Below are 144,179 nucleotides of genomic sequence, written 5' to 3' on the forward strand. Positions count from 1 at the left end.
AGAGGCCCCTGCCCTTCAACAGTCAAAACCACAACCGATCTAAGCTTTCTACTCCCCGCTTTCACACTACTCGACGAAGCAGACCAGTGTCTGTTCCCTACCTCTGCTTCATCATCATTGCCCTTCAGTAACGTTATGAACCAGACCAGGACTTCCATTTCCATCTGTGAAAGACCAGATACTCTGAACAGCCCACCTGATGGTAACTCAAAATGTTGGATGGAACTTCTTAAAAATGTTCTTAAATGTGCCACTGAGCTGTCAAGAAAGGAATTCATCCTCTGAGGCCAAAAACAAAGTGAAAGCAGAACTGCGGAAAGATGGGCGAGCCTGTTTACCCCCCAGGGGCACATACTCTTGGTGACACCGAGCTCCTGTGAGGATGGATTGTGGGGGGCAGGTGGCAGGAGATGAGCCTTCAGGGAGATTCCCTTGCAAACAGCCGGACTCCCAAAGGACTGCCTTCAGTCTTGGGGGGAGCCAGCACTGGTTGGAAAGGAGAGCGCAAGCATCCCTAAGAATTCAGTTACAAGCCTTCCCTCATGTGGGTTTAAATTCTCCTGGTACATGTGATCTAAACATTTTCCCTGTGAAGTTCTTAAAGAGGTCTTAAGTTGTAATGCCCCTGGGCTCGGGACCAAAGCAACTGCATATCCACACAAGAAGAACTCAGCTTTAATTTAGCCTTCAAACAGTTTCCACGGGGATATGAGCTCAGAGTCATAAATCACAAACCCCCAAATCACAGGATGCCTTGACTTCTGAATGAAAGCCAGCAGAAAAAGAGTGCATCCAGATTGCAAAGATTGAGGGTAGTGAAATTTTCAAGACCAAAAATAAGAGCACATTTAACATGTTTAAATAAATAAAAGAGTAAAGAACAAGAGTTGCTTATATAAGTCCCTTATAAAAATAAGCATTGCGGGACTTCCCTGGTGGTCCATTGGTTAAGACTTTGCCTTCCAATGCAGGAGGTGTGGGTTCAATCCCTGGTCCGGGAGCTAAGGTCCCATATGACTCGGGGCCAAAACCCAAAACAAAACAGAAGCAGTATTGTAACAGATTGAATAAAGACTTTAAAAATGGTCCATATAAAAAAATCTTTAAAAAAATTAAATCTTAAAAATAAAAGTAAGCATTGGAAGAATGAATTGGTAAATTGGAGAGTAGAGGCAAATAATTACCCCGTAGGTTGCACACAGAGACAAGTAGGTGGAAATATAAGAGTTAGGTGAAGAGATGTGGAGGAGAGGCTGAGAAGGTCTAACGTGTATCTCTTAATATCTTAAAAGGAGAGTATTGGAAATAGGTAATACTTGGAAAGATGAAGGTAGATTTCCCAGAACTGATGAAAGACATCAACCCTCAGAAAGCTATACAAATTTCAAGTGAGTTAAATGAAGTAAATCCACACCTTCATGTATACAGCGAAACTGCAGAATATCAGAGAAATTTGTAAGTGCAGTCAGAAAAGTCAGATTACCTACAACACAGTAACAGTACGGCGCACTGCCTTCTCAGCAGTGGCAGTGAAAGCCAGGAGACTGTAATAGTATCTATGGGCTAAGAAGATGCATCAACAAAACAGAAGCTATCAACCAAGACTTAATAACCAGTGAAGCTCTGTTTTAGGAATGAGGATGAAATGGACATTTCAGACGTAGAGTAAGTATGTTTATCATCAAAAGACTCTCCCTAAGGAAATTTAGAGGATTTACTTTGTGTAGAAGGACAATGATGAAAGCTCTGAGATTCAAGAAAGCATAGTGACCAAAAAATTTATGGGTAAATCTGAACATTGACCTTACAAAACAATACAAATAATGTCTTCTTTATGACACTAAGATGAAATAGAACTGTGAAAAATAGGACAAAGTAGCACACAAATTGAAGGGGACTTAATTGGAGTTTAAATGTTCTTAGACCCTTAAAAAGTATTCAAGAGGTTGGCAAAAATATGGTTTAAAAAATTCAAGTAACAGTAAAATAAAAGCATATAACTTTTAAAATTGTGTGAGGGTGCTCAGTTAATTCAATAAAAGCTAGATTGAAGAATAAAAAGAAACACAAAAGGCAGAACCATAGAAAATAAGATGCTAGAAATAAATCTAAACAGCGAGCACAATAAATGGATAATACTCTTAATACTTTTCACCGTATGATTCTGCAGTCATGCTCCTAGGTACTGGAAACTAATGTCCGCACAAAAACCTGCACACAAATGTTTATAGCAGCTTTGTTCATAATGACCAAAACCCAAACAACCAAAATGTTTATCAATAGATAAATGTATAAACAAATTGTAATTTCATACAACAGAATGTAATTCAGCGATCAAAAGAAATGAGCTACCAAGTCACAAAAAGCATGGGTGCTGAGTAAAATAAGCCAGGCTGAAAAGACGGTCTACTATATGATTCTAATTACAGGACATTCTGGAGAAGGCAAAACTATGGAGATGTTCAAAAGATGAGTGGTTTCCAGGGGCTCAAGGGGGAGGGTGGGAGGGTTGAAGAGGTAAAGCACATAGGATTTTTAGAACAATGAAACTATTTGGAATGATAGAATGCAAGTGGAAGTATGACAGTATGCATTTGTCAAAACCCATAGAACTTTACAGCACAAAAATTGAATTTTAATGTATGCACATTTAAAAAAATCACTTAGAGAATCGGGATACATGGATGGAACACAGACCGACAAAACAATTAACTGTATTATAAATGTATGAAACAACCTCGCGGAAGGGGTTGCGGGGGATGGTGCTGACCGAAGTAACCCTGGAAATGAGTGGAGTCTGTAAGATGAAGCACCAAAGAAACTGCGTAAGGACGATACTGCAGCTCATAAAGTAATTTCTCACATTGGTATGCATTAACAATTCTGATACTACTATAATATTCTAGATTTAAACAAATAAATGGCTGGCAGATGATGGGAGCCAGGTTTCTCACCGTTAGAGTGTAAGGTTACATACAGATAAGCTGGGGGAAGAGCCTAGAGTGATCCACGTGTAATGGATTAGAGTTGGAGCCATCAGTATGAACTCATGTGGACACCAGTGGTTACAAATTTAGTGTAATACACAGGTTAGTAAACACATTTCCTTGCTCTGTCAGTCAAAGGGGCTTAAAAGCAGCGACACCCCCGTTGCAAAGACCACGCCTACCATTCAGATATTGGTTTCTAACAACCATTCCCTAAAAAAGGAACCAGAGCTCTTTAGAAAAGTAGCTGATTATAAAACCGGAGCAGGAAATAGATGAGATTCGCCTGGATCATCTTGTAGTGCCAGAAAGTAAAGACGTGCTCAAAACAAAACCAAAAATCACAATGATAGCAACGAGTCACAGGGATGCAGGAGTTTCCTAATGGCTGGACTGTTTGAGCAACAAAGTAAATATTGGATAACAACCCAAAGTGTAAAGTAAATGTCCATGAGTCTGTACAGACAAATGATGAGATTAGATAAACAAGTGGGGAGAAGAGACCATCTCCGGCACAGAATTCTGAATAATTTATGTGGATGCTTCACACTTAAGATATTCCACTCTTCAAGCATGGGCTGCACATGGTGACCTTCCAAAGTGACCAGTGTGGAAAGGGAGGAGTAGCTTTCCAGTGCAGAAAGCTGGCAAGCTCTGTCAGCCAGGTGACCAAGGTCAAAGTCACCAGCGATAAGGCATGTTGCTAGTTTGGCCCTGGATGTGATGGGATGAAAATGATACAAGGTAAACTCTTTGGTCTTCCTCCCCCAAACCCATAATCGTGCACAAACATCTGACAAATCCCAGTCGAGGAACATTCTACAAAAGAGCTGATCACAACTCCTCAAAACTGTCAAGGGCTTCCCTGGTGGCGCAGTGGTTGAGAGTCTGCCTGCTGATGCAGGGGACACGGGTTCGTGCCCCGGTCCGGGAAGATCCCACATGCCGCGGAGCGGCTGGGCCCATGAGCCATGACCGCTGAGCCTGCGCGTCCGGAGCCTGTGCTCCGCAACAGGTGAGGCCACAGCAGTGAGAGGTCCGCGTACCAAAAAAAAAAAAAAAAAAAAAAAACCCAAAAAAACACACAAAAAACTGTCAAGGTTACCAAACACAAGGGAAATCTGAGAAAACTGTGAACCCCCCCCCTGCCAAGAGATGCCTAAGGAGACGTGACTGCCTCATGTAATGAGGTGTCCTGATGGAATTCTGAAACAGAAGAATGAATTATGAAGTATGGACGTTATTAGCCAATAGCCATGTATCAATATTGATTCATTAACTGTAACACATGTGCCATATTAATGTAAGATGTAAGAATAGAGGAACTGGGTGTAGGATGTATGGGTACTCTCTCTACTATCTTGTTAATTTTTCTGTAAATTGAACACCATACTACAAAACAAAGTTGATTTTTAAAAATATGGTGGTTCATGAATCACATCAAACCGGAAATTGTAACTAGTGTAAAAAGGTGGTGCTTGGTTCTTGACTTTCTTCTATGATAAAGTGCCAGGGTTAGAGGGCACAGCTCTTAGTTTGGATCTGCCCAAGTGTAGAGCCTGAGCCAAGGGCTTGGGTGCAGAGTGAGAGGGGGTCCAGAAGGCAGGAGTGAGGGAGCTGAGAGGGAGGCTGGAAGAGGGAAAGGCCAGCATAAGGCTGAGAATCTGTGGTCAGTGCTGCGGGCGGTGGGAAGTCCATCCCTTAGGGCTGTCTGAGAAGTGCACAGCGTTGTCCACCCACAGAGGGGAGGCCGGGTCACTTATGCCTCAATCCTGACCCCCACTGCTTGAAGCCTGATCCCAGGGCGGTAAACTCCCGTGCACTTCTGGGCTGCGCTACACAAGGGCTGCGCAGGTGTCGACCTGGGAGAAGGACCTGGACAGACAGACACGGGGTGGGATGCTGGTGGTGCAAAGCCAGTCTGAGCTTGCCTGGAAGTTCATTCTACTTTATATGTTTAAAGAGCTTGCTTAGACGTATTCAAACATAGATTTTTGTCACGTATCACTCTTGTGCATACATAAAACGGCAAACAGAAGCAAAATAAATCCGTTAATTAATCCTAAAATGTCCTTGCATTAGGAGTCCAGCTCTGATGCCCTGTGCTACTAGATTTAATGCTGGCACTTCCTCGCTTCTACCAGAAGGTGGCGAGCAAAGCCAACTTGATCCCTGCAGCTGCCTGGCCAACAGACCCTGCAGGATGCACCCGGACCTCGGAAACGTCAAAAATGAGGGGGAAGGGTGCTTAGAATTGATGAAATGAGTTATATCCTATAGCGGATGAAGAAGCCTATTTTAACTTGACCATTCTAGCTTTTAATTTTGAAAGCAGATCATAAACTCTAAAGCCGTTCACTGACATTTATAATGTTGAAAATACCAGCATCCTGATAGGAAAAATGCTGCTACTATTCTTTGTATACCTGTTAAAGCAAATACAGTATTTAAAAAAAAAATTAAAGACCAGTACTTCTTTTTTTGTAGGTAACTTTCTCTGAGATGGTGATTTTAAAAAAACTTCAAGAGTAATTACAAAACATATATGTATAGTTCATAAAAGGTTGTAGTTAGTAAAAAGTTGACTCACAAATCATCCTTTGCCTTTTTGCAAATGTTACAGAAAACAATAAAAAAAACTTGCAACTGTTTGTTCTATCCCTTGGATTTGAGATCCCCAAATAAAATAGTGTAATGAACACACACACACACACACACACACACAGGCACGCAAACTGGACTGGACTGGTCTGTAGTACTGTAACCACAGTAACTAGATCAAAGTTGGGACAGGTCTGTCAGCCCCTTGTTACCAGCCCTTACTGACTTTGAGTCCCAAAGGTTTTCTCATTCTGTTTTGGTTTCCCAATGCTACTGGGAAGAAAATGGGTGAAGTCCAATACACTTGGCAGTTGTATTTCTTACTGTAAATTAATGCAGTTCCCAAACTGTGCCGAGGTACCCCAGATTCCTGCAGCAGGTTAATGGGGGTGGGATATCCTAAATTGTCAAGAGAAGCACAGCAATATTGCCCATTTAACAAACACGACAGCAACTGCTACCTCCAGGGAGTTCAGAGCTTTGACATAAGCTTGCACTACCCCTCTTTTGACGATGTCGTATCCTTCCTAAGCAGGGTTTTTGGCAGTTGCTTTGCTAAAAGCAGATACAGCTCAAAATTCAACCTGAAGCAGGAAGCGAAGGTGACAGGGTCAAATTCCAAGGTGGGGAAAGTGTGCAGTGCCCGACAGGCACTCATATCCCATTAATAAATAATAAACTTGTTTTTTCTTTCAATTTTCTCATATATATATATTTTCAAACAGCTAAAATTTTTAGGACCTGAGTGCTTCTTAAGTTGTTTGGCCCTAACTACTTAATAAAAGAAACTGGTACATGTTTTTTTCTGGCTTAGGGGCACAGTGAAAAATTACTGAGCTGTGAACTAGTGGACGTTTGGGAACCTCTAGTAAATGGGTATTCTGGTTTATAATTAACGCTGGATTATAGTGGTTTGTACACATCCATCCCTGAGACTTGATTAGCTCTAACTTAAAGGATAATCTTGAATATGTCAGGCTGAGGGCTACACCCTGAAGCCTGGTATGACTCCAGATTATCCAAGGGACCAACCTTCGTGGAGCAAATAGCTTCATCTTTATCACTACCTGCAGCACCTACAGTGGCTTCTCATGGTGCCATTAAAACATGTTTAACCTCCCTGTGCCTCAGTTTTCTCATCTGTAAAAAGGATCCAGCCCAGATGGTTATTGTGAGGACTAAATGAACTGAGGTTTGTAAAGTGTTTAGAACACTTTGCTGATGTCACATGGTTGTCGAGGCTGTAATAATACTAGTCACCATTGCCAGCAGCAGCAGCCTGTTGTTTGAAAGCACAGAGCCTTTGGCATCATGTGGATTCACTCATTTGAGATGGATTGCTTGGTCCTAGTACTTGTGATTATAAACTGGGCCTCATATGACCCAGAAACTCGTACAGTAAGTTTGTCAGTACAATTTGGGAAGAATCTTAAATTCTTATTTGGGGAACTTCATGTAGTTTTCTTTCCTTTTTTATTTCCACCATTACATAGTCCTTCTGTGTAATCTATTTATTCCTCTGGTCTTTTAAATTTTGCTTGGAACCTTAGGAAATAACATCTCTTTCTAGCTTACCCCTTACTTTCTTGGTGTCCTAGTGAGTAAAATTCTCAGTCAAAAGCATGTGAGGCTTTTACGTTCTCACACTGTTTCATTTATCACTTTCCAGGACACCTCTCCTCCACATGGGTTAAATGCTGGGGTGGGGGTTGCCTTGATTTTTCTCTATTTGAGGTCTATACTGCATAACAGTTGATTGTGTGATCTCAGACTATTCATCAGCCCTCTTAATGGATGCACCCTCTCAATTACAGGAATGGCATCATCATGGAAGGAGGGCCCCATGCTGGGCTGTGTAGCATCTGGGCCATTCCTGTCCTCTTCCGGGATCCTACTTGTGAATTCTTTGGGAATAATGTACAGTTCATAGAGGCCTGTGACCACATTCACAGACAGTAGGATGAAAGTCACTGTCCTTCAAGGCACGTTTTTCATTTTCCATTGTGTTAGAATGAGTCTGAGAGAGAGAAATGGCATCAGCCAGCAGGACATGAAGCAGAATGAAAGTTCCCTGGACTTGAGAATTCCCTCCGAGGCTTTTTATTTAATCTCCCCTCGCTTTTCCTCGGCAGATCCTACTGCTGATATTCAGCCAGATGTGTCCTTGGCAGTGAGAGGTCTTGGGAGAATGAACTTTCAGTGTTACTGGATACATTTTTATGCTTCAATCAGTGAACAGTGGATTGGGGTTGGTGGGTGGCGAATCTCTTCAAAATGAATTCTGAGTCATATTTGATCTGCTCTTCTAGTGATTTTGTAACACGTTATGACATATCAGACAGATACAATTCTTCCCACACTCTCCCAGCATCCACTTGTGTTTGTGACCTCTCATAGTTCTCACCCTAAACCCAATAAGCGCATCATTTAAAGAAAGATAAAAGGAAGGGGGGAGGGAGAGAGGGAAAGAAGGTTGGAAAGGGGGTGGGAGGGAAGAATCAATGTTATTTGGAGGCCCTGTGTTGGTACCTATTTTTAAGTGAGTGAGTTTGCCCTTCTCTTTGCAAATAGAACATTAGGTGGGTCAGAAGCTTTGCCATTTTTGTTCAGGGCTTTTAATTGTTTGGAAAGGACCATAGGGAAGGTTTTGTTAATTTTCAATCGGTACCTAGAGTCGAGGAGACTCCTGCAGCGGATTTTTGCACAATCTAATGGCACCACTATCAGGGTTTGCTTCCATGGTTCTAGGAAAAACTTTTAAAAAGCAGACGTGGAGTTTAAGAAAGAAAGTTTTTGCTAAAAGTCCGCAAAGCGTTATCCTTTATTGACCAGGGTTTGCTCGTGGGTGTGTATAAATGTTTGCAGAAGCAAAGAAATTCAACACCTAAGAGCTCCCGAAGGCCTTCCAAGGCCACTACCACGCAGTGTCCTCTTTTGGAGACAGCAGACCTGCTGAGTTAGCACCCAAGAACCCAGGGAACTCAGCGTGTGCCCAAAGAAAATGACTGTTAAGCAGGGTCTTGCAGCTCAAGAAGCAACCTCTGGTTGCATGTGTGGCTGCAACAAAGTGAATTAGCCCCTGCCTGGGCTTGTGGAAGAATCAGATCAGGGCCAGGAGTCATTGTGAGGCTGGTCTGAATTGTACCTAATGAACTTGCCCATTCCTAGGGAGAAAGTGTCTTTCTATTAGATTTTTCTTGAGGTGTGCAGAACAGGTGAGTTTCCCTGGAGCGTCTGATCACAGTTTAGCAAGGCCAGACAGAAAGAAGCAAAGGATGCTGGGGCCTGTTGGTGGAGTGGATACATGAAGTTTAGGCTACAGAGATTTGGGCAGAACCAGCGTACCTACCAAGTGGTTGAGGAGTGTGTGTTCCAGAGTTAAATCACCCCAGTCTGGAAGCTACCTTTCCTGCTTGATAGCTGTGTGACTTTGGGCAAATTACTTAACTTTTCTGAGCTTCAGTTTCCTCAACTGTAAAATGTAGATGGAAATGATACAGACCTCACAGTGCTGTTACAAAGATCAATATTATAGTACAAATTAATGTCTGCATCTTGCTTAGTAGAGGGCCTTGCTCTGGTGAGTACCAGGTAAGCGTTTATTACATGAATTCATTCATCAGACGTGGAGTTCTAGCTGTGATTACCGCCCCACAGCCCACCACAAACCTAGTGGCATGAACAACCACCTTTGTGTTACACTCACGAATTCTGTGAATCAGGACCCAGTGGGCATGGCTTTCCTTTGCTCCACAGTGTTGGGGCCCTCGGCGAGGAAGACTCACGCCAGGAGTTACTCAGGTGGTCAGGGCTGTGTCACCCCGAGGCTCCTTCACTCACGTGTGGGGCTGGGTCATGCTGGCTCAAGGGCTGGGCTCACTGGGACCATCGGCCAGAGCCCACTCATGCCTTGGTCACGGCCCTGGCCTTGCCCATCCTGGAAGCTGGGTTCCGAGAGGGAGTGTCCCAAGGGCATGTGAAGAGAGCCAGCAGGAAGCTGGTGGCCTGTTGTAACTGAGCCCCAGACATCACAGGGAGTCACTCCCACTACATTCTGCTGGGTGAAGATGTCCCCCACAGGATGAGATATAAGGGGGAGGTGACATGCCTTCCACGTCTCCATGGAATTTGGTCTGACAGGAGAGCCTCACCAGCCCCACCTTCTGTGGAAGTCCCACGTGCATTGCTTGAGTGGGCAGAACTGATGCCCCCCACTGGCTTCTTCCAGAGGAGCAAAAGCCTCTGGTTGACATTGGTTCACCCTGCTGGGTGGGCCTGACCGAGAGGAACCTCAGGATCAGTGTCCCTTTTCGTAGGGACTGAGTGCAGGACCTTGGAGTGGCTTCCAAGGCCACAAAGCCAGGGTCAGACCCTTGTTCCCCACTTCCTGCTTCTGGCACAGTGGCTGATGGACCCCATTACCTGAAGTCAGTGCTGAATCGCTATTCTTATTCCATGAGGTTGCCTGTGCTCCGTTGTTTTAATTACAGGCTGTTACTTCATTTAAAAAATCAGCACTAGGATTAAGGGAACTGTCATTTAAAAAGCCAGACTCCTGGCCTAAAAACTCATCAGTGAATCAGAGGACAAATGTTCCCATTGTGCTGGTTAAAAATAGGAGCTATGGAAAAAGTGACAGAATGAGATGAATGCCATTAAAGTGTAATTACATTTACTGTAAATGTGAGCCATGGGAAGAGTATTCTAGGCAGAGAAGCTCTACCAGAGCCTGTGACACGGAAAACCCAAAGTCTCAGCTGAATGCTGCTTTTATGTTTTGAATCATAATCAATATTATAGTGTATTATTGTGGATTGTTCTTAGCGTCTGTTAGCCTTATTGGGGGTAATTTGAAAGAACGGTGTCACTCCAGAGGGAAGTAAGACCCGTGCAGTTCACCTTGAACCTCAGAATGTAGCTTTTCTGTTCTCTCAAGGCAATGTTTCTAAGCATCTGTATTCTATGTATCTATAATCTGTATATTTCTATGTTTCCATCTATCTCTGTATCTCCTACCTCAGTGCTTAAGTGTGGTCACTGGATTGGACGTATTTGAAAGGCAGGGCTTGTGTGTATGTTTGGTTTTTTTTTTTTCATGAAAATAGCTTGTATTTTTCTGATTTTAAAACAATACCTTCTTGCCATAGAAGAATCTTCTTAAATGTTTGAAGAAAGTAAACTATCCTGAATCCAGCCACACACAGATAAAGCACTGTTAACATCTTGATGAACATCCTTTCAAATTACAGTCTTTTTATGGATTGAGAGATAGTTCTCACTTTTCTGTTGCTGTTGTTAAAGCTCAGAAATATATTCTGGTCCTATTTTATGATAATATAGAGTTACATTATCCTGTCTAGTGGCTAATAGGATAGGATGATATAGGGTTGGTATACCATAATTTATTTAATGAAGACACTATAATGTCATAATGAGCCAATTAAAACTTTGGCTCATAGCTAAAAATTATTCTTTTTCATTATTGAAAGACAAACAATTTCAAGTTTATACCATGTATATACCATGGTTCAGTGAACATGTTGCTTATGCAGTTGGCCAATTATTTTCTTGTTTTCCTAGGAGTGAGATTGCTGGGTAAAAGACATACACATTTACCATTTTGTTATCTCTATTCCAGAGATTTCCCTCTGGAAACGTGCCAAATTTACACTCCTGCAAACACCTTTGTCAGCATTAGGTATTATAAATCCTACCAATCAAGAAAACAATTTCATTTTCACATTTATATAATTGGACATTTGTATGTCTTTGAAAAATTACCAGTTCTCTACCCATTTTTATTGAGGTATTCCTTTTTTATTGATATGTGACTGCTCTTTGCATATTAAGGATATTAGCACTTTGTCATGTGTTTCTTGTTTTTTCTCAGTTTATCTTTGTTTTTAACCTGTTTATTTTTGTTTTGTTTTAGTCCACTTTTGCCATATAGAAGTGTTACAATGTTCAGCATTTCATTGTTTACAACTTCTGGTAGCACACAGACCTGCCCTAGGCCCAGGTGAAAAACATCACTTACATTTGTTTCTGGTATTTTAATGTTTTCATTTGGTTTGATATAATTTTAGTATAAGAAACCCACTTCTATTTTTGCTTCCCAAATGGTTATCCAATTAGGATTTCTTTAAAAGCTTGTTTGGAAAGGTAGAAGCCAAAGAGAGCATAGAAAATAGAGGCTAAAAAGCAGGACTGGGTTCTCTATCTGATCTCTTGTCTTCAGCATCCTTTCCCCGCATAGCAGGACTAAGGAAAGCCAGTGTCTTTAGGCGTTGACTTGCCAGGAATGTTGCTGAAGCCAGGAATAAAATTGGGACAATACCCCGAAGCTTGGAATGCAAGTTAACTTTAAAGGGAATAATAAACAGGATGATGATAAGAGGTAGTTTGTGGGATGGAGTTTCCAGTTCCCTGAGAGGCTGCCTTCTCCACGCTGAGTCCATGACCATCAGAGACCAAGTGTCCTTCCCCTTTCCCCGCAGTGGTGTGATGTTAACACCAGTGCTGACGCTCTGGTGAGCAGCAGTTGGTGTCTCTGGGCCAAAACCCCTTGAGGATAGGTGCTGACACCCATCCGTGTGTCCCCTGCACTTACGCGGTCCCTGGCACACAGCTGGCGCTTTGAGGGCCTTTACTGGAACAAAAGGAAAGGCACTATGGTAGTTCCCCAAATTTTGTTGGGTCCATGGTGGAGATGAATCATCACCCGGAGTCATGATGAGTCGAGCAGCGTTTGGGTTCAGAGCTAAAGGTTATGCTCTTACTGAATTCATTTTCATGCCTGCGTTCACTTTTCCAGCAGGCATGGGCTGAGTGTCTGCTACATGCCAGGCCTGTGCTGGGTACTGGGAACCTGCCCTCGCAAAGCTCCTGGACGCAGTGAGGAGAGGACCACGGTGAATGTGGAGACCAGAGGCAGACCCCCGAGAAGTCAGGAGCGGCTTCCGAGGGAGGTGGCTTCTAGAACGAGCCTTGAAGGATAAGGGCAGGTAAGAAATTCCCTTCATTAAAAACACTTTCTCCCAGGAAGCACAGGGAGGAAGCGCAGCCTGTAAGCTGGCCCCGGTTTTGTTCTTGTTGAGGGTGAGCTTTTAAACCTGCCAGGAAGCTTTGGAAGAGGTTGGCTTCTAGTTCCTTTACCGCCTGGACATGTGTTGCAGTTCATACGTTTTCATACTGTCCATCAGACTACCTTGACGGTTCCCTCGTGGGCTCTGACCTCTATCAGGAAGCAGGGGCAGGAGGTGGGGCTGGAGGCAGCTGCGTAGTCCACCTGGCTCAGGCTGGGGCCTGGGGGACAGCGCTGGGCTGGGCCAGCATCCTGGTGATCTGGTCCCCACAGAGCGATGGAAAGCAGGCGCCTTTGTCCTGGACACTTGGCTTACGTACTTGGCTTATGTTTCCGCGAAGTTTACAGTTTTGCCAGCAGTCTGGCATGTTCATAGAGAGCTGTATCAGGTCTTTTAAACAGGAGCTGCTGTTAGAGCAGAAACTCCCCAAGTCGCTTATACAGTTTGATTCCTTTTACGTTATTAAGTAGCATTTGACACAGACGCAGGTACCTATGTACAGGTGTTATATTCGTGTAAATTATGAGGCATAGTAATCAAACCAATGCTCATGAACTTGCCGTGAACACCAGAACTAGAATACTGTCAATGTATCTGAAACTACCCTGTGCCCACCACCCCATCCCATCCCCATCCCACCCCCAGAGGTCACCACTCTCCTGGATGTTATTTTCTCATTATTTTGCTCATCTGAAAGTAGCTTCACCATCCATGTATGTACAGGTAAAACAATACACCATGTCTTTTTGCTTGGTTGTAAGCTTTATAAGTACGTTGTCTTCTGCGACTTCTTTTCCCACTCAACTTATGTTTCTAAGACTCAGCCATGTGGCTGTGTGTGGCTAGAAACACTCATTTTCACTGCAGTGTACTGTTCCTTAGGTGTCTCTGCCACACTTTATTTATCCTTTGGTTTATTATTAATTTTTATTGGAGTACAGTTGCTTTACAATGTTGTGTTAGTTTCTGCTGTACAGCACAGCGAATCAGCTGTACGTATCCATATATCCCCTCTTTTTTGGATTTCCTTCCCATTTAGGTCACCACAGAGTACTGAGTAGAGTTCCCTGTGCTATACAGTAGGTTCTCATTAGTTGTCTATTTTATACATAGTAGTGTGTGTATGTCCATCCCACTCTCCCAATTCATCCCACCCCAACCTTCCCCTGCTGGTATGCATACATCTGTTTTCTATGTCTGTGTCTCTATTTCTGCTTTGCAAATAAGTTCATCTGTATCATTTTTCTAGATTCCACATATAAGCAATATTCCGTGATATTTGTTTTTCTCTTTCTGACTTACTTCACTCTGTATGACAGTCTCTAGGTCCATCCATTCTCTGCAAATTGCACGATTTTGTTCCTTTTTATGGCTGAGTAGTATTCCATTGTATATATGTACCACATCTTCTTTATCCTTCTTTATAGATGAGCATTTGGGGCTGGGTATCCGTGTACTGTTTTCCTCCTGCAGACCCAGGCTTCTCTGCCCTTCTTTGTAATATTGGAGTTGGAACCTGTAAACATTCTTCTTTTGCTAGATCTGTCACTAAAAGGTTCTGGATGGACCTTGCAGAAGTAAGGGGCCTCTCTACCTGGTTCTGGGTGCTCTCCCCCCTTCTGGCTTGTGTGACGTGGCTGCTGGTAGTGTGTGTGACACCAGGGACTCTCACCCTCTAACAAGCTTCACGTCACCCTGGGCTTCCTGCTCGCCACCCTCTGCGTTGGCTGCGGACCAGAGGGCGCCCAGAAAACCCTGTGAACACCCTCTCCATGAGATCCGAGACCCAGCCAAGTCTGCTCCCTCCTCGGACCGCTCCCTCAGCTCTCGGGCATCCTTCAGAGCTCGTATCCCTTCTCCGTAGAGAAGCCCCTGGTACTAGTTAATACGCCTTTATGTTCATGTTACATTTTCCCTGTTCAAATTGCTGGTGTGGTTTTCGTCTCCCATCTGCACCCCAGGTGATGTAATCGTACGCAGGTCCTTTGGTGCCCTGTTGGTCAGGCAGGGCCGAGGCAGGTGGTGGGTACAGTGGCCCCAGCACACACGGTGTTAGGTCTCCCCGACTCTGGGCCGTTAGAGCCGGCGGCTGGCACCCTCAGGCTGACTCTGAGCTCCAGGCTCTCAAGAGGTACATCTTTACTGTTGCCCTTTAACCTCAGTCATTACTGCAAAAACTAAATCATTTTTGTGATCATTTTCGAATTTCAAATTCCCAGTTTTAAAAAATAACTTCCTTTGTAAAATCTAATACCTGAGACTCACAGCTCACAGGGTTTTGGTCAGTTGGCAGTGGTGTGATTCACCAAGTGAGGTTGAATTCTGGAAACATCAGCAAGGGGGGGTGGGGCAGCCATGCTCAGGTCCCATCATCTTCTGGAAGATGTTGTACTCCATCCCACTTCCTGCCGGGTGGGGAGAGGAGAGGTTTCCCAAACAAACTCTTCTCTCAGGAGGGCCAGGGAGATGCTCTTCTGGACAGAAATCTCTTCTTGCTTTGCTTGTAAGAGTGGAGTTCTGAGGTCACCAGCTGCCCTTGAAATCTTTCATCCAGAGTTTTTGTTCCTTGTTGGCTTAAGCACCTGGATGTCTTACGTGTAGCCCAGCATCCTTTTAGAAATAACCTGTAATACCCAGGCTCTGCTGTCTGACAGACATTTACACCTGAACAAATCAAGTTGGTCTCTGAGCCCCCATTTCCCCAGAGCAGGGACCATAATGGGATGAGCCTTCTTGGTAACTGAGCACATGACACAGTGGAGAGTGTAAAGGGCTTGGGGAGCCTGGTGCCTGACTCAGCACTGGCTTGATTACGGGGGCAGATGAGTGTGCCCAGTGGCCAGCATCAAGGGACAGAATTCAACCAGTTGGGAAATTCTGCCTGCAGGTACCCCTCCATTAATGAATTCATTTCACATGAAAATTTTCATTGAAAAAAGAGAAAGGAAGAAAGAAGGAAGGAAAGAAAGGAAGGAAGGAAGGGAGATAGATGTGTACCAAAATGCCATTTTATATCATTATTCTAGGAATCTATCCTTCTGCATATAGGTTTGGGGAGCCTCTGGAATAACATTCACAAAAAATATTTTTAAGTTATTCCTAGGTGGTGGGCTGTAGGGTAATTTTAACTTCTCTATTTTGTATTTTTCCATTTTTTGAATAGTTTTACAGAAATAAAGTTAAATTCAATAACCAGAGGGAAAGAGAAATAAAAAAACGTTTTTCCTCCTGGAGGCCAAGCTAGCTGGGGCAGCAGAGTTTGCGGGGCAGCGGGGGCCAGGGGCCAGCGGGAGGAGGGGCATGGGGAGCTTCAGGACGTCGCGAGATGCACGCTGGCTCCCGGGAGCCTCAGATTGCTCACCGCCTGGACCCGGGGCCGCATCCGCTGCACTAACTCTCAGGCTCCCCGTGGGCGCAGCTGTCATGCGGGAAGCGGCCGCGCGAGGGCGCGATCCCCCAGGGAACCGCGCCGGCCCTCAGTGCCACGTTTCCTCTGCTCACCCGCTGAAGAAGGGCTGTGGGGAGCTTGGGGAAGCTTGTGACACGGGGAGCGGGGCCAGCGTCATTTTCAGGCATCCTCTCTGTGCGGTTCTTGATACCCTGGTGTGTTTCACACAGATTGCTCATAACTGATAGTGACCCATAAACTTAACCTCACAATGACACCCTGCACTCAGGTGGTGACCTGACCCCTGAACGTGCCCTCATGGCTGTACCACGTTTATCACAGGTCCCTCTGGCCCTGCAAGTAAACCCCATTTTGCAAGGGAGGGAATTATTATTATTTTTTTTGGCGGTACGCGGGCCTCTCACTGTTGTGGCCTCTCCCGCCGCAGAGCACAGGCTACGGACGCGCAGGCTCAGCGGCCATGGCTCACGGGCCCAGCCGCTCCACGGCATGTGGGATCTTCCCGGACCGGGGCACAAACCCGTGTCCCCTGCATCGGCAGGCGGACTCTCAGCCACTGCGCCACCAGGGAAGCCCGGGAGGGAATTACTGATACATTTCAGGATGAAGCATGTTGTGGAGTCTTAGAGCAGAAGCATCTGGAGCATAAATTACCTGATGGCTCAAGCAAATAACGAAACGTTTTTCATGATGAATTTTGTTCTTTAAATCTTTTCTTTGCTCGGTTCTCTCTGCTCAGCACACTCCCCTCTCATTCCTGCTCTCGATTCTTTCTGTTCAGAGCCCACCTCTATAGGCCAGTCTCATGTCCCGTCCCTCTTGGGTTCAGGACTGTGATGATGCGCTTTGTGAATCTGGGCTCTGCCCCTCTACTGTGTGTGATCCCTAACTGCTCTGAGCTTCCCATTTCCCCTCCAAGTCCTTTTGGCTGAACTTGGAACCGAGGCCACAGTAAAACCTACTCGGGAGTGAAAGGGCCGTTCTTTCCTCCCACGCGCTGCTGGAGCAGAATGCAGCGGGGTGTGCCTGGAGCCCCCGCCAGCATTAGCAGTGCCTCTGTCTAAATGCTGGCGATTCTTCCAGCACAGGCTGCTCTGCCGATCCCCCTTTACCATGGCAACGTCTCTGCGGCCATCACCGGCGTGGGAGGGCTTCTTTTGTCCTGATAGTCAGGGTGGACTCTGAGCCTTGCTACCTTGGCAAGTGGAGGGAAGCAGGCGCCCACCCTGACTGTGGCAGCCCTGCGCCCAGAGGAGGACCCAGCTGAGGCCCACACCACCAAGGCCTGGGGTCTTGCTTACAAAGTAATACCGGCCCATGAGCTCTGGACAGAGGGTCTGGGGGAGGCTCGTCTCCATTTCACAGAGGCTCCTGGGAGACAGAATCACTTGATGGGCAAGGAAAGGTGGCAGAGGGGTGGATTCTGCCCTGCTCCAGGCATCTGGAGGCACTGGGCTCCCCGGGGCCGCCTGCTCCTCTGGGCCTGCAGGGGCTCTCCAGGGATGGAGCGCTGGGTGAGAGCACGGCTGCCCCGCCTGCAGAGGGAGTGTCTGGCTGAAGCCGAGACCCCTTGAGACTGTTTTCTGCTTGGGGCGAGCTGCTCAGGAGAGTGCGAGGTGTGTTAGGGAAATGTTCACCCCACAGCTGGAAGCTAGGGTCACACCGTGCCGGGGAGCCCATGCGAGGGGACACAGACACATGCGAGAGCCGGTGATTGCCCCTCTTATGAGTTCCTGGACTCATAGTGTAGTGAGAAAGTCAGCAGGACAGTCTTCCCTCTGGCGTTTGAGGACAGAGGCTCAGAAAGGTGCAGTGACTTGCCCGAGGCTTAGCCAGAAATCAGGTCTCCTGATGTCCCATCCACTCCCCTTTCTGCACAGCTCTCTGCCCGCTCACCCCACCCTGCTTCCTCCCTGCCCTCGTCCTCCAGTCCCTCTATGGGTACCAAGGCTCAGCGCTTTTCAGCCTGGGAGCAGGTGGCCACTGGGAGCAGTGTGGGGCTGAGGCCTGGGCAGCTGGTGCCAGGCAGCAGCCAGGTGGGCAGTGGCACCGCTGTCCCAAGGACAGCAGCCTGTTGCTGTCCCCCAGTGATCCTTAGAATCTCAGACTCCCTGTGGAGGGGCCCAGGAAGGCTTTCTGTGCAAACTCCCTCTCCAGATGCGAGAAAGGCCATCAATTCCCAGAGCTCAGAGCATCCATCTGGTTGCCTTCAGCAAGGACAGGAACAGGTAGGCTCATCAGACCAGAGCCTTCCCTCGAGGAAACTGCTCATCTCTGGCCTGGACCATCTGCCAGGTGTCCAAGCGCCCTGAAGACCAGATGCTTCTCAGCGTCCATGCACCACCCCTCTCCCTCCTCCCTGCCGATGCCACATCCTCCCAATGGCCTGGGGCCTGAGCTCCCCACCACCCGGGGAGGAGCTCTCAGGACTTCACCGTCTCTGACTCTCTGACATCTGCTTGACTGCTCTCCACGCCCCCAGGCCTCCAAATGACTCAGACCCACATCCTTCTTCCCTGCTTTACTGCTGCTTCCTTAATTGCTTTCCTGCTTCCCATTTTGTCCCCTTGCAGTTGCTTCTCCGCAGGCCACAGAGTGAGTGTCTAACATACACTAAAGTCCACCTTTCACCAGGGGCTCCCCTCTGGAAACTGGTCCTACCTCTGTCTCCCTACTGCTCACCCTCACCAAGTGTCACTGCTTTGTCATTGCCTGTTTGCTTCTCTGTCTCCCCAGCAGGGAGGGCCTGGGGGGGGCAGAGATGGCCTGTCTCATCCCCGTGCGTTGTACAGTGTACCTGCTCAAGGGTGTCACCCAGAGGCTTGACGGGGCAAGCGTGGGTTCTGGAGTGAGTCCAGCTGTCGGGGCCCTGGCCTGGTCCTGGGTGCTCCCGTGGCGCCCCCAGGCCTCTCTGGTATTTGGTGTGAGGCCTGTGCATCTCCCTCAACACCCTCCTGACGGAGCAGGCTGTTCGGCCACTGTTTCAAGTGCACAGTTTTTTTTTTCTTGAGCACATTTAAGGAAGAAAAGAAAGAAGGAGGGAGGGAGGGAGAAGGAAGGGAAAGAAAAGGTGGAAGGATTGAAAGAAGGAAGGAGATGCATTGACTTCTAAGCTCCGGCTCTCCCGCTTGCCAGGGTTTCCTGTAGTCAGAAGATTCCAGGTCTCGAGGTCCCACACGGCTTTCATAGGCCCCGGGCACTTTGGTCTTTGCGGGCTCCTTCCTCCATAAAAAAGTATTAAAAATTATATTTCATGACTATGTTGGCATAAAGATGAAAATAATCTAGGCTGGAGTTACTATTTTATAGTCATTGTTATACTCTTTTTTCCCTCTGATCTTAAAATAAATTAAAGCATGTTGTGACCCCTCTCAGTGTTGTGGGCCCAGGCACTGTGCTTCCCACACCCGTGGAGGTCTCTGGGTGGGGAGAGTCTGAGTGCCTCTTCATCTAGGGGTTCGCTTTCCCTGGAGAAGGAGAAGCTCCCCGCCCACCCCCAGCTCTGAATGGGGTCAGAGGACGAAAAGGCAGGCCCTGCCGGAGCGTGTGTGTAAATGCTGTAAATCTGGCAACACAGAGACTGGCCCCGTGAGACCTGCTGGAAGCTGGCCCATCCGGTGTCCAGGCTCCTGGCCTCTGCTGGGAGGGCGGTCACCCACGTCTCTAACTGTACCCCAGGCGGGTCACCCACACCCCTGACTGCCAGTGCTGCAGCAGCCTGTCCCGCTGAGGCTCCCGGAAGCAGTCATGGCAAGTCATGGGTCCCTGCCGAGCCCAAACCATGTGGATCTGATCACACACGTGGGAGGGAACCAGTGGGGGCGCTGCTTTGAAGACCCTTGGGAATAGAGAGTGCCTGGGCTGCAGCGGGCGCTTAGAGGGGGCAGGAGCGAAGGGCGTGCAGGCACAGGAAGTCATTAATTCTTACGATTCCGTGAGTGAAATTATACCTTCAAATCAGTAACTTCTGGTAGTGTCTCCTGAGCTGGGCATTGGACTCGTAAAAAGGCTTCATAGAGAAGTAATTTCCTCTTCAGATGGGTGTTTTGGATGAAAGGAGAGAGGATGTAAACTCCTGTGCTCCGGAGCTGTACCCAAAACCGGGCGGTGTTCAGATTTTTCTGTCGAGGGAGGGGACACTCCTGTCATCACCCACCCGCTGGAAAATCCACTGAGCACGTGTAGTAGGGGAGCAGGGGGTGGGGCTGTGTCCCTGGTGTGTCGGGGGGCCTGAAAGTCAGAATTCCAGGGAGTTCCAGTCCCTGGCTGCGTCAGTAGTTAAGCTCTATGCCTCTGGCACCCTCGTCCCCCATTTCTGATTCAGAGGTGACTAACATTAGTACAGAAAAACAAATTACCAGTGTGATAAAAGAAGAAAACAGTTTTACTGGGCAAATCTCCAGCTGCATCATCTTTTGGTTTTAGTGAATAACTGCAGGTCCCCAACTGGCAACCTTTTTACCTAGAGGCTAGGTTTGGCAAATCCAAACAACCGGCTCTCCAACAAGAAGGGTGGAACCTAACTCTACTTCCTTGAGACATTTCCGAGGAACGAGAATGATATTTATCAGGTCTTCCGCTGTCTGGAGCCCCTTAGGATGGAGTCCTCTTCACGGAGGCCCCACGCTGGGGTGAGTGCTCGAGGCTGACTCCGCGGGACCCTCTCCCTCTTGCCCCACCCAGAGCCTGACACTGCTGAGCCCAGAGGGTGGAGGGCACCCGGAGCAGATCCCTACTGCCAGCCCCGAATCAGGTAACCCTCTTGTTGAAACCAGGGATTGTTTCAGAAGATGATCCCATTGGCCCTTCACTCAGCCTAGTGAAGCAGCTACTCAAATCCCATGTGCCCTGGAACAGAAGGAACTCCTGATGGACCCAGCTGAGGGTCTGATACTCCTGGGCCTGGTGCCCAGCTCACCAGCCAGCAGCAGCCCACCTTGGCGAGTTCTCATAGACAAATGTAGATGATGACACAACCTCCCACTTGTTGATCAGAGCCTTCCAGACCATGGAACCAGCAGAGACTACGTCCAGTTGGGAGGGAATTGAACCGAACTATTGGCATTGCTTCAACAGGAAGCTTAGGACCTGCCCCGAAATGAAGAGATTCACAGGCGAGGAAATCATAGACTTTCCAAGAACCTCATTCCAAAGTCAGCAAGTTGACCAGGCTATAGGTGAGGCTGCTTTTCTTTGTGTTGTGTTAATGCAAGTGTGTGAAGAATGAGATCTCAAGATGCATTACCAGTTCCACCCTGATTCCTGCGCAAACTTTGAAACACACCTCGTTGTAGCTGAGGTGGGTCTAACCAGGTCAAGGAATGCCCCTTCCTGTTGAAGTTTTATCGACATGAGATGGAATCTAATTTGTTTGTACCTATTCATCTGTGAAAATGTTCTCTGATGTCTGAGGATGAGGCAACCTGAATCCACCGCCATAATCATCTGACATTTTCAAGGAGAGAGGCCAAGGCCATTGAAGGCAGTTTATTATGAATATCACCATCTGGACTTATTTGGATAATATCATTTTCTAACCTAGGAGTCCTTTGTCTCCAGAACTGGAAATCGTGGTAAGTCATTCACTTGATTTTGTGATTTTCCAGGTTGGGTCACATGCCCACCGGAGCCTGGGGTAGTCAGGTTCACCCAAATCAGATGAATTGGGTCCAGAGTGGGAAAGAGATGGAGCATCACTGGAGAGTCAGGGCGCTGCTGCCTGAAGAAGGTGTGGAGAGGGGGTTGCTGTTGAGGCCGAGGGAGATCCACCCCGTGCCTTCCTCCTGACCCCATCCTCCAAAACCTCGCAGGAAGATGCTGTCATGACTGCCACGCCCGACTCCGAAGACGTGAGCTTTGTTCCCTCGTTCATTTATTCAGCAGCCATTCACTGAGAACTCACCCTGGACCAGGACCTGGGCTAAATACTGCTGAGGATGCAAAGTAAGTCAGATGGGGTCCTGGTTCTCAAGGATCTGAAGTTTTTGCACGGCTCCTACTCCTATTCCTGTCATGAGCCATGAGCCAGGGGTGACGTGATGCCTGCCTTCCTGATGGAATCACCTGATTTCCTCTTTCTGGCAAAGAGGGGTGAAGAAACCTGTCCATCATGGAGAAGGCATTTGATGTTCCCTGAGGTAGCAAATTGTCCTCATGACTCGTGGGGAAGGCAGTTTCAGTGGTAGTGCACACGGTGATCGCTGCCGGGGGGCCGGGGCCGAGGGGGCAGCACAGAGAACAAGCTGGCTCATCCGGTGTCCTGGTCTGTGTATCCAGGGCCACGCCGCCCCGTTATCCCCGGGGACCTGCCACGGCCGTGGGGCGGGGCCGGCGGTGGGTGAGCTCCTGCTGGGACGCAGCCGGGGTTCTCCCTTGACTCCAGTTTTTACGTCCCTTCATGCCAAGCACGTTTGATTTTTAAAATATCAACTTTTTTCTTCCAATGAACTTATTCATACTCTCTGAACCTCGAGATGGAAAAATCAAAGTCGGAATCCATAAGTTTCCCAGGAGCTCCTGACCTGCTTTGGGGGAAGCCAATTCTTGTCACAAGTACAAACAAGGGAACTGTTTCCAAAGGTTCTGCACACGAGTTGTCCGAAGCATCCCGGAGGGTGGTACCTGGAGCCCCTCTGAAAGCCAGTGCTCGGGCAGTCCTGTCCAGCCTCACTCTCAGCTGGTTTTACCTGCACGGTGTCCAGAGCAACACTGAGGTCTCAGGCGGGACCTGCCAGGTCACTCTCCTCCTGGCCTGTTCCCATGTCTCTCCGTGCCTCCAGCACAGCCCTTGGCTCTCACCGGCCTGAGTCAGGGGACCCTGAGAGAGCTCCTCATATGGAAACAGGGACTCGGTGTCCATGCATCTTGGACCTCGGCCTAGCAACTGGTTACCTTGCTGCCAACCAGGTAGCTGGGTCTTTGTGCCTGAACCCTGCCTGGGTAGTCTCCCGTTCCCCCAGATTCCCGGCCCTTCCCTGCCCTCGCCTCCTGCCCCAGCCCGGGTGCTGGAGCCGGCTCCTGTACCTCTGCGTTCGGGGCCTTGCCCTCCACACAGAAGCTCTGACTTGGCCTGTTCTTGGATGCCTGTCGGGGCACATCCTTCTTCTCCCAGCGCCTTCCTGCATTCCACGGCCAAAGCCAGCAAACTGACCCGCTTCCTGCATATTATACTGTTAATGCACTTTGTAATCCTTGATGCTTCTCTCCTGGAGAGAAAAATTATTTTTCACACTTTGTGATTTCTTTTGATAGACTTGACTGTTCACGTCACTCACACACACACACACACACTCACTCACACTCACACTCACACACTCCCCGTCCCCCTGCCCCTCACAGTTCGAGATGGAGCCAGGAAACAAACTGGCCAGAAAGGTTCGTGCTTGCTCAGGACCCACAGCTCCAAAAGCCACCCTGCCACCGCGATCCGTAGATGGAAATTTGCCCCACTTCATGCTCAGAGGGGGTTAAATTGTTGCTCTGAGTTAGAGCACATTCTGCCTTCCCGAAACTTCTGGGCACTGGGTTTCTGCATATGAGATGGAGCCGACTCTGATGTGGGGATCGTGCGTGCTCTCAGATATACCTACTCTGTGGGGTTCCCGTGAGGATTAGAAGAAAACTGGAGTGATGGGGCTGGACCTGGAGCTTGATGCCTAGTGTGTGCTCAGCAATGCTGAGATTTGCTGTTATCCTCCTTGAGGTGGGCGTCCACCAGCCCGAGGGGACTCGGGGAGGCTCACACCTAGGCTCCCACAGAGATGGCTCTCCATGTGTCCTGCGTCTCTTTGCGGATTATGCCCTGCGGGCCAGGCTTCCCTCGGGGGAGCATTCTTGGTCTTTCATACCTGACTCTCTGCCTTATTCCACGGGTTGGGGGCTGTCAAGGGGCAGCAGTCCCAGTCTGGGCTGCAAGGAGCCTTCCGTTTCGACACGACCCTCTCCGGGTCTGGAGAGCTGCCCCAGAGCTGGAAAGACCCAGTTCAAACCCCAGCCCCGCCCCGTCCAGCTGGGAGGCCCTGAGAATGCCTTCATTTTCCCCGTCGCATCTCCCCGTCTCTGAAATGGTGATAGCAGCATTGGCCTGACTGGTTCGCCGAGGTGAAGGACTGTCCGGCGTCGTGCAGCGCTGAATTCCAGCTCAACCCATGACAGCCGCTGTGTTTGGGTTACTAAGTGGCTTTGCCCTACATGCGCCTGTCATTGTCATCATCTGTGACATCTCTGTGAAACCCCTTGCCGAGGAGCAAACTAAGGGAGGTCCTCGAGAGAAATCAATATTAGGAAGAAAGTCACAGATCCATCCTTAGAGGGTGTGCAGAAGCCCAGCCCCAGCCCTTGCCCGAGCCTTCTGGGTTTGTATGGACAAGCGCTGGCTTCCGCACCTCGGGGCCCTGTGCCGTGCTGCTGTCCATCCTGACCACAGCACTCTCAGCCGCCTTATTTATTCCCTCCCGTCCTCCTCCTGTAGGGCTCCAGGCTCCTTGAGGACAGAACCCCTTTCGAACAAAACCTCCTGCATATAGTCTCAGTGATTCGATCTGCTCTACGTGTGGTGACCTGCACCACTGCTCCGCTCTGCCTGCTGTAGCTGAGTGATGCTGAGGTCGAAGGGGCCTTGATGACTGGCTCAAGGTCGCACGCAGGAACCCCTCCAGGTCCCTGGCCAGCCCCCTGCCCCTGTCAGTTGTCATGACGATGTCATGTCATCATCACCACCACCATCATCGTCTGTTGATAGGGCAACCATGTCATTTGTCACTCAGACTGGCACACCTGTGAATGTGAAAGCAGGAGCTCTTGGTAATCCCTCCAGGATCACAGCTGGGACCACTGGGGACAGGCTCCCCAGTTGTGGAACAAACACAGTGGAAGACACCCTGCTAAGCATTCTGCCTACCTTCTCTCTAATCTGTCAAAGGCTCCGTCAGGTCAGTCTGTCTCTACCTACCGTACTGATCAGGATACTGAGGCCCCAGAGAGGAAAAGGCCCAGACCGAGGCCGTATCTCCTGTGAGGGGCAGAACCGGGCTTTCTGCGCCCAGAGCCTGGGCCTGTGACCACCTGCTGGCCTGCCTGCTGCTCACTTAATTGGGTGCCTCAAACGTGTGTGGAGGAGCTGCGTTACATGGGCACTTGGCGAGGCCGGGGGGCTGCAAGGGTAACGCAGAATCCTGGGGCCCCAGCCAGGCTGGGAGTCGGTGTGATGTGTGGAGCGCCCTGGACTTGGGCTTTTGCAGGGGATGGTGGCCTGGTAGCCTTCCTGCCCCTCGGGTTAGTCCAGGAGCAGTTGTCTTCCGCTCAGCTCCACTGCTGGGGAGTAGGAGGCCCTGTCCCCAGCCAGGGGAGCTGGAACTAGTTCAGGTGTTTCTCACTCTTGTTCAAAGCAGGGATCGACACAGTGGATCCCGGTGCCACCCTGTGGGCACTGTGTGTGTCCATGAACAGTGATTGACAGCAGGGACAGCTGTCTACCTGGGGCCGTCACAGGCGGAGGCTGCAGCATCTCTGCACACTCACCAGAACAAAGGCTCCCGGTGAGCCCGTGGTCTGTAGCCCACCTGCCGTTCCCTTGTTCCTCCGGCAGCCTTCTCCCTGCTCCCTTCAGGGCCCGGACAACCAGGGGGCCTGCACCCCAGGGCCATAGGGGATGCGTGCACTACAGGGGTACGCCCAGGATTTTCCGGAAATGCGCTTACCCAAAGAGCCAGTGTAAGAGTAGACGACCAGGAAAGAAAGACACAAAGAAATACCGCACTTAAATTTATAAAAAGGGGTGGTGCATCGCTTTTCTTTCTTCACATTTATATTTCTAGGTCATTGAAAAGTCATCCAGCATGGTAATTATCGCTCCGTTCCTGTCCCCCGGCACCAGTTTCTAATCACCCTTTTTGGGAACTTCCTGGGTAGGGTACACTATTTTACTCATCGTAAAGAACTTTTGTCACCAAAGACAACCCAGAATATCATGTGCTCTCCTACTCTGTGTTACTGAAAAACTGTGGGTCGTCTGGGCAGTAGTGCTACAGACTGGACAAGAGGAGCTCCACCGCCCGTGTGCCTGGTGGATGCGTGGCATCGAGATATACCACGTGGTTTATACATACGCTCCCCCACCTAATAACATGACGGTGTTTTATTATTTTCCTCACCAGTGCTATTTGCTAACACGTGTACAGCACTGACTGCCAGGCACTCTCCTAACCCTCTCTATTTCCAATCATGTTGAATTTTCCCCACACCTCTGAGAAATAGGGTTTCAGTGAGGATAACTATAGCTGCCTTAAGAGAGAGATGCAGAAACGCGGCAGCTCTAACCAGATTGAAGATTCCTTCTCCCTCACGTGACAGCCTGAGTTCCAAGTTGGAAGGCAGCGTGGTCAGGCGGTTGCCTACTCTGCCCTTGTCTACGTGTGCCTTCCAGAGTGGCTCTGGTCGCTGCTGCTCAGCCCTCAGAAGCAGAGAACAAGAGGGTGGAGGGAGACACCTGGAAACAGCACAAGGCAGTTCCTCCTCCTGTGGGAGAGGAGGGAGTCACGTGACCACGCTGCTAGGAAGGCTGGGGGCGTGGTCCAGCGCCAGCCCGGCCACAGGTGGAGGGTGTAGAGAAGGGCGAACAGCCAGGGGTTTCCTTACTGATGAGGGAAGTGGTGGCCTTCCTGATGGGGAAACTGAGGCCAGAGGAGTCAGGAGCTCCCCCCGCAGCACAGACAGTCTGTGTGGAGCTGGGATTGGTGCTCAGGTTGTCAGCCTCAAGTCCATGCTCTTAGTCGTTATGCTGTATTGCGTTTATAATTCAGTATTAATTTTAACAGGTGACATAGGTCTTCACATTTGACCACCTACTGTATCCTTCTGCCCCAAAGTATCAAAGCCACCCATTTGTCAGGAAAGTACCCCGATGCATCTGATGTCTTGCTGGAGCGCTGGGTGTTACCCAGACTCTTGAGTCTAGAGCCCTGAGGAGCTGACGGGGTGGACGGAGGAGACATTGGCCGGTGGGTAGGACCGGTCCCCAAGCGCCGGGAAGGGACCTGCTGCTCAAGGCTTTGCAGGGACCGCTGCCTCGTCCTCCATCAAGTCTGGGCGGCGGGGCTGCTTCAGCAGGAGCCACCGAGGGCGCGGCCCCAGGGCCAAGGGCAGCCAGCAGCTGCAGGTAACGCTTCCTTCAGCCAGGCACTTCTCCTCAGCAGGATTTCCAGAGCCTCTTTGCATCTTAGACAGCTCATTGCTGCTCTCAGCAACTTCATTCATCATGGTCCCTTTTATATTCCTCTTTTCTCCCTTTGGACACCAACATTAGGACAGGATTGGGAGATGGAGAAATTGGGAAGTCAGAAAAACAAAGCAGCAGGTGCCATTTGGTGGCAATTTCCAGTTACGGAGGCATTTCCTGCGTGCAGCTTGGAGGCACGGAGGCCTCCAAGGTCACGGTCAGGATGGGGGAAGAGCCTGGCAGAGGTTTGGAGGCTGCGTAGAGCACCAGGCAGTTGTGGCAGGTCCCCCGTCCCAGCTCCGGTCCCCTCGCCTGGAATGCACTGCCTCCAGGCCTCTGGACTGACCCCAGTGTTGTAGTCTAAATCGGTTCATTTTCCCCGCTAGGGGTTGGCAGGGACAGCATGGCTGATGGCCTGGGTTAGTTTAAGCAAACACCCCGATCCAGCAATTTATAGCTTCCAGGAGGTTACGAAACCAGCATTCCCCAGGACAAGTTCTGCGTTGTCACATACCTTGGCAGCCTTTCACACACACCCTTTTCGGGTTTCCAGACACCTTGAAACCCATCCATGGGTTCCCTAGGCAAGGACGAGAACTCCTCTCCTAAACTTCTCCAACTTAATTCATTTGTTAATCACACCTATAAAAATGGATCAACTCAGAGTAGTTAAGAGGGAGTAGTTAAATAATCAGGGCCAACCCACGGCATGAAATATTGTGCAGCAATTCCAAAGTGCGAGATAGATGCTACAAACAACAATATGGAAACATCTCCAAGACAGTAAAGTTTGAAAAGTAAAATAGAAATTAATTTGTTTAGTTTGAGTATATTCATTGAGAATGTGCCATGTGCTATGGCTGTAAGCAATGAACAAGCCAGAAATCCCTCCCTGGGAGCCCACGCCTCTGAAGCCAGGGTGGGAAATGGGAAATGGGACGGAGAGACGTGCTGGGTGGGCCACACAGGGCTGCTGGTTCTGTATGGGGGTGGTTTGAGGCGGGGAGAGCCGGTCGGGAGGCATGGCAGTAGGTCAGGGTAGGCAGAAGTATGGCCTGACCACGCTGGAGGTGCGGGTGAGAAGTGAGCAGATTCTGGGCGGTAGAGGCCCGGGACTTGTGGAGGGTTTGGAGTGTGAAAGAAAAGAGAGAAACCAAGGAGGATCTCCATGTGGCAGGAAAGGCTGGTCAGCTGGGGAGAGGAGCAGGTCCAGGGGGCACAAAACCAAGGGCTCTGCTTCGGCCCCGTCTGCACGGCCGATCAGGGATCCAGGCTGAGCTGTCAGGCGGGCAGGTGGTGGTCCAGCTTCAGGCTGGAGGAAGATGTTGAGAGGTATCATCTTCTAAACACGATGCCTGGCCGTAGGACTGGAAGGGGTCAAAGGGGAAGAGACATAGTCCAGGACCGAGCCGGGGACCGTCCCTCATTTAGAGGAGGACCCAGCCTGGGAGGCGGAGGAGGACCAGACAGTGAGCAGTGAAGTAGGAGGAGAGCCTGGAAAGGAAGATCCCCAGAAACAAGGGCAGAAAGAGCCTCACGAGGGAGGGAGAGACCAAGTCTCACAAGTACTGCCGATTCCATTCGTGTTAAGATTGTACGTATATATATAATATATATATATGTATAATATTATATATGTGTGTATAAACACAGACCTCGGAGATATTGTGGGTTTGGTTCCAGACCACCACAATAAAGTGAATATTGCAATAAAGCAAGTCACACATATTTTTGATTTCCCAGTGCATATAAAAGTTATGCTTAGGGCTTCCCTGGTGGTGCAGTGGTTTTGAGAGTCTGCCTGCCGATGCAGGGGACACGGGTTCGTGCCCCAGTCTGGTAAGATCCCACATGCCGCAGAGCGGCTGGGCCGGTGAGCCACGGCCGCTGAGCCTGAGCGTCCGCAGCCTGTGCTCTGCAACGGGAGAGGCCACAACAGTGAGAGGCCCGCGTACCGCAAAAAAAAAAGTTATGCTTACACTATACTGTAGTCTGTGAAGGGAACAATAGCATCATGTCTAAAAAAGAACAATGACAAATACATTAGCTAAAAAATGCTAACCATGCCCTGAGCCTTCAGGCAGTCATAATCTTTTGCAATAGTAACATCAAATATCACCGGTCACCGATCACTGTACAAATATAATAACAATGAAAAAGTTTGAAATATGGTGAAAATTATCAAAATGTGTCCCAGAGACACGAAGTGAGCAAGTGCTGTTGGAAAAATGGTGCCGAAAGATTTGCTTGGCACAGGGTCGCCACAAACCTTCAATTTGTAAAAAGCGCAACATCTGCGGAGAGCAATAAACTGATGTATGTGACACCAGACATGTAAATGCATGGGGAGTTCTGGAAGTGTACAAACCAAAGGGTTAGCGACTGTGTTTGCAGGAGGGGGTAAAGGGAACTTCCTTTCACCCTCTTGTGTCAGGTGTCTCTGCGTTACTCGTGTAGTTTTAAAAGAAGAACAAATTTAAAAGCAGGGGAGCATCTCCAGACCCTGGAGAGGGTCTCTCCCTGCAGGGCCTCCTGCCTGCACATGCCTTCCTGAAAGGGGCTCGAGGTGCCCTGGCCTGGCCTCCTCCCCTCCATCCCTGGCGCCCACCACTTCTTGTCCCTGACCCAGGGCTGACTCCATGTCCCAATCCTCTCAGCGCTTCCCCATCCGGAATCCTGTCTGCCTTCCTTCCCTGACAGCTGTCTCCTTCCAGACCAGTTAACACAGGCAGCGAAAAGTAATTACACGATTGGTTGCTGTTCTCCGTGAAGGTATAAATTATATGTGACACTGTGACATTTGCGACAGACTGCCACGTTGATTTGGTTCTGTCTGTGGCGCTTGTTTCACCAATGCGCTTTTTTTCCTGAGCAATTTCAGACTCTGTTTTGTGCAGATGATTAACATTCTGGAAACTTCTTTCTTTTTGAAGGATCCACTCCATCCAGACATCCCAAACCTTTGAGGCATAACAAATACAGCGCACACGGTCGCACACACACACACACACACGCACCCGCTTTCGATCTCTGTCAGGCTGAGAGTCTCAGGGTAAATGAGCCAATTTGTTTTCATTTAAATATGAAAGTGGGAGAAGTAAGCCTAACGGACACGCATGAGCGAACGCAGAGCTATAAGCTGGAAAAACACGAAGATGAATTTGTCACTTCTCTCATGATAAATGATGTCTGTGCAGTTAAACAGGCCCAGCCCGGCTGCCGTGAGCATCTTGGTGCATTATATTTTTATCTGTAGGGCCATTACCCTCATGTTTCCTGTCATAGGCTCTAAACATCACAGATCCATGGAGGAGGAGCGCTCTGACTGCAAGGATGCTGAGTTATGCCAAAAGCTGCACAGAAAAGTAGGTCATTGGGTCACCCGTGAAAACCGGAACAGAAAGTGAGTTTGACCCCTGCGAGCCCAGCGCTCCCTGAGCCCAGGCGGCGGCTGATGGAGCCCCTGGATGGGGGAGCCTGGATGAGGGGCAGCTGCATCCCAGGGAGCAAGAAACCTCCGAGGAAAGACGAGTGTTTAGGTGGAGATGCAGGAAGAGCGAGAGATGGGCGTGGAAGCATCCTCTGGAGCTCACAGCTGGGGACATGTGTGGCACAGATGAGAAGAGTGCACATGTGCTTGGAGCCCAGAACAGTGGGGCTCCCACATTTGCAGGGCTTGCCCCTTACGGCTGTTGACCCCATGCACCCTGCTTGGAGCTGACTGAGAGCAAGTAGACAGATGATGACCTTTCAGTGCTCTGGGGGCGCTTGGGGTGGGGGGGCATTATTGAGCTCGACCTCCCATCTTGAGCAGGAATTCCTTCCCCAGGACCCTGGACAGAGGGCTTGAACGTCCAGCCCCACCCAAACTCAAGGAGTGGTGGGCGTTCAAGAGTATGTGGCTTCATGATGAAGGTTCGAGGTCCGGGTGGATGGGCTGATCCGCTGGACTGAGTGGTGCCCCTTCCTCACTCGTGTGCCGTGCACGAGCTTTCTGTCCCTACGGCTTCCCGCGCAGCCTACCTGTAGCGACGTCATCTTTCTTGGGACAAGTATGTGCAAGTGACTGGGCTCCCCTGTGGAAGCCAGTGACATGGGCTCAAGGCCCACTTATGTGACACCGACATCGGTTCCCCAACCCCCAGGTGGCCACCTGTTGGTGCTGCTTCTGCCCTCGGAACCGCAGGGGGAGCCAACAGCATCCCCCGGGTCTTCCCATTACGGACCTGCATGGGGGCAGGGTGGTGTGTTCTCCCACAGCGTGGTTTCTGGCACCTTCGACATCCTGGTCACCTTCAGATCTGGCTGTGCCTCCTTTGAATTCCCCAACAGTGGCCTGTGGTCGCTGGAGAGGGCGGGGAAGCATTGCCTTTAACCAATCAGTACCTCGTAGTTGAACTCTGGGAGCTCAGATTTTAATTTTTTAAACAAGCCGGGAACATTTAAAACTCCAGAATGGGGTTTGGACTGGAACAACGTAAGCAGTTTTCGCGATTTTCCAGGACAGGTTGAGGAAGACTGGCAGAGTCCCAGGAGCTGGGGAGTCGTGGCTCAGAGCAGAAGGACCGTCTTCCAGGCAGGGACACCAACAAGGGGACCAGAACCGCCCTGCACCCTGGGGACTGCTCAGGGGCAGGGAGGCCAGCCTTACCTTGTCTGGGCTGTAGCCCTTGACCTCAACTGTGATGCTCCCCGGGGCTGCTTTCTGATCAGCTGCAGAGTCTCTAGGCCTGGGAGCTGCTCTCTCTCAACCAGGAATCTCTTCACACCTGGAGAAGATGCTCCAGCTCTCGAGTCCGGGGCCTCAGGAGAACGTGCTCCCTGCATGGGTGGTGGGACAGGATGGGACTCCGGGCTCACCACCTCCTGACACCCACTTGGAGAAAAGAGCCCCAAGGTTCCTGCTGTAAGCCCGCCCTCTGCCACTGCCAAGGGCTGAAGTCTCTGGGGATACAGGGCGGCCCCCTCTCTGCCCACAGGCCCCTGGGCTCTGGGCAGTTACTCCTCATCCTCTGACCTATGTGCTTCTTCGGAAGGTGATTCCAGCTTTCCCTGGAGCAGTCTCCTTTTCCTTGTGCTCACTTCCACGGCTCCTGCCTGCCCTCTGCTAGACTTCAGGGGGCAAAGCTTAAGCTGCGGGCTTCCCTGGTGGCGCAGTGGTTGAGAATCCGCCTGCCAATGCAGGGGACACGGGTTCGAGCCCTGGTCTGGGAGGATCCCACATGCCGCGGAGCAACTGGGCCCGTGAGCCACAACTACTGAGCCTGCGCATCTGGAGCCTGTGCTCCGCAACAACAAAGACCACGATAGTGAGAGGCCCGCGCACCGCAATGAAGAGTGGCCCCCGCTCGCCGCACCTAGAGAAAGTCCTCGCACAGAAACACAGCAAAAATAAATAAATACGTAAATAAATTTATTTAAAAAAAAACTTAAGCTGCAATTTCCTCACAAATGTTTTACCTGCAGTTACTGCTCCCAGTCCCCAGGGAGAGGTTGGCTTCATGGGGGCCTCGGACCCCTCACCAGGTTTCCTGCACACTGATATCAGTCAGGAAAGCAAGTACACGGCGTGCCTTTCCACTGTTAATATTCCTTCTGAAAAAAATATCTCTTTATTACTGTTTGGACAGAATTTATTGGGACTTCAAACTGACGATGCTAAAAGTTTTTACCTCAGATTTTAAGCAATGACTGATTGTGCAGAAGACGACTGACTCAGTATCTGGTGGACACCAGAACTGACCACACCAGCTCTGCCCAGTTCCAGGGTCCGAGGTGGGGCTACCAGACACAGGATTTGTACCTGGATGCCGTCTGGGCCACAGGACAGTGAATCCACGGAAGGCACGCTCGTCTGTCACAGGCCTTCACAAAGCTGACTCAAAGCAAGGAGGAAAAAGATGCTTTGAGCTGCAAGATGAAACCTCTCTGCCTCCCTGTCACCCCCCAGCCCAGGAAATGGGGACCCTTCCTCGAGATCAGAAGCGGTAATGCACTGACACTGTTCTTACACGAAAGTGGTGAGCTGGGAGCGAGCTGGATGCACCTGTGTCTGAAGGGGGTTGTGGTGATGATGGGTCCTCGGCCGGTCTCTCTCTGCGATCATCCTTGTCCCAGGTAACCAGGGGGAGAAGCATCCCACAGGAGACCCCACATGAAACACTCCACCTTCTGCAGCTCTGCAAACAGCCAGGGGCAAGGAAGAACCGGCAACCAGGAGGTGAGCCCAGTGAGGGGCAGAGGTGATTGGCAGGCTCAGCCCACCTTGCGTTCGTCCTTGGTAAACAGCTGGTATGGAAGCCGGTGGCGGCCGTGCGAATAAAACCCGCTCTAGGCACCGCGATGACCACGAGGCGTCTGCTGGTGGCTCCCTGCGGCCTCCCGAGTGAGGTCCACATGGGTCTCGTCTGGTCTGTAATACCATGGGTCCCACTGCCCTGTAATCTGTCTGCATGCGTGTCTACCATCCCCACTGGACAGAGAACAGCTCAAGAAGAGGACGTGTCTTATTCACCTTTTTCCTACCAGCTGAATAATAATAGCCAACATTAATGAAGCACTTACTGTATGCCAGGCTTTGTGCTAAGGAGGTCACATACCTTTAATTCGCCACACTGATCCTGAGTGGCTGATAGTATTTTCCTGATTCTAAAGATGGGGCACTGGCCCAAGATGACCTGCTGGTAATTGGTGAAGCCAGGATTGGGATTAGATAGGCTGATCTGGTGATCAGGCTTTTAACATCGTAGGCCACAGCTCTCTCAGTAAAGCTTCTGTGCCTCTCCCCACCCCACTCTCTGAATGGGAAGTCATCTCTCCCAAGGTCCCAAGGCCCCAAAGCATCAAATCTGTCCTCACTCACAGCTCATACCAAAGCTAGTCTTTTATTGCGTCATTGGCACAGAGACCCTCCGTGTGACGTTGTCAGCTGCCTGAGAGCAGGAACTCCTCTTTCTTCATCTTTGTTGCCCTAGAAATCCCAGGTTAGTGCCTTGTATATAGAAAATGCCAACGCTTGGTTAATTGAATGTAATCATTTCTCATCTAGGGTTATAGATGGGCCCAATATAGGGTCCTTTGAGACTAAATAACATTGTTTATTGAGTGGTAACCATGATATAATTGATAATAAGCTGAAAGGTGAACACAAGAAAGAAACATACTCCTGGCAGAAGCTGGGTTGCAAACATGAGTCGTGTCTAGCGATTTGACAGGTACACGTGTGAAGTGGCTTGTTGATGGTTGCTATGAGAACTGTTACTCGGGACTCTTGTCGGACCATAGGAATAATGCCATCCTGTAGCTGTGCATGTGATGTATGTGAGTGACAAATGCAGAGCGTGTACTGAGAGCATATGCCAGTGGCTGTTACATGGAAGATTGTCCTTGGAAAAGGTAAATACCAAATCACAGAAACTTTTCCTAGTCTCTGTCGATGAAGATGCTGATAATCTTTCATGCCTACTTCATCAGGTGATAACATCAATTATAAGGGGATTCTCAGGCTTCATTGAGACACTACTGTGTGAAGGGTTCTGGAGCTAAGTATTGTGTGAGAAATAAAGAGCCAAAGCAGGTGCCCTTGAACTTGAGAAAAGTTTAGTCCTATTGAGAATCCCCTTCTATACTTGGCCCTTTCCTCAATGGTAACATTTTGCAAAACTAACTATAATATCACAACCAGGATACTGACACTGATACAATTTACTGGCTTGATCAGATTTCCCAAGTTTTCCTTGTATTTGTGTGTGTGTGTGTGTGTGTGTGTGTTAGAACCTATGCAATTTTATCACCAGAGTGGGTTCATGTATCCACCCCACAGTGGAGATGTTGAATAGTTGCAACATCGTAAGTCTCCTTCACATTGCCCTTTTACAGTCACACCCACCTCCCCTATCCCTAACCCCCATCCTTAACCCCTGGAGGCCACTAATTTGTCCTCCATTCTAACACTGTGTCATTTCAAACATTTTATATAAGTGAATTCATACAGTATGTAACCTTTGAGATCGGCTCTTTTTCACTCATCATAAATCACTGGAAATTCATTTAGTTTATTCAGTGTACTAATATTTCGTTCCTGTATACTGCTGTGTAGTATTCTGTAGATGTACTCTAGTTTGTTTAATGAGTCACCTATGAAAAGGTCTGAATTTCAGTTTTTGGCTATAGCAGATAGAGTTGCTACGAACATGCATATACAGGTTTCGTGTAAACACAAGTTTTCATTTCTCTAGGATAAAAGATGAGAAGGCAATTGCTGAGTCAAATAGTAGTTGCATGTTTAGTTTCATAAGAAACTGCCAAACTGTTTTCCAGAGTGGCTGCACTGCTTGCCACTACCGCCAGCAATGTATGAGAAATCCAGTTTTAACTCATCCTTGCTGGGTTTTGGTATTGTCACTATTTTTCATTTTAGTCATCATAGTACACGTGTAGTCGTATGTCATTGTGGTTTTCATTTACATTTTCCTGATGGCTAATGATGTTGAACATATTTTCATGTGCTTATTTACCATCTGTAGCTCCTCTTGGGTGAAACGCCTTTGCATGTCTTTTGCCCATTTTCTAATTGGATTTTTTGGTATTTGCTGTTGAGTTTTGTGCTTTCTTTATATATTCTAGATACTAGTCCTTTGTCCAAAATGGGTTGCAAATCGTTTTTCCCAGTCTGTAGCTTGTTTTTTCGTCCTTTAAACATGATCTCACAGGGCAAAGGTTTTTTTAATTTTGATGAGGTCCAATTTGTCAATTTTCCCTTTTGTGTATCATGCTTTTGGTGTCAAGTCTAAGACCTCTTTGCATAGTTCTAGCTCCTGAAGATTTTCTCCTACTTAATAAAAGTTTATAGTTTTGCATGTTACTTTAAAATTCCATGATCTGTTTTGTGTTAATTCTGTACAAGGTATGAGGTTTAGGTCATGGTTCATATTTTTGACCTACAAATGTCCAGTTGCTGTAGCATAATTTGTTGAAAACTCTTTCTTCTATTGAATTGCCTTTGCATCTTGTCAAAAATTAGTGGCATATTTGTGTGGGTCTATTTCTGAGTTCACTGTTGTTCCATGGGTCCATGTGTCTATCCCTCTGTCACTACCACACTATCTTGATTACTGTATTTATATACAGGCCTTAATGATGGATCAAAGGATTCCTCCCACTTTATTCTTCTTTGTCAGGATGATTTTAGCTCTTCTAGGACCTGTGCTGTACCGTATGAAATTTAGAATAAGATTGTCTTGATGATATCTTATCTACCTTGCTGGGAAAACCTTGCTTGGATTTTGAGAGCAATTGCATTAAAGCTATAGATCGGACTTCCCTGGCGGAGCAGTGGTTAAGAATCCGTCTGCCAATGCAGGGGACACAGGTTCTTCCCTGGTCTGGGAAGATCCCACATGCCGCGGAGCAGCTAAGCCCGTGCGCCACAACTACTGAGCCTGCACTCTAGAGCCCGTGAGCCACAACTACTGAGCCTGCGTGCCACAACTACTGAAACCTGCGTGCCTAGAGCCCGTGCTCTGCAACAAGAGAAGCCACTGCAATGAGAAGCCCGCGCACTGGAACGAAGAGTAGCCCCCGCTCGCCACGACTAGAGGAAGCCCGTGCACAGCAATGAAGACCCAACGCAGCCAAAAATAAATAAATAAATTTATATATTAAAAAAAGCTATAGATCAAGTTAGGGAGAATTGACATCTTTACTCTGTTGAGTGTTCCAATCCATGAACACAGTATGGCTCTCCATAAACTTAGGTCTTCTTTGATTTCTTTCATCAGCATTTTATAATTTTTCAGCACAGAGATCCTGTACATGTTTTAAGCGTACACCTAAGTATTTTATTTTCTTTGCAATGATTATAAATGGTCTTGTATTTTTAATTTCATTTTCCACATGTTCATTGTCAGTGTATAGAAATGCAATTCATTTTTGTTTGCTGATTTTGTATCTTGTGACCTTACTGAATTTACTTGTAAGTTCTAGCAGGTTTTTCTTAGATTCCTGGGGGGTTTTTACAGAGACAGTCATATCATCTATAAATATAGTTTTATTCCTTCCTTTCCAAAATATATGCTGTTTACTTCTTGTTTTTGCCTTATTTCAGTGGGCAGAGCTTCCAGTACTATGTTGAATAGGAATGGTGAGAATAGACATCATTGTCTTGTTCCTGATTTTAGAGAGAAAACGTTTCCTTATTAAGTATGATATTAGTCATCATTTTTTTTGTAGAAACTCTTTGTCAGGTTGAGGTGATTCCCTTCTATTCCTAACTTGCTAAGATTTTATTATGAATGGTGTTGGATTTTGCCAAATGCTTTTTTCTGTGTCAGTTGACACAATTATATGATATTTCTATATTAACTTATTGAAATGGAGCCTAAGACTGAATGATTTTTTTGAATGTTGAACCATCTTTGCATACCTGAAAGACATCCTACTTGTTTATGGTGTGTAATTCTTTTTATACATTATTGGATGAGGTTTGTGAATACTTTGTTGAGGATTTTAACATCTAACTTCATGAGAGTTGTTAGTCTGTAGTTTTATATGTTTGTAGTATTATTTTTCTGGTTTTAGTATTAGGGTAATATTGGCCTCATAAAATGAGTTGAGAAATGTTCCCACCTGTTCTACTTACTGGTGGAGATTGGGTAAAATTGGTGTTAATTCTTTAAATGTTTGGTAGAATTTTCTAGTGAAAACTTGTGGGCCTAGAGATTTCTTTTGGGGGAGTTTTCAACTGCTAATGTGATTTCTTTAATGGCTATAGGGTGATTGTAATTATCCACCTCATCTTGGTCGACGTGATAGTTTGTGGTTTTCAAAGAATTAGTCCATTTCTTATAGTTTCAGATACACAAGTTTAATGTTATTCATAATATTCCCTTATTATCTTTTTAATGGCTGGAGGATCCATAGTGATATACCCCATTTCATTCCTGATATTGATGATTGGTATCTTCTTTCTTTCTTTCTTTCTTTCTTTTTTGTCAGTCTTGCTAGAGGTTATCAATTTTACTGATTGTTTTTGAAAAACCAGCATTCATTTTTAAAATCTGTTTTCCTATTTTCAATTTCATTCATTTCTACTTCTTTCCTTTTGCTTCCTGTGTGTTTATTTTGCTCTTCTCTTTCTGGTTTCTTGAGGTAGGAACTTAAATTGTTATTTTTTTAAAGTTTTTTAAAAAATAAATTTATTTATTTATTTTTGGCTGTGTTGGATCGTCATTGCTGCACGTGGGCTTTCTCCAGCTGTGGCAAGCAGGGACTACTCTTCATTGCAATACACGAGCTTCTCATTGCTGTGGCTTCTCTTGTTGTGGAGCGTGGGCTCTAGGCGTGCGGGATTCAGTAGTTGTGGCACACGGGCTCAGTAGTTGTGGCTTGTGGGCTCTAGAGCGCAGGCTCCGTAGTTGTGGCTCACGGGTTTAGTTGCTCCACGGTATGTGGGATCCTCCTGGACCAGGGCTCGAACCTGTGTCTCCTGCATTGGCAGGCAGATTCTTAACCACTACACCACCAGGGAAGCCCCAGGAACTTAGATTACTGATTGGAGATCTTCCTCTTCTCTAATGTAAGCATTTAGCGCCATAAATTTTCTCACAGTATTCCTTTAGCTGTATCCAACAAATCTTGATACGCTAGCCCAGCCTTCTTGCTCGTTCTCTTCCTCCCTTTGTGAAAGAGAGAAAAGCAAGATTGCCGGCGTTAATGCCTGTGAACTGCTAGGCATCATCCCGAGAGCCCAGCATGGTTACGTCTGGAAGGCAAGAGCAGCAGCAGCCATTGCAGCTGGGGCCTGGGGCGTACACACCCTCCCAGGGCAGCTGGGGCCACGGCTCACACCCACGCCCAGACTCCAGGCCTGTGCCACACTCCTTACTGCATCCCTCCTTCCAGGAAACCCTAGCTCAAGGCCGTCTTCCTCCAATGTATTAGGATTATCCAGAAAGTCAGAACCAATAGGCTATCTCTCTCCATGTATATCCCTGTCTATCTATCAATCTATAGAGAAAGGGAGATTACTTATATCTTCTTTGTTATCTAAATGATTACAGAGCCTGGCAAATCCAAAATCTGTAGGGTGGGCCCTCAGGCTGGAGCACCAAAGCAGCTGCAGTTCAGGTCCAAAGGCCATTTTCCGTGGAATTCCCTCTTCCGAAGGGGAGGTCAGGTTTTTGTTCTATTCAGACCCTCCACTGATTGGATGAGGCCTCTCCCCATTAAGGGCCATCTGCTTTACTCAGAATCCACTGATTTCAGTGTTCACCTCATCTAAAACCACCCTCACAGAAACCACCAGAATGATGTTTTACCACATAGCTGAACTCATGGCCCAGCCAAATTGACACAAAATTAACATGAATTCAAATGCCTTACAGCCTGTCACCTTGATCCTAATGCGCCTTCTATTTGCCCTATACTCATTTCAGCTGCAAAGCTTCCAGCATGAAGCAGGTGTATGTTAGAGCAGAATAAGCTGGAATGTTTCTAGAGCCTCTGACTTTCTAAGGCTCCCCTGGGCATGGTCTGCCCAGTGGCCTCCCTCTGACCCTGGGTGGCACATGTCCAAAGGGTCAGGCTCCCATTTTTTTCTCTCATTCTTCCTGTCCATGTACAAGGAGTTCTCAGATTCCCTTGTTCCTGTCCAGCTGGGGATCCGCAAAGCGGCCGAGATTGTATAGGACCTGGATTTAGAGGCTGCTCATCCCACTGGGCAGAATTATCTTTTAAAAATGGAATTCTGAGATCATGTGTCTAATATGTGAAAGGCTCAGGGATCTGCATTCATCCCTAAGTCAGCTGTGACAGCGGCCATCCCCACCCAACATATTTCCCATTTTAAAAATCTCATGCAAGTTCAAAATAGCTTTACACAATACTAGTGCTTCTCCTGGAGATGATTTTTTTCTTCTTCCTAATCCTTGACCTACTTTTTCCTGCGCTCAATATACCTAATGAGTAATAATGACTTCAGAGAGAGTAGTGCCAGAGGAAGCCACGTTGAAGGGATGCCTTAAGAGAACGGCTCTGGAGCCCTGGAACTCAGCCAGCTCTTCTGTCGGGGCAGAAATGAGGGTGTCCATCCGAAGGGCAGGTTTGCTGAAGATCTCTGCAGCTGTGTTGCACCCCTGTTCATAGTCGGGGTGTTGCAGAGGTGGCTGGTGGTGGAGAAGGCAGAGGGGCTGCCATACACGTGCACACACACACACACACACACAACCACATACACACATACACACAACCACATACACACATTCACACACACATATATACACATACACACCACACACACATTCACTCACACATGTATACACATACACACATACACACGTTCACACACAGACACATTCACACACTCATGCACGCACACACGCGCACACACGTACACACACATACACACATTCACACACATTCACACACATGCATACATACACATGCACACACATATACACACACTGTACACACACATATACATATTCACACACACTGTCACACACACATACACTGTACACACACACCACACACATTCACACACATGCATATATACACATACATACATTCACACAAACGCACACACATACACATACATACGCGCACACACACATTCACACACACTACACACCACACACATATACACACCCACATTCACACGCATATATACACATACATACACACATACATAAACATTCACACACACGCATATATACACATACATACACACATTCACACACACATACACACATTCACACACTTTCACACACACACTGTACACACACACACACACACTCACACATGTACACGTTCGCAAACCCACCCCATCCACACCCAAGCTGTATGGTGCTGTAAGGAGAATGCTTTGGGGTCTGGAACATCAGCTGCTCTAGAGGTGTTGTTCTAGAACGGATTCATTAATACTGCGATCCGTGCAGGAAGGGACTAGGGGCACTTCTCTGCCTCTGGAGCCATAAACCCGAATTGTACAAGGCTGTACAACTGTGCATTCAACATGTGAATTTGGGCGGGGGTATCCTGTCACAGCAACACTGATCTGCACCCCCAGGGGCTCCATGGTTTCATTTTCTTCATGGGGAAAGAATCTAGGCCATCTAGAAAGTTCTGCCTTTTTCATTCCTTCTACATTTGGTCTGTTGTGTCATTAGGGCCGACACCAGAAAAAGAGGGAGTGAATCACGTATGTGTGTGTATTTAGGGGACTTAGAAGACATCTAATAGCCCCAACCATGCTGTTTTCCAGCCGCAAATGAGGATGGGTCACTGCTAACTGACTCTTCTAGAGGGATTTCTTTGGTCCACAGATTAATGTTTCAAACCCTACCCCCCCCCCAAGACCTCCATTCCTATTATTTCTCACCCTCTTAGCATTAAATCATCCCCTGCCCCCCTACTATCTCAACCTCTTTGGGACATTCCCTTCCAAAAGGGAGGCCCCATCCCACCATGGGAATCGGCCCATATAAGAACAAATGACCCTCATACCCAACTGGCTTAGACCATTTCTTTGCAACTTTTTTCTCAGCATCAAAGCAGCGCTCTCATCAGAAGATGTTGCTATCGTGCACTCGACTTTGAAAATGCTTTCAGGCCCGTTTGATCTTTGTGTCTGGGGGAGGGGGAAGGAAACACATGTATTGAGCTTGCTCCATGTTTCTGGCTTACTGTGAGTGGTTTTACATCTGTGGTTTCTTTAATCATCACATCAACCTATGGCATGGCTGTGCATCAGGAAAAAAGATGTCATTATGATGTGTAAACCTGCCAACCCCAATCTCACCCCACTGAGGTGCTGCACAGAGAGAGGGTGGGGTAGAGACCAGAGAGGCCTGGATATCAGGTTACAATGATCTACAGAGCAAAGGACACAGAGATCTCAGGAAGAAGAAAATATTCTTGAAGCTGGGGGGAGGGGAGGTAGAATGGAGAAGTGGATAGAGAGAGAGCTGGTCCTGTGAGAGTTTTAGAAAGTTGTCTTGGGTGTTGCTGGTGGACTTACTTCCTCTTTGTGCTATAAACAGGTCTAGTGCCGTCTCAGGAGGTGTCAGAGAGCTGGGACTGGCCTTGTCACTTTCAAGTATTGTTGCTGTGAGAACCACTTTATAAATGAGGAAATTGGGGCTTAGAGTGACTGAGTCACAGCTTATCAGTGACAGACCCACACATTTAAATGCGGGTTTGTCCGACTGCAGTCTGGTACGTAGTTGACACTCCATTGATGCTTACGTGAGTCTGTTTACTTTTTCCCATTTGGGCCCAAATAGGAAACAGAGGCACTGCTTAGATTTGACTTTCCCCTGGCCAACCAGCTTTCTAAAGTCATCAGAGGCGAGCAGGACCATCTCCTGCACTGCATTCACCCTTGCACTCGCTGTGCATATTTGCATGCAGAACTCCTTACTTCCAGGTACCTGCATAGCCCCCTCGTCTTCTTACCTCAGTCTGCAAAGAGGACCTTGTTCAGTGTCAAGAAGGCTGTAACCCATTGACTTCATGCTGTAAAATTCCCAGCCTGTTACTTCGTATCTGTTCACATTTCCAAGTATTTCCCACTTGCTTTTTATCAACAACAATGTAATAAAACTCACCTTACCGGGTTCCATCTCTAGGGAGAAGAATGGAAGCTTTATTTTCCTCTCACAGCTTGGCCAGAAAAAACAAGTCCTAAAGCCAGCATTCTTTAATTTCAGTGGTTATAATTTCCACTCCTTATTGGGTTTTCAAACCAAATGGTCAGGTTAAAAAGCAAAGCAAAACTGCTTTTTATCCCTAAATCCAAATGGTGTGAATTTCATATTTAGAGCCCTTCAGGAACAAAGCCTTCCAGGATAAGTGATGAGTTCTCCCACACAAACGGATTAGGCTGGAGTCAGTGCTGTTAAATACTGCCTTCTGACACTGAGCCTCGTCTTCCTCTCTCAGGCATCATGGGGAGAAAGAATGGCCAGAGATAAACCCATGCACATATGGGCACCTAATTTATGACAAAGAAGGCAAGAACATACAATGGAGAAAAGACAGCCTCTTCAATAAGTAGTGCTGGTAAAACTGAACAGCTACATGTAAAAGAATGAAATTAGAACACTACCTAACACCATACACAAAAATAAACTCCAAATGGATTAAAGACTTAAATGTAAGACCAGACACTATAAAACTCTTAGAGGAAAACATAGGAAAAACACTCTTTGACATAAACCACAGCAAGATCTTTTTTGACCCACCTCCTAGAGTAACAGAAATAAAAACAAAAATAAATAAATGGGACTTAATTAAACTTGAAAGCTTTTGCACAGCAAAGGAAACCATAAACAAGACCAAAAGACAACCCTCAGAATGGTAGAAAATATTTACAAATGAAACAACAGACAAAGGATTAATCTCCAAAATATACAAACAACTCATGGAGCTCAATATCAAAAAAACAAACAATCCAGTTAAAAAATGGGTGGAAGACCTAAATAGACATTTCACCAAGGAAGACATACAGATGGCCAAGGGGCACATGAAAAGATGCTCAACATCACTAATTATTAGAGAAATGCAAATCAAAACTACAATGAGGTATCACCTCACACCAGTCAGAATGGCCATTATCAAAAAATCTAGAAACAATAAGTGCTGGAAAGGGTGTGGTGAAAACGGAACCCTCTTGCACTGTTGGTGGGAATGTAAACTGATACAACCCCTATGGAAAACAGTATGGAGGTTCCTTAAAAAACTAAAAATAGAACTACCATATGACCCAGCAATCCCACTACTGGGCAAATACCCTCAGAAAACCATAATTCAAAAAGAGGCATGTACCACAATGTTCACTGCAGCTCTATTTACAATAGCCAGGACATGGAAGCAACCTCAGTGTCCATCAACAGATGAATGGATAAAGAAGATGTGGCACATATATACAATGGAATAGTACTCAGCCATAAAAAGAAACGAAACTGAGTTATTTGTAGTGAGGTAGATGGACCTAGAGTCTGTCATACAGAGTGAAGTAAGTCAGAAAGAGAAAAACAAATACCGTATGCTAACGCATGTATATGGAATCTAAAAAAAAAAACAACAAACTGGTACTGATGAACCTAGTTGCAGGGCAGGAATAAAGAGGCAGACATAGAGAATGGACTTGAGGACACGGGGTGGGAGGGGGAAGCTGGGGCGAAGTGCGAGTAGCCTCCACATACGTACACGACTGAATGTACAATAGTTGGCTGGTGGGAAGCAGCCGCATAGCACAGGGAGATGGGCTCGGTGCTTTGCCATGACCTAGAGGGGTGGGATAGGGAGAGTGGACGGAGGCTCAAGAGGGAGGGGATATGGAGACATGTATATGCATATGGCTGATTCTCACTTTGTTGTGTAACAGAAACTAACAAAGTATTGTGAAGCAATTATACTCCTATAAAGATCTATTAAAAAAAATTGTACCTCGATCATAGGGTTGTTGTGGGGATAAATGACTTGATGTATATAAAGTAACTGGAACAGTGCCTGAATATGTGGATTACCTCCTGGGCACGTTTTTCCCTTTTGATAGTTAAGTTTTAAAGTAAACAACATTTCTTTAATGTAAATGTTAAATTGATGAATATTCCCTTATCTCTCTTTTTTTCCTTTGGATGTCTTTGGTATCTGTTTGGTCTATATTCTCCCCTCCCCCACCAAAATACCCATTGTTGATAACCTATTGAAATGACTCAGCCTAAGTCATAGAACTCAGTAAACTTTCCCACAAGAAGATCGCAGCATTTCTGAGATTGGACAGTCTTACAGCTGCACACTGGAGTTACATGGCACATCCTGTAAATCTTTAATTTAATGCCTAGAGGGATGGAGCAGCAAATATTGCTCTTACCCACTGCCAGACCATGTAGCAGTGCCTGGGTGACATTGGGATCAATTTCCACCTGCTCTTACCCACTCCTTGCCTATCCCAAAGATGTGCATCTGACTTGTGAAAAAAATGGCAAAAGCTGTCCAGGTGAGAGTTAGTGGGGACAGATCTGGTCTAGTGCTATTTTTTTCGAACCATGTCCCTAGGATCTCTGAGGTTCACGGGATAAATTTTAGGGATTCTTGAAAATGAAGCCTAATTGTGACAGACAGGACTCAACTGTCTCATTTTACCACCACAAAACTATCCCCCAGAGCCCAATCTATAAAGTAGGGAAAGTTTGTCCTTGGCACATTCATACCCTCAGACCCCCATTTTTTCACCCCCCTGACCTGGGCAGGACAAGCTTTGGAGTGTCTGCCCCATCTACAGCCCTCTTCTATGAGTTGCTCCCATGTGAGCAGCCACGTTGGAACCACGATCACGTCACCCGGAGGCCACAACCGATTGGACAAAGGCATAGCTGTAGCTGATAGCTGATTGGTAGGCAACCATAGGGGCACCGGAGGACAGACCAGCTGGGAACTGAGTGAATGTAATGGCAAAGGGCTTCTCAGGACTCCTTCTGTGACACAGTGACCGCCCCAAAAGGCCCTCCACTTCCTGCACTACTTTCCTGTCTCCGTGAGGCCTGGCTCTAAGAATATTTCTGGGCTTCCACTGAAGATTGCCCATGCAGTCTGTGTTCTGGCTTCCTTTATTCCAGAACTATCCTTATAATGAACACAGCTCACCTGAGAGGCCTGAGGGCAGCTCAGTTTCTTGACACCTAAGACGAACACACCTGTTGTATATCCCTGCGGGCACTTCTGCTCCCCTGCTCTTGACCCGTGGCCTTCACCTAAGGCCACACACAGCCCAGCTGTCAACTACACACAGTCCATGGTCACTTGAGATTCAACAGAGGACCCTGTCTTCCAGGCTCAGTAACCTTCCATCAATGCATTATAAACTCTCCCTTCTGCCCCCTTAAAGCCCAGCCCTGGCCCAGTCCCCTCCACAGCACTATAGTGGAGCTTGGAAAGTAGCCCAATAGGAGTTTGTCCCATGGTGGCAGAAAGATGAAATAAAAAATCTGACCAAATGGGTAGAGGGGTGACGGGGCAGTCCTGTGCTTCGGTGCCTTTTCTTTCACTGAAGTTCAAGGTTGGGTTGTTCCATAAGTCACTTTTCCCTGTTTTGTGCTTCAGCTTCTCCATGGGAAATGGGAGCAGTGATGGCTGATGCACACTGAGCTAATGCTTGCTGGGTACCCCCCATATCCAGGCACTGTCCTGAGCGTTGACTACACCCTGACCCTCACCAGAGCCCCATGAGGTTGGCCTATAGTGGCCCCATGTAGAGATGGGGACCTTGAAGCATAGAAGGGTTAAGTAACTATCCCCAGATTGCACAGCTGGGAAGCCACAGAGCTGAGATTTGACCCTGAAGAGCCTGACTTTTATCTGCAGGGTAACCGCAGGGGCAAAGCCCTTCTCATCCAGCCACATGGTTCCCAGGTATGTTGGGGAACCAGCCCCAGGGAACTCAGGTCTCTTCAGAGGGAAGCAAGAGAGTGAGCCCTTTTCTCAAAGTTGTAAAAATCTGCTCCCAAACATATTTTCTAGTGGCTGACATTCCATCACTTTAAAACCATTTCCCTAACATGAAAGCTTTATATTCATTATTCCCGAGTTTTCCGTATTTCCCACAGGATCACCTTTGTGCTTGCCTGGTGGTCTGCCCATCCCTCTCATTCCTCTGAGGCGGGGTGACCCCCGATCAACCCCGTGATGGAGGTGACTTTCCCTCCAGACTCCCTGCAGCTTCGCTGGGTCACCCGTGGGTGTGGTCCACCACCTCCCAAGCCTCCTCCGTGTGTCCAGTATCTGCAGACACAATGCTCTGTGTAGATTCAGCAGCAGCCTTTACCTCTCAGAGATGTTTACCAGCCACAGTATAGGCCGCCTGGCTAAATGTGATTTTCCAATAAACAAGCAGTGATTTTTAGTATAAGTATGTCCCAAATATTACATAGGCTATACTTACACTCAGATTTTTCCTCATTTATCTGAAACTCACATTTAACCGGGCACGCTGTGTTTTTATTTGCTCAGTGGGGCAACCCTCTCTCAGAGGGCTTTCTTCTCCCTGCCGTTTTAACCAGCTGAACACTTTGTTTTTTCATTTTTGTGACAAGCAGGATGTGACTGGCTTTCCCTCTGGTGAGAGCGCAGCAGTGGGGAGCTGGGGCATTTCAAGAATTAAAAGGAATCATTGCTTGAGTCTCTTTACCCTGATCTTCCTCGGCCTCAGAATTGCTGCTGTTCCTTCCCTTGCTCTGTCCTGGCTCTGAGCTCAGACGGGTGGGAGCTTGTGGGGTTGGGAGCTTGTGTTTGCTTCCATCAGGGGCCGTTCATGGAATTCTCCCAGGTATAGCTGTCTCCCAGGTCAGAGGGAGGTGGACAAGGAGAAACGTGTTATCCCACTGCCCCTGCTACCTGGACGCTACCCCGTCCGGTGGCTCCTTGACTCCGGAGTCACAGGCCCTGCTGGTGAAGGTCAGCCAGGATGGTCGATCCTTTTGAAATCAAGGGAACAGCAGGCCTTGAAGAATGGAGGGGTTAGCATAAATGAGGGAGGGAGGAGAGAGGACAGTGAGGCCCACTTGGTAGCCTGTCAGGTTCATTGGAAGCACAGAAGTGCCCAGAGCCCCCCCAACCCACCTGGCTTCGTGTGTGAGCTCTGTCTGTATGATCATGATACCTGAATATCCACTATATCCATTCACCTCAACACATCTCCATAGAGCACCTACTTTGTGCCAAGTACACTACTGGGCTCATATTATAAAGATGAGAAAGATTCAGTCGCTGCCTTCAAAGGACCCACGTCTTCTTGTGAGGGACACGTGAAGAGGACATTTCAGCCCCACGAGGTAGGTGCTATGAGAGTGATATGCCCAGGGCACCGTGGGCCAGGCAGCGGGTCGGGGACACACATCTGGGCTGTCCTGCCTGCCTCATGGGGTGAGACCTCCCTCGACACAGACCCCAGGAAGCAGCCAATACCTGACATTTCAAACCATGAGATTGAGAGGAAATACTCTTTTTTAAAAGCCCCCATTTTCAGGAAATATCTCAGCCCAGCCTGTCCAGGGGAACCTTCTGCCCTTGGAAATCCAACACAGGAAGCTGTTGGTTCCAATGCTCATTACACACAAGCACCTCCCACTTCCCCGGGCTCCCTTCCCGTGCCTGGCCCCCCTCCTCTTCACCAGAAAACTCATCTGCTTGAGCTAGTTTGGGCTAATTACTGAGCAATAAAGGGTCTGATTTTTACATATTGGCTCTGCTCAGAGCTGCCAAGAACATTCAAAGTGGGGCCGGGTGGGAGAGAGAAACATGTTTTTTCGTTATTTTACCTACAAGATTCATTTGAAGCGGGGGAAATCGGCCCGTTCGCTAACTAGCTAGTTGTATGAAAACAGATACCTCATTCATTTTAAGTGTGTCAACTGGAGAAGGAGATTAAAGTGAGAATGACTAATGAGTGGTGTTCCTGGGAACAGATGAAAGCACACCCAGGGAATGGGACGGGGCCCAGCAGGGCCTTGGGATAAGCAGAGCTGCCCTCACCAGCTCTGCACGGGGTGCGGGCTCCGGAGGGCCACAGAGCAGGGACACCATGGCTTCTCCCTCCCACGGCGGGGTCTGGGGCTGCTGGTCAGTGGGCAATTACTATGCAGTGACTAGGACTGTGCTCCCATGACGTAGGAGCAGGAGAGGAAACACTGCAGGCTCTTGGCGTCCACCTAAGTGGCCTTGGGAGCCTGAACCACTTAGGGATTACATATAGCCATCCATAGGCAAGTTGTAAAGCTGTTGGCCTATATTAACTCATTTATCTTCTCGCCACTCTGTAAAGGCAGGTCTACGGTGTGTTCAGGAGAGGAGTGCTGCTTGGGTTTCTTAGGGCAGCTTAGATGACTAGCTCCTGGTACCATCCTCAGATTGCTGTATGGATTCCAGGGAAATCCTTGACCCTTATAAAAGGGGCAAGAAGGGTGTGAGGAGGACATATCAGCAGGAGAAGGAGCCAGTGTCAAAGGAGAGCTGGGCTACTGCCTATTATCTGGTCCCTTTGTGGGAAGACCTCCAACCTACCCCAGAGTTTCTATGGGGTCTTTTATAGCATGTTCTCTCTTCACTCAGCCTCCTCTTTGGGGACCCAGCCCTTCCCACTCTTGGTCCAGATGATTCAGTCAGGAGTGGGCATGTGACCCAGACCAGACCAATCAGAAGAGTCCATTCTCCTGGGCATGTAACTTAGCTGGACCAATCAGAATCAATCTAGGACTTTTCTGGAGGTATTGGAAGAGAGAGATGCTTTTTATGGGGTTGCTAACCTGCTGGAATGTAAGTTACTTTGCCATCATTGAGGAAGATTCTGTCTGGGAATAAAACCAATGCAAAAGAAGGCAGAGCTAAAATGAAGAGAAATGGAATCCTGGCAACATGGTTTTAGTTCCTGGGTCAAGCTATGTCTGAATCCCTTGGATGTTCAGTTACCTGAGCCAATGCCACCTTTTTCCTTAATAAGCTTGGGTTCAATTTCTGTAATTTACAACCAATAGACTTCTGTCCAATAGTCTCAAGATATAACATTGGACAATTGAGATTCAATTTCCTCATGGGTAAAACAGGGATAATAATGCCCCATCTATAGTTATTGAAGAGACCTGGCCATACAACTAAAGGTATAATATTTCCTTGGCCACATTAACCATTTTTGCCCCAGTTTCCCCATGTGAAATAAGGCTCCACCTCCTAGGAGTGGGAACAATTTGGATAATGGGTATGCAAAGGAATCTGTACACTTATATGGGAATATTTTCCCCCAAGGATAATTGCACTTTTAAAAAACTTCTGATTTTGAGATGATTGAAGATTCCCATGAGTTGATAAGAAGCAATACAGGAAATTCCATATCCCCTTCACCCAGTTTCCCCCAATGGTAACATCTTACATAACCGTAGTATAATATCACAATGAGAATAGTGACTTTGATGCAATGCACGGAACTTATGCAAATTTCACCACCTCTACATGCAGTTTTGTGCGTATGTGTGTACTTAGTACTAGGCGATGTGTAGATTTGCTGACCACCATCACAGTCAGAATACAGAACAGTTCATCACAAGGATCCCTTGTGCTATCCTTTTTTACCCATTGTCACCTCTCCTTCTGCCCAACTCCTGGCAGCCACTGCTCTGTTCCATCTCTATAATTTAATAATTTCAAGAATATTATATAAATGGAATCATATGGTATGTAACCTTTGAGATGAGCTCCTTTCACTCAGCATAACTTTGCTGAGATCCATCCAACCTGTGTGTATCAATAGTTTCTTCCTTTTTATTGCTGAGTAGTATTCCATGGTAGGGAAGGAGAACAGCTTTCTTAACCATTCACGTACTGAAGGACATCTGGGTTTTTCCCAGTTTTTTGCCCTCAACGAATAAAGCTGCCACGAACATTTGTGTGCAAGTTTTTGTGAACGTAAGTTTTCATTTCTCTGGGATAAATGCCCAGGAGTATAACTGCTGGATTGTATGTTAGGTCCATTTTCACTTTTAAAAGAAATTGCCAGATTATTTTCCAGAATGGCTGAATCACTTTACATTCCCACCAGCAAGGTATAAGAGATCCAATTTCTCTGCATTTTCACCAGCATTTGGTGTTATTACTTTATTTTATTTTAGCCATTCTGGCAGGCGTGTAATGATATCTCGTTGTTTTAATTGGCATTTTTCTAACAGCTAATGTTGAATATTTTTTCATGTGCTTCTTTGCCATCTGTATATTCTCTTCAGTGACATGTCTGTGCACCTCTTTTGCCATTTTTGTCCACTTTCTAATTGGATTTTTGAGTTTTGAGACTTGTTATAGATACTAGATACTTATCTTTAGTCAAATTTGTGAGTTGTAAACCTTTTATCCCAGTCTGTAGCTTGTTTTTTCATCCTTTAAACATGAGCTCTCACAGAGCAAAGGTTTTTTAAATTTTGATGAGGTCCAATTTGTCCATTTTCCCTCTTGTGCATCATGCTTTTAGTGTCGGTCTAAGACCTCTTTGCATAGTTCTAGTTCCTGAAGATTTTCTCCTATTTTATAAAAGTTTCTAGTTTTGCATGTTACTTTGCAAACGGATTCCATGATCCATTTTGTGTTAATTCTGTACAAGGTATGAGGTTTAGGTCGTGGTTCATGTTTTTGACCTACAAATGTCCAGTCGCTGTAGCATAATTTGTTGAAAACTCTTTCTTCTATTGAATTGCCTTTGCATCTTGTCAAAAATTAGTGGCATATTTGTGTGTGTATATTTCTGAGTTCACTGTTGTTCCATGGGTCCACGTGTCTATCCCTCTGTCACTACCATGCTGCCTTGATTACTGTACTTATATACAGGCCTTAATGATGGGGAGAACGACTCCTCCCACTTTATCCTCCTTTGTCAGGTTGATTTTAGCTCTTCTAGAGACTGTGCTTTACTGTATGAAATTTAGAATAAGATTGTCTTAATGATATCTTATCTACCTTGCTGGGAAAACCTTGCTTGGATTTTGAGAGCAATTGCATTAAAGCTATAGATCAAGTTAGGGAGAATTGACATCTTTACTCTGTTGAGTGTTCCAATACATGAACGCTGTATGGCTCTCCATAAATTTAGGTCTTCTTTGATTTCTTTCATCGGTATCTTGTAATTTGCAGCATAATGATCCTAGACATGTTTTGTTAGGTTTATTACTAAGTATTTCATTTTCTTCAAAGCAACTATAAATTCTGTTGCATTCTTTATTTTGGCTCCCACTTGTTTGTTCTCAGTATACAGAAACACAGCTGATTTGTGTGTGTGTGTGTGTGTGTTGATCTTGTATCCTGCAACCTTACTGAGCCCATTTCTTAGTTCTAGGAAATTTTTTGGTAAATTCCTTGGAATTTTCAAAGTAGACACATTCCATGTTTTCTTCCAGTAATGATAGTTTTATTCCTTCCCTTCTACTCTGAATGCCTTTTACTTCTTTTCCTTGCCTTATTGCAGTGGGTAGAACTTCCAGCACTATGTTGAGTAAGAGTGGTGAGAGAAGACATCCATGCCTTATTCCTGATCCTAGAGAGAAAGCATTCAGTCTTTCACCATTAAGTATGATGTAAGCTCTAGGTTTTTGTAGATGCTCTTTATGAGGTTGAGGAGGTTGCCCTCTATTCTTAATGTACTGAGAGTTTTTATCATAAGTGTTGAAGTTCATCTAATGCTTTTCTGTGTCTGTTGGTATGATCCTATTTTTCTTCGTTAGCCTGTTGATATGATGGACTACATTGATTGATTATCAAATATTGAACCAGCCTTGCATATGTGGAATAAAGCCCATGTGGTCATGGGATTTATACATAAGTAAATATACACACACACACATTGGTTCTGTTTCTCTGGAGAGCTCTAACTAATCCACCAGATGGTATCTGTTTAATCTCCTAAGAGTCTTTGAGCCACAGAGGTCTCTTCACCTTAGGCTCCAAAGGGCCATGAAAAGGGGGTTCTGGTACCTGAACCCTGGCCTCCCCTGGCACAGCCTCGTGTTCTTTCCCCTGAAATGAGCCTCCAAAAAATTCTTATTTCGCAGGCAGCTGCTCCCTCGGAAATGAAGGTTCTGTTGTTGTAAAGCAGAAGCACTCGCCTTCAACAAGAAACAGCGTATTAATATGGCCGTCAGGGTCTCCTCACTCTATAAAGTACCAAAGACAAGACGGATAATACTCTAGAAACTTCTTTCTCTAATTTTAGAACAGCGGAAGGAGCATGGGAAACATTTCGGGGGAATGTGTTGGTCTAGTGCCCCAGGATGATGGGGAGGGTACCTGGAGGGAGTGAGAGTGTGCCCTTGATGTCTTTGGGCTCAGCGTGGGCACAGTGTGGGGTGCAGAGGCCCAGGCTGCTGTGCTGAGCTCAGGACCCCTCTTAACAGGTGCTCTGGATGGCGATGTGGATTAAGTTTGACGAAAGCTTGTCTGCAGAAATGACAGTGAGCCCTCACGTACAACATTTCCAAAGGAGCCAGACTTAGGTTTAAGCTGAAAAACAAAGACCCTGGGTTTTCATAATTATCCTATGGATACTTTAGGAACAGACTGATCATGGCATGCTAGGAAGTGAAACCCATCTTCTCCAGCTCAATTGTCTGCATGAGTAGCCTTTTTGGTCCCCTGAAAAAAAAGAATTTCTTAGCACCAGCTCAAAACCACTAAGAAAATGACACATTTATGGGGGTAGTTGGGAGAGGGGATACTTCCTTCCTGTCTTAAGGGAATTTCTTAGCATCACAGAATCCCAAATTTGGAAGTTAAAGACCACCTAGTCTAGTGGTTCTAGACTCTGGCTGCGCATGAGAATCATCTGGGGAAACTTGTGAAAAACATCAATGCCTGCCCCCCACCCCCAGAGATTCCGAGTTTAAACGACCACAGCTGGGGCCTGAGCTTCCGTGTGTTTGAGAAGCTCCCCCGGTGATGCCAATGGGCAGTCAGGGTCGAGGGGCCCTGATGGAGTCCAGTCTCTGCCCCATGCCTCAGCCTTAAGAGATGCAGGACACAGGATTTCTGAGCTTTTTGCCCAGCATATAAGGATGCCTTCTGTCCCAGGAAACTCACTACCCCCCGAGGTAGCCCCGTTCTATTTCTGGTTGCCTGTTAGAAGTACCTTCCGTGTGTTGAGATGTTCTCTGTCCCGGGAGCCTTCTGATCTCTTCTGCCCTCTGGCATCCTGCGGAACAACCCCGGTCCTTCTTCCTCAGTCCAGCTCCTCAGATACTAAAACACTGTGCTTCCAGAACCTTCTCTCCACTGCAGTCCTCAGATGACCTATGGATTCAAGGCCCTGGTGGACTTCAGTTTGTCAATATAGCCTTCTCCTAGGTGTTCTCTTGGGAATGATGTATGGGAAGCTCAGAACTTGAGGCCAGAGGTCCTCGCTGGCCCAAGCCATGACCCTGCCACCCACCATCTGTGTCCTTGGGCAAAGCAAGCCCTCCCCTGAGCCTCCATGTCCTCATCTGTAGAAGGAAAGGAAGTGACTGAAATCGATGGATCCTCGGCTAATACTGTGAATCTCTAACAGCTGTCTGTGGTCAGCGCTCAGGGTTGGAAAATAAAGCTAATAAATAATAACATCATCTTCTGTGTATGTCATGCTTTGTGTTTTTCACAAACATTTTCTCACTCTGTACTCTCACCTGCCCTAAGAAGTGGGTTCAGTGTGACTGTCCCCTAGGGAGCTTACATGACCTGCTTTAGGTCACCCAGGTAAACGTGGGCACAGCAGAAACGGTGATGTTATCAGTCCTTACCATTAGTTCTTTGTTCTTAATTTAACACCTAAATAAATCACACCACTCATAAAAGAACTGGTTGTATCTTCTATGCCTCTAAGACCCAGGAGAACACTGAGATCATGGGCCCACATAAATATTAGTTGAATTAAGCAGTTCTTGCTATAAGACTTGGATGCCTTGCACTGTAAGGGACCCCAAGTGGCCACACGGTGATCCGCCTCCAGGGTGAAGGCAAGCTCCATCTCCCCGCGGGAGGGGGTTTCAGGCCCAACTGCCTATGAATCACTCAGGGAGCTTTCAAAAATACCAATGCCTGGTCCCTTACAGATCAACTAGATGGGAATCCCTGTGGGCGGGGCCAGGCATTTGCACATTCTTAAAGCACATCAGATGATTTTAATGTGAAGTTAGGGTTGAGATCAGGGCTAAAGCTGTGGTTCTCAGCATGCTGGGGCCTCAGAATCACCTGGAAGGGCTTGTTAAAACTCAGATCACTGGGTACCATGCACAGTTTCTGGTTCAGCAGGTCTGGGATGAAGCCTGAGAATTTGCTTTTCTAACGAGTTCCTGGGTGATGCTGATACCTCTGGTCCCAAGGCCACACTGATAATAGTTGATAATATCTAGACCCTCAGAATTTAAGAAAAGCAAAACTCAAGGAACATTGATATCTTCTCCCACCTCCCCCTCTGCTCCATCTTCCTACGGCCCACAGTAGCCATCTGAGGAGATGCCTTGAGCACGGATTGGAGCCATGAGGGCCACCCAGAAGCTAGAATCCCTGCCGGGCACCCGCCAGCTAGGTGCACTCACCGCTGGCACCGGCAGCCTCGTTCCTGCGCCAATTTGGTTGCTGATTCAGCAAAGATTCATCGAGAGCTTCCTCTGCCCCAGGCGCTGGTCTAACTCTGGAGCATGTAGTGCACAGGACAGGCAAGACTTTGCCTCCGAAGGGGACAGAAAGAAACAAAACCATTTTAGCTGGTGATTTTGAAGGCTTTATGAAGCAGATTTGAAATGTCAACGTTACGGTGATTACCTTCAGGGAACAATTTAAACTGGGAGGTCAGGAAAGGGCTTTCCGAAGAGGTAACAGCTGAACAGCAAAAGGAATCAGTTGTTTGAAGAACTGGGGGAAGAGAGGTATAGAGGAAACAGCCGGTGCCAAGGCTAGCAGTGGGAGCAAGACTGGGGTCTCCCAGGAAAGCAAGGCTGCCGACGTGGCTAGTGACGGTGACAGCAGAGGACACAGAAGCGGAAAGTGGCCAGATCGTGGGCCGAGTGGGCACAGGGTGTGAATTGTATCATCGGTGTAACAGGAGGCCGGGAGCGGACAAGAGCACGGTGTGATGTGGCCAGGTGGCTGGATAAGGAGCCGACCGTGACGCCAAAGCAGAGGCCCCTGGAGCTTTGGATAATGAAGGCGCTTGTGGACCCGGCAGAACTCAGGCCCCGCTGCAGATGCACCTGTCTCTTCGCGGGCCTGCTGCCAGGTCCCTCTCCCGTCTCTGCTCACAAAAGCATCTTTGCAGCCCCCTGGGGAAATGTCACTTCCTCTTTTGCAGTTCTGAAACGAGCTTGTTTGCCACTCAGCAGCTCTCTGATGTATGAACTTCCCAGCTCCGCATCTTGGCACGCTTTGAGGTTGTAGGGGATGCTCTTAATGAGGTCAAGAGGGGAGGGGGCCCCAGGATGGAGTCTGGTGACGGGAGTCCTATCCCTGACGCATCCCAAGTCCCTGACCCGAAAATGCCAACCCCATCGTTGACGGCAGGCCCAGACTCCCACCACCCTCCAGACACAGCTGTGCTCACAGCGGAGCCCAGAGGTGTACAGAGGTGGAGGTAAGGTACTGCCGCTACTCTCTCAGGCCAGAGAGTCTTCGGGAAAATTGCTTAAACCCTGAATCTCAGCTTCCTCTCCCAGGATGGGGTCTTTGAGAGGAATAATTCCGTTAATGCATGTGGGGCATGGCACGGAAGCAGCTCTGGGTAGAATTATTATTACTGGTTTTTTTCTCAGCAACTCTACTCAGTGTGGTCAGATGCAAGTCACAAATCAATCATAGGATTATATCTAAGGGCACTTCTGCACCCCCTCCTTCCCCAGCTGCCCCTCAGAGAAGCATGTAATACCTTTAGGTAGTAATTATTAGTAGTATACGATCAGCCAACCGTGACCTCCCCTTTCATGCTCTAAGCACTTTATACACCTCGTATCATTTCATCTTCACACCATATCATTGAATCTTTGCAAAAGTGTATCAATCTCATTCTGTCAGCAAGGGAACGGAGGGCTGGAGACAATGAGTAACTTGTCCAGGGTCACCTAGCGAATATGTGGCTTGAGTCTGAGGCCATCAGTTGTGACCCTGAGCAGGACATGTAAGTTCTCGGAGCCCCAGGTGCCTCATCCAAACTTTGTAGTGTTGTTGTTTGCACTAAATGGTGCAGCGCACGCTCCTGCTGTGGGCAGGCAGAAGGCGTGACTATTCCTGGCCTCACTTGTACGAGCAGCTCCACTTCTGGGCATCAGATACCCCTTTGCCTTGATCAGCTCGGCAGACATGCATTGCCAGGGCCTGTGCTAAACGCAGACAGAAGTCAGGGTGCTTATGTGTCATGAATCCAACAGTTCGTGTCAGTGGGAGAAACTGGAGCCAATGCTGGGTGAAGAGAACTTGCTAGAAAGGCTCCTACAGGCCCAGCCGTTCAGGGCACAGCCTCCCTGGCTGTTGGTCTGATTTGTCTAAAACCCCCAGGTCTGACTTTTCTACTCGAGGCTCTTTAAGGCAATGGCTTCTCACCTTTTGGGGGATTATGTGTCCCTAGGGACTGTCTCCCCAGAACGATGCACGAACATGCACAATCTCAGGGCTTAGTCACCCCAAAGCTTCCCCATAGCCCAGGCTGACGTGGGGTTTTAGAGGGAAGGAAGGGAACTTTGACCCCAGGACACGGCTCAGGGGAGGGCTGCCCCAGCCCCTTTCATTTGAGGACCTGCCCTCACAGAATGGGATTCACGCGAGGCATGCACGTCTCAAAGGCATCCCTCCTCTCATTTTACTTTTTTAAGGGGGGTGTGTTAGCTTTGCAGGACACCGTTTCACATTCAGTGTAACCATGGGGCAGCATCCAGCAGGCCTACGGCCTCTGCCCGTCCCGGGCCCCATAGCCTCCTGTGTGCCCACACTCCCCCAGGGTTTGCAACGAGCCCGTGCTGGGGCCTGGCCATAGCGCTTTTCAGCACTCCCTTCCAGAGCCCTCGCCCACAGTACAACGCAGCCATGCCAGGCAAGGCTCAGACAAGCCTCCGTGACTGCCCCTTCTCCCGACCCTGAGGCAGTTCTCTATAACATTCCACAGGACTGTGCTTCCTGAAATTCCCACCCAAGAGCCCATAGCAACAGAGAACCCCGCAGGGTAGGGGGAGGTAGGCCAGAGCAGCCAGAACCTCAGAGTCCTTGGAAGTCTTCTGTTTTATGTTTGGAAGTGATTCAATGTTTGCATCTCATCCCATGATATTTCCAAGTTCACTTGAACATTTAAAGAAGTAAAAGTGATGCTGCAGGATGTGTGCCATGAATCACCTGTAGCTTGTCTACACTTCCACCCCATATCCTGACTCCCCCCAAGAACCAGCACCCAGTTAGTAGGAGCTTCTGGCTTGTGGGTGGCTATTCATTAGTCTATTCCCCGAATATTGGGCGAGAGTTGCCATGTGGAGGATGACACAGAAGTTAAGCCCTAGAGTTCTGAGTCAGCTGGACTTGAGTTCAAAAATCTGTTTACTTACTAGCTGTGTGACTTTGGGTAAGTAACTTAACCTCTCTGAGTTCCGGCTGCATTATCTATGGCTATCACTGCATCTGTCACATTGGACTTTTGTGAGAATTAACCGAAATAATGTCTACAAAGCTTTCAGTGCCTTTCAGTACATTGTCCAATACAATGCTGTTTATGTATTGGACCCCTTATATGTCCAATACATATAAGGTGGCACCTTATATGGAATTGTTCATAAGCAATTGTTAACTGAAGTGTTAAAAAAGTGTTAAGTCGAGGGGCTTCCCTGGTGGCGCAGTGGTTGAGAGTCCGCCTGCCAATGCAGGGGACACGGGTTCATACCCCGGTCCGGGAAGATCCCACAAGCCGTGGAGCAGCTGGGCCCATGAGCCATGGCCGCTGAGCCTGCGCGTCCAGAGTCTGTGCTCCGCAACGGGAGAGGCCACAATGGTGAGAGGCCCGCGTACCGCAAAAAAAAAAAAAAAAAAAAGTGTTAAATCGAGAATCATAAACAAATATAAAGATATTAAACTTTTGTGTTTTCAACAGCAAAGCTCTTTATTTTCACATTCATGTTTCATTAATTTGTAAGTATTGGAAGAAATTATGTAAATGTGAGAGCAGGGGCATCCAGCCAGAATGGGTTTGGGAAGCATCCCTGTGACTCTGGGTGAAGGGCACCACAACTAGTGCCAGCAGAGGTGGTGGTCTGGAGACCCCGTCCCAACATTGCATGGGTGACATTGAGCCCCAGGGCATGAGCACAAATGGAGGCCCACGTGCCATTCTGCTAAACATTTAAAAGTTCTAAGTCAGGCTAACATGAAAGATAGTGGATCTTTCTCTCCTGACAAACTCAAAAGCCAAGTTTTAACATCAAATTCTTGGACTCAGTGTTTCAGCCTGGAACACGGTGGCCTGAGAGGGCCGGCTTGAGGCCTCGGGACCAGATCTGCCACTGTTATCTTCCCATCCTCTCTCATTACCCACCGAGGGGGCCTGGCCCTGATGGCATCATCCCAGCTCCATCTGCACCCCCTACAAACAGTCACCCCTGGGCCACCGTGAGGAAGAAACCCAGAGGAGAGGCCCTGCAGACAGAAGGGCTTTGGAGCCCTGTGGGCGGTGAATGCTGGGTCTCAGGCATGCTAAGCAGGGGTGTAGCCCCGGGGTTGGCAAGTATTTCTGTAAATGCCCCTGGGTCTCTATCATAACTGCCACGTCTCTCGTCTTGGGTGAGAACAGCCACAGTCAGTGTGTAAGTGGAAGAACATGGCTGTCTTCCAGGAAAACTTTACCTACAGACACTGAAATTTGAATCTTATGTAATTTTCACGTCATTCTTCTTTTGATTTTTTTCCAACCATTTAAAAATAGAGAAGCCATTCTTAGCTCCTGAGTTGTATGCAGACAAGTGACAGGTGCCCTTGGCACTGGTCTAGAAGGTGAGCTGGAGCTCTGGGTGGGCACGTCACGTGGAGCCCTGGGCCTCTGACCTTGTGGGGTGTGGAGCAGGGCCCTCAGGGCACAGGGCCGAGGGCAGGAGCCCCCCTTGCCCAGCATCAGGCTGGCACTGAAGCAGCCCGCCAGGCAGGAGCTGTGGCGGTGATTTGCTCAGGTTAATGAGGGAAGCAGGTTGAGGGGAGCTTGTACCATCAGCAAGAGTGGTTTGATTGTGATGCCGGCCAGGCCTCTTCAGCAGCATCCCCGGGAGCTGTCAACGCCGTCACTCACCCCTCACTTTTCTCTCTCAGACCCACTATTTCCAATATCCCAGGCCTCCTCAGGGACGTGAAATGTGTGTGTGTGTGTCCCTCTCTCTGATCTCTCTGATAAATAGAGCCACACGTCATAAACTCCCTGATCTCTAGAAAACTCATTCTGGAGCCCACTGTGGAATCGGCTCTCATCTCAACCCCCTGTCCCTGCCCGGGGACACATCCAAGCAGGAATCGTGGCCACAGCAGACCCAGTCCTGAGGGCACCTCTGTTCCCTTCTTCCTGCTCAGGCGATGCGCTGACGCCCGTCGGAGGACAGAGCATTACTTTTCATTTCGGTTCAGCTGCTGGATTTCAGCTGTTGTCGCAAATGCTGTTGATGTGGTTGCTGGATAATCTATTTTCCGTTTGCTCACTTACCAGCGATTTCTAAAGCTCTTATGGAAATCATTGTTCGTCATCCCTGTATTTAGCCTTGAGCTGAACCAATCTGCTGGCTTCAAAGCAGGGGTGGGGTGGGGGGGAGGGAGGGAAGGAGGGAGGGAGGAAGAGAGAGAGAGAAGAAAAGAGAGGATAAAGATGGACTTTTCCACAATTTTCCCTTTTAAAAATAGCAACATACACTCCAGAGGTGGATGTGATTTTTGATAACAGATGCAGTCGAAGAAAACTATTTAACATCACATTTTATGTCTAACTGACCATGCGGTGATGAGCTACTTCGCCCACCGTTTGACTCAAATTACCATGGGAACAAGCTGCACCTTCAGAGAGGTGCTTTGGGGAAAGGGCTCCGGCAGCCTGTAGCTTCTGCCTCAGCCCTGCCCTCCCCCAGGAAGGTGAGAAAGGGCTCAACTGAGCCCTTCGTTGAGTTATTCATCCAAGGTCTCAATTCCAGCCCCCGGTGTCTAAAGGTCAGGACACTTTGGGATCCTTTTATCATTTGGTGCAGGATCCGCAGGAAGATACATCTGATTTGTCTTTCTCTTCCTTTAGCACCTAAGAATCCAAGCTTAAAATGGACCATCCTTCCTCCTGTCCCCGCCCAGCCCCCACCTGTCCTCTCCCCCTCTTCACAGCACTGAACCCCAGACCCTTACGCCTCAGGATGCCCTCCAGAGGAGCTGGGCCAGCCCGTGCCCCTGACCCCCTGTAACAAGGATCTCCCCAATGAGAGCAGTTTTCAAGAGTTGGCTGCATATGAGATGCACCTGGAGGGGAAACTTTCCATGCTCATGCCCAGGCCAGACCTGCAGACCAGATAAATCAGGGTGTCCAAGGGCGGGGACTGGGCCTCAGTTATTTGTAAAGGCTGCCTGGGGACTCGCATTCTGTGGTCCCTGGGAATGACGGCTGCTGTGGTGAATGACTCGTACTTAATTCTCACCCCAGCACACCCTGCTCCAGACCTGTGGTCCCTCCCTGCCCGCACCTCAGTGAAGAGCACAGACATTCCACAAACAAGGCATCTCTCCGGGGCCCTCCTGTTTCCACCTCTGCATCCCTCTCTAGGTGATAAAGTCCACAGGGCCAGGGGCTGTGTTTATTTCGTTCACCCAGCACAACACCTGCCACTTAGCGAGGCCTCGGCATTTTTTATTGGTACAAATCATTGAGTGAAGAAGGACTTTGGTAAGAAGCCATACTAGTAACCCTGAAGCACTGGATCTTAGACAGAGACCTAGAGTTTCTGGATTCCCAAGTTGAATGGGTCAGCTGCTTGGAACAGAGCCCCTGGGAGGCTCATGTTTGCACGAGCCAGCTGAACAGGACTCTGCTTTCCAGGCCTGAGTCCTTGGTTGGAGTCTGTGGTTGCCATGATTGCTCCTTGGCTTGACAGCCATCGGAGGTCCTGGAGGGACCACATCTGGGACTCTCAGAGGTGCCTGCACCCCCCCTGGTGTCAGAGCCACTGGGCATTTGCTTTCTCACCTACCGTATCCACTGTGTCACCTATGAGGTCCTCTCTACTGTGTCTCCCATGAAGGCAGTGGCTCTCAGCTCTGGCCACCCACTGGAATCACCTGGGAGGCTCTGAAACGTCCCGATGCCTGGGCTACTACAGATCGTTACATGGGAGCCTCTGAGTGGGGCTCAGGCATCTGTAGCTATTAAAGCTCATCCAGGTGACTCCAAGGCCCTGCCTAAGGCTGAGACCTGCTGGGCTAAGATGAGACGCAGACATGGGGACGTTTCAGAGCTCCCCCAGATTGATTTAACAGCCAGGCAAGGCTGTGAGACTGGCTACAAAGTAAGGGTCCCTGTGTCCTGCTGGCTTCTAGGTAATGCATTTGTTAAGCATTTACTATGTGCCAATCACGGTTCATATGTGAATTAACTCATTTAATTTTCACAACTGGAAAGGCTCTGATATGGGTGCTAGTCCCCGTGCTGCTTTGTACTGGCTATTTAAGCTCTTTGGACCTCAGTTTTCTCATCCATAACATGAGAACAATACTATCTACCTTACTGGCCGCTGAAATAATTAAATACGTTGATTTATGTCAAGTGCTGGCAAGTGGTAGGTCTCCAATAAATGTTAGTTCCTTTTCCCGGGTTTCAAATATAAAACTAAAGTCTGGATCTCAGAGACACAACGTGACATGAATTAAGGGAAGATATAAAAGTATAACAAGGGCTTCCCTGGTGGCGCAGTGGTTGAGAGTCCGCCTGCCGATGCAGGGGACACAGGTTTGTGCCCGGTCCGGGAAGATCCCCACATGCCGCGGAGCAGCTGGGCCCGTGAGCCGTGGCCGCTGGGCCTGCGCGTCCGGAGCCTGTGCTCCGCGACGGGAGAGGCCACAACAGTGAGAGGCCCACGTACCGCAAAAAAAAAAAAAAAAATATATATATATATATAACAAAGTGACCCTTGCCTCAAGAAACAGAAGAGAAGGTGGCCCCCAAAGTTCAGTTAGTGAGAACCAGAAAACTCAGATCCCAGTTAGAAAATTAGCAACTCTTTTGAGCTATCTTAAAGACACTCCCACGGCCTAAATTCATAGGTAGGATCATTTACTCTATAAAAGGATCCAGTTTTTAAACAGAGACACTGGTGAACATTGTCCGCAGGGTGGGGAGTTGGGGGAAGAGGTGAAGGGAAGAGGTGATTTCCTTTCAGTCCTTTTCCTGCGGGGTCTTTAGTTGCCTGTGTTGCTGTTGTTTTGTTGCTGTTGTTATTGTTCCTATTTTAGTCATTTTTCTTTCTTTCAAGACTATTTCCTTTTCAGTCTCTCTGGAGATTTATACAGACGACAAGAACAACATTGGTCCACTCTGGTGAACAAAATATCAATTTTGAACCCGACATTTTGAATTTATGAAAACTTTGAACTGGGCTTAACTGGAGATTTATGTTTGTTATTAACGGAGCAGAGACTCAAAATGTCCTTTGTCAGAGCTAGTGTGTGGAGAAGCAGAACATACATCCATACATCCAGTCTTGTGGGGTCTGACTCACTCTGGCTGGGTGTTGGGAAGAATGCCCCAGAAGGCACTTGTCCTGTGTGGAGGATGAAGACCCTCAGGCTGGAGAAGTTAAGTAGCTGGGCTGAAGCCCAAGTTCAGGTCCAGTGACAACGAGTGTGGGCTTCTTTATTAAAAGGACATTGTCTCTCAAGCCTGAGGGGCTCTGAGTCTGGAGAGGCTGCTGGAATGTGGGGCCCCTTGTAGAGAACAGATCCTCTTTACGGGGCAGGCGACGGGTCTGGGGTCCTGGGGAGCTCAGGTCCCAGGAGGGTCGTAGCCAAGCAGGTCCAAGGGGCTGTATATTGTCATGGCCTAGCACTTGGTCTCTGGTCGCACTGTTTGAGTTCACATTCTCCTTGCACCTTTTCTACTTTGCTTGGCATATACGGTGTGTGTGCCCGAGGAAAGGCAGCTTTTCTGATTACCTGAAGTCAATCCAGGAGTCACGTACGGGCACCTGCTGTGTGTCATGGTCAGGGCACCGGAGACTCAGAAATGGACAAGACAGACACGGTCTCTGCTCTCATGGACAGTGGCCAGAAAGCCGGGTGGGGAACACCGGTTAAATAAGTAACTGCAAGGCTGGTGAGCGTTATGATGGAGAAAGAGGTGGATGCTGTGTGTTTTATAGTTCGGGACCCTCTTCCCAGTCTGGCATCCAGGGCAGACCTCCGGGAGGCAGAGATGTTTGAGAGGAGACGGGAAGGATGGGCTGCGCTTGGTACGTGGAGGAGGCCGGACCTCCAGGAGCCCATGGCCCCATGCGGGCAGAAGCCGGCGCTGGGCCTGCATTCAGCGGAGGGCAGGGAGGACGGTGGTCCCCAGCAGAAGCAGTTTGGGCCCAGCTAGGGTCTCTGTCCTCAGAAAAGTTCATACCCCACACGGGGCAGTCCCTGCACAGCACCCACCCCCTCCATGAGCCTTCCATGCCCCTCCTGGCGAGACTGTCAGTTGTCTGTGTTTCCTGCTGCTGCCCATGAAGCAAAGGAGTTTTATTTTTTATGGATAATGGTGTTCCATGCGATGCGGCAGCCCTGGCAGGCACTTTCCTGAGTTTGTGCATTTCTTGTGGGCAGGCTGTCTGCATTTTTATCTTGAAAAGACTCTTCAGAGAGTTTACTGTCTAGGGGAGGGGCTCGTGGGCCTCGGTTCAGGAAGATCTGAGGGGCCTTCCAGGTGTGTGTGTGTGTGTGTGTGAGAGAGAGAGAGAGAGAGAGAAGGAAAATACAACCAATAGTCGTGCCCATGCTTGGTCATGGGCACGACCTGCTTTAATTATTGGAGGGTTTGGCATCAGAGGAGATACCAGAGGCCAATGTCTCTTCAAACGGATGTTGCAGTTCAAAATCATAGCAGCCCTGGGGTCTGGCAGGGCTCCTTCTGCAGTCATTTCCAAGACATTTGATTGAACTGGGCCCATTTCCTCCCTAGCCTGGCGCTGAGATTGCCCAATGACAATGGACTGGGGTCTGATGCAAAAGAGGGAGCCCCCGAAGACCAGGAGAGACCCAGGAGTGAAGGAGAGGACGCTTTGGACGCCTTCTTTCTGGGCCTCAGTTTCCTCATCTGTAAACAAAGAATAATAGGACCCATTGCAGAGACTTGCTTTTGTTATCACATTAAGTTGTATGGACCCTGCCAGGCCAAGGCTTTCTGCCTCAGGGCAGGACGGTTCTTTTTTTTTTTTTTTCTGTTCGGGTTCCAGTAGGTGAATAACAAAACTGAAGCTGAGAGCAGCTTGGCACAAGCTGTATTCAGTGGCCAAAGACTGGAGAAGCGGGAACTAAGTTCAAGATCAACTTCTCACCCCCATCGGGAGAGGGATTTAATTTTAAAGACTAAAGGCAAAGGGAGGAGGGGTGAGGCTAATGATGGGAAGGCATATGCATTCGTCTACAGGGGAAGGGGCAGGGCTTTTGGGGGAGGGGGGTGCCACCTCCTTTTCATCCTGTTTTTGGTCCTTAATGTCTGGTCAGGGCCACTGGTAGGTATGTCATTTAATATGCTAATGTAATAAAATCAGTGTATAATGAGACTCAAGTTCTGCTGGAGGTCAGATTCATCACCATCTTTATCCCAGCTGGTTCCATGTGGGGTTTTTTTTTGTTTGTTTCTTTGTTTGTTTGTAGTTTCCTTTCTTATCTCTGGACCCTTTAACTTAAAGATTTATGTTCACTCTTGGTAAAGTGGTGGGGAGGTTGATGGGTTTTGCGCAAAGACCTGGAGCAGCTGTGGCACCACTTTGAAGATGAAATGAGTTAATGGATGTAAAGTACTCAGAAAAGGGCAGGCACTTATCAATGGCTTGATAAGTGCTATTATTATTGCTGCTGCTGCTATTGTTGCTTTGCTGTAGTTGTCGCCAACTTTTCTTTTTCCTCTCCTTGCTATTAATACTCCCAAGCCTGTGGAGGGTGGTCAGTGGCCTTCATCTGAGCAGGTCCAGCCCTGGAAGGCCAGGTCAGGTGGGGAGGATCCTATAGACTCAGCCCTCTCTGGACCTAGGTCTAATGACAACACCACATAGCCTCCAACTCCCTCCAAGCCCAGAACAGAAGCCAGGACCTGTGCACCCTTGAAGCACATCCCCAAGCTCAGCACTCAGGGGGTGTCTGCAGCACCAGGGACCGTCCATCCTCGGGGCAGCAGAGCCAGGGGAGCCCAGGAAACGAGGCCCTTGATGTTGGAGGAGACAGGAGATGAGCTGAATTTACACTTGCGTTTCTAAATTTCTGACGGCAAATTCTGTTTTGATGTATGCACCGGTGCTCTTAGCATCAGATTTAGCTCTCCTCCCTAACCCAGAGCATTTGTGATTTACCAATCGGAAAATGGATGGGTTTGCATCCTGAGACAGTCTTACAGCCTCTTCAATAAATTCTTCATCCGTGGCTCTAAGCTCTTAGCCACTTCCCTTGCATTTGGCTGCTCTGTGAATTATAGGTGAGTAAATCATAGTTTATAGAGCTCCATTCCTGCGGATACAGTCTGCTCATGTGTCTCTCTGGAAAACATGGGCTTGTGCATTTTGTGAAAATTAGCAGAGGAGTGTGTCATCTCCTTGGCAGGTCAGACTTTCTTGCTGGAATCCCTCCTTCCCCAGGATGCTGGTGCCTTCCCTACCCCTCCCCTGCCCCATCACTCTGCATCTTGTCCCCTTGAGGCCCCTTCCAGCCGGCCTTCCACCTCTTGCAATGGGTTGCCCTCCTAGCTCCAGCAGAAGCCTGCTTTGCAGCATTTCCTGGGAAGTGAATCCCCGCTTGAAGGGGCTTTGCCTCCTGCCTTTGAGATCAGCTGGCTCCGTGGGTAGCCACCTGGGTGCAGAGAGAACTCCTTCTCCTAAATATCTCCCAAGACCCGAACTTCCCAGTACACACGAAGGGTAACTCGCCCAGGATGTATCAGCTTCCAAGTAGAGGGCAAGAGCCATGCAATCTAGGTACCCCCTGTTCACTGCCTCTGCAAGCTTCCAATAAATAAAGTGCTTTCCCCCCAAGATGAGAAGGCTCCTGTGATTCATCTCCTCAGGCTTGCCAGACAAGATGGGGTGGGGGCGGGTGGCAATGTGGGGAGCCAGGGTCACCAACCTGGCAGGGTGAAATGGGGGAAGTGCTGGAAGTGCTGTTGTGGCTACCTCTGCATATAATCACTTCGACTGCTCTTTAACTATTCTATCTTCTGCCAGAAGTCGTTGTTTAAAGAGTCTCAAGGGCTTCCCTGGTGGCGCAGTGGTTGAGAGTCCGCCTGACGATGCAGGGGACACGGGTTCGTGCCCGAGTCTGGGAGGATCCCACATGCCACGGAGCAGCTGGGCCCGTGAGCCATGGCCGCTGAGCCTGCGCGTCCGGAGCCTGTGCTCCGCGACGGGAGAGGCCACAGCAGTGAGAGGCCCGCGTACCAAAAAAAAAAAAAAAAGAGTCTCAAGTAGGTGCAGTCACTCTAAATGCTGCATTGCTGTAAACAGCTCTGGAATCCTCTGAAAGCCTTAACCTTTTCCTAGACGCTAAAATTGCTGTACAGGGAAATGCATTTGTACTGCACTTAATAACTATAAAGTGTATTGATACGCATTCTCATGTGAGGTAGACAGAGAAGGAATTACTTTTTTTCCTCATTTCTTCAATGAATTTGTGTTACTTTAATTAATCTCACCCCCTGTGTAATGTACAGATCTCAAGTGCACAGTTAGATGACTTTGGACAAATGCGTACAATAGTGTATCCCATACTCCTATCAAGTTCGGGAACATTCATCTCACCCCAGAAAGTCGCCTGGGGTTTCTCTTTGCAGGCAAATGCTCATCTCCCCCACCCACAAGAAGCAACATGTGTCACCGTAGATTGGTTTTGGCTGTTCCAGAGCTTCATAAAAATGGAATCATACAGGATGTACCCTTTTGTGCCTGGCTTCTTTCGTTCAGGATCATGTTTTTGAGATTCACGCTTGTTGTTAGGTAGTAGGTCTTTTTATTGCTGAGTTGTATTCTTTCCTATGGGGATTCTATAATTTGTTTACCCCTTAGATGGATATTTCTAGTTTTTGGCTATCATGAATAAGCTGTTATAAACATTCTGTGCAGGTGTTTTTTGGTGTACATATGGTTTTTATTTCTCTTGGTATAATACCAAGGAACGGAATGCTGGGTTATAAGAGAGATAGGTTTAATTTTTATAAGAAACTGCCAAAGAGCTTTCCAAAGCGACTTCATCATTTTACACTTCCACTACCTTCGAATGAAAATTCTGGTTGCTCCACATTCTCACCATATTCTCTCAATATTTGGTGTTGTCAGACTTTTAAAATTATAGCCATTTATAGTGAGTAAGTAGTGCCATCTCACTGTGGTTTAATTTGCATTTCTCTGATTACTAATGATGTGGAACAGTTTTTCATGTGATTATTGACCATTTGTATGTCTTTGTAAAGTATCTGTCCAAGTCTTTGGTTTTTGAAAAAGTCTCAGTTCGTTTTTTAAAAGTATTGAGTCAGGGCCTCCCTGGTGGCGCAGTGGTTGAGAGTCCGCCTGCCGATGCAGGGGATACGGGTTCGTGCCCCGGTCTGGGAGGATCCCATATGCCGCGGAGCGGCTGGGCCCGTGAGCCATGGCCTCTGGGCCTGCGCGTCCGGAGCCTGTGCTCCGCAACGGGAGAGGCCACAACAGTGAGAGGCCCGCATACCGCAAAAAGAAAAAAAAAAAAAAAAAAAAAAAAAAAAAAAAAAAGTATTGAGTCATATAAGATTTTTAATAGATACTATATACAGTTCATTGTCAGATATATGTGTTGAGAATATTTTCTCCAATCTATGGTGCTTCTTTAGGGCAAGTTTTTGATTTTGATGTAATTCAATTTTAAAATATCTTTGCTTATTCCCATGGTCGTGATGGTAATCTTCCATGTTTTAGTCTAGAACTTTTATAGCTTTAGTATTTATACTTGGATCTGCAATCAACTTTGAATTAATTTTTATAAATGTCGTAGGGTAGGGATCAAGGTTCATTTGTTTTTTCCTGCATGAATATCCAATTTAGCTCCATTTACTGAAAAAAAGGTCTTTCCCCATTGAGTTGCTTTGGTTCTTTTGTTAAAAATAAGTTGACCATATGTGTATTTGTCTATTCTTTTTTTTTTTTTTAGGCCGCACTGTGCGGCATGCAGGATCTTAGTTCCCCCGACCAGGTATCGAACCTGTGCCCCCTGCATTGAGAGTCCAGAGTCTTAACTACTGGACTTGCAGGGAAGTCCCTGTATCTGTCTATTCTGTTTCATTGATCTATTTGTTGATTTGTATGTAGATATACCATTATGATTCTGTAGCTTTATAGTATGTCATGAAATCAGGCAATATGCATCCTCCAACTTGTTCTTTCTAAAAATTGTTTTGGCTAGTCTAGGTCCTTTATATTTCCACCAAAATTATAGAATAATTTTCTCAAATAATATTTTATTGATTTCTACAATAAAAGATCTACTGGATTAGGGAGGATTGATATCTGAGTAATTTTGAGTCTTCCCGCCCATGAGCCTGTTATTTCATTCTGTTTATTTAGGTCTACTCTGTCTCGGTAATGTTTGAAGATTTTAGTGTATAGGTCTTGTGCATCTTTTGTTAAGTTTATGTTGAAGTATTTTTATTTCAACAACTATTGTTAATGAAATTGTTTTTCTTAAATTTTGTTTTCAATTGTTTAATGTTAATATATAAAAATAAAAATAGATTTTTATATATTGACCTTTTATCCTGTGACCTCACTCTTTATTTATGCTGGTAGCTTTTCTGAAGTTTCCTTTGTATTTTCTATGTACGTAATCCTGCTGTCTGCGAAATGAAGACAGTTTAAGTTCCTCCTTTTCAATTTGTATGTCTTTTTTTTTTTCTGGGTTTATTCCATTAGCTAAGAGATCTCATTCAATACAGGCTGAATAGAAATGCAGAGAGCAGATTTCTTTTTTTTTTTTTTACCTGTTTCCAATCTTAGGAGAAGTGTTCAATCTTTCACCAGTAAGTCTGAGGTTAAGCAGAGGTTTTCCACAGATGCCTTGTATCAGGCTAAGGAAGTCCCCTTCTATTCCTAGTTTGCTGAAAGTTTTCTTTTTTCTTTTTTTTCTTTTTTTCACCATGAATGGATGTTGAATATTGTCAAATGTTTTTTCTGCAATTATTTAATGAGTGTAGGATTTTTCTTTTATTCTGCTAACGTGGTGAATTACATTCTTGATTACGCTAAATTAACATTGAATTTCTATGATAAACCCCACTTGGTCATGATGTATTATCATTTTGTATATTGCTAAATTCTATTTGCTAATATTTTCTTAAAGATTTTGGTTTCTGGGCTTCCCTGATGGCACAGTGGTTGAGAGTCCACCTGCCGATGCAGGGGACACGGGTTCGTGCCCCGGTCCGGGAAGGTCCCACATGCCGTGGAGCGGCTGGGCCCGTGAACCATGGCCACTGAGCCTGCGTGTCTGGAGCCTGTGCTCCGCAGCGGGAGAGGCCACAACAGTGAGAGGCCCGCGTACCGAAAAAAAAAAAAAAAAAGATTTTGGTTTCTGTGTTCACACGTAATATTTGGCTGATATTTTTCTTTTATGTAGCACATTTTTCAGGCTTCAGTAGCCACATAAGTTGAGTCAGGAAGTGTTTACTTCTTTATTTTCTGAAAAAGTTTGTGTAATATTTGTATTATTGCATTCTTAGATGCTTGATATAATTCATCAGTGAAATCACACGGACGTGAACTTTTCTTTGAGGGGAAGTTTTTAGTTACAAGTTCAGTTTCTTTAGCAAATAAGGGAAGATTCAGATCTTCTATTTCTTCTTATTTCTGTTTAATATTTGTATCTTTCAAGGTATTTCATATAAGAAGTTAAATTTATTGGTATAAAATTTCCATAATATTATTTTATTATTATTTTACTGGCTGTGAGGTTTGTAGTGATGACTCTTCTTATATTCATGGGATTGACAGTTTCCTTCTCTCTCATTAGTATAGCAATGGACTTATCAATTTTATTAATATTTTTAGAAAATCAACTAATTGATTTCCTCTATTTGTTTTTGCTTTCATTATTTTTGTTTCTTATCTTCCTTATCTTTTTCTTTCTACTTTCTTTCTGTTTAATTTGCTCTTCTCCCTAATGCCTTAAGGTGGTATATTATATCATTGGTCTTAAATCTTTCTTCTTTTCTCACATAATCACTTCATGCTGTATATTAATATCTCTCTCTAAGAACTCCTTTGGTTGCATTCCACAGATTTTAATATGTAGTATTTTTATGTCATTCATTTAAAATATTTCTAATTTCCCTTGTGATTTCTTCTTTGGCTCATAGAATATTTAGAAATATGTAGCTTCATTTCTAAATATTTGGAGATTTCTAAATTTATTGTTACTGATTTCTAATTTAATTCTATTGTGGTCAGAGAAGATGCTCCTTATGATTTCATTATTTTATCATCTATCTTGGTAAATGTCCCATGTATTCTTGAAAAGAATGTGTATGTTGTTGGGTGTTGTGTCTTTTAAATATCAGTTAAGTTGGTTGATATCCTTTTACCTACTATTTCTATTACACATCTAACTATGATCATGGATTTTTCTATTCCTTTCTTTTTTTCTGAATGTATTTTGAAGCTCTCTTACTAACAGCACATACATTGTCATGTCTTCTTGATGAATTGACCCTTTTATTATTATGAAATATATATTCCTCATTATCTCTGGTAATATTCCTTAAAGCCTATCTTGACATGTTAATATAGCTACTCAAACTTTCTTATAGTTAGTGTTTCCCAAGTATATCTTTCCCTTTCTTTTGCTTTTAACTTCTCTGTATCTTTATTTTTAAAGTGTTTATCTTATAAACAGCATATAGTTGAATCTTGTATTTTTATCCTGTCTGACAAGCTCTGCTTTTTAATTTAAATGTTTAGCCAACTCTGCTATTTGCTTTCTATTTGTCCCATCTGTTCTTTGGTCATTTGCTCTCCTTTATTCCTTTCTTTTGAATTAATTGAATAATTTTTAGTATTCCAATATAACTGCTCTATTGATTTTGAGTTTTGTAGTGGTTGCTCTAGAGATTAAAATATGTATTCTTAAGTTATTATTTTTAGATAAAATTATACCATGTTGTGTAAAATGCAAAAATCCTACAATAATATTCCATTTATTTCCATTCCATCCTCATGCTATTTTAAACTACATTTTAATTCCAGATACATTGGGTTGGCCAAAAATTTCATTGGGGTTTTTCTGTAACATAACCCCAACGAACTTTTTGGCCAACCCAATATTATAGGCCCTATAATATATTCTTTTTTTTTTTTTTTTTTTTTTTTTTTTTGCGGTACGCGGGCCTCTCACTGCTGTGGCCTCTCCCGTTGCGGAGCACAGGCTCCGGACGCGCGGGCTCAGTGGCCATGGTTCACGGGCCCAGCAGCTCCACGGCATGTGGGATCCTCCCAGACCGGGGCACGAACCCGTGTCCCCTGCATCGGCAGGTGGACTCTCAACCACTGTGCCACCAGGGAAGCCCTATAATATATTCTTAACATTTTTGTTTTAAAGAGTCAATTGTCTTTAAAGAAATTAAGAAACAAAAAAGTTTACCATTACTTTTCTCTTTGTTCCTTTGTGTAGATTTTGTGATTCCATCTGATTTTATTTACCTTCACCAGATGAACCTCCTTTAATATTTCTGGTAATGCAGTATATTGATGAATTCTTTCAGTCTCTATCTAGTTTGAAAATGTTATAGTTTCACTTTATAAAAAGCATATATTTACAGAAAATAGAATTCTAAGTTGATAGGTTTTTTCATCAGCATTTTAAAGATAGCATTCTATTTCCCATTATCCTTATTGTTCTCTATCGATGTATCTTTTATATCTTCCTGGTTAAAAAATTTTCTATCATTGGTGTTTAGAAATTCTACTTACCCCAAAATGTAGTCTTCTTTTTGTTTATAATACTCAGGATTTGTTTACCTTGTTGGATTTGAACTTGGGTTGATATATTTCATCAAATTTGGAAAATTTTCCACCATTATCTTTTCAGTATTTTTTGCTCTTATATCTCTTGCCTCTCTTTCTGAGATTACAGTTACACATGTGCTAGAAATGTGTGTCAATTTCTTTTCTGAACATCCCATCTGTTTGCTTATTATGTCCACATTTTTCTTATAAATCCTTGAACAAATATGTTACAGTTGTTTTAAATTGCTTGTCTGCTCATCCCATTACTTGTGTCATCTATGTGTCTGTTTCTATTGACTGTTTTTCTCCTAGTATTAGGTCATATTTCCTGCTTAGGTCATTTTTCCGGCTTTATTTGTCTAGTGATTTTTGAGTGTATGCTGTACATTGTGAATGTGATATTGTTGAGGGCCTGAATTACATTTCCTTCCTTTAAAGAAGGTTGCATATTTTTTTGGCTGACAGTTAATTTACTGACAGTGCAGCTTGATTTTAGGCTTTGGTATGATGGGCAAAGAGTAGATAGGATAGAAAGAGTAGCCCTTAATAATTTAGGACATAGCTTTTCTGGGGTCTTAACTGAATGCTTAGGGTGTTCAGTAAAGTTTCTCCCCTTTGGAAACTTGGACCTCCAACATCTCCCAGCACTGTGCCATCTCTGGAATCTTCATTCAGTTCCCAGCTCCCAGTAGTTTTTCTCTGCCAGGTCTTTCAGAGTCTCACCTGTGCATGTGTAGCTTAGCAATTGTCCATAGACTCAAGAGATCCTTTATGCAGATTTCTGGGACTTCTTTTCCTTCATAGCTTCCTCTTCTTTGGTATTCTGCCTCTAAAATTCCAGCTGCCTCACCAAGAACAGACTCTAATCTTTTTCCTCCACCCAATGAGAACACTGCTGTCTATTTCAGTTCCACTTCCACACCATGATTTAGAAAGTGTTCCCAGGCAGAAAGCTGGCAAAAATGTGAAGTTATTCCATGTGTTCTTCTTCTCATCGGGTAATAGCCCTGCACTGTTTGTTGTGGCTGAAAACATTTATTTAAAAATTTTTCCAGTTTCGTAGTTGCTTATGGTGGAAGATAAATCCAATACCCAATATTGTGTTATGGCCTGGACCGGAAGCCTCCACGAGCCCCCATTTTACAGATGGGAGTGTGGAGGCTTATTAACTCTATATGTTTTTGCCCCATTAAGGTCACTCAGGCTATGAGTGTCAGAATCCTGAGCAGAGCCCTGATTTCTATGTCAACTTTCAAATCTCTCTGTACCACATCTCACCTTGTGTGAGAACATGGTGGTTCAGGCCATGGGAGCCTCCTGTTCTCACCCCTGGTGTGTTCTGTATTAGTGCTTCAATCTTTTGGAGACTCTGGATAGCAAAGCGCGCCAGGTGGGCTTTGGGTCTGGCAGGCCTGTGGCGGAATCAGAATCTTCACTTACCAAGGGGTTGACTTTAAACAAGTTTCTTCACATACATACCTTCATTTCCTTATCTGTTAAAAGAGGATTAAAACGCTCACCTTGTGAGAGATTTATGATGATCAAATGTTTAGAGCTCAGCATTGTGCCTGGCAAAGACACAGGCTCCCTAAGGGTGAGCCAGCCCCACTCAGACTCTGTGAACTGGGGGTTGATCGCTAACAAATGCTGCTCTCTTTCCATGCACATGGCCAGCCCGAGTTGTTTTGTTTATTCAAGCATTTTGAGACAATAGCTCTTGGCAAGTCCCAGGTGTTACTAATATCTCTGAATCACCGTGTAGTTCTATAAATACCTTTCCTAGCTGTTACTATTTCCCCTTATCTCACTAAAATGTAAGTCAGCAATGAAGTTATGAATTACCAGCTCCCTTATTCTCTGCCCTGTCATTAAGGAAGTGCTAGGTGAGAGCCCTCGCTCAGGAAAGGGGGTGGGTTAGTGCAAGCAGGCAGCGTGAATGCAGGAGGCTGCCTGCCACTTAGGCGCTACCTGGAGAGAGAGTGCTGTGGAAACCACTCAACTCAGAGTAGCAGAGCTTGGTACCCAAAGGCTGAAGGGTATACTCAGTCTCAGTCCACGAGCATTCTCCTTGTCGGGCATTAGCCTTGTAAAACCCAGTTTCCCAGCCTGGCAAGCACTTTGTTTTAGGCCTTAGCATTTCATCAGCATCTCTTTTTGTTTACGCATGCCTACCAGAATCAACCAGCCCATTTCAGTTGTAGCCCGTGTTCTTTAAGTTGGAGAAGGAATATCTTCAGTGGAATTTGATCTTTTACAAAAATCTAATTTCTTAGGACCCAGGGCAGGCAATCTACTCTGCCTCTAATCCCATGGATTTTGAAAGACCTTAAAACATGAAAAATGCTCTTAGGAAGGGGAAAAAAAACATAACTTCTGGGGGAAAAAAACATTGCATTTGTTTTCTTTGACCAACAAGATGACGTCTCCCTTAATTACCCCCAGTTCTTAGAAAGAGAGAGAACCATAACCAGTCAGAGTGGCATCATCAAAAAGCCTACAAATAAATGCTGGAGAGGGTGTGGAGAAAAGGGAACCCTCCTACACCATTGTTGGGAGTGTGAATTGGTGTAGCCACTATGGAGAACAGTATGGGGGTTCCTTAAAAAACTAAAAATAGAGCCACCATATGATCCAGCAATCCTATTCCTGGGCATATATCCAAAAAAGATGAAAACTCTAATTCAAAAAGATACATGTACCCCAATGTTCATAGCAGCACTATTTACAATAGCCAAGACATAGAAACAAACTAAATGTCCAATGACAGATGAATGGATAAAGAAGATGTGGTACATATGTACAATGGAATATTACTCAGCCATAAAAAAGAATGAAATAATGCCATTTGCAGCAACATGGATGGACCTAGAGATTATCATACTAGGTGAAGTAAGTCAGACAAAGACAAATAACCTGTGATCACTGATATGTGGAATCTAACATTAATACAAACGAACTTATTTACAAAACAGAAATAGACTCACAGACATAGAAAACAGACTTATGGTTATCAAAGGGGGAAGGGGTGCCAGCTCCAGAATATGACTTAATATGGCCTGTGTATAGGAGCTACCTGACTTACCCCATCCTTGACGCTAGTGAGGACCCTTTCTTTACATGGGAACAGGGTTGTGTTCCAACTTTCAGGAGATTGTCTGAATAAGAAAATAACGCAAAAGGCATGAGCTGGGAACTTCCAAAATGGCAGAGTGAGAAGCTCAATGGGTTCTCTTCCCAACAAAACCACGTTTAACTGGAGAAACTTGAAAAACAACAACAAATATCCAAAAGTCTCTGAAAACCTCCATAAGGACATACAGAAAATGAAAAGATATTAATTCAAGAAATCCAGGAATCGTGGATCCACTGTTCATGGATTTCTTGAACAGTGGATGGTTCTTCCTACACCCAGCCTCATCATGCCTCGGGGCCTTCGATTCCAGGGTTCAGACCCTGAACCTCAGCTCCCACGAGTATGGTCATGCCTTGGACCTTCTGCTCATCTGGAGCTACTCCTCTGTCACCACCGCCCCTGAGCCTTCCTCCTGCCACAGCCCCACTGAACCTGCCCATCTTGCCACCTTTATCCCCCCTCAACACTGTTAAACCAGCACCTTAGAAGAGGAAGCCCTGAGAGGCTGAGGTCCACTTTACAAATCTGGGTTCTGCTTCCCTGGTCAGACACTGCTTCTCACCCACTGCTTCATCCTAGTGTCCACATGGCCCCTGACCTCAGGCTTGGCCACCCCTCCCCCTTGAATAAGACCACGGATTCCACCTTTTGGCTTGACTGTGATTGTCCTCTCTGTAGAGTTTTTGCATTTACCCCCAGGCTCCATTTTTCCCCACATCCCACTGCTTAACCAGACCCCCCTACTTGGCCCCAGCTCAGCCCTGTGAGTCTGTACAGCTGGCCTCTCTCCACAGTGGGATCAGGCAAAATCTACTCTTTTGTGTCCTGAGACCCTGATCCCCCGACCCCCCATCTATCAGCTCCCTTAGCGGGTCCTCATTACCTCCCACACCATCCCTAATTATCTTGCTCCCCTGTCCCTGCCAGCTGCCGCTCCACCCTTGACACTTCCTCCCTAACAAGAGATACCCCCCCACTTAACACAAGGGGAAGCGTGTAGCTGCCTCATGATATGTATTGTGAGAGTGGGAATGCGTGTGTCAGAGACTTCTGAGCAGGTCAAAGCATTGTCGCGGGAGGAAGAAGAAGCCCCGCGATGCTCGTTTCCGGCAGAAGTTCCTTTTCCAGGCCAGGGGCTGAAGAGATGCTACCCTTTCACAGTCCCTGCCACAGGAAGGGGAGCATAGGAGCCTGGAGCTTAAACTCAGCCTAAGACCTTGAAAGCTTCACAAGAGGAATAGAGACCGTGGAACCTGGCGAGCAGGGGAGAGGTAGGCTCAGAGGCCAGCAACGTGGCATCTCATGGACCATGATTTCTCTTGGTGGACAAATGGGCTCCTGCTGTCAGCATCTTTGGGAAATGTGCACGGGCTGTTAGCATTGCTCACTACAGGTTTCAGCATTGTTTTCAGGTCAAGTGAGGTACAGATTGGAGGAGAGGGCCGTTCCATTTTCTTGTGCTCAACCTCAGGTCTTCCCGGCACCCGGAGACAGGAGGCTCTGGGAGCATCAGGGAACGGTATTGTCATCCCTGATGCTGGTGTTCCCGTGCAGGGCAGCAACAGGGCTCACCCAAGCGGCTGGAGAGATGTAAACTCACCCGAAGAGCAGTAGAATCCAAGAGGAAGAGGTGGCTGCCGTCGTGGGATGGGCTTCATCATTTGTTTTCTCCAGGCTCACTTTACTCCGTCCATGTTGAACCCTTCCATCCACACACCCATGTAGACACACACACACACACACACACACACCACTCACACACGCCGTCCTCAGGGCCCTGCTCCAGTTGTCACCCTCCTCTGGCACCTCCAGACTTTCCCACCCCTCAGCTCCATTGCCTCCCCGCTACAATATAGTCCAGTGTCCCCCATCCAGGGACAACCACCTGTCGGTATTTTCTTTCCAATGGACCATTGGCCATTCCTCTCCTTCCCTCATCAACACGTCCTGTAAGAGCCATTTTCTCTCCTCGTCCTCAACCACTGCAGCCTGAACTTTGACCCACAGCAAAATCACACCCAACTCCTCCGAGCTCCCGGATCCAGGGCTCTCTCCTGGGTCTTTGTCATTTCCGCATCCTCGGCAGTATTTGACTGACCACTTCTTGCAGCTCCAGACACCTGCCCCTGGTTCTCTGTTTCCTAACTGCCTTTTCCTTGTCCTCCGCCTGGTCTGCACAGGATGCTCCCCTCCTGACATCCCATAACAGCCTCTCACCTCTTTTCTCTACAACCTTGACCGGAGAGCTCCCTCCCTCTTGCAGCTTGAAGTCCAATCAGAATCTCCCTTCTCAAAAGCAGCTGAGCTCCAGACACCAGATTTCTAACCGCCATCTGCACACTTCTTCCTGGCGGCTGGGAGCCATTCAGGTACCTTCAGCTCAACTTGTCTTAATGGAACTTTTCTGTACGACCCTCCAGTGAAATGATGAGGCAGAGAAGGAACCCCACAGCCTCCTCTCTCGCATCTCCAAAACCAGTGTGCCGTGTGGGGCTATAGGTGCAAGTGACAACGTCACCCATACCGTTTTCTAAGCGCAGGTGAGCCACGGTGCAGACCAGCCGAAATGAGACCAAAATTCTGACTGTAACTTTTATGGAAAAAAATTGACCATGGTGAAAGGCTTTCAAACTCTTCTATTCTCCAGGTAATTACATGTTATGTTACTACTAAACGTTGTCCCAATCTTAAAAACAGTGCAATGGTTGGGTGAAATGTCGTCTCTGTTGTAGGCCAGCTCCGCCGTACAGCCCTCTTCTCCTTCACAAGCATCAGCAACGTGGCCATCCAAACCCTTCTGGCACCCTTGCCTCTCCATCTGATTCTGTTTCTGTACAGCACCCGGGAGCACCCAGTTATTCCATTTTTTACTTTACCGTCCAGGGTGTCAGTCACAGACAGATTACAGGCGAGCCTTCAGCATGGCTGACATTTCTGTTCTGCATCCTCACGGCGAAAGGCATGATTTGACTTTTGCTCTAGTTTTCTTATTGATGTCAGTGCGGGATGGAGCATAGAAATATATCCACGTTACAAGTCACAGTGCCTCCAGCAAAAAACCACTGCAACAACAAAGGAAATTCGTTTTCTCACCCTACTCATTGGTGCGTTATTTGTTTACTCTTGGAGAGACAAGCACACAGCAGAAAGTGAACGCCTGCAAGCCTGCAAAAGGATTTAGATGGCGTGTATATTCCCATTAAAGTTCAGTCTTAATGTCACAGCAGGAAGGCAAAATCATAGAAGTAAACGATGTTGTTTAGAGATAATAGAGCTGCTGTGGGATGAAAGAAGGATGGACCAGGAAAGGGGAGAAGGAGGGCTTGGGGAGGCGAGAGAAAGATGCCGGAGGGGACGGGGGTTAGTGGACAGATGAGACCTGGGATGCTCACCCAGGCAAGCTTAGCCCCTCTGTGCTGTGTGAGCGCATTCCTGAAAACCTTACCTTTTCTTTCAGAGAATTTTAAGCCTTATGACTATGAAGAGAGAATTGAAAATCGGGGCAGAGATGAATTCTCTAAATCTGCAGCCCCCTTGAGTTTCTCACTAGATTTCCTAGTGACTCTCTTTCCTGTTCTGTGAAATATAGTTGTAATGAAAAAACCCCCAGGTCTAGAACCCTCTAGAACACCTTTCCATAGGTGTTTCATCTGTGAGTGGATGCGGAGGTGCCTCCGGTATCTTCAAGTCTGTGAACGAGTCCAGTGTTGGAGGCACAGCTGGCTGACCTGCTGGAGGGGTGCCCAGGGCTCGTGTCAGGGTAGAATCGAAGGTGGTTTGTCCAATTCATAAACTGCTAGGTGTCGACACCACAATCAGTGCTCCTCTGGATGCTCCGAAATGAGGGAGCATCATTTAAGTCGAAAGAGTAAGAAAGAGGTAGTGGTCAGCCACGTTCCCACGGGTGGCCAGGGGAGGAGGGAAGCCGTGTGGTCAGACGGTCCTGGAGGTTGAGCTGTTCTGTCACCTTGATTCCCGCATCGACTGGTCCTGAGTTCAGTTCCCAGCTCCACCAATGACTGGTTAGCACCTCTCCAGGCCTCTCTCCCCCAGTCTAGGGAATGAGAGTGACAAGGGACACATCTTGTGAGAGCGTTGATAGGACTTTAAAGTGTTGTGTGTATAAAGGGCTTATCTCAGCGTGCCTGGTAATGGACACGTGCTCAGAAAAGCGCTGGCTATTTCCGTGGTCCTTCTGGTCTCCAGTAGACGCCACCACTCCTTAGTCTCTGCTTCTTTTCCTTTGCGCATCTTTCCCTCCGTGAGTAGCTCTGCTTTGCTCACCCCAGAGGTGGACACCCGACTAGCCTGGCCAATCAGCACATCCTCCCGCTTCAGCACAGACATAGGTCAGGTGGGCTCGGGACCCTCAGGGGCCAACGAGAGCCCTCTTCAGCCATGCCCCTGTCTCTGGACTTATTCTCTGCAGGGTGATGGTCATCTCTGCCTTCCCTCTAGAGAGAGTCGGTCTGACGGGGGACAGTCAGAGCTGAGAGATGGAGAGAGAGGATCCAGAAGGCCCATGGGGTCCTGCCGAGCCAGCTGGAACAACCAGCCACTGAAACTTTCCCAGTAGGGAGCCAATAGACCCTCCTTTCAGCTTGAGCTACTTTAAGTTGGATTCCTCTCTCTCAGTGCTAAAAAGCCCTGGCTAATGCATCCTGTCCTCCTGTTTGGGGTGAAGAATGTAAGAGTGCCCACCTGCACCATGGTGGTTGTCAATCCTGATTGTGCACCAAGATCACCTGTAGGGCTCTGGAAACAATTCAGAGTCTAGGTCCCAGCCCTGGAGATTCTGATTCAACCAGAGGGCGTCTGGGCATCCTTCTGTCTTAGTAAAGAAAGAATGAGGAACCAGGCACCAAGGAAAATCCAGGGCATCTCAGTTCCTGTGGGGAGAAGGAGGCTGGGCTGTCAACTGAAGTCAGGATACGGGAATCAAAATAGAAACCCCAAAAGTTTTCTTGTAAAGGAGTCAGAGGAGGGCCATCCTATCATCATCTTTGTTTTACCTGGTGACACTCGGGCTCTTTTTGATAAGAATCGTGATCTTCCATTTGATGCAAACAAAGATCTAATTATAGCATCTTAAAAGTAAGAAACCATTTCGACCAACCCTCAATTCAGGTTCATGCTGAATCTTAGCAGTGGTTACTTTCTCCCACTGGTGTCACCCCACCAAATGTCATTTGTGTGCGGGCACTTCCTGTTCGCAAGCCGCTCCCCCAGCCCCTGGAAGAGACCTGCCAACCCTTGCTGAACCAGTGTGTGTTGCCGTTCTCCATCCGGTGGGGACTCTCCCCACCCCCTCCCCTCTCCTCTCCAAAGGGCACTGGCAGGCTTCCCTAGTGGCACAGTGGTTAAGAATCTGCCTGCCAATGCATGAGACACGGGTTCAAGCCCTGGTCCGGGAAGATCCCACATGCCATGGAGCAATTAAGCCCATGCGCCACAACTACTGAGCCTGCGCTCTAGAGCCCGCAAGCCACAACTACTGAGCCCACGTGCCACAACTACTGAAGCCCGCATGCCCTAGAGTCTGTGCTCTGCAACAAGAGAAGCCACCACAGTGAGAAGCCTGCGCACCACAACAAAGAGTAGCCCCCATTCACCGCAACTAGAGAAAACCCACACGCAGCCACGCAGCCAAAAATAAATAAATAAGTAAATTAAAAAAAAAACACAAAAAAAACAAAGGGCACTGGCACTCCTGACAGCATCTATATTCAGCCAAACCCTTCTCATGTTTGAAGGAGAGAAAAGGAAAGTCTTCTTTGCTGTCATCCTGTGTCAGATGAGGAAGGAGGAAGGATTTTGTTTCAGTTCAGGCCTGATTTGATTAGCAAGTGCTTGGAATGAATATCTTAAGGCTTGTTTTCCTTAAAACCAGCCCCAGCCATCCAGCACGTGGGACTCAGATTCTAAGCTGAAACCTGGGGTCCACTGTTATAATTCTACACCCAGTTCCAGTGTGTGTGGTTTTTCCCCGCACCAAGTAATTCTCTGATACCACCTGGGTGTTGTACAGTTCTACTCAGTTCTGACACTATTTACCAGAAGATGACGTCAGATCCTATAGATGAGGGGTCCCCAACCCCCAGGCTGCAGACCGGTAGCAGTCCTCGGCCTGTTAGGAACCGGGCTGCACAGCAGGAGGTGAGCGGCGGACAAGTGAGCAAAGCTTCATCTGTATTTACAGCCGCTCCCCATCGCTCGCATTCCCCACCCCGCCAACCCGTCCATGGAAAAATTGTCTTCCACGAAACCGGTCCCTGGTGCTAAAAAGTTTGGGGACCGCTGCTCTAGATTAAGAGCTCAGTCCTACAAGACCACCCCCCAACCCCTTCAGATGCCAGTTGCAAATCCAGGTCATCACCTGTGCTTCTGACTATAGATTTGGAGGTTCCAACCACCCCCTCCTTGGGTTCAGTTAATTTGCTGGAGCTGCTCACGGAACTCAGAGAAACTTTTTACTAACCAGGTTACTGGTGTGTTATAAAGGGTGTAACTTCTACCTGGAACAGACAGAGGGAAGCATTTATGCATAGAGCAAGGTTTGGGGAAGAGGCTGGGAGATTCCATGCTCTCCAGTGCGTTCCTCTCCCCAAATCTCCATGTGTTCACCAACCCAGAAGCTCTCCGCACCCCGACCTTTTGGGTTTTTCTGGAGGCTTCCTTACAGAGACTTGGTTGACTAAATCATTGGCCATTGGTGACTGAACTGCAGCCCTTCCCCAGAGGTAGGGAGTTGGGACTGAAACTTCCAGCCCTCTAATTACGCGGTTGGGTCCAGTGACAACCAGCTTCTCTCCTTGGGTGCTTCCAAAAGTCACCTCATTAATGTAACAAAAGACACCTTGATCACTCTTAGCACTTAGGAAATTTCCAGGGTTTTTAGGAGCTCTGTGCTAGGAAGGGGACAGAGACCAAATGTATATAATCACCATATCACAGGGGTCTCGCCCTCACCCCTTCAGCCTTATCCAATCCTATGGTCAGCGTCTTCTTGCTCCAAACTCCCAGACTCCTCCACGATCGTGAACTCATGAGTGTAATTTCTAGGCACTGGCTTCAAGGGGAAGTTTCTCAAAGTGAGGTCCAGGGACTGTCCACACTCAATCCCTGGAGATGCTTGGTTTGAAAAAAAAAAAGAAAAAAAAAGCCAGATCTGTATTCCTAGACGTCTCCCAGAGCAGTGGAATCAGACCCTCTGTGGAGCTGGGGCTGGGAATCTGCATTCTGTGCAGCCCCCAAGGCATTCCAAGGTGCAAAGTTTGAGCATCTCCGTGGTGGCGGGGGCCCCTGCTGTTCCTCCTCTCTCCCCTCCCATGTTAAATACTGGAAATCAGACAGCTGGGCCCTGAGCCGGGAACAAGGGGGAAGCCGGGACCGCTGCCTGGTCTCCTGGGTGAGTGTCATGTGTTAGGAGACCAGGGCTGAAAAGCAAGAGGGAAAAACGGTTCTTCCACTCGGCTTGGCATTTTAGAAAACGCTGTTTCAAACACCCTGAATTTTGAGGCCTGAAAATAGTTATTATTTTTGCCCTCATTACCTTCTTTCCCTATTTAAAATGGAATCATTGTCAGGAGAAAACTGGAGCTCTGCACATCCGTGCCATAGCCTCACACAATAGACACTAAAAATAGGGCTCTGCCTCTGAGCTCGGTGAAACTCTGCAAAATGAAGTATATATACACAGGCGTGTTACCGGAGGTCTGTCCTGTCTTGTCTGCTGACATCCATTTTGCCTTCTCTTTCCCCAAAATAGCTTCTCCTTCTTGTCCGATGACCTCCTTTTCCTGATGTGCACTGGTCAGCAGGCAGGACGGGCCTGGACTGGCCCCCTTGGCCACTCTTCTTGGGTTTTCTATTTTGATTCCTGATCTAGTTAACTGGGGACAGAGCCCATCCATCTGGAACCTTCTTGGCAAACATCAGCCTTGCCCACAGCTGTGATGACACCATCCCATCCTGCCCACCCTCACAAGAGCCCGGGAGGTGAAAAGCATTTGGAGATTGACTTGAACCTGGGCCTGGCCGGTGGCTGCCCAGGGTCAGAGCAGGAGCCAGGTGCTGAGAGGCGGGTGGAAGGGAGGGGGCCACACAGCGACTCCCCAGAGGAGCACCCGGAAAGGCGGATTACTAACTGGGGGCCCCAGATCAACTCGGTGTCTGGAGAGCGGGAATTTCACTCGGGCAGACGTATTGCTGCCTTGGCATCCTGGCAGATCCTAACACCCGAAATAGCACGACTTCTTTTCAATTCCTCCTGGCATCTGCCCACAGCACCCACACCCAGGAAAGGGTGGGTGGGGTCTGTTTGGACCCACTGCAGTGAGCTAGAACCATTTCACTCGCTTGGGAACTGAATGCGGTGCAGCCCAGGGCAGGGCTTTCACGGAATGCGTCCATGCTCTCGGGCTTTTCCTTCTGTGACTGGGGCCCTGCTGTCGGCGTCCCATGTGCTGTCACGCACCCTGGTGGGACTCTCCATCCCCCACTAATGTGAAGCCCCGTCCCCATCAGCTCCACAGCTCCTGACCCGGCGTCTAGAAGCTGACTCGTCCCTCTCCCGCTCCCGGGCCAGGGGTCCCGTCACCTCCGCAGCCTCCCCTGGATCTGGACCGGGTTTTCTTGTCTCTGCAGTACCACCCTGAGCGATTTGTTTGCTCTGTGAAGCGGGCTGAGCAGCCCAGGGCTGACTCCCCTGCGGTGTCTTATTCTGCTGAGAAGCCGAGGTCAGTCATGTTAGCCTCAGACTTTTCCAGCATCACCTTCTCTGGGCCCCTCTGGGTGTGCTATCTCTTGGGCACCAACAGCTGTGTTCCAGAAAAGCGACGTGTGAGAGGGGTTTTCTAAATCTGACCTTGTGCTGAAAGCAAATAGTGATCTTCATAGTTGCAGAAGTTCCGTTTTCGGGACTAATTCTCTTAAACTGCAGCTCACCTGCAAATTTTTAGTGGCTTTCCAGAGACCTGCACAGTCACACATATGCGGATTCTCTCAGTTACCCCTGCTGTATGAGAGGCCACTCAGATCTACTGGCTGAAAGTAACCATTTTATTATTTCTCATGACTCAGTGGGTTGACTGGGGCTCTGCTGGAAGTTTCTTCTGCTCGTCTTGCGTGGGGTCTCTCATGGGCTTGCAGTCAGATGGCTGGGACGTCCAGTGTGCCTCTGCTCTGGTGCTTTGCCGGGCCGGCTGGAAGGCTGGGCCCTCTCGTTTTAACTCACGTGGTCTTTCCACGTGCCTGGCTTGAGTGTCTTCAAAGCATGGCGGCTGGTTCCCAGAGCAAGCCTTCCAAGAGGATAAGCCCCACTTTGCAAGCCTCTGCTTTCATCCCTCTTGCTGACAACCCTTTGCCCAAAGCAAGTCACATGGCCAAGCCCAGGGACATCGTGGACAGTCCCAGCGGGCAGTGATCCCTTGGAGCCAGAAATGTAAACTGTCCACCCCACCAGTTATTCCACTGAGGCAGCCCCCTCAGGGATAACCAACTCTGACATACGTGCAACACCATAAGCAAATCGTGGTGTCTGCTTTTCACAGAGAGGAAACTGGAACAAATAGAGAGCCATTCAGTGTAAAAGGAGGAGCTGACCAGCTCTCCCTACAGGCAAATTCTCATTAACGCCAGAGGAAATTGGAGCACTTTTTTGGTCTGTTTCTTTTGGTCATTTTAGTTTTCCTAACTTTTTAAAATAACACTTTAATAAAAAAAAAAGCGCAGACATCATGGTTCATTGTTTACAGTTCTTCCAGTCACTGGATTTCATTGATAGTAACTACATCACCTCCAGCCCACAATCTTCCCTCACACTTCCTTCCCCTGAGAAACAAGACCACCACGTTGGCTGGCAAACCCCCTGCTTCTCCTGCACATATGTCTCCTCTCAGAGGGATGTCTCGGTCATCAGATGCTGGTCTTGCCCTCTGTGTCCACAAGACAGAAAACATCTAGTTGTTCCACACGTCCCCTGCCTCGGCCATGAGTATCCGTGATGTCTAGAAACCAGCACTTTAAACACTTAAATCAGGAGGAGGATTTGTTTTGTTTCGTTTTGTTTTGAAGAGACGTGATTCACTGTTTTGGAGACCAGCAGATAGCAAGTTTGAACTTCAAAATCGCAGAAAGTAGATTCAAGGGACATTACTTTGAATGATAGTAATAGACAAGAATTCAAGACATGGAGTATACATGAAATAGCAACCGGCTTGCAAGGCAGAAATAGAGACACAGATGTAGAGAACAAATGTATGGACACCAAGGGGGGAGAGAGGGGGGGATGAATTGGGAGATTGGGATTGACATATATACACTGATATGTGTAAAATAGATAATTAATAAGAACCTGCTGTATAGCACAGGGAACTCCACTTCGCTGTACAGTAGAAACTAACACAACATTGTAAAACAACTATACCCCAATTAAAAAAAACAAAAACAAAAACACGAAATAGCACAAGAGCAAGATGGAGCTGAAGAAGTAATTTTTTAAAAACTTTTTCTTAAGGAAAATTTGAAATATTTATATAAGTAGCCAGAATAGTGTGATGAACTATCTGGTGCTTGTGATCCAGCTTCAATAATTAACAGCTTGTAGCCAATCTTCGTTCACCTTCACCTCCACCTGCTGTCTCCAGTCAGGTAAGTTTGAGGCACATCCCAGACATCACATCATTACATCTGTAACTAGTTCAGTGGATCTCAAAATAATTATGCTGAGGGAAGGGAGCTAGACAAAAAGAATATACACCTTATGGTTCTATTTATTTAAGATTCTAGAATGTACAAACAAATTTATATTGACAGAAATTAGATCGGTTATTGGGGACAGGAATGGAGAGAAAAGAGGGGGATGATTACAAAAGAACATCAGAAATTCCTGGGGGTGATGGATATGCTCATTATCTTGTTTGTGGTGATGGTTTCACAGGTGGCTACATACGTCACAACTCGCCAAATTTCACATTTTAAATATGTGCTGTTTATTGTACATTAATTGTACCTTCATAAATCTATCTTATCACATTAGGGTTGAAGGTTGGGTTTAAAAATAAGGAGAGTTTAAAAATTGAGTTAGGTGTTTAAAATCATTTGTTTTATTCTTTCTATTTTTATTAACATAAATATTTAAGGATATACATTTTCCTTTGAGGCTTGCTTCAGCTATCACTCACAGGTTCTGTTGTATAGTTTTTTTTAATTGTCATTGACCTAATAGATGTTTAGGAGAGAGTTGTTTATCTTTTTTAAAATTTCAGATAGAAGAATCTCTTCTGTTGCTCTATTTTGTAATCGATATCTAGGTTGAGCATATGATCAGAGGATTTTGCCCAGTACTGTTCCTACTTTTGGGAATTTGTTAAGATTTTCCGTATGGTCTATTATGTTATCAGTTTTCACTGACCCTTGAAAAGAAGGTAAATTCTCCATTTTCAGGAGATAGATTCTGACATGTATCAGTCAGATCAACTTTCTTAATTTTTACTTATTTTTGCTACCTGATATAAATTCTGACATGAATTAATAGAACTGAAAATTTTCCCACCATAGTGTGTTTCTATTTCTCCTTACCTCTTTTCTAACTTCTGCCTCATGGATATTGCTGCTACGTGATTTTACACATAGATCTTCATTAACTCCTCTGTCTCCATTGTGTGACGTACCCCTTAGTGTCCTCCACCCCATATAATGACTTTTATCATGAGTTTCCCTTTCTCTGAAGGCAATCTGACAACACATGCTTTCTTTTGGTTTGTGCTTGCCCAGTATACACCATGCCCATCCTCTTCATTTTGAAACGTTATGGTCCACTCTTTTAGATATGTTGTGTTTAAACAGCATAACATTGGATTGTGCTTTATGATGTAAGCCCATTTATATGAGTTAATCCCATTTATGTCTGTTGATGTGATAAATGAGTTTGGTTTTTAGTTTGGCTGCGTTGGGTCTTCGTTGCTGCGCGCAGACTTTCTTCAGTGGCGGCAAGCAGGGGCTACTCTTCGTTGCGGCGCGCAGGCTTCTCATTGCGGTGGCTTCTCTAGCTGCGGAGCACAGGCTCCAGGAGCGTGGGCTTCAGTAGTTGCAGCATGCAGGCTCAGTAGTTATGGCTCCCAGGCTCTAGAGCACAGGATCAGTAGTTGTGGCGCATGGGCTTAGTTGCTCTGCAGCATATGGGATCTTTCCGGACCAGGGCTTGAACCCGTGTCCCCTGCATTGGCAGGCGGATTCTTAACCACTGCACCACCAGGGAAGTCCTGTGATAGATGAGTTTTATCGTATATCTGTCATATTATTTTGTTCCCTGAATATATTGTTTTAAAATATTTTCATATAAGGTCTATTTGTTTCCTGAGGGGTGGGGGGTCAGGGTGAGGAAAAAGAAAGGAAAAGGGGGTGGAGGAGGAAAGGCCTCAAGAGAAGAGAAGTTCTGGTATTTAGAAAGATTTGTAATGTCGTTCTATTGATTATCTTTATAATCACATCATCATATAACCCCCTCAGGCATCTGCTTTTTAAACAGTATTGAGCAATGATAAAATTAGTATGTACTTTCTTCCCTTTCTCCTGCCATTCCTCCACTTCCTGACTTTACTCAATAACATTATCTATCAGTTTTTACTTTGGACTCTGTGGGACAGGGAGGGTGGGAGGGAGACGCAAGAGGGAGAAGATATGGGGATATATGTATATGTATAGCTGACTCACTTTGTTATACAGCAGAAACTAACACAACATTGTAAAGCAATTATACTCCAATAAAGATGTTGCAAAAAATTTATATGTCTACTATTAGATTCTTGAGCTTTAAATTCTTTCCTTTGTCTCCCTGGTTTTGTAGGTATGGCAATTATCAACTTCCTGCCGTCTTTACCCGTTTCCCACCCCAGTTTTTATGATTTGTACTATTTCTGCATTGGCAGAGCACATAACCTTTACATTCTGTGTTGTTACTCTAATCGTCACATTACATTTGCTCTTGGATCTAAACTCAATATAATCAATGCTTACAGTGAGACTTCAGGCTAAAGTCTCCATAGTTGACTTTCAGTGGGCCGAAGTTCATTTTCTGGTCTTTTCCTCAAGAAGGGCTCATGGGAACCATGTTTTCTGAGTTCTTGAATGTTCACGTGGTTTGCTCTAGCCTTTAGCATTGTCTAACAGCTTGGATGATATAAACTTTTCGGTTTACACTTTCCTTAAATATCTTCTAAATGTTGCTCTATTCCCTTCTATTGTGAAATGCTGTTTTTGTGAGGTCTGAGTTCCACCTGATTTTTTCACTCCTTGTAAGTGACTTGATTTTTTATGCTTTACTGCCCAAAGGATACTTTCTTTAAGTCCAGTAACTTGAGTAGGCATGTCTTACGGGGTAACTGTCCTCAATCAGGTTTTCCTAGTAAGTGTTGTGAACGTTCAATAAGTAGATTCAAGTCTTGTTTTATTTTAGGAACTGTTTTGAGTTCTACTTAAACATATTTGTTACATTGCATTGCTTTGATCTTTTCAGGGCCTCCAGTTTTGCGTATGTTGGTTTTCCTTGGACTTCCTGCCCTCATTGTCATCTTCTCTGTAATCCTTTTAAACGCCTTAACTCTGTTTCATTTTGTTTGCATTTCACGTTTGGATCCTTTGCGTCCCTCACAGTGGTTTCTGCAGTGACCCTGCTCCCTCTTTCTCCTTCCAGTTTTGTCTTCCTTTGTGTGACGGCTTTATTGTTTTCTACTTCTTTTCTGAGTCTTCTAGTCCTACGTTATCACCTCGCATTGCCTCGTCATCTTTTGAGTTCCTGCTTTTGTGCTTTGTGGTTTTCCTTCAGAGAGAAAATTGTTCTGTTAAGGTTTTTTTGGTTCTGTTTTGCTTCTAATTCATGGTGAAATGTTTGATCATAATTTTATGTCTTCCGGGCTGTATTTTTCTGGGGCGTGTTCTTCTGTTGACATGATTTGCTGCTTTTTGTGTCTTATGTCTTATCAAAAGTATTCTGTTTCCTTTCTCATTACATATAGAGCGTATGGGTTGAACTTTCCTAAATACAGCTTTTTTTTGCAAGAAGTTCTAACCAGAGGTGGGGCAAGAACAGCTTTCTCGAATTCGTAAACCCAAAGGATCTCTCTTTCTCTGTTTCCACAGAGATGGACTGCTTTCTGAAAATATTGTGTGACTCTTTATAGGGTTCTGCCTCTTCAGCTTCTCTGAATCAAACCTGGTCCACAAGGGCTCCCACTGCCCGTCTTAGGACTTCCAGTTCCTTCACCAGCCAGCACACACAAGGGCAGATGAGCACCCCACCTTCAGGAAGTGTAGTTGTGCTTGCACTTTCTACGCCCCACTGCCACAAGCCCCTAGACACTCCTGTACCTCTTCCTGTGAGGTTTCTGCTCTTGGCAGCCCTTACACATGTTTTAGAGCCTACAGATTGTATCCATCTCTAAATTTCAGTGCAAATTAAACTCCTTGAAGCTGTGTATGATTTCCATGAGGAGAAATAAGCACCACCACCGTGCTCATTTCCAAATCTGATAATTTCGGGGAGTCAACGCTAAGCGTCCACGCTCTCCTTCTCGAGGCATTTAGCCAGGTGCTGCTTGACGCATGATGGGGGTCCGGTCTTCCTCCATCACTCTCCTTCCCCATCTCTGACTCCTGTACCCCTGTTCCAGCAGGTAATGTGGTAATGTACACTAGTGAGGAGGAGGGTCTGTGGGGACGACCAGGAGTGGTGGGAGGTTTAGCAAAGTAGAGAACACACGTGTCATCCAAAAGCCTTCCATATCAACTAAGGGGAAACATGCACACACACACACACACACACACACAGAACACGTCAGCAGGCCCTTGGTGTACCACCTGGTCTGGACTGTCTCTAGGGTCCTGCCCTGCTCTCCTGCATTAAGAATCCTCACCATGACTTCATACTGTCTTGGTGGCTTCTCTACCCCGCACCAACCCCAAGGCCATCCCTCATGCCAACTTTCTCTGGTCACAATGAGTTTGTGAAGACACCTTGTTTTTTCCACCTCCCCTACCACCCCACCTTTGGCCCTGCTCCAGTCCCATCTCATTCCCTTTAACAGGTACCTTCCTATCACGCAAGGCCTTAACCCAAGCAGCTCTGGGCAGGCTGGAGTTGTCCTGGGTGCACGCACCACCCCAGGGGCTCTGGTTGATTCCAGAGTTAGACTGTGGCCACCCCGACCTTCCAGGGCCCAGGCCCACATGTGGAGTGAGGAGACATTGACGTGGGCCAGCCCTGTGCAGAGAGAGAAGGCTGGGTGAGCTTCCAGAAGGGGACAGGGAGGCTAACATGACAGAGTGGCCTGGGTGGGCCGGAAGGAGAGCTGAGGACAGGCCCAGGAGAGGAGGCCTGTGCTCCTGCATGTCATCTGGGGCCCTGCACGGGGATTTCCAGGCTGCTGTGAAGCTCCAACAGCTCTGGAACAAAGTTGCAATGTTGGAGAACAGCCTTGTGGGACTAGGGGCCAAGTGTTCTTGGACAGTTACCAGCAATAAACAGACTGCCATGAAATAGATCAAGAATGCTTTCCAATTAGGACAGTTGTGTGGGTTTAAAAAAATTTTTTTTTCTGAAGTAAGAAAGGGAACAAAATGCAAAAATCTGTTCTTTTCTTCCAAAAGCCTTTAAGTAGCAAATAAGCAAGGTGTCAGGACTGGGAAAACCTTCTGTCTAGGCTCCGAGTAAATGAACTTGCCTTTTGATAAAGAGCTTGAGTTAAAATTAAACAGATACATATGCATCGCTTGCAATAGAATGATCCTGCATGTGGCGCCTTAAAAAGAAATCTGAACATTTTTCTGAGTAGGGCAAGCACAGAGAATCAGACAACAGTCCCTCCTCCAGAAATCCATAAACAGCCCTCTCCTTCCACAGCAGAGGAAGTTTCTCAGAGTGCTCACCAAATGTCCTCCTGATCTTAAAACAGATGGCCCAGGCCTTTCCCTGGGCGCTTCCAGACAAAGCCACTTAGGCTGCTCCTAGAGACAAAGTCAACATCCAAGACAAAGTCAAGTATCTAGGACTGCTGCGCCTACCCCAGGTCCACCCCCATCCCTGGTGGTGTCTTCAAAGTCTGCAGAAACATCTCCAGTCCTTACACCAATTACCTGTGTTGGCCCATTTTAATGTAAATTTGAATCCAGTTTCAAATTCCAATTTAGATCCTGTGTTCTCAAGACGTAGAATGGTGCCAGGCTCATGGTTCATGCTCAGCATACATCTAGAGATGACAGAGAATGTTGTTATAATTTCACGTAGTAGATTTAGGAGAACTATGGAAACTTTGAAAGCATTTCTAACACACATTGCTTGGATGTGGGAGATGGGTAAAGTAAAGACAATGAACCATCATTTAGGCCAGTAGTTCTCATTGCTTTTTGGCCTTAGGATTCTTTGATACTGTTAAAAGTTATTAGCAGAGGGCTTCCCTGGTGGCGCAGTGGTTGAGAGTCTGCCTGCCGATGCAGGGGACACGGGTTCATGCCCTGGTCCGGGAAGATCCCACATGCTGCGGAGAGGCTGGGCCCGTGAGCCATGGCAGCTGAGCCTGCGCGTGCGGAGCCTGTGCTCCGCAATGGGAGAGGCCACAACAGTGAGAGGCCCGCATACCGCAAAAAAAAAAAAAAGTTATTAGCAGAAACTAACACACCATTGTAAAGCAATTATACTCCAATAAAGATGTTAAAAAAAAAAAAGGTTATTGAGGACTCCAAAGAGCTTTTGCTTATAAGGGTTACATATATTGCTAATACAGAAAATAAAACTAAGAAGATTCTAAACTATTCTTTTTTTTTTTTTTTTTTTTGCGGTACGCGGGCCTCTCACTGTTGCGGCCTCTCCCGTTGCGGAGCACAGGCTCCAGACGCGCAGGCTCAGCGGCCATGGCTCACGGGCCTAGCTGCTCCGTGGCATGTGGGATCTTCCCGGACCGGGGCACGAACCCGTGTCCCCTGCATCGACAGGCGGACTCTCAACCACTGTGCCACCAGGGAAGCCCACATCTGGCATTTTTGCCAGTAGAAACGTCCACCAGGTGTCACAGGCACTGGCTATCTTCTCCTACTAGTCCCCCTTCTCAGAAGCACAGTGTGGCTCATGTATACTTTTCCTCTGTTCTCCCGGTGATGACTCCGCCCTCCCCTGACACCATTCTCATCCCTTCCTTGCTACTCGTGCGGGAGTGGCCCATGGGATGGATCTCAACTAAAACCTTTGGTCAACAGTGTGAAAGTCTGCAAGCACGAGGAGTGCTTCCCGACTAGTTGTGGGAAAGCCAGAAGCCCTTTTTCAACTGCCCAGGCCTCTCCAAACATCCATGCAGCTCCCTGGGAAGCAACATTAACTCTTGTTCCTGGAGTACCGCGTGGGAGCTGGGTGGGATGCTGGGAGATGATAGAAAATATATATTTGTCTCTGCTCCCGGTTCCTGGCACAGAGCTCCTAAAACTCTTGTAATTTCCTAAGTGATAAAAACACTGGGACCATCTTTTGTTCTAATGAGGCAACTCTGAGTGGGCTCCAAGAAGGGGGCTGGTCCTGGAAAGACCAAGGCATGATTAGAAGCTTGGAGTTTTCAGCCCCACCAGAGAGGGGGTGGAAATGGAGTTAATGATGGATCATGCCCGAGTGAGGAAGCCTCCATACAATCCCAGTAGTAGGGGGTTCAGAGAGCTTCCAGGTTGGCAAATACATCCACGCTGGGAGGGTGATACACCCCCATTTTCCCCCAAACCTCGCCCTGTGTATCTCTTCATCTGGCTGCTCATCTGTATCCTTTATCATATCCTTTAATAGACTGGTAAACATAAATAGGCGTTTCCCTGAGTTCTGTGAGCCACCCTAGCAAATTAATTGAACCTGAGGAGGAGGTCATGGGAACCTCCGATTTGTAGCCAAACTGGACAGAAACTGTGAGGAACCTGGGGGCCCGTGACTTGCAACTGGCATCTGAAGTGGGTGGGAGCAGTCTCGGGGGCGCTGAGCCCATACCTGTGGGATCTGACACTCTCTCCAGGTATTGTGTCAGAACTGAGTTAAACTGTAGGACACCCAGCTGTTGTCACAGAGGATTGTTCAGTGTTGGGAAACCCTGCCACCCGCTGCTCTCAGAAGTGTCCTGTGTGGGCAGTAAAGGAGACTCCCAGAAAGAGAAACACAGAAGGACGTGGAAAACTGGGATATGCCCTACAATGGAGACTGAGTTTTTCCTTTCTAGACGCATTTGTGATTTGCGTGATGTGTCCATTTCAGAGAGATCTGCCAGGAATGTTCAGGGGACTTGATTCATTTTGACCAAGTTTGGTATTTGCTTTAAGTTCCATTAAATCTACCACCTCGAAATATAATTTTCTTAATTAGGAATCAGCAAAGGGTTGTTTTTTTTTTTTATGGCTGTGTTGGGTCTTCGTTTCTGTGCGAGGGCTTTCTCTAGTTGCGGCAAGCGGGGGCCACTCGTCATCGCGGTGCACGGGCCTCTCTCTGTCGCGGCCTCTCTTGTTGCGGAGCACAGGCTCCAGACGCGCAGGCTCAGTAGTTGTGGCATGCGGGCCCAGTTGCTCCGTGGCATGTGGGATCTTCACAGACCGGGGCTTGAACCCGTGTCCCCTGCACTGGTAGGCAGATTCTCAACCACCGCGCCACCAGGGAAACCCTGCAAAAGGGTTTTTTAATGGGTTTTAGTACATTTCCAGGATGTTAATAGGGCAAGAGCTCTGAGTGACAGAAGCTGCGGGCTCTTTCTGACGCAGTTATTATTTCCACTGTTAAAACCCCACTCATTGTCCTCATAGGGAGACCATTCAGACCTTGCTGTGAAGGGGACACAGGGTACCATACAGTCCTCCAAGACAGAGCTTCTAAACTTTCATAACGCAGGCTCCTTCTTGTGAATGTACAAATCTCACCCTGTTCCCACCCCACCCTCAAATCCTGAAAGGTCCCCAGCTGAAAATCACTATACATTTGCTATTTCCTTCACCCAAAAAACTTCTCTTGAGCTTTACTTTGGGTCGTTTACACTGCAAGGACTAATAGCTTTTAAAATCTACTTTATGATACTAAATGTTTCTGTAATGTTGACTAGGCTTTTTTCACACCAGCATACATGGCTCCTTCCATGTCCCTGACTGGGATGAAATCTGTGGGTAGACACCCTCCTCCTAGACAATCTCTGCTCTAAGAAACAACTTCCTGAGAGCAGAGAGTTAGGGCTTTTAGTGTTGGTTTTGCAGATGTTTAAGCCTGGACCACCACCGCTTTCTGCAGGGAGACAGGAGGGTAAGGGAACATTGGGGCTTGACATGGGCAAGTAGCCGTTGACAACACCATCCAGAATTTCCTGGAACAGTTGACTTGGGAAAATCATCAGCAAATTAGATACACATTAGAATGGGGGCGAGTTACCCAGGGCTGCTGGACCACTCCAGCCCACCCCAGTTCTCCCTGCTGCCTGGGTTTTAGTTTCAGAATGAAAGGTTAGAAACATGCTCAGATATTGTGTCATCAGCAGCCTTTTCATTGTCAATGTTCTCATCCATATTTGCAGGGGTCAGTTGTTGCCGCATCACCAGCTACCTCAACACTTAATGGCTTAAAGAAATATTGATTTACTGTTACTCACAGCTGAGTAGTCCATGCCTTTTATTTACTGATGCTCTGATGTCTGGGGCCTCCTCGCTGACCCTGCAGGGACCGCCCCTCCCAGGCTGACTAATTCCTAGAGACAGTAGGTGACTCACCTGCATGTGTACCTTTCAGATGCAAACCAACCAATCCAGAGCCCACATCCTAACCACCATCTTTATGGGGCCCCCACACTCTGGGCCACTGTCCTCTGCCCTAACCACCACGGGGCCAGGTACCAGACAACTAGGGACGGCCCTAATGCCCCAGAGCCCATTGAAATGATTGGAACGAGCAAATCCTAAGCTGGATTATCCTGCCTCGATCATTCCTTCCATGGAAACCACAGTAGACCTCTTGCTCACTGCCCCCAACTCCTGACTGACCCTGGTGCTTTCCCATGTGACCCCACCATACTGTGGTGGGCCCCCTTCTCTTGAGATCTGTTAGTATAACAAACTTTCTTTTCAATGGCAGTCATCTCCCGCTCTGTTTGCCTCACCATACCTGAATCATAGTACAACCTATATTTTATTTACTTATTTATTTTTGCGGTACACGGCCCTCACACTGTTGTGGCCTCTCCCGTTGCGGAGCACAGGCTCCAGACACGCAGGCTCAGTGGCCGTGGCTCACGGGCCCAGCCGCTCCGCGGCATGTGGGATCTTCCTGGACCGGGGCACAAACCCACGTCCCCTACATTGGCAGGCGGACTCTCAACCACTGCGCCACCAGGGAAGCCCACAACCTATGTTTTAAATCTACAGTTTACAAATCAGTGAGGCAGCTCTTCTGGACTCAGTAGAGCACCTGCAGTCAGCCATGGGTCCAGCAGGCAGCTCTGCCGGTCTTGACTGCACTGCCATGTTTGTTTGCGGATTAGCTGCTTTCTGGCTCTAAACTTCTAGAATGTCCATGGCTGGGCCAGCTGGGCTCTCCCTCCTATGGTCTCTCTCCCTCCAGCAGGCCAGCCTGGGCCTGGTCACAGGGCAGTGGCAGGGAGCCAAGGGAGTAGACTGGGCAGGACGTCTTCCAGCCTCAGCTTGGAATGGGCACACAGCACCTTCCCTGCATCCTGTTGGCCAAAGCAATCACAAAGCAGCCTAGATTCCAGGGGGAAAGAAATAGACTCTACCGTTTGATGAAGGGGTGCAGTGTCACCTTGAAAATGGCCTGGACACGGGGGAGACATTTCCCAATCACCCCACCACCACGTCCCTCTGCTCAAAAGAGCAAATTCTCTAAATACAATTTTCCCTTGTGGACTCAGATAAAGCTATTGACATTTTAAATTAAAAAAGAAAAAAGGAGGAGGCGGCCTGTGTGTGAACAATTCTTCACTGTTCCATTAGAACTAGAAACTAGATGGTATTTCATCGTCTCAGTGGGTGGAATCACATAAACATGAATGATTGGGGAATGTGGGAATCACTTGGAACACTTGTTAAAAATGCAGGTTCCTGGCCCCAAAACATCTAATTCAGTAAAATTCAGGATGAGGTCGAGGAGTCTGTATGCTAACACACACTTCAGGGGACTCAAGGCAGGTGATCCTAAATACATTTGAAAAATGCTGGTGCCAAAAAATGTGTGTGTGTGTGTGTAATAACATCTCCATTTTACAAAAAGGAGACTAAAGGCTCTAAGGCCTAGACCTATTTAGTGACTTGTCCAAGTTCACTTAGGAGATTAAGTGCAGAGCTGGGATTAGTAACCAAGTCTCTTGGCCCTTGACCTATGACGTGTGGTTTGAAGGGTGCAGGGAGCCCCCATTCCCCTTAAAAACATTTCCTCTTGGGTCTCGCCACAGCGCCTGAGGGTCTCCCATCAGCCATCCTTGGGCTCCTTTTCAGTGTGAGCAGGATTATTCCCACCTATTTCCAGACCTTGCAGGGGGTCTAGAATTACTCGGGCACTGGGAAGGTGGGGTAACAGGGAAGGCGAACATGTTAAAACCTGCTGCCCTAAAAGTCTCACACCTTAGCTTAAACTGATGTGTTGTATTAGTTGCTAGCCACCAGCTTAGTCTTGGGGGAGCCTTTTTCATCCCTTGAAAGCAAGCAGTGAAAAGAGAGCAGGAGGGAGAAAGGAGGAGGAAGGAGGACATTTCTCTGATTGGTCCTCTCTCTACACAAGTGATCCTTGTACTCCCATGATGACGGGGCCAGCGCTGTGCCCATTTTACAGATGGAGAAACAAGGATGCACAGAAGCCTACCCATACTTCCTGATGGAGACTGGACCCTGCCTCTCCTTTGCTCCTCCTGGAAAATGACGATTTGACAAATAGAAATCCCCAAAAGGCTTCGATTTGGTGTTGTTCCTCAGGACCCTGGAAGAGGTATTGTTGGGTTTCTCTGGAAGGAAAGTGAGGAATCAGCTCAGTTTTAAGATGAACTAGGTCTTCAAGCTTGATGTGGAAAATGACACCCAGGACATACCCCCAGCTGGGAATTTGTGATAACGCAGTTCTACCACGACTGCCCTTAGACAGAGCACAATGTTGTCAGGAAGACAGAAATGCAGCCCCGTGCCCAGTCTGCTCAGAATGGTAAGCAACAGTGTCTGATCACTCCTCAGACTGATGAAGGAAAACAGTCCTCATCAGTTTGGCACTGGCCTCATCTCTGAGTTGTTCCCCCTGGGGCTCTGTGGCCACTTCAGACGGTGTATTAGTCAGGTTCTCAAAGAGGATGTCTGTGGATGTTACATTATTACCTCTCAACAGATAGATAGATAGATACATAGATAGGTAGATAGACAGATAGATAGGTGGATACATAGGTAGATAGATGGATACATAGGTAGACAGATGGATACATATTTGATAGATCGATACATAGGTAGATAGATGGATACATGGGTAGATGATAGATAGATAGATAGATAGATATAGAGAGATTTATCTTAAGAAATTGGCTCATGCCACTGTAGGGCTGACAAGTCCAAAATCTGCAGGACAGGCTGGCTGGAGACCAAGGGAAGAGCTGATGTCGCAGTTCAAGTCTGAAGACCATCAGCTGGCAGAATTCCTTCTTCCCCCAGGTACCTCAATATTTTTTCTATTAAGACCTTCAGCTGATTGGATGAGGCCCACGCCCATTATGGAGGGTAATGTGGTTTACTCACAGTCTCCCGATATGAATGTAGACCTCATCTAGAAATACCTTCACAGCCACGTCTAGACTGGTGTTTGTCCAAGACCTGGTCCCATAGCCTAGCCAGGTTGACACATGAAATTAGCTCACAGCTGGACGGGGAGTATCGAGATGAGGGTGGGGATCTGTGCTCAGAAACAGGCTTAATGCTGAGCTGGATGTGATGGGAGGAAAACAGCACAGCGGAGCAGCCCCTGCACCTGCAACTCGGCGGACAGGGTCAAGAGCTGGTGTGGCCTCCCACACAGCGAGCTGATTCCTTCCTGGACTCTTGCTGCCGGGATGAGATGGCCTGGCTCCCTTACCCCACCGCCTCCTTGTGTGTGCTGCACACCCCGTCCTCCCAAAGGTACCCTCAGCACACAGGCGGGAGCACACACACACCAGCTCCCAGAGGGACCCACAGAGGGCCTCGGAGTGACAAGAGCCCTGGATTGCTCTGCATGGCGGCTCCTTGATGGTTGTGCATTCGGCCAACCTGGTCCCTTGGAGCCCTGGTCCTAGGAGTGTGACAAAAGAGCTGGGGCAAGTCCAAAGGGGATGCTTTCAAGCAGCGTGAAACCCAGGGAAATGTTAGAGCAACGGATACAGTAGGAAAGCGCCTCTTTGTTCTCTCTAATGAGCTTCTGCCTCAAAGACAGGAGGGGGTGGGGACACCGTGGGGGGAGGTATAGGGGTTGGGCAGGGCTGCTAGGGACTCAGGGGAGATGGAGGGAGGGGACAGGGGGGAGGGGGGAAGAGCTGGAGAGGAGAAGTGGGGGAGGGCGGTGACTCTCCGCAGCAGAGAGTTCCGGCTGTGGTCTCTATACAAGACAGAGTGAGCTGGAGACACGTCACCCAGAGCCCCGTGGGATCAGGTCTTAACTGCGGTCACGCTGGATGTCATTACCCGGATATTCCCGGTGACAGTTGGATGTGTTTAGCCTCCATTATCCGAATAACTTACTTGAATATCTCTAACCAGAGGTAAAATTTGATTGGAAAAGTAGAGAAATGTAAAGACCGGGGGATGGAATTCCGGAAGCAGGGCTGGCCTGAGGCAGAATCGGAGCTTGGCTCTTTGTGTCTTTCCCTGGACCCCTGTCTGCAGGTGACCTTCACACTCTGTGCCCCGTCCCCACTCCTCAAGGACCTCTGTGGGAAGGGGTCGCTCACCTGTGACCCCACTTGACCTGCACCAGGGTCCCCTGCAAGGTGATAATGATGCTGACAGTCACTGTGCTCTGGCCACGTGCCCCTAACATATAGCATCTCATCGAGGAATTAAAAGTCCCATTTTACAGGCCTGTGACACACATGCTAGTGATTCAGACCGCCCTCCACCTCAAAAGTCCATGTCAGGGCCCCTCTGCAGTTCCCCTCGTTCTGTTTCTGATAAAATACTGAGCTGTCGGGCTTCCCTGGTAGCGCAGTGGTCGGGAGTCCGCCTGCCAATGCAGGGGACACGGGTTCATGCCCCGGTCCGGGAAGATCCCACACGTCGCGGAGCGGCTAGGCCCGTGAGCCACGGCCGCTGAGCCTGCGCGTCCGGAGCCTGTGCTCCGCAACGAGAGAGGCCACAACAGTGAGAGGCCCGCGTACCGCAAAAAAAAACAAAAAACAAAAAACAACTGAGCTGTCAAAGCCCAGAAGACCTCATTGCTCACCTGGTTGACCCCCTTCATTGTACACGAGAGGAAGCTGAGGCCCAGGGAAGCTGAGGGACCTCTGTAAGGCTGCACAGCTGGTTGGCGGCACGGTCAGGACTAGAACGCAGGCGACCGGACCCCTAGGGTCGCCAAGATTCCTGGTTGTGGAGGAGAGCTGATAGACTCATTCACACGGTGATGTTCGTGACTGAGAACAGCTTAATCCCGCCAGCCTGCATTTTAATCCCATTCTCTGCATTTTTACTGAGAAAGGAAACTGTCAAACACTGGCCAAGTAGGGCCTCAGAGGCTGGGTGAAAGGAGGTCAAAGTTCGGGGCTGAGGAAACACATTTTGGCCCCTCGGATCGTAACACATGGGCGTCGGCTCTGATGCTTACTTAGTGGGCCAGAGCTGCAGAATAATTTACCCACCATCCTGCCTTAGGGTCTGGCTGGAGTGACTGATAAACTCTTAGAAGATTTGACATGGGAGGGAACTCGGAGACTGTCCGATTGTGGAATGGCACACATAGCACTGTGCCCTGCATCTCCGCCCCAACCCGTGGACGGCATACCAATCAATCCCAGATCCCTGGCTCCCATCACCGCTGAGAAGGGGCTGGTTCTGAATCCCTTTCACCCAAGAGCTCTAGCAGTTAATGACAGTAGATTCAGGCATTGTAATCAAACTGTGACCTGTGGACCAGCAGCCGTGGCATCACCCCAGAGCTGGTTAGCAATACAGAATCTCGACCTTGCTTCAGATCTACCAAATCAGAATCTACCTTTCTACAAGCTTCTGGGGGATCCACAGGCACAGTGAGTTTTGAGAAACACTGGGTTGGGTTTCCTCCTCTGCTGAAACACAGAGAATATTCTTAGAGGGATGGCACAAATACACTTTAGAAGTGGTAGCGCAGGGAATGGGAGGGTCAGGACACTGAAGCCGACCCCGCTGGGGTAACCCATGTCCCTAAGTAGCTGTGTGACCTGGAGGAAGAGAAGGAGGAGGGGAAAAAATAGATCTAGAAAAGAGACAAAGGCACCCTGAGCTATTTGGGGATCTTGCCTGATCCCGTACCTGACGTCTCCCCACACCACCCGCCTCTTCGAGAGATCGTCACTGGGTCTCCCCAGGGCTGGAACCCAGCACCACCATCATCCCACCAGGATGAATTCCCCCTAATGTCTTGGTAAAATAAAACTGGCCTCTTGGAATCCCCATGCAAACCAGCCATGGCTCAATTTGACAGAAGGATATTTTACCTGACACAGGAGTGAGGTTCTTAAACCAATATTTGAAAAGGGTCCTTGTACTCTTGTTGAATTCATAGCATAATTTATTGGGAAGATCACAGGAAAAATGAGACCTATAAGAATGGGCACCCCAAATGCATGCTTGCAAAGCTGTCTCCCAAGGAGGCTGTTAAACTGAAAACATTTAACAAATAAACCAACCAATCAGAATGGATTCCTGGCCATAAATTCTTGGGACTGGGAAGGCAGCCCTGCAGGCTGGGTTTCTATCAGCCCTGCTTAGGGCCCTGAGGTGTGACTGACATGCTAGTTTCTTGACCACTGCTTCTCCCTTCCTCTGCAAGTCTGTTGATTACAAGTGGCAAAAACCAGGATTTTCAGGACCCCTGAAAGTAAAATGACCAAGAATTCTGAGCTGACATGTGTGGTTACAGGGTGGACAAGCACCTATCTCGGGGACCATCTCCTCTCCCCGGCAGTCTAGGGAGTGGGCTGTTCCCGTGGTAACTGGATGGTTTATGAGATATTAACTCAATCTTGTTCTGACTATCAGTGCCAGTAGAGTTCTTTTTTCCTTTGCCAGGCCTCTGGGTCCTGGAGATATGTGGTGCCCTGGCCAAAGGAGAGAGGGATCCAGCCTTTGATTTCTGAGTCTTACGGGGCTCTTTATCTGAAAAGGGAAAGTTTCTGATGAATGAGTGACACAGGGCAGAAGGTATGGCTCAATCTTGGAGGGTGGGTTAATAAACACTTTGGTGAGGGGGGCGGTCCACATGTGCTGGAGACCTGAGCCCCAACTATTCAGAGTGCCCATAGGGAAGGATGGCTTCCTGGAGGGCCGAGGGAGCCTGGACTCTAGGGTCTTTTTACCAAAGTGTGGTCCATGAACAGCAATGACCATCACCTGGGGATTCATCAGAAATGCAGAATCGGGGGCCCCTACCAGACCCATTGGATCAAATCTTATTTAACTAGATGGCCATGTGTCTCATGTACACATTAGAGCGTGAGAACTTCTGTAGGGTCCACTGCTTGGGGCCTTGGCAGTGATGCCAAGAGAAGCTCAGAGCAAAGGAAGAAAATGGGGCTGCATCATCAGAATGCTCCCCCCTGGCCTTGGACAAGATACCGTAGAGCAGCAGTCAGAAGCCATCCCCCAGTTTCCTGGGCTGTGAAAGCACTAGTGTCCCCTTTTACCACCTAAGTGGAGGGGTCCTCCAAGACATGACTCAGATGGAATTTCCCATCAACCCTAAAGGGGATTTAGTGAATTCACACAATGTAAAGTCTCCTGATGTGCCATCCACCTGAGTGCTGTGGAGTCAATTTATAGCCTTTACGTGGTTAAATGGATTTCCTGACGAGGTGTGTGTGTGAAATACCTATCCCCTACTATCAACACATTCAATAGGTTTTAATTCTTTTTGTTGAAAATTCACCAAGATACACGTAAGTAGTTTTGCTGCATAACAATCTCAAGATCTTGGCGGCTTAAAACACATGTTCCTTTCCTTGCTCAGGGGCCTCAGGCTCCCTTGCTTTGCTGGGACCAGCTGGGCTTGACTCCGAGCCACAGGTGGAGTTCAGGTCTCCTACTCCGCGTGTCTCCACATGGCCACAGCCATCCAAAGGCATATTCTTGTTATTGCAGATGGCAGAAGCCAAGCACCCAAGCAAAACCATAATGCATCTGCTAGCACCACACTTGTTCCCATTTCATTGGCTGAATCAAGTCACATGGCCACGCCCAGGTAAGTGAGAAAGTCTGCTCCACCCAGTCTATTGAAAAGCAGTGCAATCGCATGGCAAGAGAGGAGAGAGATGGGGACAAAAATCCCATCTTGCACAATATCTTAGCCCATTTCCTGCCTTGGTAAACCTAATGCACCCAAGCAAGGCTGTCTGGAATGCCGAAGGCTCTGAGCAGCCAGGGTCAACCCAGGACCAAGCATGTGGGCAGGAAGAGAAGGCTGCTTTCTCCATAGAATGCTGAGGGTGTCATTTTAAATACGCCCTGCTCATTTCTTATTAACCTGATTTGAAGGTAGGAAAAAACAACAAACAAACAAAAAAACCCCAGTTAACTTTGGGATTAATTTGTGTAGTTCTGGTTAGTCAAGATTTTCCTGATTGAAAGCAAATGGCTTTATTTTCTTTAAATACTCAATAATCATGAATTTTAAGGAAAATTTAGTACAAGTTCAGAACATGCTTTCTTATAGAAAAGTTTCAAATAAATAATATGTGGTATAATTATAGCAACCAGGATGATGACAAGTTTGATTGAATGCTTACTATGTGCTACACGTACTTAATCCTCAACCAACCCTATAAATTAAGTTATATTATTATCCTCATTTTACCACTGAGGAAACTGAGACTTCATTACTAATTAAGTCATTTTCTCAGGGTCAGCCAGCCAGCCAGAGGCATGAAAAGGCCTTGAACTGAACATCTCTTAGCCTCATTGTTCTTGTCCATGAAATGAAAGTAAGAATCCCCACCCTGATATTATTAGCTATAAAGATAAAACCCATAACAGCCAGGTATATTGTAGGCTTCCTATAAATGATGCCTGCTTTAAAGGAACACAGCTTCTTGACCTATAACAGGAAAGCAATCCCTGCACCCCGTCCTCACTGTAGGAAACAGGCTTAACTCTTCTGATAATCAACTCCCTAGAAGGAATAACAACAGATAACAAGATTATTATTTTCTTCCAAGCTTCTCTCCAAAATGCTCAATAAGGGCTTGAAAACAATATTAAGGTAAAAAGATGGAGGGGTTTCTGAGAGAGAAGTACTATGCTTTCATCTCTTTCCTCTGGTAGGAGGGAGAGGTTCAAGACAAGGGTGGAAGAACTGAAAAGAAGTGGTCAAACTTGTATCAGTCTTTTGCTAGGAGCTAGCTGCTGGGATCTCTCCCAGGCTGGGCAATGGGGCCCTGACAGCAGCAAAAAGCCCACATACCAGAGAAATCAGCCATCACCCTATGTTTGGTATCTAGACTAAAGATGCCATTCCTGTTGCAAATCCATTTATAATCCCTAAAGACGGATAAAATCCAAAGACCATAAGAGAATGTCACCAGCAAGTTGAGAAGTCATAAGGAAGAACTTAACACGCCTCTTTGTGGAGTGTGTTGAAAAGAGAATCAACCACAGACCCCACAGCCATTGGAAAGGATAATAAAGAAATACTATGAACAAGTCCACATGCATAAGTTCAACAACTTGGATGAAATGGACCACTTCCTTGAAAACCACAAATTATTATCCAGACTCACCCAAGATGAAATAGACAACCTGAACGGTTCTATAACTATAAAATCAATTAAATGTATAGTTAAAAACCTCCCACAAAAGAAATCTTCAGGCCAAGATAGTTTCACTGGCAAATTCTACCAAACATATAAGAAATAACGTTAAACGTACACAATCTATTCCAGGGCATAGAAGAGGAAGGAAATGTCCCAGCTAATTTTATGAGGCTAGTTTTATCAAAACCAGACAAAGACAATACAAAAAATTAAAACTGTAGACCAATATCTCTCATGAATTTAGGTGCAGAACTACTCAACAAAAGATTAGCAAATTGAATTCAGGATTATACAAAAGGGGCTGAGTCCGGAAGAGGGTGTGACTTGGGCAAGGCAGAACAAGAGAGTCTTTGGGGTGATGGGATTGTGCTACATCCTGATTGTAGTGGAGGTTTGCAGATCAAAGCTGTGTTTAAATTCATGGAACTGGACATACGGAAAAAGTCAATTCTGATGTATCTTAATTTTTAAACACACCCTATTTCTTGGGAAATTAGATTTCTTAATCAGAAAAAAATACACACTGTGGTAGGCATGGTTATTGTCCCCTAATATCCATTCTCCCTGTCTTCTTTGTAATAACGAGTTCTCTCTGCGTGAGTGTCGGAAGGGCACACAGCTGCCCAGCTAGAGCCTGGTTCCCACCTCCCATGCAGCTACATGCAGCCCTGTAACTAACTAGGTTTTGGCTAGTGAGATATGAGTACCTCCTTGAAAAAGAAGGTAAGTACACCCTCCTTAACCTTCCCCATCTTCTCCTGGAGGTGGTGCTGGTGAGCTACTCTCAGCCACAGGATGAGGCCAAGAGGAGCAGGCACCTTGGGTCAAAGGACAGCCATCTGTTGACGAAGGCAGCTGTGCAGGGCTAGCTGGGAAACTGAATGACTTCACAGAGTGGAGGCCAACCTCCTGTGCTGGACTGGTAACGTGTGATAAAAAGAAACTTTGAACTTGTATAGATTAATGCGTCTTGCCGTCTCTTTGTTAGAGCTGCTTAATCCTTCCCATAATTAATATACATATTCATTGTTGAAATTTTTCAAGGGTAAAATAAAAGTCATCCAGAGTCCTAGACATGGGAGACGGGATATGGGGATAGATTTCCTTTTCAGCCCTTCGACTGAAGTAACCTGCGCAGGAAACACCACTGTCTGGAGATGCCACTGCCAACACACTAATATTTAGCACCAGAGTAAAACCAGATTTGCAACCAAGTCCTGTTGAGGCTCTGTTCCTGTACCATCCCTAGTGAAAGGAATTAGTACAATCGAATAGTTAAGAGCTTGGTCTTCGGAGCTGGAAAGCAGTGGGTTCAAGTCCTAGCTCCACTTCTTACTACCTCTGTGACCTTGGGCAGGTGTCTTAACGTCTCAGAATTTCAGTTTCCTCCTCCCTAAAATGGGACTAAACAATAGCACCTTCCTCGTGGAGTTGTTATGAGAATTAAATGTGATGATGGACAGAAAGGTCCTGGCACATCGTAAGTTCTCAATAAATGGGAACTATTGAATCATTTTTTCATACGCTACATGTCAACTAAGTGCCTACTGTGTGCAAGGCCGCTTTCTATGCACTGGGCTGCAGAGTGACACAAAAAAGATCCTTGCACCCCTGGAGCTTACCTTCCAGTGGAGGCGACAGACGCTAAACAACCTTTTAAAACAATCGATCTGATGAAATTAAGATGGATGGAGAGTGACGTTGTTAGTTGTAATAATAGCTCTGACTTGCGTGGGGATGTTTGGATCCAGTTTCCTCCCTCGTTTCTGTAGGTCGTGCAGAAAGCTGTGCAGGTGGGTGTGGGCAGTGAGGACGTTCAGGGACTCGTGCAGGAGAGCCCGTGCAGTGCTCCACCCCGTGGCTTGTGCCAGGCGCCCTGCTCTGGGTGGTGTGTGCGCCCTCACTGAGTGTGGCCAAAGCCTTCACCTGCCAGAGCCCTGGGCTTACAGGGCAGGAGGATGAGCCTGGAATTCTAAGGGCAATGGCAGGAGACAGAAGCCTCTGGTACCGCAACAAGGTTTCAGACCTTCCAGCCCCTCTCCCGGCAGCATAGGTCAATCGCCTTTAGGGACCACTAGCAAACAAAGTTAACTTTTCCCACCTAATGGACGGCAGGCTGTTTTCTTTGAGATGAATTTCTCTATCGATGGATCAAGAACTGAACAGCAGTTCTCAACCCTGTAGCTCATCAGAATCACGTCTAGGTCTTTAAAAAGCAGCAACACTCAAGCCCTCACATTCCCAGACAGTATGCTCCAGTGCAGCTCTGGGATGAAGACTGGGCACACTTGGCGATGTTCCGAAGTGACTTAGATGTGCCCTCAAGGTTGGGAGCCGCCCGCTCTACATCCGATTTTCATCCCTAAACCAGTCACAGACCACCTGTTGCCTCCAGGCAAGGATGATCCAGATGCTGTGACTTTACAGGGCCATCCTATCACTCTCCCACCCCCCACCCCAAGTTTAGAGCAAGGTGACCATGATAGAGAAGGAACTAGGAACATTCCCAAGGGAGAAGCAGGCTGCTTCCCGGTGGTGAGGAATCCTTCAGTCACGCCATCCCTATAGCCTGGAATGCTCGCTCCTCCATTTCTCCACGGCCTCTCCAAGGCCCAGCCAAACTGCAGGCTCTCCACTTCCAAACCTCCTCTCTGGCAACAGCAGCCCACAAGAGCCTCTGCTTTCTTTGGCCCCTCTCAGTAGTAACTGGGTTTTACAGTTTGTAAAGAATCCTTGCATATGTTACGTTATTTAATACTCTCAACACCCTATGAGACAAATGTTACAACCATTTTACAGAGGGAGAAGCCACAAATTTCGATGGTTTTAAATGAGTTGCAAAGACCCCTTAACCTGCACCTGGCAGGTCTGGAGCCCAGGTCTTCTGCCTTCAAAGTGCTCTTCATTTCTACCCTACCTGGCAGATTCCTTTAGGCAGCATCCTACCACTTGACCTCTTAATTTCTGTGGGTGTCAAGGTTGTTAGCTTAACCTTCCCAAGTACTTGATTATAAAATTTGCCTTTTGTTTTCCTCCTGTGTTGTCTACTGTGATAGAATGGTTTATTCATGATAGTACCAATTCGAATAAATTTATTTATTAAATATATTGTTCACCTAGTGCCTAATTGAAAATGATATTTACCAAAAAAATTTTTTTTCATTTTCTTGGAAATATTGACTACACAAAGTAAGGCACACTTTTCTAGCTTTAGTTCTAAGTTCCAGATTTTGAGAACTAACACAGACGTGGGCCAGGCTAAGGTGGTCTTCCTGATTGGTTGACTGTGAGCACAGGAGGCTCAGGGTCATGAGGGTTTGTGTGCTGTTGTATCTTTAACAAGGCTCTTCATGGAGTCACATTTTCCCCCACATCAGCTTCTATGTGGGCATTCATTTAGTATAGGTGCCAAAAGGTCTCAAGATAGCAATAAGTCGCTTTTTCTGGAAGGTCACATTTTCTTGCAGGAAAATTGCAAATGATTAACTGAAGGTAGAGAGTCATCTGGAAGGGACATTCAAACGATTTGCACGTTGAATAAAAAACATTAGCTTCGCCTCATCCTCAGGATGAATTTTTTTAGGACCCGTCCCTTTAACATGCATTGATAGAAATGATCAGATGGCACATCTTTAAGCAACTGTTAATTTCATTTGAATCCCAAGGATACCAGCACGGAAGGTTTGGCAAAGGGCATTTCCTCTTGTCCTCTCACATAGCTCAGATTTCTTCATCTTTCACAGCAGTCAAGTGAAGCAGCTCTGTTGGATGTGGAGGGAACTGGTGAGCTGCCAGCTGTGGCATTGTGTGGACCTGGAGATATTTCCAATTAGACGAGAGTAGGAGGCTGCCTCTGAGAGAGATGACTACTCCGTTTGTGCTGTGAAAGGGAAGAGAATTTGACCCTCTGGGGAGAAAGTTCACAGTCGAGAAATAGCTACATTCCCATTAAGTTTCCCACAAGGGATCTATGCAGCAGACTAGACTGTAGACCCTCTCCACGGCTGAGCTGAAGCCGAGCATGGTGAGACCACGCCGAGTCCCTGTAGTTAACAGAGTTCCCACAGGTGCTTCCCACCTCTGTACTTTTGCACAGTATCTCCTCCTACCCCAGATGAGAATAGTAGTGGACTAGACACCAAAGAAGAAAATATATGAACCTGAAGATGAATGCATAGCAAAATAAACTATCCAAAATGTACATCAGAGAGGGAAAAAACTTTTAAAAGTTCACTTTTATAGTCATCAGTGACTTCTGGGACAAATCAGGAAGTCTAACATACATGCAGTTGGAATCCCCAAAAAGAGGGAAAGAGGAAAAAGAAAAAAAATGAAGAAATAATATTTTCAAATTTTATAAAAACTATAAATCCAGAAATCCATGAATAGCTACAAAACTGAAGGAGGATGATCACAAAGAAAACCATACGAAATCACACCACAATCAAATTCCTGAATCCCAGTCATGAAGAGATCATCTTAAAAGAATCCAGACAAAACAAGACATTTTAAATACAAAAAAAAACAAAGATGAGAGTGACTAGATTTTTAGGAAGAAATGGAAAAAACAGAAGAGAGTGGAACAAAATATTTAACGTGCTAAAACAAAGAAAAGGATCAACCTAGAATTATGTGCCCAGTAAATGTCTTTTTTTTTTTTTTTTTTTTTTGCGGTAAGCGGACCTCTCACTGTTGTGGCCTCTCCCGTTGCGGAGCACAGGCTCCGGATGGGCAGGCTCAGTGGCCATGGCTCACGGGTCCAGCCGCTCCGCGGCATGTGGGATCCTCCCGGACCTAGGCACGAACCCGTGTCCCCTGCATCGGCAGGCGGACTCTCAACCACTGCACCACCAGGGAAGCCCAGTAAATGTCTTTTAAATAAAGAAAAACGGAGACTTTTCAGACAAACAAAAGCTAAGATATTCTTTTTCAGCAGACTTGTACCATGAAAAGTGGTAAATACAGTTCTTCAAGGTGAAGGAAAATGAAACCTTAAGGAAACTTGTATTTATACAAAGAAATAAAAAGCAACAGAAATTTTAAACGTGTGTAAGTATGAAATTTTTTTTAGTTAAAAAATACTCCTTAAAAGATAACTGGCTGTTTAAAGCAAAAATAATAAGAATATATTGTGGGGTTTATAGTATAGAAATAAAATGCATGACAATAGTACAAAAGATGGGAGGGGAAATGGAAGTATATTTGTAAGGTTCTTATATGTAAGAAATATCATTTAAAGGTAGGCTTTTATTATTATTATTATTTTTTTTTTTTTACCACACCATGTGGCATGTGAGATCTTAGTATTCCAACCAACGATTGAACCCATGCCCCCTGCAGTGGAAGCACGGAGTCTTAACCACTGGACTGCCAGGGAATTCCCAAGTAGGCTTTTATTATTAAAGATGAATATGATAAACTCTAAAACACACAAACACACACACCCTAAAACAAAAGAGATTGCTAATAAGCCAATGGTGGAGATAAAAAAAAAGAATAATAAAATATATTCAATACAAAATAAGGAGGAAAGGAGAAACAAAGAAGAGGTGGAAAATATTGTTTAAAAATAGAAAACAAATAAGATGATAAACTTAAACCCAACCATATCAATAATTACATTAAATGTGAATGACCTAAACCTATGCTGTCAATACACTAACCACTAGCCACATGGGACTCTTTAAATTAATTAAAATTTTAATAAAATGAACAATTTAGTTCTTCAGTCTCAATATTTCAAGTGCTTAATAGCTACCTAGTTAGTGGCTAGCCTATTGGACAGATCATTTATAACATTTCCATCATCACAGAAAGCTCTATCGGAAAAGGCTGGTCTAAATACTCCAGTTAAAAACAAAGATTATGAGACTGAATTTTTTTTTTTTAAAAGCCATCTTCCAGAAGAAAATATACACACACAAACACATATATATGAGGGTGGGGTAGGGTCAAAAGTTAAAAGATAGAAGAAGATTTACCATGTAAATACTAACCGTAAGAAAGCTGGACTGGTTCTATTAACGTCAGACAAAGCAGATTTGTGAACAAGGCACATAACCAGAGATAAAGAGGACCCTTTCAAACTGATAAATGGATCATTTTACTTAATCTTTACAATATTAGAGAAGACTTAAACATACTAAAGATGTTTGTACCTCATAACAGAGATTCAAAGCCCATGAAACACTGCACTGGACATACCCTCCTGCATGAAACAACATATGAACAAAATACGTGAAACAATGGTTTTCAAGCATTGGACATCAGTCAACAGAGGATAGGGAGCCCTGAAGAACAGGATATGAACGAGGTGAGCCCTGTAATTGCCTCATCTACAGGCCCTGCTGCAGGGATGGGGAACTCAGGTGGAGCCTGGTGGGCTCCCCGAGTGGAGGAGACAGAGCTAGTGGTCCAAGGAGATGAAAGTGGCTGCAGATTACAGGGCAGATGCCAGAGGAAAGAGAGAGACTCCGGAGATGGACAGCGCTCCCCATCAGTTAGTCAGCAGTGCACTGATCAGCGAAAATGTGTAAGCCTGGGGAAAGAGCCACCCAAAACGGTTAGGGGAAACATTATCTGGAGCTGATACAAAACCAGGAATAGCGTCTGCTCACCAGACAGGAAAACCTTATAGTTGAGAGGGCTTTGGATAGAATACTCAAAGGGTCTTGCCTACATAGTGTGCAAAAGCTAACCCTACATTGATTTCACAGGGCTATACACATGTCAAAACTGATCATATTGTACACTGATATGTGCACAGTTTACTTCATGTTAATTATAGCTCAAAGAGCCACTTTAAAAAAAAGATATATATGAGTGATTTTTTGCCAGTAAATCCAACAATAAGAATAAAATGAACAAATTCCTTGAAAAACATCAAATACTAAAACTGTCTCAAAAAGCAACAACTGAAGAATTGGATATGTATTTAAGAAATTGAATTCATAATTATAACATTCTCACAAACAACATTATAGACATAGATGACTTCCCTGACAAATTTTCTGAAACATTTAAGGAAGGAATACACCAATCCTATTCAAATTCTTTCAGAAATTAGAGAACGGAACACTTCCCAGCTTATTTCACGGGGCCAGCATTATCCTGATACCAAAACCAATAGGCAAATACATTACAAGAAAAGAAAATTACAGACAAACATCACTCATGAACATAAATTCAAAAATCCTTAAAGAATTTTAGGAAATCAGTTCCAACTATATGTAAAAATAATAACACATCATGACCAACTGGGTTTTATCCCAGGAATGCAAGTTTCACTTAACATTGGAAAATTCATCAATGTAACTCACCATACTAGCAAACTAAATAATAATGAAAAACCAATAGGTTTAGGAAAATCATTTGACAATATTTAAAACCAACTTGTGAAAAAAACTCTCAGTAAACTAGGGATAGAAGAGAATGTCAACCTAATAAAAGGCAGATGCCTACAACTAGAGAAACTAGGTTCCTCTACAACTGTAGAGAAACCTACAACTAACATCATAGTAAGAGTAGTGATGAATAAAGAGTACGCTGCCCCCTAAGTTTAGGAATAAGGCAGCGTGTCCATGTTTACGGCTTTTATTCAACATCACACCGGAGATCAAAGCCAGTGTAATAAGGCAAAGAAAAAAAGATATAAAAGGCACAGATTGGAAAGGAAGAAGTTCAGCTGTCGTTATTTGGAGACCGTATATTTGTATACAAAGAAAATCTTTAGAATCTGCAAAAAAGCTATTAGAACTGAATGAGTTTAGCAAGGTCACAGGATAAAATTCACAAATCAGTAAACAAAATTAATTGTACTTCCATATACTGGCAACAATTGGAAGTTGACATTTAAAAATAATACTATTTACAGTACCACCAAAACCCAGACATAGTTAGGGATAAATTTACACAAAATATTTCAAAGAAATATACAATGTATACCATAAAGCACTGCTGACAGAAATTAAAGAACACCTAAATAAATGGATAGTTATATCACGTTCACGGGAAAAAAGACTCAATATTATTAAGATGACAGTTCTCCTCAAACTGATCTATAGACTTAATACAATCCCTAATTATCAACAGACTCCTTTTGTAAAGTTAGGTAATTCTGAAATTTATATAGAAATGCAAAGAATCTAGATTATCCCAAGAATTTTGAAAAACAGTAAGAAAGTTAGAGTACTATAAAATTTACAGTTATCAAGACAATGTGGTATCAGTGTAAGAACAGATACATTAACCAAGAGAGCCAGAAAAGTGTCTAAATATTATATACCCACATATCAATTAATTGTTAACTAAGGGGCCAAGGTTATTTAATAGGAAAAAAGAGAGTCTTTTCAACATATGGTCTATAACAACTGGATATTCATAATGAGAAAAAAAATGAAGTTCAACCCCTTCCTTCCAGCATAAACAAGTAAACTCATAATAAAACTCAAAATGGATCACAGACCTAAATGTAAAAGCTAAAATCATAAGGTTTTTAGAAGAAAATATTGGGGAATATCTTACTGACTTGGGAGTAGAGAATGGTTTCTTAGAAAAGACACAGAAAGCAATAACCATAAAAAGAAAAATTGAGACGTTACATAAAAAATTGAGACATTTAGGGGCTTCCCTGGTGGCACAGTGGTTAAGACTCCATGCTCTCAATACAGGGGCCCCAGGTTCAATCCCTAGTCAGGGAACTAGACCCACATGCATGCTGCAACTAAGAGTTCGCATGCCACAACTAGGGAGCCCACGTGCTGCAACTAAGACCTCGTACAACCAAATAAATAAATAAATATTTTAAAAATAAATAAGTAAAATAAAAAAGATTGATGATACCAAGTGCTGGCAAGGACGTGGAGTGTGGTGGACAGACTTAAAGATGGTACCCAATGACCCCCTCTTCCTGGTGTTTCAGCCCCTGTGTACTCCCCTGCTTCTGAGTGTGGATGGGACCTATGACTTGCTTACATCCAATAGAATATGGCAAAGGTGATGGGGTGTCACTCTTGTGTTTACATTACATAAAATTGTGATTTCCGTCTTGATGGCCAGCTCTCCCTAATGACCATCTCCTTTGCTGGGTTTGATGAAGGAAGCCTCCATGGGAAGATGCTCATGGGACAAATGACTGAGTGTGGCCACTAGCCATCATCCAGCAGGGAGCAGAAGCCTCACAGCCCACAGGGAAATGAATCCTGCCCACAGCCACATGTGCTTGAAAGTGGATCCTTCCCCAGTCGAACCTCGGATGAGCCCCAGCCTGCCAACACCTTAATAGCAGCCTCATGAGAGATCCCAAAACAAAGGACACAGTAAACAGTGCCAAAATTCCTGACTTGCACAAACTGTGTGATAACAAATGCATTGTATTAAGCCTCTAAGTTTGTAGTAAGTTGTTAGGCAGCAGTGGATGGAACAAATGGACCCATCATACATTTTGGCGGGAGTGTAAAATGTCACAACCAAGTTTGGAAGAGAGTTTGGCAATTTCTTATAAATATACATTTACTTGAAGACCCAGCAATTGTACTCTAGGTATCTATCCAAGAAAAATTTTTTATGAACAGCCCACTCAGGCAGGCTTATAAAAAGGGTACGTAAAGTAAACCCTTCACATTCTTCTCCCAGCCCATGCTTTCCTGGGAAATCCAAGTGTGGCAAAATAAAGGCAATCTAACTGCTTTTCCATCCCCACAGCTCCTTACCACTCACCTTGGCCAAGCAAGTGAGCAGCGCTTTGTCAAGCTTACCCCAGGTATTCCTGCAGGTATGTAAGCAGGTGTGGGAGGCTGAATGTTCATTCGCCCACAGACCCTAACATTATAGGTTTGTGCAGAAGCAAGAATTAACAATCTAATGCTTTGTTTCCAATACAACATGAACGTTCAAAATTAGCTTTAAGTATCGATCCCTCCTGTGTTTAAAACAGTTCAGTAAGATTTCCATCTACGCTGTTTTCTTCTGATCGCTGAGCAGCTGCCCCATGTGACTGGTCTGGCCCCTTCTCCATTCTGGGGTGGAAAGCTACTCATCTTTGTATCAGAGACATTGTTAAGTTTTCTTCTTCGGTGTTTCTAGAGCACAGGAAGGAAAAGAAAGCTGCTTTGGGGGTGCCGTAGGTCTGTGTGGCTCAACCTGGGAGCAAAAAGACAGCTCAGTGGGGATGTGAAGGCTGGGGGTAGGGTCGGGGGCCGGGAACAAACACTGCTGTCCTGCTAAATCCTCCTCTTCCTTCCCTGGGTCATCAGTGGGGACAGACATGGTACAGCCAAAGGCCACACTGGATTCAGTCACGCCTCACACACTTTTTTTTTTCTTTTGCTAGCTGCAAGAAACTTACTTTATCTTTTTTTATTTATTTTTTATTGAATTACAGTTGATTTACAATCTTGTATTAGTTTCAGGTGTACAGCAAAGTGATTTGTGTATATATATATATATTTTTTCAGATTCTTTTCCATTAGAGGTTATCCCAAGATATTGAATATAGTTCCCTGTGCTATACAGTAAATCTTTGTTGTTTATCTAACACATTTTTTTTTTTTTTTTTTTTTTTTTGCTATACGCAGGCCTCTCACTGCTGTGGCCTCTCCTGTTGCAGAGCACAGGCTCCGGACGCGCAAGCTCAGCAGCCGTGGCTTACGGGCTCAGCCGCTCCGCGGCATGTGGGATCTTCCCGGACCGGGGCATGAACCCGTGTGCCCTGCATCGGCAGGCGGACTCTCAACCACTGCGCCACCAGGGAAGCCCTCTAACACATTTTTAATAATGCTGCGAATCTCTCCCAAAGCTCAATTCGAGTCAGAATGTGTGTATTCCCATCTACCATAAGGGGTCCTGGACACATCAAAGGGCAGGTGGGCTTTCTCCCTGGCCCAAAATGTCTGCATCATAAAATTTGTCTTTCTATCGACTTGCTACTTCACTCCCTTGATCTCCAGCAAGACACATCACACCTTTCTATAACTCAGGACCAAGGAGGGTGTCCCTTGAGGTGCGCAGCAGCCGCTGAAAATGGAAAAGCCCTTACTGGGTCTCACGGAGACCCAACAAGCAGATGGTGAAGCAGCTGTCAAAATCAAAGTTAACTGGCACTCAGCGATCTCTTTCTCGTCTGGCCCTCACATTTGCTGGGCAGCTCTCCTGGCCCTGACACAGTGCCATCCCTTCTGAGACGGCACAGGACAGACAGACGCAGGCCTGCCCCCCGGAAGCTTAACACTGGGATTTCAGTTTCAGAATCGGCCCTCCCCATTCAGTCCAATCTGACTGCCCTGAGACCAGCCCCTTTCTTCTTGGTTACAACTGCACCGACCCAGCCCCATGGGCCTCTGGAGCTGGCTGCTCTGTTCCCTGGTCCCCAAGTGGCTGCCCCACAAAAATAGCCCAGGACTGAGAGGTTTCCCAGGACGCAGGACTTTTAGTGCTAAAAGCGGAGCATCCCAAGCAAACCAGGCTGAGTCGGTCACCCTACTTCAGAATGAAACATTACCTTACAAGGAAGGAAAGGAGAGGTGGAGAAGCTCGGAGCAGCTCCTCATCTGGACCACACAATGGGTCCATGCACCCCGCACAACTGCACTTCCCTGCAGCGCCTGTGTTCACACACAGATGTGGTGGAGTGGAATTTCACAAGCTGTAGCCCAGAAAAAACAGGCCTCAGTGATGTCTGTAGCCCGACTACACAGCGGTCCAGTGGACCCAGACCACAGTGGGTCCCGGTGGCCTGGCCCACACCCCCCCCCCACTCCCTGATTCTGCCCTCAGAGTTACCCCCGTTCCACCCTCCACCCACATGTCAGTCCCAGAGCCTGCCAGGTCATTCTGGACCTCTGGGTATTTGTGTAGATGTCTCCCTCTGCCTGCCCTGCCAGTTCCTCATGGATACCCACTTCTTCATTTCTGCCCCTGCCTGGGCCTTCACCCCTTTTTACATCACTGTGCCCTCTGCCCTGGGAGGCACTAGGAGCAGTGGTTAAGAGCCCCTAGTGGGACTCAGACCCATTTGGGAAACTCAGGGGTTTCCCATATTGCTTCTTTCCAGGGGCACTTGGCCAAATTAGGCTCTTCAAGCCTCAGTTTGCTCATCTGGAAAATGGGAATAACAATGACTACCTAAGCCCTCAACTGCCACACACACTCATTTATTTACAGGCCTTCATCCCTTGGTTCTTATATACCGAGTGCCTGGCACTGAGATGTCTGTTGAACGAATAAAGTGGGCTGAAAAGGTGAGGGTGTGACTTCTTCTAGAATTGGTTCCTGAGAGCACACACTCGGTGAACTTTGGAAGCTGTCGAAGTGACAGGTTTTGCCTTCTCAGCTCAGAGGGTGAGTGACCAGGACATCCTCGCGCTCCCCGCATTCAAGGATGGAATCCAGTTTGGCACACACAGAACCAAAGCTTTCCAAAGAGTCCATTCGACCATTGCACTTCTAGGAATTTTTGCTAAGGGAATCATCGGAGATTTATACAAACGTGTCTACACAGGTTGCTAAAATCAGTGCCGTTAATCAGAACGAGGATTATAAATAGCCTAACTAGCCACAGTGGTTGGTAGTTAAATCAATTAAACATGGCGGTGAAGAGGTGCTGCAGCCGAGAGACCGGGAACCCAGGTCCTGAAGCCAGACTTCCCAGGCTCCGTCCTGCTCCTGCCACGGACCAGCTGTACAGCCCTGGGCAAGTACTTCACATTTCTGTGCCTCTATATCCTCACGGTAAAGTGGAACGCATTAGGCTTTTGCTGTGGATTAGCTACTTTAGTTGTTTTCCTACCACTGAAAGTCATATTGTAGGAGGTTAATGACATGAGAAAATTTTCACAAATATATTATTAATTTTTCTAAAACAGGATACAAAAGTGAATATTTAGCACAAGCCTAATTTAAATGCTAAAATGTAGCTTTTAGAACAAGAGGAATAGGTGTGATAACCGTCAATGGTTATCTCTGGGCAGTAGAGTTACAAGGGACTTTTCTTTTGATGCTTTTCTGTGTTTTTAGTTTTCTGCAATAAACAGTGTCTGGCCACATTTATGCTAAAATGATAAGGTGGGTGGCACGGTGACCGCGGGGAACCTTGAGTGGGGAAGGGCGCCCAGGTGCGAGTCCCTGCTCCCCCCAGCATCTGTGGGTCCACGTGAGCCCTTCCCCTCCCTTGTGGAGTGAAAGGGGGGCAGAGGCAGGCCTCCCAAAGCCCCTCCAGCCCCGAGCTCCTCTGAAGGGCACAGTTCCTATGCAGAGATGTACCAGCTGCTTGTAGAGCATAGAGAGCATACAGCATAGAGAGCGAGCTGGGGGGAAAAAGTTATCTTTAATTAAATGACGTGAAAGTCATTCTCCACACAAAGGCTGATTCTGACCTCTCTGTCCGTCCAACATGAAGGCCTGGGACGAGCCTCCCACCCTCACCTAAAGGAGTTTGTAATTGATTGTTGAAGCATTTCATGAAGGCTGCTTTAAAATTCATGTCAGATGATGCCGACATCTGATTCATCTTGAGGTTGGCGTTAGTTCAGTTTTTTCTCACTCAGGTGGAGGTTCTTCTGCTTCTTGGGTGATGTCACAATGAGTGGTATTCGATTGTATTCTGGGCATGTTGTCTGCTTGGTTTGGAGATTCTGCTTCCTCGTTAAATCTTATATTTCAGTAGGCAGTCACCTGTTTGCATTTAGCAAGAGGTCCTGGCCTGCTTGTAAGGGCTGTACTTCCAATGACAGATTTTTCTGAGCATTTGGGGTGTTATTTTGATGCTTGATTTAGTAGGTGCTGCTGGGGCCACCTGGGCTGGGGGTGGTGTGGAGGTGGGTGGAGTGCCTCTGGCTGAAGGATCAAATCTTAGGCCTGTGGGGACAGAGAGGCTTCCTGAGCCAGGCTGCTTGTTGTGGTGGGATCCCCCTTGCTGGTGTCCCCCAGAGGTCCCCCCATCGCGCTGTGGGCAACTGGAGTCCCAGGCCTGATGGGGGCGGATGCCAAGGAGAGGAACTGGAGGTGAAGAAGGAGCGATTCTCAGGAGGACGCTGCAGGCAGACATGTGGGCAGCCTGCACGTGTGAGGTTCACAGCAGCTTCCCTCTGAGGACCACTCGCCTAAAAGTGTAGGCAGTGGACCTAGTAGGTGGCAGCTTCTGAAAATGCTGTCGGCTGAGACGGTTGGCAGGAGCTCCCAGGGTTTCTTGGGACTCCCACCAGGTACCAGGTGAGCTCCTAGAAGCTCTGGCTGCAGAGCTGCAGGCTGAGATCCCCTGCTCTCTGCCCCTCCGGCTCTCCCAGTGACTGCAAAAGTCCCAATTCTGTGCTGCTTCATCTTGAAGCCGTGGCTTCTGCTTTCCTGAACCGTGTTTCCATTCACCGTATGTTTCTGGTTTGCTTTTTTCTTCTGGGCTCAAGGAAGAAATATATGGCCATGCAATTGGGGTTGACCACTCAAATGTGAGGGAAATTGACACATGACCCTTAGAGGAAGAAGCTGGAAGAGGCACTGCACCATTCACTACGTTCTCTTCCCTCTACATGCTCTGATGGTGGCTCTGTCATCCAGACCATCACTGGGCGTGTAGCTCGAGTGAGAAGTAAACGTGCCATGTACTTGAGTTTGTTACAGTCACATAACCTCACCTATCCTGACCGATACAGAAAATAATAAATATGGAGATAGGCCAAGACCCTAGTGCAGACACTTCACGTCACTGCATGGGTTATACAGTTTGAAGGTGACATATAATTTCAAATCACAGCCTGAATGAGAAATCTGAAGGGGAATCTGCCCATCTGCTAAGAACAACGTATGACTGAATCACTTTGCTGTACACCAGAAACTAACACAACATTGTAACTTAACTATACTTAAAAAAAAATAAAACAAAAATAAAAACAACAACAACAAAAACAAAAACACAGTTCCTCAACTGTCTACATTTGGAAGATTGGAAGTTTTGGATTCATGAACCTTTTTTCCTCCATTCATTCAAAAAGTATTTCTTGTGCAACACCTATGAATCAGGTACAGGGGCGGATGTGAAGAGCAGAAAGATGAATAAATACAGCTCCTGTTCTCCGAGAGCTTGTCATCTAGCTCTGCAGATCGTCTGTAGCCAAGTGGAAGACATGTGATATAGGGGGAAGGAATCCTATTCATCCATTTCTCCAGCATCTGCCGTGCACCAGCTCTGTGTGCGTTGAAGCCTCACCACAGCCCCATTCACTGGGGGTTATGGTCCCAGTATTAGACTTGAAGGAATCAAGGCTCAGAGCGGGTAAGTAACTCATCTAAGATGACCCAGCTGGCGAGTGGCAGAGCCAGAATTCAAGCACAGATTGGTATACCTCCCAAGCCTAAGCTCTTTTAACACTCATGGCATGGTTAAGTGTTAGAGACATGGCCCTGGTGCCAAGGGAACCGAGACTGAGCCCACTGCTCTTCTCCTATGGTTTGGGGAGTGTCAGATCAAAACACTCTGCCCTCAGACCAGCTACAGAAAGCCTTGGTGCAAGAGAAAAGCTTTGCTCCTTAGGATTCCCAGAGGTCCCCAACCCTTCAAAGGTGGGGACCTGGGACACCGGCCCTTCCTGTGGGTCTGCGTGTATCTCGCAGGGAGGGAGGCTACAGAGAGTGGACATTCCCTGAGAGCTAATCTTCCACCAGGCTCTCTCCAGCAGCACGGATCTGCCTTCAGTTCACGGAAATTCCAAATGAAAGTGTCCTTCTAACACCCAAGGAAGGAAGCATGAAGGCCCTTCAGTGGCCTCACAGTAAGACACTAGGAAGCTTTCAGAAGCAAAAAAGAGAGCTGGAGGTCAAGACTCTGATGGGTCCTGAGCCAGTGGGGCTTGCTGAGTATATGTAAGCTGACCGCTTGCCGGTGGGAGGAGCAGCCCTGAGGCTAAGAGCAGAGGCAGGCTCCCCCGCCGCTGCGAGGGTTAGGGAGCCAGCGACACCAGGCACAACATGAGGCCCACACTCCTGAGAAAGTTCAAGGGGCACCTTGTCTGCATTGTACCTCCTGGTGTCCAGGGTGGTCAGGGCAGGCTGGTCATCCTCATTTTGCAACCCAGGAAAGCTTGCCCGGACCAGTTAAGTGGCCTGCCCTGGTCCAAGCCAATGTGCTTGCCTCTGCACCCAGAGATGACCTCTCAGGCTTGAACCAGGGACCTGAACTTCAAAGTGAAGTTTCCATGATGGTTCAAACAAAGATGGGGTGTCCTGCGCTGGGCTTCTCGGCTCTCCCGGGTCCTTCAGGCATTATCAACTGATGCTTAGCTAAAGAATCAGAAATGAGTATCAATTTCCCCAGGGAGAGGGCTACAAGACCCCCAGCATCCCATTTTTCAAGTCCTTGGAATCAATTAGTGAGTTGCAATGCCCAGTTTTGCATGGCCCAGACTCATTAAAGGCCGAAGTCTCATTAAAGGCCAAAGGGGGAATTTTCATTGTGGAAAAACCTGCTTGTACGTAGCTTGCAAGCAACTTTCAGGGTCCTTGGCACAGAAAAGCCAGCCTTTCAGATACTTGTATGATTCTTGCAGCATGATTCCAATGTGGGTAGGTTTGCTTAGCGACACAATTGTATTTGCTTTATTTTTTGTTTATCCAGAAGCTGAAGAGGAGAACTTTTCTCTACTGACCGTAGGGGTTTCTCCAGAGATAGTTTGGCAGCCTCTTTTATTCAAACGTTATCCATTGATTTTCAAATAAAACAAAATAAACCAAAAACAAAACCGAGTTAGTTTGTCAGCATTCAGTAGTCACCAATCACCAATCCAAGTGTAGCCTTCCTTTATTTTCCTTGTTCTGGTTTTATAATTTTTCTATTTTTGCTGTGTCCTGTGAAAATAAAACATGCTGGAGTTTTAACAAGACACAGTTTCCAGTAGATAATATTGGTGTGAAGTTAAACTTCATGTTTATTTGTATTTTCTCTTTATTTTTCAAATATTTCTTATGGCACCATATGGGCTACATTTATCACCTACTCTATCCTTTGTCTCTGACTGATTTTCTAATTCATAATCAGCAAGCTCTCCAAAAAAAAAAAAAAAAGAATTGTCAAGTTATAAAGGTTTTTCTTTTCAAGTCTATTTTAATTTAGTTAAGTATCATCCTTTCCAGTTTTCTCAGATATTCTCATCTAGGAATTATAAGAAAGGACTAAATGGAGTACAATTTTATATTTGTAGAGTATGTACATGTGCTACACACTCTAACAATAAAGATGCTTTCAACTGCAATAATAAACTCAACTGTAGGTGGCATAAACAATAAAGATTTACACTCTCATATCATAGAAGTCCCAAGATAGGATAACTCCACGTTGGCTAATTCAGCAACTCAGTGACATCAAAGCCATCCTCCCTCTTTGCCATCCTCAGGGTCCCCATTGCCTTCATAATACGACTGACTCGTTCTCAAGATGACAACACCCAATAAAGAAGAGATTGACTCTTCCTCTGCATCTCTTCCTATGAATGAGGAAACCTCTCCAAAAATATCCCAAGCAGATATTCTCTGATATCGCATCAGCCAAAATTCATCTCCAAGCCTAGACCCACCACCAGCAAGAGGAAAGGGACAAGCCAATGAGCTTGGCAGTGATCCTGGTCTCCTAAAGTTGAAAGATTATCTGGGCTAAACCAGGAGGAAAAAGAATGGACGTGAGTGCACACTCAGAGGGAACTGCTACACGTAACTTATGTCATTCAGTCCCCAGAACAATCTTACGGGCTACCTATTGTCACCCCTATTTTATAGATAGGAAACGAAAGCCTAGGAATTTCAAATCATTTACCTGATTACCCACACATAGGGAATATCATGGATCAGGAATTCAAGAATCATTCTCCCAATGAATTCAAACTCAGTTGGAACCATTTCATAACTTAGAGGTTACAGTGTTTCTCTGTTCTGGATCATTAATACAAAGTTAGGCACTCAACATATAAAAAGCTCACAGCACAAAACCCACAGAATTTTAGAGTTGAGAAGGATCTTGCATATCCCACCTCCTACAGCATTCATCCAAGTGGTTTTGAGTATCCACCCTGTTTGAAGCACCACATTGGGAGCAGCTAGATGTGCCAAGATGAATAAGATATGGCCTCTGCCCCCAGGGCTCACAGACTCATAGGAAGAATGAGAAAGGTATACAAATAACTATACCATACGGCAGAATATGGTAAGTGCCGGGAGAGTTACCCAAAGGCATTAGGGTACTATTTGGGGAAAAAAAAAATAAATGTTGACCATAAAAGTTATCATGGAGAAGACATGAAGTGGCAAGTTTCCTTGGAGGTAACATTTCAGCAAGCAAAGATAGATGGAAGAGAAGTGGATCCCAGGATGGGGGACCCGTGCAGGAGCAGTAAACTGCAGGTCATGTGAACAAACATCAGGAAGTTAAATTTGACTGGAGGACAGGAAACAAATTACCTTGGAAAGCAAAGCTTGATCTTGAACAGTTTATTTTTAGTGTGTGGAACTGAGGGGGGGAAAATGAAGGTTTTTGATCAGGTGTGGCATGATCAAAATTGCCTTCTATAAAGATTAACCTGGAAATAGTATATGTAGGAAGACGTTCTGTATATCTGTTGGGATGCTTGGTCTGCAAGCAACAGAAAACCCAACTCAACAGAGCTTGATCAACAGGGACATTTATTATCTCATTTAAAAGATGCCTGGAAAGTTGGTTGGTTATTTCAGCAGCAGCTTTCCATCTATCCTTCTGCTCGCCCACTCTCAGGATGTGAGCATTGTGCTCAGCGTAGCTCCCCCTTGAGAAAGACGTTGCTGCAGTTTCCAAGTCTCTCAGTTGTAATCAGTAGCATCCAGGGGACCAAGAGACAATCCCTTCCTGTTGTCCCTCTCAGGAAGGAGGGAATCGCTCCCAGAAGACTTCCCCTCTCATCTCATTGGCCAGAGTTGAGTCAGATGTCCTGACCTCAACCAATCACTGATAAGGAGAATGGGGCCGCCATGACAGGCTTCATCAATTAATGAACACCCTGAGGAACAGGGAAAAAGCGTGGACTCCTCAACCAAATTAGGAATCTGCAAATATGGAAGAAGAGAGGAATGAATGCTGGGGAGACCATGACTAAGGCCTACTATGTGTTCCATAAGAGGAATCCGAAGCAAAAAGGCCAGCTAGAAGGCTAGGGCACCATTCCAACTAAGAAATAATGACTACTTAGACTGAGGTCGCGTCTACAGAAGTGGGAAGCTGCTCTTGTTCGTGTATGACATAGAATCCCTTGATTCATCATATGCACTGCCTGATTATCTTCAGTGATGGAGAACTCTCAACCTCCTGGGGCTACCATGTTCCATTATTTAACAGCCATTGGTGTTGAGCTGAAACCCTCACTCTTTTTTTCATAGGAACAGTTTCCAAACCAAGAATTCCCCATATTTATGCAATGGAGGTTTTTTAAAAAATCTTAAATGGTCTTTACTTTTATTACCATAAAATGTAGTTTTGCTGGTTCTAGTACAACATTCCAGCCTGACTTTTCAACAACCATTGGTTAACTCTCCATGGTGTGCAGGTATTGTCATAGGCACTAGGGGTAGACAGAGAATAAGGAGCTCACAGCCTGGTGGGGAAGTGGACACACGGACAAGGAATTATAAATCTAGTGTGACAATGCTATAACATAAAGTGGGTTGTGCAAAGTGTGATTGTGACAATGACCGATAATGAATTATAAGATTATGACGGGTGTTAGAGTAGTCTTGAGAGTGATGAAACAGCATCGTGGCCCCATGACCCCCACCTCCCAGCCCTTAAATTCCCTTTGGAATTGTATCGCATCAGTGACTGTGACCACGATGTCCTAAGTGTAAGCAGACACAACTGTCAGTGGTTGATTTGATCAGGGTTGAGACAGGCTGCGTCAGGCCCAAATTGATGAAATTACACTGAGCAACTTAATTTTCAGTTTGCTGTGTGTGGAGCAGACAGTGCTCAGCTCAAGTGGTTGTTTCAACCTGGAGAAGAAAGAGGTGGGTTGTGGATGGGTTGAGAAGGGGATGAGGTGAAGGGTAGCTGAACAAGCGTTACCAAAGGGCCAGAGGGCCCTGGAGGGGAGAGTGGTTTTCAAAAGCTTGTTTTTCAAAGAAATGGTATTTCAAGTGGCTGACCTCAAAATTTGTCCCAAGTCTCTGGTTTCTGTCCTTCTAAGTGCTTGTGCTTTACTGAACATTTATATGGGTGTGAACCTGTAAGTTTTCCTGGCAATGAGGAGACTCGTATAATATCTCATTCAGTATATTATTGTTGACGCAGGTTTAATTGTCTGACCTCTCAGTTCATCTATTCACGGGAGGATTGAGTGGCTGGGTCAGGATCTTGTCAAACAAGTGACTGAAAAATGAAAACACAGACCCGTGAGCCGGGTTTTGTTGTCGGTGGTGTTTGTTTATATGCATGACTGAAATAATTGGCTGCTTTCTGAGTAAATGACTCATTGTCTTGGCGATGGACTCAACCTAGGAAGGCTCCAAAGAGCTGTTGGAGCTTGGTTCCTCTCTCATTTTCAAGACAGAACGACAGCAATGGACGGCCGACAGGTTAAAAAGAAAGTTAAGGAATCAGGAGAGGGGTGAAAATACATGATGCTGAGTAAGTGGTGCAAAGGAGTCCTCTTGATAGAGCTAAAAGATTTATTTAATACTTTTAATTGAAATATGGTTGATTTACAGTATTGTGTTAGTTTCGGGTGTACAGCAGTGATTTGGTTATACATACATACATGTGTATATACTCTTTTTGGATTCTTTTCCATTATGGTTTATTACAAGATATTGAATATGGTAGTAGAAAGACGAGTGATGCTGGGAATATGAGAGGACACAACAGACCATGTTACCCGAAACCTCAGTTCAGGTCACTCAACTTCCCTTGACTCTAGGCTTCCTCACCTGTAGCCCAGGAGTGAAATGACCACATTCATATCATAACATGGTTATAAGAATTTGTGTGGGAGCTTTGTAAACTGGAAAGTTCTCTCCAGGTGGGACGTGATCTACTTCCTACGAGGCCTTCTGTGGGGTTGATCCATTTCTGAGACCGCCAGAAACTACAGATGGTCCCCCTGAGTCTGCAGTGGAAGCACAAACATGGAGGCTTTCCCTGGACCAGCCGTTCAGTGAAGTGTCCCTATGCTGGCTTGTGGCCTGGGTGGCTAAAGCTAGTTTTACTATCATGTAAGGGGGGCAAATACAACATATTGTTCATTCATTCAATGCATTTCTTGTGTATCTATCATTGCCACACACACGGTGCTTGACCCCGGCCCTCATGTACTTGATCATCTAGTCGGGAAGAGAGACATTATACTCATAATTACCTGTAAGTAGGGTGGCCCTATATCTCAGTCTGCTTGGGACAGTCCTGGTTTACTCTTGGGACTTGGTATAATTATAAAGAGATCTTCCTTTTAGTCTTGAGTATCTAGGTTTGAACAAGAAAGTGTATGGTCCTCCTACCTATACATCATCAGCGTGTCATCTGATTAACAAACTCTAAGAGTCTAACCTGTCTCTAAAACACACATCATTCATTCATTCATTCATTCATTCAGCATACTTTTTATTTATTTATTTTTGTGTGTGTGGTACACGGGCCTCTCACTCTCGTGGCCTCTCCCGTTGCGGAGCACAGGCTCTGGACACTCAGGCTCAGTGGCCATGGCTCACGGGCCCAGCCGCTCCGCAGCATGTGGGATCTTCCCAGACCGGGACACTAACCCGTGTCCCCGGCATTGGCAGGTGGACTCCCAACCACTGCGCCACCAGGGAAGCCCTCAGCATACATTTTGAGTGTCTACTGTGTGCCAGGCCTTTGGCACAAGGAGAATCTGGGAAGGCCACCTGGGGGGTGAGAGCTGAGCTGAGGCTTGGGTGGGAAGGAGGAGGAGACAAGCCCCACAAAGAGCTGGGGGAGGGACCTCCTGGGGAGGGGGGCGCGCGGTGAGGACAAAGGCCCTGAGATTAAAGGACAGAGAGGTCAGTGTGGCCAGAGCACAGTGACTGACGTTTCAGTGGCCAGAAACGAGGTCAGAGAGTGACCAGGGGCCAGATGAACCTTGAAGGCCATCTCAAAAGGTTTGGCTTTATTTCCTTTTTTTAATAGTTGATTTACAGGGTCGTGTTAATTTCTGCTGTACAGAAAAGTGATTCAGTTATACATATATACATTCTTTTCTAAAATATTCTTTTTAAAAAATTTAATTAATTCATTTATTTATTTTTGGCTGCGTTGGGTCTTCGTTGCTGCACGCAGGCTTCCTCTAGTTGCGGCGAGCGGGGGCTACTCTTTGTTGCGGTGCGCGGGCTTCTCATTGCGGTGGCTTCTCTTGTTGCGGAGCGTGGGCTGTAGGCACGCGGGCTTCAGTAGTTGTGGCTCACAGGCTCTAGAGCGCAGGCTCAGTAGTTGTGGCGCACGGGCTTCATTGCTCCGCGACATGTGGGATCTTCCCGGACCAGGGCTTGAACCCGTGTCCCCTGCATTGGCAGGCGATTCTTAACCACTGTGCCACCAGGGGAGTCCTAAATATTCTTTCCCATTATGATTTATCACAGGATATTGAATCTAGTTCCCTGTGCTGTTATAAGAGTTTCCAGCTGCTAACCCCAACCCTCCACTCCATCCCTCTCCCACCCCCTTCCCCCCTTGGCAACCACAAGTCTGTCCTCTATATCCATGATTCTGTTTCTGTTTCGTAGATAGGTTCATTTGTGTTGTATTTTAGATTCCACACATAAGTGAGAGCACGTGGTACCTGTCTTTCTCTTTCTGACTTACTTCACTTTGTACGATCATCTCTAGTTGCAGGTTTGGCTTTCATCATGCTTGCAGTGGAGAACTAGTGGAGTGCTGTGCACAGGCTCTCTGACCGCTGAGTGGAGAGTTGACCACAGGGATGAGAGTGGCCAGGGAGAGGCTGATGTGGATTTCCAGGTGCCCGATGACACACGGACCAGGACAGTAGTGCTGTTGCTTCTCTTTGGCTCAAATGGTGGATAGTTTACGAGCTCCAGCCCCACCTCCAATGGAAAGGCCACAGAAGTTAGATTTCTGGTTACCAGTCTGAGTCTCTATGTAACTCAGAAGTGTCAAGGGGCCGGGCAGGGGGGTGTCAAGGAAAATCCAACAGAAGGTTCTTTTCCATGGAATCAAAAGCAGAGTGTCTGAGGCTCAAAGAGCCGTGGAACGTCCTGGGTGTCATCAGTCTTGGCTTCGGACATCTGACGCTGTTTCCCATGGGTCCTTTTGCAATAAAAGGGTGAAATGTAGTCTGAATAACATTCCAGTGAGGTGGATTCATTACTGGTTGGCCTTCTTTACTGGAGGGTATTGATTTATGGTTCTGGGAAGTCTTGGGCGGGGCATTGCTGCCAGTTCATCCTGGTCAACATTCTCCTTAAGGACTTGAGAGGTGTGGATGTTTGTTTATCCTTTTTGCAGATGCCTTAGGCCAGGAAAGGTGAGTCATGTTTGCAAGACAGACTCACCATTCAGAGAGTCCCAGAAGTTCACTTCCTCCTTTGTACCAGCCTGTTTCCCCATCTCCTAGTAGGTATCCAACATAATGTGCATGAGAATCAACCAGAATGCGGTTTTAAACACAGGAGTCTAGATTCCACTCCTAGTATGTCTGGGGAGGACAAGAACATGTGATTTTCACAAGTGCCAACAGGATGCTGAGGAAGGTGGTCTGGAGTCCACAGTCTCCTCACTACCTTTGAGCTCCTTGAAGGCAGAGATGGTCTTTTCCTTTAGCATGTGGTACACACAGTAGGTGAGCACTCTGCTTGGCAATGAATATCCTAACATCCCCTTCATCCTGAGAAGGGATGAGGCCCTCTGCCAGGGTTCTCCCAGCTTCCTTTCCTTCATCCTGAGAAGGGATGAGGCCCTCTGCCAGGGTTCTCCCAGTTTCCTTTCCTTCATCCTGAGAAGGGATGAGGCCCTCTGCCAGGGTTCTCCCAGCTTCCTCTCCTTCTACCTCCAAAGGGATCATAACTTCACAGAAGACACCCATGTCATTCCCTCTTTTTTTAGAAGAAGAGTGTGGACTTTGGAAGCATACAGGTCTGGGATCAAATCCGAACTCTATTATTGATTATCCAGGCCAAAATTTCTCATACTGTGGCCCACGCCAATCCGCGGAGGAGCTCGTTCAAACAGATTCCGATGCAGTAGGACCGGGCTCTGTGTGTCTGCAAGCTCCCAGGTGATGCTGAAGATGTCCAAGGCCACACTCTGAGGATCACATCTCAGAGTCTCAGGCTGTGAATGACCGTGCTCGAGTACCTTCAACTCTCTGAGCCCATTCCTTCCATTGGGGAAAAAGAGAAGGTCATGTTGGTCAGGGTTGCATTGATTCCATGTAATAGGAAACAAACAGTGGACACAATTCATAGGTCTATTTTTCTCACTTAAAAAGCAGTCGAGAGATAGAGAGGCCAGGGCTGGTGTCGGTGCTCGTGGAACCAGGCTCCTTCATGCTCCCTGCTTCGGCAGCACACAAAGTTGGAGCCTCCAGGCCATGAGGTGGCAGGCAAAGGGCAAAAGCCATGTGCCAGCTGACCCTATTTTTAAAAAATCAGAATAAGTAATAACTTACCCAGAACCCCACCTGGACAACACACTGGTGAGATCTGGGTCAAAGGACACTCCTGGCAGCTCAGGAGTGTGACAAGGTGAGTATTCTAGCTGGGCACATGGCGGCTCTGAGCAAAGTTGGGGGTTATCAGTAAGAAAGCAGGGAGGAGTGGACATTGGGTGGCCTCTAGCAGAGTCTGATGCAAGTATGTATTTTGTGCCATTGTAATGGGGTTTGGTGGGGCTTAATGGGACCTGGCCTAGCACCTGCCCCAGAGTAAAACTCAGCAAACCTGGGTTTCCTTCCTTTCTCTCCTGCGGTCCTGAGTGCATCTCCTCCAGGCATTGCTGCAGCCAGGATTGCTTCCCTCTGGTGTCCTGAAAAATCTAATGTGTTGGCTTTTTCCCTTCAGCCTTCTTGACTTACCCGTCTCTCCTAGACTGAAAAACCCTCTTTTCCTGGCTCCCACTCCCCACCATTTTGCACACCTCCCCATCTGTCATCCTGACAACCACCTGCATTTAATGGGCTTAATTGCCCATCTCTCCCCTAAAACTGCATTCTCGAAAATCAGAAATATCATCCTACCAATGAATTCCAACAGTCTCTGTCCACTGTTTTTCCCAGTGAGCTTCCTGGCAGTATTCTAACATCACTGCACACACCTCCTGCTTGAAGCACCAGCCTCTTGTCTCAGAGGGACTCTGCTCTCTGGTTCCCCTCCTTCCTCTGGAAATGCTTCTCTTTCCTTCTCCAGCTCTTTCTCTGCCTTTTCCTTGGAAATAAACATTTCCCAAGGTCTCTTTTGCATACCAGTCACCCTCCATGCTCATTTCATTCATTGCCCATAGTCTAGAGCAGAGGTCAGCAAGCTGCAGCCCACTGGACAAATTTCACCCTCCGCTCCCCTCCCCCCAACTCTCACTCCAGTTGTTTAAATAAAGTTTTATTGGGGCATAACTGCACCCAACTCATTTGCATATTGTCTGTGACTGCCTTTGCACAACAGTGACAGAGCTGCCACAGTGACCCTATGGTCCATAAGCCCAGAATATTCACGATCGCCCTTTACAGAAGAACCTTGCCAACATGAGCTTCTGACTCTTAACAATATCCAAACACACTTTGCTCCCTGGTGTTCGCTCATGCACTCCAGACTCTGGACAATCCAGCAGGATCTCCTCCAGCATAGCTAATCCAAGTCCCAAACTGTCTTCCTCCTCAAACCTGTTTCTGCTCTTCTTGGCCATCAATTTTTATCAGGTACCCCGTCCATGACCTACCTGTGGTGAAACTAAACCTTTGCAGCCAATCTGTGGCATCAGGACCATGGAGAGATGAAGGGCCCCCAAGTTCAGTCTTTCAATAGTATCCATCATGGCCACTGAACTGGTTTTGCATGTAAAAATCAGTATGACATTAGCAAAAAAAACAAACCCCCCAAAAAAGACACTTGAATTCAGCTCCTTTTTCCTTGAAATCTGTCTCTAAGTCACAGGGCTGGCATACTCACTTTAATGAGGTCCCTGCATGACAACAGGGGAGGCAAAATTCCATAAACACGATAGTTCCTTTCTCTCCATTTACCTAAAGAGCAATCATTCAACATTTAAGTGCTTCCTTCCTAACTTCTAATTGTTTGATTAGCTGCAAGACTGAATTATATATCACTGAAGAAAATGTAAGGACCAACACGTAAACAATACCACAGTCAAGTTTGCTGAATAATTTACTTTTTCTACTTCCCCCAAAGAATGCCCTTCTCAGTGTATTCCTTCTCAAGTTATTGGAATGAAATAGAAATTATTAGGCCTATTAAATTCTGCAAAAGTATTGAGTGAACATACCCAGATCGCGGGCAATGGTGAGAGTCCCCTGTAAAAGCTCTCTGAACTTTGCTGGCTTTTTAGCAAAACGGATTCAGAAGACTTTAAAAGCATTAGCAAAGACAAAGAGCAACAGTTGCTGGCCCTTTGATTTGTCCTTTCATCTGTCAGATTCTCGCGCCTCTGCTATTTGTTAGACGCGTGTGAAGGCTGCTGGAGATGCCAAATGAAGGACACGGCAGAGCCTCCCTAGAAGACTTACAAGGGCTCAGTTCACTTTGTAAAATCAAATCCACGGGGCCACAGAGCAAGTGATTCATGATATTTATAGAATAAATGAATAGAGGAATGACACTCCCTGGTTATGACTTGCCATCAGTTACAGAAGGAAGGAGGTGACCATTTTAGTGCCTGTTACATGACAAGTGCTGTATTACTTCCTCAGTCTGCAGTCTTCCGCGCCAATGAGCTCTTGTTTATATTTGAATGATTGTTTGCAGTTTCAAAGCACTTTAAAATATGCTATATCTGTATTCCACCCCATAAAGCTGTGGCCTATGTATTTTCATCCCCATTTGGTAGCTAAAGAAACTAAGCGTCGGAAAGTTGCAATGGGTTGCCCGCGCACAGCTAGTGAGTAGTGGGTCAGGAGCTGAAGCTAAGCCCCCTGCCTCTGTGTCTGTAAACCTTGTCACCTGAATTCTCCAAAGAGCCACAGAGCTCATGAGTGAGCAGGGGAATCACCACCCTCATCTCGGGCCCAAGCTACTTGCCACATTGGAGTTGGCACTTTCTCTCTTACTTTTTAAATTTTTTTGTGGTACGCGGGCCTCTCACTGTTGTGGCCTCTCCTGTTGCGGAGCACAGGCTCTGGACGTGCAAGCTCAGCGGCCATGGCTCACAGGCCTAGCCGCTCCGCGGCATGTGGGATCTTCCCGGACCGGGGCACGAACCCGTGTCCCCTGCGTCGGCAGGCGGACTCTCAACCACTGCACCACCAGGGAAGCCCTCTCTTACTTTTATTTATTTATTTTTGGCTGCATTGGGTCTTTGTTGCTGCGCGCAGGCTTCCTCTAGTTGCAGTGAGCAGGGGTTACTCTTTGTTGCATTGCGCAGGCTTCTCATTGCAGTGGCTTCTCTTGTTGTGGAGCACAGGCTCTAGGCGTGTGGGCTTCAGTAGTTGCAGCACGCGGGCTCAGTAGTTGCGGCACGGGCTCTAGAGCGCAGGCTCAGTAGTTGTGGCACACAGGCTTAGTTGCTCTGCGGCATGTGGGATATTTCCAGACCAGGGCTTGAACCCGTGTCCCCTGCATTGGCAGGTGGATTCTTAACCACTGCGCCACCAGGGAAGCCCCCTCTCTTACTTTTAAAGTTTAAAAGTAAAGTTTGAAAATGAGATCTGTGATCCCATAGCAAATCCCTTCTTCATGGCTAGTGAGTAATAATGAAAAGGAAATAATAAAACAGTTAAGTAACAACCAAAGCTCCAACACTGGGTCCCTTTAGGAGAAAGCTTCCCAAGGGGCTGTCATTTGGGCCCCAGCACATCCCAGCCACAGATCAAAGAGCAGGGGTCTTTCAGCTTGTACCTCAGGTACCACAGGCCCTAGGGACAATTCAGGCAGCTCCCTCAGCAAAGCAGCCACAGGCCAGGCAGGAGGCCAACGACCTCACACCTGGCTTCCTTTCCCTCTCTCCTCGGAAGCAGTCCATTCTTGGCCAGATTTAACATGCTGTCCCGGAGTCCAATCTCTGACTTCCTTGCACGAATAATCAGCGCTCCCTTCCCCACAAAGCGCAGCGAGGACCCTGGGGCCCTGCCCACCTGACACAGCTACAATCCCCCAAGGTCAGAGATGCTGATGTCAGCTGCCCGGCCGGCCTTCCTGGCTAAAGATAACTGATCCTCACATAAACTGAGACGCGTTCCTGAAAATGGAAAACAACTTCATCAAAGATAAATAACAAGGAACCTGGTCTTCGTGTCACGTCCCCCACTGGAGGAAAGCGAGCAAGCAGTGATGCCCGTCCCCCGTGGACAGGCTCCTGGATCTTCCACGCGTACAAATAAGAAGTCTGCTCAACGAACTGGTCACTTAAATAGGCTTTTTCATCGGCCGAGTTTCCATTTAAAACACCGACAAAGCCATCTTTGCAAAATATTCTCTGGTATTTATCTCTTCCAATTCACTTAAATTAATTACTCTGCAATTGTTCTCAAAGCTGTGTGATGGGGAGAGTTTCTAAGAATTGAGTTTCTTCTAAGAACATGAGCTCTCTGGCTTATATGATTTGCCAAACACAGCAAAGGAGCATTTTCTCGACACTTACCCCAGATTTATTATGGGGCCGCTAATTTATTCTCTGTTCAATTGGGCATCTCTAACCTGAGAAAGTTGTTAGAAAATGAATAGAAGAGAGGGACGTGTGATCATCCTCTCTGAGCAGGGTTCACTTGAACTGATGGAAACTTTTAACAAAGTTTCCCCAGAATTTTAGGAATAACAGTGAACGAGCAATGGAGATGGAGCGTGAGATGATACTGCTCCCAAAAGAGTGGTTTTCTCATCTTTACGGACATGCAGTCAGCAAGCTCATTCCACCTGATTGCACCCCTCCAGGCAGACAGAGAGTCAAGTTCACCAACTCACATGTAAGGAGAAAAGAGAAGGCAAGGTTCTGGCTGGATCAGCGCCAGCCACACTGTCAGTGGTTTATAAGAAGAGCAGAGCTGTTGGCTCAAGCCCCCTCCATGGTGGGAAGTGGTTAAGAGCAGAAGCTTGGGAGCCAGACTGACAGGGTTTGAATCTCAGCTCCAGTTTCTCAAAAAACTAAAAATAGACCTACCATACACCCCAGCAATCCCACTCCTGAGTATATATCCAAAAAAACCAAAAACACTAATTTGGAAAGATACATGTACCCCAATGTTCATAGCAGCATTGTTTACAATTGCCAAGATATGGAAGCAACCTAAGTGTCCATCAACAGATGAATGGACAAAGAAGATGTGATCCATATATATCTAATGTGTACACACACACACACACACACACACACACACATACATATATTACATTGAAATACTACTCAGCCATAAAAAAGAAACAAAATTTTGCCATTTGCAGCAACATGGATGGACTTGGAGGACATTATGCTAAGTGAGATAAGTCAAACAGAGAAAGACAAATACTGTATGATCTCACTTATATGTGGAATCTAAAAAATACAACAAACTAGTGAAGAAAACCAAAAGAAGCAGACACAAATATAGAGAACAAACTAGTGCTTTCAAGTGAGGGCAGGGAGGGGCAATATAGGGGTGGGCGAGTGGGAGGTACAAACTACTGGGTGTAAGACAGGCTCCAGGATATATAGTACAACACGGGGAATATAGCCAATATTTTGTAATAACCGTAAATGGAAAGTAACCTTTAAAATTTTTAAAAAATTAACACCTGAAATACAAAGACTTCATCACTTAAAAAAATAATCCAAGCTACTACTTACTGGGAGGCCCTGAACAAGTTACTCACCTCTTTATGCTTCAGCTTCCTCCATGGAAAAATGAGAATAATAACAGTCCCTGACAGGATAATTGTGAGGACTCCTTGATTAATATGTGTGAAGGCTGTTAGAACAGTGGCAAAAACCACCATGAGTTTGCTAGTATTCTATGCACGTAGTAACAGAACAAAGATATACAAGTATTGCTAAGAAGGGGTGCTCTGAGACCCCCTTTGATGAATACATCAGGGAGAGGTCATTTTTCACATGCAGACATGACACTGCTATGATGGAGTTCTGGTGTTTTTTCTTTAAAATTTAGAAACTCTTTGGGGTTTTTTGGAATGTATAAAAGAAATGTATTTATCACATTTCTTTTTTTCTTAGCTTTGATGTTTTTCTTTCTTTTTTAATTTTTATTTTATACTGGAGTATGGTTGATTTACAATGTTGTGTTAGTTTCAGGTGTACAGCAAAGTGATTCAGCTATACATATACAATATATCTATTCTTTTTCAGATTCTTTTCCCATATAGGTTATTACAGAGTACTGAATACAGTTCCCTGTGCTATACAGTAGGTCCTTGTTGTTTATCTATTTTATATATAGTAGTGTGTATATTGTTAATCCCAACTTCCTAATTTATCCCTCCCCCCTACCTTTCCCCTTTAGTAACCATAAGTTTGCTTTCTAAGTCTGTGAGTCTGTTTCTGTTTTGTAAGTAAGTTCATTTGTATCATTTTTTAGATTCCACATATTAATCATATCATATATTTGTCTTTCTTTGTCTGACTTACTTCACTTGCCTAGTACGATCATCTCTAGGTCCATCCATGTTGCTGCAAATGGCATTATTTCATTCTCTTTTTTTTTTTTTTTTTTCTTTTTGCGGTATGCGGGCCTCTCACTGTTGTGGCCTCTCCCGTTGCGGAGCACAGGCTCCGGACGCGCAGGCCCAGAGGCCATGGCTCACGGGCCCAGCCGCTCCGCGGCATATGGGATCCTCCCAGACCGGGGCACGAACCCGTATCCCCTGCATCGGCAGGCGGACTCTCAACCACTGCGCCACCAGGGAGGCCCTATTTCATTCTCTTTTATGGCTGAGTAATATTCCATTGTATATATACACACATCTTCTGTATCCATTCATCTGTTGATGGATATTTAGGTTGCTTCCATGTCTTGGCTATTGTAAATAGAGCTGCCATAAACACTGGGGTGCATGTATCTTTTCAAATTATGGTTTTCTCCAGATATATGCCCAGGAGTGGGATTGCTGGATCTATTTTTAGTTTTTAAGGAAACTTCATACTGTTTTCCATAGTGGCTGCACCAGTTTACATTCCCACCAACAGTGCAAGAGGGTTCCCTTTTCTCCACACCCTTTCCAGCATTTATTGTTTGTAGACTTTTTGATGATGGCCATTCTGACCAGTATGAGGTGAAACCTCACTGTAGAAACTATTTGATATTTAAAGTAGACTAGTATGGAACTGGTTTGGGTGTAAATTTACTTTGTTAACCCTGTCTCTTCATAGAAAGTGTGAAGAATCATCACAAGGTTCAAATCACCCAGTTCTGAATAATGGACATTTTTTTAGGTTCCTGTTTTACCTGGTTTACATGTAAGAGAAGATTTTGAAGCCGGGAAGGCACAGCCTCACCCCAGAAATTACCATCTATCCCAGGATATTTTAAAGACACATTAATTTTATTTTTATTAGAACAATAAATATGCCCACGATAGAAAATGTGGGGAACTCAGCAAAGTAGACAGAAAAGAAGAAAAAATTTCTAGTACCAGCTTCCAGAACAATTACCACAAATACTGTGATGTGTTTCCTTCCAGTCTTTTTTCCATACATGGAATGTACAACTTTTGTTGTTTTTACACTGGAACTATGTTAAATAGAAGACTTGTTCTCTTCCCTTTTACCATAAGCATTTTTCCATGTTAGGACCATGCTTCAGATCCTGTCTCATAGCTCAGGATCCCATCTCTGTTTCTACACCAAGACCTCATTGTTCCATTAGAAATAAACAGGCAGCCCAGCTCCATCCTTCCGATGTATGGGGGGTGGAAATATATAGGCTTAGGTATAATAAAACTAGATCAATAAGACATTATCTTTAGGGTTCCTAACACTATAAATACATTTATTAGTATTTCAACATAAGAGTTAAATTACCCACAGTAATGCTGTTTTTTAACCAACTGTGGCAGTCCTAGTGTCCCGAGTGGTCAATTCCAGTGGAGACTGTGTTAATTAGCTTGGGCTCCCATAACAAATTACCACAGGTTGGGGAGCTTAAACAATAGAAATGTATTTCCTCACAGTTCTAGAGGCTAGAAGTCCAAGACCAAGGTGTGGGCAGGGTTGGTTTCTGGTGAGGCCTCTCTCGTTGCCTTGTTGATGGCATCTTCTCCCTGTCTCTGCCTGGCCTTCTCTCTGCACATGTCTCTGCCCTAATCTCCTTGTTTTCTAAGAGTTCCTGGTGTGTTGGATTTGGGTCCACCCTAATGACTTCATTTTAACTTAATTACCTCTTTAAAGACCCTGTCTCCAAATACAGTCACATTCTGAGGTACTGGAGGTTATAACTGTACCATATGAATTTGGGGGAGTGGGGGGCAATGCGCAATTCAGCTTATAACAAGATCTGTTAGGCCATGCTACTACAACTATGAGTTTGCATGTTTGATTGTTTCTTTTAACACAGGGATAAAATTCTTTTTAGTGATGTCAACTTCATATCTAGGCATCTGAGAGCTGAGACTGGGTCTGAGGTCACTCTTGGCTACTCACATCTCACCATAGTGCTTGGCACTTAACAGGCAAAGAAAGAGAGAAGTAAAGGGGGCAGGAAGTTAAGTGCATGGACCCAATGCACGTCATCAGTTTGCTCAGGCCTTCAAAACTAAAAGAGGAGGGAGGCTAAAATACCTTGATTTGTTTTCTAATTCAGCTCCTCACTTTATCCTCAGTCATGAAGATATGCAATGACTCATTTGTCCAGAGTTAGGGTGAACTAAAACATACTGTTCTTATTTAGTCTGCGGCAATATTTTCCTCAATTCATATGTGCCTTCAAAGACTTTTTCTTGTATGTGTTTAGTTTTTACATTGGAAAAAAAAAAAGAGAAAAAAGGAAAGGAAGAATGGAAAGGAGGGAGGGAGGAAGGAAGGAAGGGAGGGAGGGAACATTTTTGAAAAACAGAAGAGTCATTGTCTTGTATAAGTTTTTTTTTCCCACTCTTGCAGCTATTAAGAACATAAGTATGGAGTTCATACACATTATTTCACCTTATCTTCCAAAGTACCCAGTTGAATAGATGTTTTCATCAACATTTTGCACCAGAGGACCTGAGGCTCAAAAAAGTTAAGGTAATTGAACAAATCACACAATAATTAGTGGCAGAATCAGACCTTAACTTTTGTCTTCCAAACCTAAGCCCAGTGCTTACTCACCTCTATCCTTGGCTCTCCCTCCATAAATAGAGATTCACATGCTAGGCTCCCACGCCTTTTCTACCTCGAAGAACAGTAGGAAATTAGGGGAGAACCATAAACTAAAGGACATGAAAGTCAGACTCTGCACATTACTGTGTTACTCTGAGCACATTACTTCCTGTTACCCTGGGTTCTCGTCTGAGAGAGGATGCATTGCACACGATCATCTTTAAGGTCCCATTAGTTGTGTAAAGATTTCTGGTGAACAGAAAGGAAGTCCACATACTGTTGGGAGGGCAGCATTCGATAATTCTTGCAGTTAATTTCTAACAGGTATGTGGGCCTTTTGCTATGACCACATGTATCTTATCCCTACTACAGCCCCAGTGAGAGACACATCAAAGATAAGCTTTGCCTGTTTCACACTTTTGTCTCCCTTCTCCTGGATCTTTCTGAAGAAACTCTGTGTAGGATATAGATGAACCTGTACTTCCTTGGAATTTTCTCCACTATTAATTTAATAAACATTTATTGGGCACCTGCTACATGCCCATACTTGTCCAGGTAGAGAAGATAAAACCATGAGTTAGAAATGATTCTCACCTTCAAAATTCTCACCGTTTAGTGGGGAAACATCCATGTAATGGAGAAGTTAGATGTCTTGAATGGCTAATTGAGGAATTATAAATTTGCCCATCCAACAAAGCAACAAAAGCACTGTCAAAAATGGTCAGGGGCTTCCCTGGTGGCGCAGTGGTTGAGAGCCCGCCTGCCGATGCAGGGGACATGGGTTCGTGCCCCGGTCCGGGAGGATCCCACATGCCGCGGAGCGGCTGGGCCCATGAGCCATGGCCGCTGAGCCTGCACATCCGGAGCCTGTGCTCCGCAACGGGAAAGGCCACAACGGTGAGAGGCCCGCGTACCGCAAAAAAAAAAAAAAAAAAAAAAAAAAAAAAGGTCAAAATCAACTATTTTAGAACTACAGATATTAACCAAAGACTTACAACAGTCTGAGAAACATTTGTTGAGGAAAAAACTGAACCTCTATAAGAACAGCTCAGTGTGTTGTTGACCTACTCCCATTCTTCCCTTGATCTACTCCCATCCTTCCTTCCCTAACTCCATGAAACCTTTGAAAACCAGCAGCCTCACAACCACAGTGGCTGTGAAAACCAGCAGGCTTGAAGCTACCAGACTGAGCGGATCCTGTTTGGGCACCTCAAGAAGTTTCATTCAGATCATTGTCTCTATTTGATCTGTTTCAACATTTCCTGGAAGAGGCCCATTCACAGCGTTTTCTCATTGTTTGGCCCGACTTGCACCTTGTTCTATGGTAAAGAGCCCTACCCTTAAAGCATTTTTTGAAAATAATCAGCAGCAGCTACCTAACATTGCAGCTGCCTGAGGCTTCTAAGCCACTTGGGGCACACAAGATCCTGGCTAAAAACTTAAAAGGAAGATCAGGAGCAGGATGTCTATAGGGGGTATTGAAAAGTTCTGAGGGATGTGAGACATTCTTTCCTGGGGATCTAGAAGGTTGTACCTCTAGTTGGGTCTGTGTACATGCCTAGGAAAGACCTGTGAGGGCTCCAGTCTCTCACCATGGGGTGACCCAGAGACCTTGCACAAGCAGGAAGTAAAGGGCAAGGCAGAGAACAATCTAAGTATTGAAGTTATGCCTCAACACACAAAGAGCCCCTTGGCAAGGGGTGGAATACATAACGGTTCAAAGCATTTAAGGAAATCTCTGATCAGTCATTAGCTGAGCATGAAGCTAAGCAGGCAGAGACTTCAGTGACCAGACACTAGAGGGAATACAGACTTTAAATAATTAGTCCAGGAAAGTCACTAAAAATACAAACAGGGACAACAAAACCCGGGGACAGAGGATTCTGTGATTCCCAGAGTTGCCACATTATATTATCAAAAATGTCCAGTTTCTGGGGAATTCCCTGGTGGGTCCAGTGGTTAGGACTATGTGCTTCCACTGCAGAGGGCACGGGTTCGATCCCTGATTGGGGAACTAAGAGCCTGCATGCTGCGCGGTGTGGCCAAAAAAAAAAAAAAGTCCAGTTTCCGATGAAAGATTATGAAACACAAAATGAAATAGGAGAATATGTACCATGCAGAGGAAAAAACAAAAAATGCAACCAGTAGAAACTGACCCTGAGGGGGCTCAGATGCTGTACTTGGTAGTCAAAGACTTTAAATCAGCTATTAGAAATATGTCCGAAGAACAAAATGAAACCATGTCTAAACCAATGAAAGGAAAGTAAGACAATGATGTCCCACCAAATAAAAAATATCAATAAATAGATAGAAATTATCTAATTCTGAAGTTGAAAAGTACAGTAACTGGAAATCATAAATTCACTAGTCGTGCTCTATAGCACATTTGAGCTGACACAAGGAAGAATCAGTGAATAGAATAAAGATCAATTGAAATTATCCAGTCTGACAAATAGAAAAAATGAATGAATAAAAGTGAGCAGAGCCTCAGAAATGTATGGGACTTTATTAAGTATCCCAATATATGTGTAATGGGAGATGAGAGAGAGAGAAAAGGGGGCAGAAGGAATATTTGAAGAAATAATGGCCTAAAACGTCCCAAATATGATGAAAGACGTAAATCCACACATCCAATACATTCAATGAACTCCAAATAGAACAAACTTAAGGAAGTCCACACCTAGACACATAGTCACACTGTTGAAAGATGAAGACAAAGAGAGGATCTTGAAAACAGCATGAGAAAAATGACTAATTGTGGGAACAAGCGATCCTCAATAAGATGAATAGCTGACTTCTCACTAGAAACCATGCAAGCCTGAAGCAGCGAGATGATGTATTCAGAATGTTGGGGGAGAGAGGAAGGAAGAAAAACTGTGACTCAGAAATTCCATATCCAGAAAAATTATCCTTCAAAAATGAAAAAAAAATTAAGACATTCCCAGATGAACAAAAACAAAGAAATGTGTTGCTAGCAGACCTATTCTACAAGAAATAGTGAAGGGAGTCCTTCAGGCTGAAATAAAGGATAGTAACCAGTCATTTGAATCCACACAAAGAAATCAAGAGCACTGGTAAGGGTAACTACAAGGTAAATATAAAAGAGAGTATAAAGTTTTTTGTACCTCTTTTCTCCTCTTATCTGATATTAAAGGCAACTCCATAAAGCAATAATTACAGAAATGTATTGGTGAGCTTATAATGTATAATGATGTAATATGTATGACAATAGGGCTTCCCTGGTGGCTCAGTGGTTAAGAATCCGCCTGCCAATGCAGGGGACACAGGTTCGAGCCCTGGTCCAGGAAGATTCCACAGGCCGCAGAGCAACTAAGCCTGTGTGCCACAACTACTGAAGCCTGCGCGCCTATGGCCTGCGCTCCGCAACAAGAGAAGCCACCGCAATGCGAAGCCCAAGCACCACAACGAAGAGTAGCCCCCACTCGCTGCAACCAGAGAAAGCCCACGCACAGCAACAAAGACCCAATGCAGCCATAAATAAATAAATTTATTTTAAAAAAAATATATATATATGACAGTAATACCACAACAGTGGAGGAATAGAATGGAGCTATATCAGAGCAAAGCTTCTGTATAGTATTGAGATTAAGTTAGTATTAATACGAACGAGATTTTTTTAAGATGCTAATTATAATCTCCTGGGCAACCACTAAGAAAATAATAATAGTAATAGTAATAATAAATAAAAAATAAGTGAATTAAAATGGCACACAAGAAAATATCTAAAAATCTGTTTAACACAAAAGAAGGCTATGTCGTTATGTGTATATATGCTTATAATTGTTTATAATCTTTCTGATGAATTGGCCTTTTTGTCATTATATAATGTCCCTCTTTGTCTTGAGTAACATTTTCTGTGTTGAGGTCTCTTATCTGGTATGAGTATTGCCTCTCCAGCTCTCTTAGTTCTCTTTGGTTGCTATTTGCATGTTTTCCATTCTTTTACTTCAATCTAACTGTGTCTTTGAATCTAAAGTGAGTTTCTTGTAGATAGTGTATAGTTGGATCCTGTTGTTTATCCATTCTGCCAATCTGCCTTTTTTAAAAATTACTTAAATTTAGTGTAATCACCAATAAGCAGAATTTACACCTGCCATTTGCTACTTGTTTTCTTTATTTTTTATGTCTTTGTTTCTCCTTTCTTCTTTTTTATCTTGTATTTCTTATATGTCTACATTTATCCTATTAGTCCTGTTTCTCTGGAGAACCCTAATACGCACTACAATGGAATTATAAATAAATAAGAGAAGGAAATTTGAGAAGCTCACAAATAATGTGGGAACTAAGCAACACACTCCTGCATATATACCAAAGAGAAAAGTTAAAAAAAAAAGTGCCCACACAAAAATTATACATGAATGTTCATAGTCATATTATTTATAATCGCCAAGGGTGGAAACAACCCAAATGTTCATCGATTGATAAAACTGATGAATAGATAAATAAAATGTGATATATCCGTACAATGGAATGCTATTCAGCAATAAAAAGGAATGAAGCACTGACACACACTGCAACACATACGACCCCTGAAAACGTTACGCTAAGTGAAAGAAGGCAGACGCAAAAGACCACATATTGAATGATTCCGTTCGTGTGAAATGTCTAGAATAAGCAAACCTATAGAGACACAAAGTAGATTCGTGGCTGTCTAAGCCTGAGGTTGGGGAATGACTGCTGACAGGTATGAGGTTTGGTTTGGTTTGCTTTTGACATAATGAAAATGTTCTAAAATTAAATTGTGGTAACGGTTGCACAACTTTGTGGATATACAGAATCCCTGAAGTTGTACCCTTTAAAATGGGTGAATTTATGATACGTAGATTATATCAAAAGAAAGAACAGCAAACGCTGTGATAGGAAAGGAAAGGTGAGAAGAAGGAAGTGATGATATTTGGCTTTCTTCACAATTTTGCTGGGCCAACTGTATCTCTGTCCCGTGTCTACAGCCCCAGCCTGATGAGTGCTGTGGAGAGAGGAGTGAGTGACACACCCCAGAGGAAAGGGGAAAAAAGGAGCTGGTGTTGGAGTTGGGATGTGAGGGCTGCCTTGACCTAGGGGGTGGAGAACAGCACGAAGGGTGTTCCAGGTCAAGAAAAGAGCTGCACTGAGGAACGGATGAGGCTGGGAGAGAAACGAGTCTCGAGTGGGGTAGGAGGGACGTGTGGCCAGGACCAGGGAGAGGAGAGCTGAAGGTGTGCTGAGGAGGCCAGATTTTACCCTGGTTTGGAAGAAGCCAGCGACAGTTCTTAACAAGAGCATCAGAGCTGCTCCTTTTTTTTTTTTTTTAACATGTTTATTGGAGTATAATTGCTTTACATTGGTGTGTTAGTTTCTGCTTTAGAAGATATACAGATTGCCAACAAACACATGAAAGAATGCTCAACATCACTAATCATTAGAGAAATGCAAATCAAAACTACAGTGAGGTATCACCTCACCCCAGTCAGAATGGCCATCAGCAAAAAGTCTACAAACAATAAATGCTGGAGAGGGTGTGGAGAAAAGGGCACCCTCCTGCACTGTTGGTGGGAATGTAAATTGATAAAGAGCTGCTTCCTGAAAGCTCATCTTGGCTT

At 46.3% G+C, this 144,179-nt stretch overlaps 1 long non-coding RNA gene across 1 annotated transcript; it reads left to right on the top strand.

Annotated features, from left to right (window-relative positions):
* The first annotated feature begins 12,517 nt into the window (after nucleotides 1-12,517).
* Nucleotides 12,518-106,050, top strand: LOC308628194. The gene is made up of 3 exons (XR_014017510.1): nucleotides 12,518-12,592; nucleotides 103,507-103,606; nucleotides 105,938-106,050. It is a non-coding gene; the product is annotated as an uncharacterized lncRNA (long non-coding RNA).
* The last annotated feature ends 38,129 nt before the right edge of the window (nucleotides 106,051-144,179 follow it).

The sequence above is a fragment of the Mesoplodon bidens genome (genome assembly GCF_964165515.1).
Source record: "Mesoplodon bidens genome assembly, chromosome: 14".
Lineage (NCBI taxonomy): Eukaryota > Metazoa > Chordata > Mammalia > Artiodactyla > Ziphiidae > Mesoplodon > Mesoplodon bidens.